Raw genomic sequence first — 144,179 nt, 5'->3', positions numbered from 1 at the left:
AGAGCATGCCCTAAAAAAACGATAAATAAATTAGGCACAAGGACATCATAATATCATTTGTTCCCATCTTTTAAACATGGCTTGCAGACACACACACACACACACACACACACACACACACACCACATATTGCCTAGGCAATCATTTTCCTATTATCACATTTCTATGAACAGAATAATCCTCCTATTATCTACCCTGAAAGAAAGTGAAATAGCTCTGAAAGAGTGTGGATGAGGATAAGCTAAGAGCTGCAGGAAACCAAGTCCTGCTCAGAGTCTACTCATTGCAATTAATGGACCTAACTTTGGTGAGTCTAAACAAATAATAAAAATAATAAAAATTCCTTCCAGTAGCACCTTAGAGACCAACTAAGTTTGTTATTGGTATGAGCTTTCGTGTGCATGCACACTTCTTCAGTCTGGTGGGTCTGTTAATTTCAATGGGTCTACTCTGAGTAGGAGCACTGTTACATTTCACCAGTGCTACAGAGAGTCCTACATGTCCACATCAATTTGCAAATCATTATCATTTTTAAAAAAGTCCTCAGCAGAATTTGTCAGCCTTTTAGGGCTCATTTCTCCCAATATACGCATCACTGCAACCCATTTCCCCTAATATAATGCGATTTTGCATCTTATTTTCTCAAATACGTGTCTTTGAGTCAAAGGCTTCTCCTGTTATACACAGTTCTGTACATCTGCTTTGGCTGGAGAACTGCACTGCAAAATTTATTTATTTATTTATTATCAATGATTTTTATTGATTTTAATATACACATATAATTACATATAGTAATTACATAGAATAGCTTATATTCTGTATCTAATATCGACTTCCAATCTTCCATGTTCTGTCTTTAAATCAAACTTTTATATTTCACATTCTTATCTAATTTTCATAATTTAATAACTAATCTCTCAAACTTATACATCTAATGTTCTCGAAATATACATAAATTGTTTCCCTTTTCAAACATCTACTAATTACCTTTCATGCACTGCAAAATTTGGAGAATCCCCAATGATAGCTACATTCCAGTTTGTTTCAGGAAGAGCGAATCAGGGAGTTTCTTATTAAGCTGAGAACTGAACCAAATATTTTCCCCATGGTCAGGGTACAACTTGGCAACCTTTTTATGCATAAATTCTAGCTCAGCTGTGCCACTTAAGAAACCAAATGTGCATAATTTGGGCCTCTTTCAGTGATGATCACATTTCACCAAGCAAGTAACACTTCCTTCATTGTGTGTGTGTGTGTGTGTGTGTGTGTTACCCAGAACCCTCCTCTCCTTCTCTCTTGGCATGTAAACATTTCTGCTGCTGTTGCTGAAGTTAAAAAGAACTGGAGAGCTGTCAAGGAGTCAACGTTCCCTTCCAAAATACTCAGGAGTCCTGGCGGCATGGCTGTGGGATCCTGACTATGCAGGCACAGAATCCAAAGCGAGCGGTATTTACGGAACGAGGTGACTCAGGAATAAACAGCATACGCTGACCCTGCTGGGGTAGGATCCCCAGCTGCTCATGGGAAAGGCGCCCACACGTCGCCAAGTGGGTTACATCATCTGCGCCTCCACAAGTGGGAGTTTTGCAGCGCTGACACACCGCCTGGGTTTTACGCCGTTTGTCAGTTTTATATTCTGCTCTGCTGAGCCAGATTTGCCAACACACGGTCACCAGACAACCTCCCGAGTTCATGTGCTTCTTTCGTTTCTTTTCCAGGAGCAGAAAATATATATGGTGAGAGCTGGACCATAAAGAAGGCTGATCGCCGAAGAATTGATGCTTTTGAATTATGGTGCTGGAGGAGACTCTTGAGAGTCCCATGGACTGCAAGAAGATCAAACCTATCCATTCTGAAGGAAATCTGCCCTGAGTGCTCACTGGAAGGACAGATCCTGAAGCTGAGGCTCCAATACTTTGGCCACCTCATGAGAAGAGAAGACTTCCTGGAAAAGACCCTGATGTTGGGAAAGATGGAGGGCACAAGGAGAAGGGGACGGCAGAGGATGAGATGGTTGGACAGTGTTCTTGAAGCTACTAACATGAGTTTGGCCAAACTGCGAGAGGCAGTGAAGGATAGGCGTGCCTGGCGTGCTCTGGTCCATGGGGTCACGAAGAGTCGGACACGACTGAACGACTGAACAACAACAACAATATATATATATACACACACAGAGAGAGGATGAGATTATATTATTTTGTTTGCAGCCGGGGGCTGAGAGACAGGCAGTAGAGGAGAAACAAAATAAAAAATGGGAAAAAAAATTCCTTCCTGTAGCACCTTAGAGACCAACTAAGTTTGTTCTTGGTATGAGCTTTCGTGTGCATGCACACTTCTTCAGATACACTGAAGCAGAAGTCACCAGACCCTTATATATAGTGAGAGAGTGGGGAGGGGTATTACTCAGAAGGGTGGTGGGAATGGGTGATTGGCTGATGGGTGTGGAAAACCTGTTGGCGACTGTTAACGACTGCAATTGGTTTTACAGGAAAAGGCAAGGGGTGAGATTTTTTTATTTTTATTTTATTTTTTATTTTGTTTTGACTATGGCAGACCAACATGGCTACCTACCTGTAAGTAGAGGAGAAAGACAGAAGACAGGGAGAGAAGAAGCTCAAATGGACTGAAAAGAAAGTGGAAAGGGGTTCAGAACTGCTTGTCGCTCAGTGCTGTCAAGTATCCCGTTTTCCCCGGGATTCTCCCTTATTTCAAGCAGTTTCCTGCTGCTCTCCCTTATTTTTTATTTCCGTTAAATTTCCCATTTTTAATGGAAGCAGCTCCTCCCCTGCTGGCCAGGGACTGGGTGGGAAGACCTCGCCTACTTGGAGAGAAAGGCCTCAGCCCTCAAAGCAAGTGGGAGCCGTTTCCCGTGCTTACAGGGGGGTGTATTCCTCCCCCTGCATCAGCCCCTATCCGTTGCCGCCGAGCCCCTCAGCCGGCCAATAGGGTTACCTGGTGGGCGGAGCCTGGCTGCCTTTGAGCAGCTGCTGCTTCCTGTCCTGTTTTGATGGGATCAGACAAGAAGACGATGGGGCTCTATCGCGCGGAGCACATGACTGCCCTCCTCTTTGCTCCGCTCCGAGCCCGAGCCCGCTTGGAGTTTACATTGCTGCTCTGCCCACTTTTGCTTCTGGCTCCGCCTACCACTGACATGTGACTGTCCCCGGGAGAGGTGAGACTGCTGATCCCTTATTTTCAAATCCGAAACTTGACAGCTATGTTGTTGCTGTCCCGTGCTTGTTAGTTCTTATGGAGGCTTCCTCCTCGCCCAGTTGCAGCAAGAGCAGAGAAAACAAGAAGGAGTCTTTTTTAACGAGTTTATTCAATCATAATAGCGACAGACAAAAGTACGCAGCCAGCCTTAACAATGGCGTTGCTCCAAACTGGTCTCCTCCCTCCTCTGTCCCAGAAACAGCCTCTCCCCTTACGGTGGCCACTGAGAGTCAAATGTCTCTTAACCAACACTGAGTTCTGGGAGAAGGGGGATCAGAAATACTCTCCAGTGACAAAGTGTCATCTGGCTGCCCTGCCGCAGTCCCCCCACCCCCATTCTTCTAACACTGCCCAACTCTTCTGTTCGTCTATCTCTGAGCTGTGACTTTCCTCAAACCCCTCAAAGCCCTGCTGTAAATCGATGCTGCATCCCTCTTCTACTGCAGCGTCAGGAGAAGGGGCGGGTGATCTCCACCATTCCTTCTCTTCCATCTCGACCTCTGGAGTCCGATCCCTTACATCCTCTCACACAGAGATGGTTGTTTAGGGCGAGACAGCATCGCACACTACAAAATAAAAGACCGCCGTCCTAGCTATGTGCTTTGCATGGTGAGCTGGCCTCTCCGCCCACAGCTGGGTCTACCTCATCCCACGCAGGGCCTCAGTTCAGAGCAGGGAGGGCTCAAGAAAGTGAGAAATGCATGGCTGAGTCAGGCCCAAAGGCCCACCTGGTCCATCGCTCTGGGATCAATGTGGTCGGCCAGATGCTCTGGTGGGAAGCCCGCTTGGGAAGCCCGATTTCCCATCCATTGCTGTGCTTAATTTTGCCTTGGGCCTCACCACTGATTTTTCACCCTCAGGACGGTTGCCCAGAGATAAAAATGGGCAGAGCAATGGCATACCGTCCAATTTTTTCTAAGCAAAATCTGGGACACCCCCCTCCCCAGATATCATTCTGCCCCTCACCCTTGCCCCTTGACCTCCCCGCCTGCTCTAGCCATTCACCCTTGCCCTCACTGCTCACCTCCCCACCTGTGCCACTCAGCCGCACCTTCACTGCCCTGCCTGCCCACTCGCCCTTGCCCTCCCTGCTTGCCCTCCCAGCTTGCACCACTCACCTTCGCCCTCTCTGCCCGCTTGCACTCCTTGCTCTTGCTGCTCTCGCCTGGCGCTCTGGCGATCGGCGGAGTTGCACCAGGGCACTGGAACGGAAGGAGCATCAGCACGATGCTGCTAATGATCACCAGAATGAGCATCTTCTGGTCCATCACTCACAAAAAGGGGAGGGGGCATTCCAGGATCGAAACAAAAACCGGGATTGGCTTCTGTGATCCGGGATGTCCTGCTTAAAATGGGACAGTTGGTGGGTCTGCAATGGAGGTGGATTTTACTTTTGTTGCTTTCTAATGCACCCATGTATCCTTCTGTAGTGACCAGGGGTGCGGATGGCGCTGTGGTCTAAACCACTGAGCCTCTTGGGCTTGCCGATCAGAAGGTCAGCAGCTCGAATCCACACGATGGGGTGAGCTCCCACTGCTCTGTCCCAGCTCCTGCCAACCTAGCAGTTCGAAAGCACACCAGTGCAAGTAGATAAATAGGTACCACTGCAGCAGGAAAGTAAACAGTGTTCCCGTGCACTCTGGTTTCCGTCACGGTGTCCCGTTGCGCCAAAAGTGGTTTAGCCCTGCTGGCCACATGACCCGGAGAGCTGTCTGTGGAAAACGCCGGCTCCCTCGACCTGAAAGCAAGATGAGCACCACAACCCCATAGTTTTTGACTGGACTTAACCATCCAGGTGTCCTTTACCTTTACCTCTCTAGTCACCACCAAGAGGCATCATATGGGTTCAGAGACACATTCCAACTTGGGGGGGAGGGTTGGATCTAGGAGAGTGCAAAGCAAGGCTAGTGAGAGAGATAACTCAGGAGGGTGCGTGGCCTGGGGAGAGTTTGGAGCAGCAGAGCTGCCTGGAGGTCCCAATCTGGCCCCTAGACCAAAGGTTCAGAGTATTTAATCTCTGTTCTTTTTCCCTTTCTTTTTAAAGTCTTCATTTGTTCTTTTCTGACTCTGGTTTCTGTCTTTTGTCGCGACCTCTGGTCTGGGCACACAAACCAATTGTGACTTGAGTGCCACGGGGGGAGAAAATACCTTGTTTGTCCCTTCTCTTGTAAGGTCAGCTCTCATCTGCTGTCTAAAGTATATGAAGATGACATAAGATTTCTTAGGTCTCGGCTGACCTCGATGGCATTATCTGCCAGGGCCACTTTGCCAATAAAATTGCTTCCGCCCTAAGGGAAACCTTGGGAGCACATTTTATTCTGTGCCCCTGCCTTCCTGAAGATGACACAGTCCACTCAAAACTCCACAGCCTCTTTGCCAACTGTACTGCAGCCCTGACAGATATTAAATGGCATCTTCAAATAATGCTTCAAATAATAAATGGTAGGATTCCGCCCCCCCCCCCTTCAGCCTAGTGCTAACTCAAAGCTAACTCAGTAGGAAATAGGCCTTGCTTGGCAGTAGCTGCCAATAAGCAATGCGCTTACTCTCTGTGACAAAGTCTGGACTAGAATCGTAGAATTGTAGAGTTGGAAGGGACTCCCGAGGGTCGTCTAATCCAACCCCCTTGCAATGCAGCAATCTCAATTAATCATCCATGACAGATGGCCATTCAACCTCTGCTTAAAAACCTCCAAGGAAGGAGAGTCCACAAGCTCCTGAGGGAGTCTGTTCCATTTTCAAACAGTTGTGACAAAGATCTCTTTCGAAGGTCTCTGGACTGTAGCTTGTGGGATTGCGATGCATATGGAATCCCTATAGGAAAAGTCAAGGGCGTAGCGAGCCTCTTTGCACTGAACACAGACCGGGGTGCTGCCCCCTAGCGGGGGGTGGGGTGCCGCCCCCTAGTGCAGCGGCACGGCAAGTTTTAAGGCTGCAACACGCAAGCAGCAGCACAGACGCTGTGCTGCTGTTCACACGCTGCAGCCTTAAAAGTTGCCGTGCGCCGGCGCCGCCGATTGCGGGGGCGGGGCGCCACCCCAAGTGTCACCCCCCCAGGGTGGTACCCGGGGCGGCCCGCCCCCCCTTGCTCTGCCCCAGGGAAAAGTGATCTGGATCCATACCTCTTTGGTTGACGCCAGATAGGAGCCTAACAATCTAATAGATTCTACACTTCTCTGAATTTTGCAATGTAGTTCTTGGCAGTTTAAAGCAGTGGTGATGGTGGCAGAGGGACCTCCATCCGGCAGGTATAATTAGACACCCCCCCCCGCCATACAAGTGATACAGCCTGTAATAATAATAATAATAATAATAATAATAATAATAATAATTTATTATTATGGCCAGAGACCAGCTTGTGAAACACAAATGGAACTACAATCCCAAAAGCAAAACAAACATTTTAAACAATATACAACCATGGATTTTAAGTTTTAAAATGCGGTAGGCATATAAACACATAAAAACTTTCAGATAGACTACCATAGAGAAATGACCCATAGTCGCCCGTGGATCCGAGTTCGGGAATTGTCTTAACAAACTAGTTTGAATCGGGGGGTGGTCTGCGCCTACAGATCTGTGCGCAGAATCTGGCTACCATCTTTGTCATCTTGTGATCTTTGCCAAACAGAAGAAGATCGAATTTTTGCTTTACCGGGAGGTCAGCAAGCCTCATCAGCAGGGGGTCAATGGTTTCTCTATGTGCCTCGTCGTAAAAGGGACATCTAAAAAATATGTGTTCGGAGCTTCCTATATCCCCCAATGGGCAGGCGCAAAGTCTCTGGGCATATGGGACTTTTTAAAGGGATCCTTCCAAGACCAGTGAGGGCAGAGCCGAGCTTCTGGCAAGTGTAAAAGCCCTTCTTGCATTTTTGGATACGAGAAAAAAGAGATATGCTACCGGTGCAGCTATATAGAGAGCCAGTGTGGTGTAGTGGTTAAGAGTGGTAGACTCATAATCTGGTGAACCGGGTTCGTGTCTCCGCTCCTCCACATGCAGCTGCTGGGTGACCTTGGGCTAGTCACACTTCTCTGAAGTCTCTCAGCCCCACTCACCTCACAGAGTGTTTGTTGTGGGGGAGGAAGGGAAAGGAGAATGCTAGCCGCTTTGAGACTCCTTCGGGTAGTGAAAAGCGGGGTATCAAATCCAAACTCTTCTTCTATATATCTCTCGATTTCTACAATTTTGTAGTCGGGGCACCTTAAGCAGTCTACAGCCTGCAGAGAATGCCCTTTCAGAAGTACAGTGGTACCTCTGGTTACGTACTTAATTCGTTCCGGAGGTCCGTTCTTAACCTGAAACTGTTCTTAACTTGAAGCACCACTTTAGCTAATGGGAACTCCCACTGCCGATGCACCGCCAGAGCACGATTTCTGTTCTTAACCTGAAGCAAAGTTTTTAACCTGAAGTGTTATTTCTGAGTTAGCAGAGTATGTAACCTGAAACGTATGTAACCAGAGGTACCACTGTAATGCAATGCAATGACCCTGGAGTCCAGTGGTAGCTAGGACACTGAATCAGAAGCCACAGGTATGGTTGCCAGACCTCCAGAGCTGATCTGAAGTCTCCAGGTTTGCCTGGCACCCCGCAAGTGACAGAGGGAAGGATTGAATCTCCAGGTGGGCGAGAGAGCCTTTCAGAAAAGTTTGTTAAATTAAGACTGGCTACAGCTCTGAATGGCTTCAAGCAGAGCTCTTTCCCGTTCCTACCTCAAGATGCCAAGTATGGAAGTTGGAACCTTGCATGCAAAGCAGGTGCTCCACCAACGAATGCCAGCCATTCGATCTTCAGGGCAACTTGACCTTGAGTTGGCACTGCGCTCCAGCTTACTCATAGAAGGAACTTCTTCTTTTTAAAAACTTTCTATAATTCCAGGACATCACAACATCACCTGTCAGGGAACTGTCCCAGGCTCAGCGCAGGGTGGTGGAAGGGCTCTCGGGATGCTACAGAGAGCCTCAACCCCACCTGACCAGTAGCACCTCCTCTTCCAGCGGAGGGAGCAGCAAGGTCTCCAGTGGGGAGGGGCAGGCAGTCCAGGAACTGGAGAGCCGAGGCTCTGGAGATGTTGGAGAGACCCTGCACTCCCCTCGTCCAGCGGGCGAGGAGGGAGACACGCTATTTCCGCTGCCCCAAGTGTGCAAAGGGGTGAAACAAAAAGAGGGGAGGCAGAGATTTCATATACCAAAACTCTTATGTTGGGGTGAGAACTGGAAGGGGCCACTCCCGGATTCTGCAGACGGTTGATACAGACATGAACTTTTTAGCTCTGCACTGTACATAGTATGCACAATAAAACTACTAAAGGAATGGCAACTACCCAAGGACCTTACATCACCCAATACATTAAAATACATAAGAAATTCCGCATGCCCCTAACAATAACAGTGCAGTGCCCAACAATTTAGTACAAGATGAAAATACCTCAAGGACAACCTCTCCCCATATAAACCATCTCAAACTATGCATTCATCATCTGAGGCCCTTCTTCAAGTGTCACCTCCATGATGAGAGGTTTGGAGGGTAGCAACACAAGAAAGGGCCTTCTCAGTAGTGGCTCCCTTTTTGTGGAATGCTCTCCCCAGGGAGGCTCGCCTGGCACCTTTATTATACACCTTTAGGCACCAGGCTAAAACATTTTTCTTCAATCAGGCCTTTGGCTGATTGACATGCCCTTTTAAGTATGCAGTGGAAGGGGGGATCCTTGGGTTGTCTTTGTTCTTATTTTTATTATGCGTTTTGTGTTTTTTTATATTGTAATTGTATATTGTGAACCGCCCTGAGATCTATGGGTATAGTGTGGTGTACAAATTTAAATAATAATAATAATAATAATAATAATAATAATAATAATAATAGGAAAATGCGTCAATTTAGCAAAAACTGTCAGGGACTACTTAGCCAGGGAGGTGTCTTGGTAATCAATCTAACCAAAAAAGTTTCTGGAAAAGTGGCAGGGGTATTGCACCTCTCTGACTGACCACATGATGCTAAAAGGGGTCCCACATATCTGCAGACTTGTCCTTCCTATCATCCTCATTCTCTTTTGCCTCTATGTAAGTTTTTCAGCCTATCCAACCTATCCATTCTTAAAGAAATCAGCCCTGAGTGCTCACTAGAAGGACAGATCCTGAAGCTGCGGCTCCAGTACTTTGGCCACCTCATGAGAAGGGAAGACTCCTTGGAAAAGACCCTGATGTTGGGAAAGATGGAGGGCACAAGGAGAAGGGGACGACAGAGGATGAGATGGTTGGACAGTGTTCTCGAAGCTACTAACATGAGTTTGGCCAAACTACGAGAGGCAGTGAAGGATAGGCGTGCCTGGTGTGCTCTGGTCCATGGGGTCATGAAGAGTCGGACACGACTGAACGACTGAACAACAACAACAAGTTTTTCAGCTAGGGCAGGAGACCAGATGAGGGCTTGGAACACCATCCCTGCCACAACAATTTCTGAAAGGAGTTTTGGAGATAAATAAAAGCTCACCCAGTGGCTTTCAGCGTTGGAAGAAAGGATAAATTGCCCATCACTGCAAATGGCAGTCCAGACATATCAACTTCCCTTGAATGCTGAAGATCATTCTGTTATGTTATGTTATGTTATGTTATGTTATGTTATGTTATGTTATGTTATGTTATGTTATGTTATGTTATGTTATGTTATGTTATGTATGGGGAACCTCTGACCCTTTGGATGTTGCTAGACTACAACTCCCATCATCCCTGACCACTGGCCATCAGCTGTTTGGGGCTGCTGTGAGTTTGAGTTTCAGATCCCATGCCTGCTTTAAAGCTACAGTAGCAGGAAATATCAGTCTCCTGCACTGCATGGTTAAAGGGAGAAAATTGTTCTTCTGTGGTTTAATAGAAACCTCTAACTAAAATGTGGCTCTTCAACTCAACTAGGCTGGGGGGTATCTTTGGACTTTTGCTGGGAGAATTATTAATGTTCTAATATGTTCCAAATATTTCTAGTAAGTGGGGCAGTTTTAATTCCCAGTGAATGGCCCACACCTGCAAAATTAACCCCCTCCCCTCTTATAAATCAAAACAGAAAAGAAAAAGGGGGGTGTATCACATCTGCCAGACAGGAATCAAATTCTCCTCCAGCTATTTTGTTGAGGCGCTGTTGTTTCACTGCAATTTCCCCGTTTAATAAAACCCGACAGAAGCAGAATCTTCAGCTGCTTTTTGCAGGAGCCTGCCAAGCCTGAAATTATATTTTGCATTATCCCCATTCTGTTTGTCTCACTTGGGTATTCAGTGAGTAGATCAAGAAAGGAAGTAATGCCTAGTGGCTAAATTATTAGATTAGAAGTCTACAGAACTGGGAATAATTCTATTGACCTACATCTACAGCGCTGTAGAATTTAATTTGTGCATGGGACTACAAAAAGATTGCAGGTTTGTGAGATGTGTGGGATAGCCAGCCTCATATAACCACTATGCTTAAGTCCAATTCATGCATGAAGGGGTTAATACCATAAGAGTAAACTGTCCTGCCAGGCTTAGCTATGTCCACTTTTCTTACCCTGTGTGCAAATAGGTAATCAAGCCTATTGTTCCCTCCTCCAGTCTACCTGAGAAGCTCAGTGTGTGATGAGGTTTGAGCTTCATAATTTAGGAATTTTTACCACTTTGTAACTATGCCATACCCTCCAACATTTCTCTGATGAAAATAGGGACATCCTATTCAACAACAACAACAACATTTATACCCCACACATCTGGCTGGGTTGCCCCGGCCATTATATAAAGACATAATAAAACATTAAACATTAAAAACGTCCCTATGCAGGGCCGCCTTCAGATGTTTTCTAAAGGTTGTATAGTTACTTATCTCCTTGGCTTGGGGGTTGCATACCATACCCTCCAACATTTCTCTGATGAAAAATAGGGACGGCCTAAGGAATAGTGGGACATTATGGGATCAAATTAGAAACCTGGATAGTTTCTGTGAATCCAGGACTGTCCCTGGAAAACAGGGACACTTGGAGGGTCTGCTATGCTAAGTTTTACTGCCTGTGCAGATGTATAGAAAATCACATGAACCAGACCTTTAAAGAGTTTGTAAGTAAACCAATTTTAATTGACCAAATATATAGCCTTCTTCCTATGCTGGGGGAAGAGGGGAACTTTTGAAGGAACTTGGAAGGACATATCTTAAAGGTTTAACACCTATATTCCCATGCTTTACTTTGCTGCATATTTTGTGATTAAAAATTTCTGCTGGGGTTCAGCAGAACCCCATTAAAGCGTAGTTGCCCCAAACTTGGATCTTGGCATCCAGGAATTCATAGACAGACAGACAGACAGACAGACAGACAGACAGACAGACATATAGATATATCACCAACAAGATGTACCAAAGGGGAAGTCTTCCTTGGAATGTTCTCCTAGGGACACCTGGTTGGCCCAAGAGAACAGAGCATTGAGCTAGATGGGCCTTTGGCCTAATCCAGCAGCCTTCCTTAGGTTCCTGTTGAGTACCAATTGCTACTATGTAGTAGTGACTGGTAGCCATTGGAACTACAGTCGTACCTTGGTTGTCAAACGGTTTGGTACTCTGACGTTTTGGCTCCTGAACGCCGCAAACCCGGAAGCAAGTGTTCCGGTTTGCGAACATTTTTTGGAAGCCGAATGTCCATTTTGGCTGTCAGCATTGTTTCTGGGGTCAATCAGCCAATCAGAAGCCATGCAAACATTTTGGAAGTCGAATGGATTCCTTTCGACAACCAAGGTACGACAGTACTAGGATAGAAAGTAGAAAGACCAACAGTAGGTGTGTAGCTAGAGCCTCCAACTAATTATAGTTTTGCCCGCTTCCTCCTCCCTGCTGAGTCTGATAAAGGCAACAGAGACTAAGGAGGAAGAAGCTGGCAGTCACTGCTACCCCCTGGGTTCATTTTAAGCAGGAAGGCAGGCACATGGTGGGTGAGCTCATAAAACAACCACTGTCTATTCTGGAAGAAGCAGCCGTCACCGGTTCCTTGGCAGGATGCTTAATCAGAACCACTCACTCCATGGGAGCCTTGGTTCCTGGCCACCACTGCATATTGTTGGCATGGAGGAGGGAGGCCTCACGCAGGAGCAAAGGGAAAGGAACATGCCCACCAGACAGCTTGCTTTGTGCCACGTATTATGTGGTCCACAGGAAGGAACCAAGGAAGCCGAGCATAGGAACGTAGAAAGCTGCCTTATATTGAATCAGACCATTGTTCCATGTAGCTCAGTGTCATCTACACAGCGGCGGAGCGTGACTCCAACACGCCCAGGGCGGGAGGGGGCGAAAACCTGCCCACATAAAGGGCGGGGAGGCAAGCAGCAGAGAGCAAGGGCATCGCACAGCCAAGCCCCACCGTCACTGGAGTGACCCCAGCCCCAAGCGGAGGCTGTTGCGCCCTTCTGGCACCCCTCTTCCCCTGGTCCGAGCCTTGCAAGACTGTTTAGTGTGGGGACACAGCGTAAACAAAAGTCACCTGCAGGGCGCCTGTTTGCGCGTGTTGTGTTTTCCTACGGGAGGTTCCGCTTCCAAGTTCGCCCCCGCCCCACATCTCCAGTGGGATGGAGTCAGGCTTCGCCCCCCCCCACTCCCCATGGCTCCCCAAGCCAGTGCCAGCTGCCCCAGCTCAGGATGGTAGTGCCGGGAGTAGGGTGGGCAGCACTTTCAGAGCCAAGCGCTGGCACCAGGGAAATGGCGCACCCCTCTCCTCCTAGCTGGTTGGCCATTTTGTCACCACCACCCCCATTGATGACACCTGGGGAGGCCCACACGCCCCTTCCTATGCCACTGCATCTACACTGACTGGCCATAGCTCTCTGGGGTATCAAGCGGGGTTTTCTCCCAGCTTTACCGGAATATGCTGGAGATACCTGGAAGCTTCTGCATGCAAAGCAGATGCCACTGGAGGCTAATCCATCAGGCCAAGTGGAGTACAACTCTACCAACCTCAGTCAGCCCTCACCAGCCCCCACCTGCATATCTTCTTGCTTATAACGTGCGCAGGGGACCGCAGCACTAACTGCCAACTTCCTCCCCCCCAGTGTCACCCATGTAGAATCCAGCAAGGAGGAGGATGGGGACAAAGCAAGAATTAGTTGGCTCTGCCTGCCATTGGTTCTGGCGCCACCTACTGTTGGGCTCCCTGCCTGCTGCCCTACCAGGTACCACTGGCAAATGACATATCACCTTTCCAACACACACACCCAACACAACATCTGGCTAGGGCTGATGGGCATTGTATTCACCAAATATCTGGAGTGCACCAGTTGAGGAAGGCTGCCCTCTTTGTAGTCGTGCAACGTTTCATCAGAAAACCAATGAAGCTATCTACTTTACTTGGGCCCAGTGTCACCTAGTGTGGCTGCAAATTTAGAGAGATATTTCTTTTGGAAATGGGAGGGGTGCTCTTTGGATGCTGTGCTGATGTGTTACTGTAGAAGAAGAAGAAGAAGAAGAAGAAGAAGAAGAAGAAGAAGAAGAAGAAGAAGAAGAAGAAGAGGAAGAAGAAGAAGAAGAAGAAGAAGAGGAAGAAGAAGAAGAAGAAGAAGAAGAAGAAGAAGAAGAAGAAGAAGAAGAAGAAGAAGAAGAAGAAGAAGAAGGATAGACATGGCTGATCCCCCCCCAACAATTTGTCCCTATAATAAGTGATGAATGGGAATTTGGGGTGTAAGACTTTGAAGAATGTAAGCAGAGTTCTGCTAGATTAGACCCAAGGACTATCTAGTCTGGCATTCTCTTCTCACAGGGGCCAACCAGATGCCTCTAGGAAGCCCCCTGGCAGTGTATGAGCACAATAGCTCTTTCCCACTTGTGACCCCCTAGAAACTGGTGTTCCTGGCAGGCTTCTATGGCATCTGTGACAGGCAGCAGCTGCCACACACTGATCAATACCAGCTTGCTGGGTCTGTGACCTGCCATTTTAGCTTTCTAACACGTTCCCAACATAGCACTGAATTTGTTCTAGGTCAACCATCCTCTGAAGACCTTTCAGAAACTGCAGCTAGCCCCGAATCCGGCAGCCAGATGGTTGGCTGGGACCAGATGCTCAGAGCATATAACACAACTTCTGGTCCAACTGTGCTAGCTACCAGTTGGTTTCTGAGCTCCATTCAAAAGGCTGGCTTTGACCTATAAAGCCTTATGCAGCTCAGGAGTCTCATACTTCAATGACGACCTCTTCCCTATGATCCTAGTTTGGTCACCAGAAGTCCTTCTCCATGGTCTTCTCAGTGGTGGCACCTCATTTCCGGGATGCTCTCTCCAGGGAAACTCTCAAAATGCAGCGTCTCCTTCCCTTGGCCCCACTTTTGATAGTCCTGAGAAGCTCCAAGTGGGCCAAACACAGGTTGATTCAGGGCTGTCTCAACTTGCTCTGGATGAAGGCCATATCAACCGGACTTTAGATGGATTGATGGCTCACTTTACTGGGTGTATCCCTCATGAACCTCCAGATTCCATTTTAGGAAGTGAAACTTGGCAATTCTAAGACTCCTTAAAACTTAGCAAAGACCTTGAATGGGTAGCACTTCTAAGTATTTAGGAAGATATATACCAAGTTATTGTACAATTGACAATGGCCGATGCGTGTTGTGCTGTTGGAAAATATGCTACAATTCAAAATTTAATTGGTTTTTCAGTATTATTGCCTGGCCTTCCTACACTCCTGTGCGTCAACGCAACTAATATGGCACCCTTACGTGCGTCAGCTACTTTGAGGTACTGTATTTCACATACTCCCAGAGCTTTCTCGCATGCTGCTGTGTCAATAATCTCCATATATAATTGTCTCTGAGGCCTCGTTGCTGCAAATTGCAATCGCGAGTTTTAAGAGTTTTAATGGAAGATGAGGTCAATAACATGCATTGTAAAAGAAAGAAAGAGAGAAAAATCTTTCTGAAATTGTACATTGTTAGATTTATGGGCTCCAGTTTAATACCTTATGGCTTTGGAAACGGCAGCGGAAAGTAGAGCCAAAGTGGTATGCTGCTTAGGATGTTGGACTAGGACCTAGGAGACCAGGGCTCAAATCCTCACTCAGCCATGAAGCTGACTGGGTGACCTCCGGGGCCAGTCACTGCCGCTCAGCCTAACATCCCTCACAAGGTTGTTGTGGGGATTAACTGTGGAGGGAGAGGACCTCCTCCTTGAGCTCCTGGGGGAATGTGGGGTGTGAGTGCAAAGAGCATGTATAGACACAATAAAGTATTGTGGGATGTTATGACAATGCAAGCAGGGATGCTCTTGTGGTCTCATTCTTGAAAGTCATAGAATCATAGAGTTGGAAGAGACAACAAGGGCCATCCAGTCCAACCCCCTGCCAAGCAGGAAACACCATCAAAGCATTCCTGACAAATGGCTGTCATGCCTCTGCTTAAAGACCTCCAAAGAAGGAGACTCCACCACACTCCTTGGTAGCAAATTCCACTGCCGAACAGCTCTCACTGTCAGGAAGTTCTTCCTAATGTTTAGGTGGAATCTTCTTTCTTGTAGTTTGAATCCATTGCTCCGTGTCCGCTTCTCTGGAGCAGCAGAAAACAACCTTTCACCCTCCTCTATATGGCATCCTTTTATATATTTGAACATGGCTATCATATCACCCCTTAACCTTCTCTTCTCCAGGCTAAACATACCCAGCTCCCTAAGCCGTTCCTCATAAGGCATTGTTTCCAGGCCTTTGACCATTTTGGTTGCCCTCTTCTGGACACGTTCCAGCTTGTCAGTATCCTTCTTGAACTGTGGTGCCCAGAACTGGACACAGTATTCCAGGTGAGGTCTGACCAGAGAAGAATATAGTGGTACTAATTCTTGGCCTGCCTTTTAGCACCTGCTACTGAATTTGTGTGGTGAATCACTGCAGGCTGCGGCTCCTCACCCCCTGAAGAACCTTCTGAACCTGGGCTGCTTCCACACACCTAAGCTGGCCATTGGATCACGTGAGCCTCAGGTAAACCTGAGTCCAGGTGTGTCCCTGTCTCCTTGTTGATTCTTTGGCCCTGACTTCCCTGAAAAGCGGGATATCAAATCCAAACTACTACTACTACTACTACTACTGCTACTCTTCTTCTTCTTCTTCTTCTTCTTCTTCTTCTTCTTCTTCTTCTTCTTCTTCTTCTTCTTCTTCTTCTTCTCAGCCCCACTCACCTCACAGAGTGTTTGTTGTGGGGGAGGAAGGGAAAGGAGAATGTTAGTGGCTTTGAGACTCCTTCGGGTAGTGATAAAGCGGGATATCAAATCCAAACTCCTCCTCCTCTTCTTCTTCTTCTTCTTCTTCTTCTTCTTCTTCTTCTTCTTCCTCCTCCTCCTCCTCCTTCAGTTCACAGGCTACCCCGAGACAGTTTGCAGCCTGGGGTCTTCAGAACAGGGGTGGGACACCTTTTCCAGAGGCTACATTCTCTTCTAGGTGAACGTCTGAGGGCCACAAGCCAGTTATAAGCATGGCCAGTAGCAAAGGTTGGTGGTATTATTACACTCCATTTCCCACCCAGGTAAGCAAGGAGCATTGCAGTGTCAGATCGCGGGTTCTCAAATCTCAGTGGCACCTTGTGTGATGCTAAAATCCGGTACCCCCTCCCCTGCCTCTCGCGCTCCATTCTACATCATTGTTGCAGCATCCCCTGCAGCCAAACAGGATGCGCTATGTTAGAACTGCCTCTGAGCATTATCAGACTTCAGTAATAAATCCTAAAGGTAAAGGTAAAGGGACCCCTGACCATTAGGTCCAGTCGCGGGTGACTCTGGGGTTGCGGCGCTCATCTCGCTTTATTGGCTGAGGGAGCCGGCGTACAGCTTCTGGGTCATGTGGCCAGCATGACTAAGACGTTTCTGGCGAACCAGAGCAGCACACAGAAACGCCGTTTACCTTCCCGCCACAGTGGTACCTATTTATCTACTTGCACTTTGACGTGCTTTCGAACTGCTAGGTTGCCATCCCTAACTGGGTCAGGTGGGAGTTACTGGCCGCCATCCTAACCACCCTTAAGCCAGTCAAAATGTGTGTGGATTTGTCAGAGGTGTCTATCTGCTTATTTCTTCCAGCTCAGCTGGTCTCCACCAGCTGCCAAATGTGTGGGTGGCTGGAAGGCTGCCTGGTGGCATCCCTGCCAGTGGAGTCTGGTGGAAAGCTCCCAGAGAAGCCATCATAAAGGTGATGAGGGGGCTGGCCTGAGACAACCCCCGGATCCTGATCTGGTCTCACAAATGGCCAACTTCGGGCCTGATCACTGCGCCAGCCCGGACCTGGCACAGGGCCGGACCCAGTCTGCCTGGGTCCCCTTCTGCTTCTGCCACTGCTGCCATGAATAGCTGGGTTGGGGGTGCAATGGTGGGAACCCCCCCCCCACACACACACACACTCCACAGAGCCCCAGCAGAGGAGAGTCAGGCTTGCTGTATCACTTCTAAACATCTGGAGAGCACCAGGTCGGGATAAGATGGTTTAGACTGCTGCAGCCTCAGATTAGCTTGGCATAACAAATAAAATAAAAACACTATGTGACTCACAAGGGTGTATTTTCTGTGGCTTGATCCACCAGGGGTTTGGCACCAACCCTAGACAAGATGCAACATCAGAAAATTTCAGCCAGGCCCATCACTGTGCCACTGTTGTCTTCCCAAGGCCTTCTGGTTTTTTTTAAAACTTTCTACTCATAGAGCAAAACAAAATAAATTGTGGTGTATGCATGTTTCCTTGAACCACAGGAGCCTACTGAAGGCAGGGTGGGGAAACAAAACAAAATTATGGTATATGGCTGTGGTGACTCTTTTCAGAGCACTCATTTGCATGCGCTTCATTAGGACCTGGATGAACTCTGGAGGACAGGAGACAACTGGCAGCTGCAATACTAGGAGTGGGGTAGGGTGGACCTGGCCATTTTGTGTATCAATTGTTTGAAGAAGGTTTCTTGCTTGGAATAGATAGCTCTTAGGGGCACTGGCAGAAGAAGAGGAGTGTGGGGAAGCGCATCGCCCCTGGCAGCACGATCACGGTGGGGTGCCATTGCAGCTGCCCCCCCCAACCACGCTGGGCACCACACCCCTGCGGGCAGCACGTCACGCCCCCTGGGACACGCAACAGCCTCGCCCTCGCCTGCTCTCCGCCCCCCACTGCCAGAGCATGAAGCTCCACCACTGCTTGGGGGGGGGGGTGGAGAGAGAGAGAAAGTAGTCCAGGCTAGATTACTGCCATGTATTCTATTTGGGGCTGCCCTTGAAGACACACCAGAAATTGCTAATTGTGAAAAATGCTGTGCCAAGGATGATGGTTGGGGCAAAAGGCTTCAGGGGTATTGTTGTTGTTGTTCAGTCGTTCAGTCGTGTCCGACTCTTCGTGACCCCATGGACCAGAGCACGCCAGGCACCCCTATCCTCCACTGCCTCCCGCAGTTTGGCCAAACTCATGCCAATCGCTTCGAGAACACTGTCCAACCATCTCATCCTCTGTCGTCCCCTTCTCCTTGTGCCCTCCATCTTTCCCAACATCAGGGTCTTTTCCAGGGAGTCTTCTCTTCTCATGAGGTGGCCAAAGTACTGGAGCCTCAACTTCAGGATCTGTCCTTCTAGTGAGGCGTATTACCCGCACCTCAAATCAGCTGCACTATTTCCACTCACATTTCCATTGGAATTCTCTGACAACCATTCCCTCCCTCTCCCCCCCCCACTCTCACAAATAGAATCATCAAATTGTAGAGTTGGATGGGACCACGAGGGTCATCTAGTTCAACCCCCTGCAATGCAGGAATCTTCTGCCCAACATGGAGCTCGAATCCACGACCCTGAGATAAGAGTCTCGTGCTTTATCAAATGACCTGCCGAGGCATCTCCTCACTCATCCAAAACAATTCGTCTTCACGGAGCTCAGTTCAGCACCCTTGACTGCCTTCAGAAGGAGCCTCACTTTGGTGCCTGCTAAAAAATATTTCTGCTTAGACAAGCCTACCGAGATATTTAGAGTGTTGATGCACGTTTTAAACTGCTTTCAGTTCACCTTTGGTTTTTTGGACATTTTGAATTATTGTTGGTACCATACTATTCCTTCTTTAAGACAAGGGTTTTGTTTACTGTAAAATAATGTTCAAAATCGGGGTGTGCAAGTGGCGGCTGCTGATGGTGAGCGTGCAGGTGGTTGTTGGCTTTGGTGACACCCCCCAAAAAAGAAGCTGAAAAACCCTGGGCAGTCCTACCCCCGAAAAGCCCAACAACTTTGGACAATCCTTCCCAAAAGTAGCTCATCAACTCTGGCCAGCACCATTCCCCTCTCCACCTCTTTCCTCCTTTTCTTCCTAATGTAACACTAACGTCTCAACAAATGAAACTGATCTGTAAAAAAAATGTTACATGTGGAAAAAGAGAGAGACATTGCACATACTTTTGTAAACCAAGAAAATCTTTAATAAAAATACATTTAAAAAACAAAAAAACCAACCTCTGGGCCATCTCCTCCCATTTTCTTAAATTGGAGTCCCCCCAAAATAGGGGTCGTGTTATACACGGGAAAATATGATGATTGTTTTCGTTGATAATTTGCTTTTTTTTTCTTTTTAGTTTAAAACATACTTTATTTAAACTTCCATAATAACAAAATTAACAGTAACAATGACAATGACAATGACATATAAAGAATAACATAATCACATTTCTTCGTTGCAACTGAACCCTTTCCCCAATATTTACATGCTAATATATAAACTAGTCTATAATTTCCTTTAGAATTCATCCATATTTTTGTTGATAATTTTCATTATTTTATCCTCTCTTTTTTTTTGCAAAGGACTTGAAGAGTTCCCTGGGGTATAAATTTTATGGAAGGAAGGAAGGAAGGAAGGAAGGAAAGAAAGAAAGAAAGAAAGAAAGAAAGAAAGAAAGAAAGAAAGAAAGAAAGAAAGAAAGAAAGAATGGTTTCTGTGAAAAAGCAGCTTCCTTTTGGTGCATAGCTGTCAACTTTTCCCTTTTCTTGCGAGGAATCCTATTTGGAATAAGGAAATTTCCCTTAAAAAGGGGGGAAAGTTGAAAGCTATGGTTTGGTGGGTTTCCCCCTCCCACAACATGGTTCTGCCTCCTGGTTTCCCATCCCCAGGCCTGGCTCCTTTGTCCCCCATGCTCTGCTTTCTTGCCTTGACTCCCTGGCACTGCAGCTCAGCGGGTTACAACTCGCGAGGAACAAATGGCTTCAGGCATCACCTATCCCATGGTACCAAGCAAAGCACAACTGCATCCCTTGCTGTTATGAATTGGGGGGGGGAGAGGGGAGGTGTGCCTGACAGGAGACTCGCAAGTGTCGCCGCAGAGAAACGTGATCTTGAAACGTTTTGGAGAAGAGTCAGACCTGCTGCCACTGGCGGGCGGTGTCAAAACCACTGCTCTTCCCACCGACACCTGGGATTATCCATTTGAAGTCTGGAGCCTTATAAAGGACCTTGCTGTCTGACAGAAATCTCACAGGAAGTTGGTGTTTCGCCCCAGGGAACAGACCAAAAATATGTACATAAAAGGCGTCAGTTTTTCAAAGTGAAAACTCCCCCCCCCCTTTTTTAAATAAACATTAAAAAGTTGTATTAGTAGTGAAAGAGTTAGTTGCCCACTAGGCCAGTTCCATGTTGGCAGAATTCTGAGTCCTTGATGCTGACATGAGCCACATTCTGCAGCACTAAAGCCATATTCTGCAACAGAATAAATGATATGAATTTACCTTGGTGTGTTTTTGGAGATGGGCAAATTCTCCAGTGTGGTGTAGTGGTTAAGAGTGGTAGACTCGTAATCTGGGGAACCGGGTTCGCATCTCCGCTCCTCCACATGCAGCCGCTGTGTGACCTTGGGCTAGTCACACTTCTTTGAAGTCTCTCAGCCCCACTCACCTCACAGAGTGTTTGTTGTTGGGGAGGAAGGGAAAAGGAGAATGTTAGCCGCTTTGAGACTCCTTCGGGTAGTGATAAAGCGGGATATCAAATCCAAACTCTTCTTCTTCTTCTTCTTCTTCTTCTTCTTCTTCTTCTTCTTCTTCTTCCATGTCCACTGAGAGTGCTTAGTCTCCTTGGCCTCTTTAAGTATGTGTAGCTTCCCCCCTTGAGAGTTTCTTTCTAAATATTTTTTTAGACATGTCAACTGATAGCCGCAGCAGCTTTAAAAAAAACCTGAGGTACCTATTTGTGCATATCAGCTGTGATTCCTGCATTGTAGGGGGTTGGACTAGATGACCCTCAGTGTACCTTGAAGCTCTACCATTCTGTGACATGTATATATTATGATCCCTTTGTTGTAAGAAAAAACCTGCTCCTTTTCCCTTATGGGGAATTCCAGAGCCCATATAGAGTCCTTAAGTGGGTTCCCTATCGGTAGGAGAAAATAACAGAGGCCAACCAGAGTAAATTGAAAAGCAAAGTGGCTAGTAAGCCTGATCTTTATTCAAGATTGTTGCAACAGGATCCCCACTCACCCAATGAAGGAGGGAGGAGGAACCCAGAACTAATGGTACGCAAGCCCTTATATAGACTTTCAAAACTTCCCACCCTGTAGCCCAAGACCACCCCCAAAAACATCATACATACATCACAGAAGAAGGCAGTCTACAGCAGAGAAGGCGGTCTAAAGCAGAAATCCTGCCTGCCAGGATACCTGATAATGGTCACTGATTGCATTACCTGGGGAGCCAGGCCATTCTTTTGTGATGGTTAGTACCTTAGTTCCTGAATCCAGGTCCTGAATAGGGCTCACCCTATTCATACACAAATACACCCTTAAGACAGGATTTGCAAGCAAAAAGACAATGGGAAGGCTTTCCCCATTTGCCTCCCTTACTGCAGAGGAATATTTGAGGTCATTGGGAGAGTCAAAATGGCTCCAGGATTGCTCTCCCATACTATTTCAGAAGGCTGATCACCGAAGAATTGATGCTTTTGAATTATGGTGCTGGAAGAGACTCTTGAGAGTCCCATGGACTGCAAAAAGTTCAAACATATCCATCCTTAAAGAAATCAGCCCTGAGTGCTCACTGGAAGGGCAGATCCTGAGGTTGAGGCTCCAATACTTTGGCCACCTCATGAGAAGAGAAGACTGCCTGGAAAAGACCCTGATGTTGGGAAAGATGGAGGGCACAAGGAGAAGGGGACGACAGAGGATGAGATGGTTGGACAGTGTTCTCGAAGTAACTAGCATGAGTTTGGCCAAACTGCGGGAGGCAGTGAAAGATAGGCGTGCCTGGCATGCTCTGGTCCATGGGGTCACGAAGAGTCGGACACGACTGAACAACTGAACAACAACAACAACTATTTCAGACACATGGTTCATATATTTAGATATGTGTGCATTGATTAATACTTATTCTAAATTTGAGACCTTGAAATTCTTATAACACCTTGTTGATTCATCCACTTGTATAGATATGTGGATCTTCATAATACCAAACATTGTCAGTAACTCAAGGGCAGAATAGCGTTTTGCTGAAAATCTGGTGCATGGGAATATTGTTCTGCTGAAAATCTGGTGCATAGAAAGAGAAAACAAAGCTGATAGGAGGAAGAGAAGCATGAAAATGACAACCATCAAAGAAAGAACAAAAGCAAAGTGAATTAAAGAGAAAAAACAATGAAGTTAAAAGAACAAGGAGTTTGATAAGACCATCTGAATTTAATTTTTTTAAAAAAACGAAAAACCAAAAAAACCCTAATGAAATAATGAGACAAGAGAGGAATAAAGAGTGATGGATGCTCACTCTGAGTACCATTTGCATAAGTTCAAATGGGCCAGAACAAATGTTTGCTCTTCGCTTACTGGCTCTCCAATGAAGGCTGCTTCTCTTGTTCCAATTCCCCTCTCATCTTTTTGAAACTACATGTGAAGAATCAGCCGAAAGACAAAGAGGATGTTTTTTTTTTAATGCAAGGATTAATATCATATCATACCTTCTCATATCAATCTGCAATCGCTCTCAATGGGCTGGCTCATGCACCAAACTAGGAAGGGGAGTCCGCAAATGTTCCAATTAGGGACAGGGGAGAAATTTGATTCAGTTTGCATTTAAAGCCAAATCTTTCTAAAACAATATGAGAACTGAAACACAGCCATCCTAAGGTGCAGACAATGCTGATTACCAAACCAGAGCAAATTGCATTTTAATTGCTAGTTTAAAATGTGCTGTGATGAATTTTAATCATTGCTTTTTAACTAGTTTGCTTTTATTATTCTGCATTTTGCAAACCGGTGCTTTTAAATGTTGTAAGGGGCCTTGGAATCCCAGCTTGGGAGAACAGGCCAGATAGAAATATATCAAATAAATAAAAACAAATCCTTCAAAGATCTCAACTCATTTTGCAATGCAGTTCTCCAACTAAGCAATGTTTACAGAAATGCATATATCAGAGACCTGACACACAGAAATGTGCACATTAGTCAATCTGCATGCAAAAAATTGAGTTAATTAGGGGGATTGGGAATCACTCTAAAATGCTAATGAATTTTCATGAGAATTAAAAAAAAATGGCTGAAAAAATGTAAGGAACTGAATTTAAGATTGGTTCTCTCCGTTTCTCATTTTTCCAAAGTGGACAGATCCTCCCATGCCAAGCTCTGACCCAGTGGAGGGTGAAATGCCACTTGTGTGTCCTGGTCCCCAACCACCCCTCAAATAAATTCACACTTCAGACAGAAATTTTTGGTTTGGTTTTTGGCATGATTTTGCCCACAACTTTATTAAAATACAAGATATGTGAGTGGTTGCTTAGGCATTAGTTCAGACTATCTGTCCCCTAAGGACAGAACTGACATTTATGTCAGTAAAGGGGAAAACCCTCTGGGGAGAGCCAGGGAGCCAGGTGTGTCTGACCCTCCCCTCTCCCCATAAGCTCCCAGGGGCTCTTGCGAGGCCCTGACCCCTGACCAGGGGATACGGACAAAAGCATATCGAGCCCCTGGATTCCTTTAATGGAATTCCCCACACACCAGCATCAATTGGAGGGGCAGACACAGTCAATCATAACCCCTCCTCCAACCAACACAAAAACCAATGCCTAACCACCAACCTTACAAGTTGTGACTAATTGCTACGCAGTAGGCGAAAACCAGATGGCACCAGCCAATCAGCCAAATGGAAAAATTCCTACCAGGCCCCTGCCCCAAAAGCAGACGACCCCATGACAGGCATAGCAATGTCAATTCAGAGGCCTAAAATAGGGAGGGAGGGCGGGAGATCCGAAGCACGCAGCCAAAGAGGAAGTTCAAGCTGCATGCCAACCAATATATACACGCTGGGCTGCCCATCACCAAATAGCAACATAGAATTCTCCCCAACAACACTGTGGGTCCAATCATAGCTGTGGCCATCCAAACCATCCCACCCAGCAACCAAGGGGTAGTTCTTCAGCCCCCACCGCAACACATGCTCTCCGTGAAGGAGAACCCGCTGTGCGAAACCAGGGTTGTTTGGGCCATGACTGCCTCCAGGTTTGAGGAGACCTTCAGCAAAGCAACCTCTGGTGCAGCCTCTTCTATGTAGATTGTTGTTGTTCAGTCGTTCAGTCGTGTCCGACTCTTCGTGACCCCATGGACCAGAGCACGCCAGCCACGCCTATCCTTCACTGCCTCTCGCAGTTTGGCCAAACTCATGTTAGTAGCTTCGAGAACACTGTCCAACCATCTCATCCTCTGTCGTCCCCTTCTCCTTGTGCCCTCCATCTTTCCCAACATCAGGGTCTTTTCTAGGGAGTCTTCTCTTCTCATGAGGTGGCCAAAGTACTGAGCCTCAACTTCAGGATCTGTCCTTCTAGTGAGCACTCAGGGCTGATTTCTTTAAGGATGGATAAATTTGATCTTTTTGCAGTCCATGGGACTCTCAAGAGTCTCCTCCAGCACCATAATTCAAAAGCATCAATTCTTCGGCGATCAGTCTTTTTTATGGTCCAGCTCTCACTTCCATACATTACTACTGGGAAAACCATAGCTTTAACTATACAGACCTTTGTCGGCAAGGTGATGTCTCTGCTTTTTAAGATGCTGTCTAGGCTTGTCATTGCTTTCCTCCCAAGAAGCAGGAGTGTTTTAATTTCATGACTGCTGTCACCATCTGCAGTGATCATGGAGCCCAAGAAAGTAAAATCTCTCACTGCCTCCATTTCTTCCCCTTCTATTTGCCAGGAGGTGATGGGACCAGTGGCCATGATCTTAGTTTTTTTGATGTTGAGCTTCAGACCATATTTTGTTCTCTCCGCATTCACCCTCATTAAAAAGGTTCTTTAATTCCTCCTCACTTTCTGCCATCAAGGTTGTATCATCAGCATATCTGAGGTTGTTGATATTTCTTCCGGCAATCTTAATTCCGGCTTGGGATTCATCCAGTCCAGCCTTTCACATGATGAATTCTGCATATAAATTAAATAAGCAGGGAGACAATATACAGCCTTGTTGTACTCCTTTCCCAATTTTGAAGAAATAGAAATGGGTAAATCTGTCCATTTTGTTTTTTCTTGTTCTCTCATTTTTCCAGCCTCATGTTCAGTTCTCCACATTTCCCCATTGTTTTGCAATTTTTAAAGTCCTTGTGCAAATTCAGTACGCAATTTTGTCCCATTTTTTGCAAAGCTATTTTCCCTGATATATGATGCATTTTCAGCGTCGTTTTCACTAATCTGTGCAATTATATGCACACTTTACAATAGTATAGTAGGCATCTTTGTACATATTCCTTGGCAGGAGAATTGCATTGAAAAATACTTGTGTTTCGGTTCAGTTAATTTACATGTTTATGCTGTAAACCACCCTGTAATCTTTGGATGAAGTATATAAATTTTAATTTTAATTTAAATAATAATGCTAATAATGTGTGCAAGTGAAGCACTGCTTCATTGTTTCCCGCAAGGGGACAATGACAATGACAATAAAGATCTATTCTATTCTATTCTATTCTATTCTATTCTATTCTGATATTTTGTGAACTGCTCTGAGACTCCTGCAGTGCCGGATTTACATATAAGCTAAACAAGTTATAGCTTAGGGCCCTCAAAAAATTTAAAGGAAAAAAAAACACCTGGATGTACATTTCCAAAAGATAAGATAAAAAACAAATAAAATAAAACCTACATACAGCAACAGTGTTTTGTGTTGTGTAGAGTCCTATGATGTATGTAATGGCCCCCGGCTGCTAGCCTGCTCCCTAAAATATCACTTTTTTGCTCATTATCAAAGTATCAATTACTTTGATTAAAATACATATTTTGTTATGGACCTATTAGGTCCGTAAATTACCATATAGCATATATTCAACACAAAACACAGCAACAATTTGTTGTTGACAAAGGACAGCTGGACATATAAAAGGCCCCATTACCTTCAGTAGCTTAGGGCCTCATAAAACCTAAATCCGGCCCTGGACCCCTGGGAATAAGGCATTATATAAAATAAATAAATAAATAAATAAATAAATAAATAAATAAATAAATAATTATTACTATTATTACTTTTATTATTATTATTAATAATATTCAGAAAGTGTGACTCCTTTAAATGTGAACTAAATCAAAATTCCCCCCCATCCCTACCTCAGGCTTACCTGGTGGTGGTGGCGGCACAACTATGAGTGGCCATTTTGGATTCTCTACAGGGCCTCAAATCTAGCACCTGCCTCCTCCAACCTATGCTTTTCCATTTTGTGGGGAGGGGGATCGTAGACACAGCTTCAGTTATCAAAAGAATAACATTAAAGGAAGAGAGGAAAAGATGGAGACCATTTAAAATGAAGGGATTTGAGACAGTGCACTTGCATTCACTGTCCCAGGACCTGAAATGGAGGCCACGTGGCTTCTTCCGTCTTTGGTGTCCTTATCTTCACCCACAGCAAGTTGCCAAGAAGCACAATGAACAAAGGAGGCTGTGGAAGGAAGCAAGGAGGAGTTCTGTGGTCAAGAGTTTCTTCACCTCACCACGCTCCAGATTTGTGCCTTCCTTCCTGTCTTGAGCTCGTGACTCAGGAGGCTTGGCTTCCAACCAAGTGAATCACTGCTTCAGTCAAGATGTTTTGTTTTTTCTCGAGGAGGGTAGGAATGGAGGGGAAACCAAACCAAAAATTAACACGAAACAAAGGTCACTGAACAGCTCTGTTGACAGAGCATCTTACGGTACACTCCAAGAAGCCAGAACAAAACACAAAATCCACCACTATCTCCTTGTGTGTCATAATTTCCATGGTAACCTTAACTAGATCAGCCAAGAGTTGACCGATGGAAAGGGGCACAGGAAGCATAGGTTTGAAGCTTGAAAAAGAACTTTTCATATATAAACTTTGTGGGAAGGCACCTGGAAACTTTGGCAGGCATTGTGTGACCATTATTGACCTCCCAAGCCCTTCCTTAAGCCCAGAGACCTCATGGGTGGAGAAAGGTGAGTCTCTGAGGTTGGACAACAGCTGGAATTCATCATAGTTAATAATTAAATTGATATCCCTTCCTCCTTCCCAAAGGAGCCCTGGGTGACAAGTTATCCGATGCTAATTATCTACAGAATTTCATCAGGGTACAATGACTGTATGTGGGGTCAAGATGGAGGACTCTGTCAATTTTGATTTCTCTGTTTCTCTCTCTTAAGTTCAGTTCTACAGCAGTCTGCCATTTTTAAACAAGTCCTTGTTAAAATTCATCAGCATTTCAGTGTGAATTTCCCTAAAACACGCATTTTTGCGAAGCAATTTTCGAGGGCCGTACACCAGATTTTGGCAGAATCCCAGATAACAGGTTCAAGTTGACCCAGGATTCAGCCGGATCAGGTTGATGCAACCCAGGATTGCCACAAGTCAGATTGGGTCCACCTGGAGTAACTCAATCTGTCAAAAGGGGTGGTGGTCTGGCAGCGAGGAAAGGAGGGCAGCAGGAGTACCCTTTGTGGATCTTCCCCCCCCCCCGCCCCCCACTACCATCATTTACTGCATCTTTAATTAGGGGTTTAAACTCTGATTCAACATCCAGTCAGGAGGAGAAGGTGTATGTCTCCTTCTCCACAAAATCTGGCTGCTTGTTTAATTGGGGTTTTAGATGTGCAAGGATCCCAAATCAGGCCCAGAACAGGGTCAGGATTAGATCGGAAGTACCAGATCAGGCCCCAAATCTGTGGACCCATACACAGCCCTGCAATTTCTCCTGATATAATGCTGTTTTTGTTTGTTATTTTCACCAGCATAAGACATTCTAATGCACACTTTCACCAAATATAGGCATTTTGTCTTCACATTATCCTCCACAATAGAAGCATTTTCGTACACATGTTTTGGACAGCACCACAAAATTTGTCCAAATTGTGGTTTTTGAAAGATAGCTAAGTTTTGGTTCCCTTGGCGGAACCCCTGCCTGCAGCTCTGCAGACTCACAACCAATCAGAATGGGCAATACCAGGGTAGATGAACTAATGGTTTGATCAGGCATAAGGAAGTTATCCATGCTCCCAAGTATCTCTTCGCCTGATACAAGGTGACCAAATGACCTCAGGAATTCCCTAGTTTTCAGAGGGCTTAGAGGTCTGCCTCCTATATGACACCACACTCTGAAGTACAGAGAAACAACCCCTCTGTACACTTTGATCAGTGCAGAATGAAGATCATGTAAAACAGCACAGGAATATTAGGCTCCACTCTTGATCTCCGTGCATTTAGGGATGGGATTCTTCTGAAAATATTGACTTCATGCTTACCCTCATAGATTTGTTTCCCCCTAATTCATGTCTTGCTCCTTGATATTGATGCAAAAGCAAGTTTTCCCCCCCCAATTCTTTATTCTTTTACCAGTGCCACTAAAAGTACAAACTCTCATATGCATTATAAGATATATCATATTAAAAACACCCCCAGTTTCCTCAAATAACCAGCACTTAAGCAGATACATACAACAATGCATTTAACTATATATATATATATATATAAGCTTTACTTGCCCATGCCTATAAAATGCTGCAGATAAATAGTATTGCAAGGGGGTTTACAGTTTTATTTATTAATCTTTACCATAATCTTTTATTGTATTTTATATTTCGCTGGAGGCCGCCCAGAGTGGCTGGGGAAACCCAGGCAGATGGGTAGTGTATGTATGTATGTATGTATGTAGAAATAAATAAATAAATAAATTTCTTCATCATCATCATTATATTTCATTCATGAATTGCTTCCTGTGAGGCATACCAAACTTGTACATATGCATATTAAAAACAGGTAAAACATTATTACAGTGGTACCTCAGATTACAGATGTTTCAGGTTGCAGACGCTTCAGGTTACAGACTCCGCTAACCCAGAAATAGTACCTCGGGTTAAGAACTTTGCTTCAGGATGAGAACAGAAATCGTGTGGCGGTGGCGCAGTGGCAGCGGGAGACCCCATTAGCTAAAGTGGTACCTCAGGTTAAGAACAGTTTCAGGTTAAGAACTGACCTCCAGAATGAATTAAGTTCTTAACCTGAGGTACCACTGTATATAACAATTTAAATCTCTCTCTCTCTCTCTCTCTCACACACACACACACACACACACACACCTTTTCAGATTCAATACAGAAAGAGATACCAAGTTATAGTAGTGGTACCTCGGGTTAAGAACTTAATTCATTCTGGAGGTCCGTTCTTAACCTGAAACTGTTCTTAATCTGAAGCACCACTTTAGCTAATGGGACCTCCCGCTGCCACTGCGCCACCAGAGCACGATTTCCGTTCTTATCCTGAAGCAAAGTTCTTAACCTGAAGCATTATTTCTGGGTTAGCGGAGTATGTATCCTGAAGCGTATGTAACCTGAGGTACCACTGTATATGCATTTTTTCTTCATATGGCATATAATTAGCAAGGTTTAATATCCAACATTTCACAAATGGCCAAAACAAAAGCAAGTGTGCTAATATATGCAGGGCTCGCTCAGACCAGAGCTGTCCGAATGAGTTAGTGACCATTAGTTAGTGACCTCCTCCCACATCCATGCATGCATTTGCTTTAGTGTCAGGAGAGACCCTCCATGTGTTCAAGGGTACGTCCCTGAGGGTCTCTCTCTGCACAGCTGGGAACCAGGCCTTCACTAGCCAGTTGCCTCTGCTGACACTTCCGAAGAATGCAGTTCCCTCCCGCCCAACAGTCCAGTGTGGAGAGATAGAGGGAAGGCAGGCAGGCAGGCAGGCAGGCAGGCAGGCAGGCAGGCAGGCAGGCAGGGTTCAGTCCTAAATCAGTAAAAAAAAAAGGGAGTCAGGCAGAGGTCTTTCAGGACCCCGGACAGGAGACAAGAAGCAGGCAACTTGGTCCTCTGAAAGCAGAGCTTCCCACAAACCCTTTTAGATGTCATTTCATTTCAGAATCACTTCCTATGAAGCTTCTCGAAGCGATTTCTCAACACGATAAAAGTATATCTAAAGAAGGACATGCATTAAAATCAGTTTAAACAACTGCATATTAAAAACAGTTGCACGTGTAAAAATAGCTGTGTATTACCTATTACATATACATATATATATATATACCACCTTTTCCTCCGAGCAGCTCCTGGATAGATGTTTATTCGGCATTTGCACCCATCATACAATACAATCATACAATACAAAACAAGCAGTCAATCAAAAATCTGGTAAAATCAAATAAAACGACGACCCAATACAAGCCACGGATATAATAACACAACTCACAGGGACCAATATTGTTGTTGTTGTTCAGTCGTTCAGTCGTGTCCGACTCTTCGTGACCCCATGGACCAGAGCACGCCAGGCACGCCTATCCTTCACTGCCTCTCGCAGTTTGGCCAAACTCATGTTAGTAGCTTCAAGAACACTGTCCAACCATCTCATCCTCTGTCGTCCCCTTCTCCTTGTGCCCTCCATCTTTCCCAACATCAGGGTCTTTTCCAGGGAGTCTTCTCTTCTCATGAGGTGGCCAAAGTACTGGAGCCTCAACTTCAGGATCTGTCCTTCTAGTGAGCACTCGGGGCTGATTTCTTTGAGAATGGATAGGTTTGATCTTCTTGCAGTCCATGGGACTCTCAAGAGTCTCCTCCAGCACCATAATTCAAAAGCATCAATTCTTCGGCGATCAGCCTTCTTTATGGTCCAGCTCTCACTTCCGTACATTACTACTGGGGAAAACCATGGCTTTAACTATACGGACCTTTGTCGGCAAGGTGATGTCTTTGCTTTTTAAGATGCTGTCTAGGTTTGTCATTGCTTTTCTCCCAAGAAGGCAGGCGTCTTCTAATTCGTGACTGCTGTCACCATCTGCAGTGATCGTGGAACCCAAAAAAGTGAAATCTCTCACTGCTTCCATTTCTTCCCCTTCTATTTGCCAGGAGGTGATGGGACCAGTGGCCATGATCTTAGTTTTTTGATGTTGAGCTTCAGACCATATTTTGCGCTCTCCTCTTTCACCCTCATTAAAAGGTTCTTTAATTCCTCCTCACTTTCTGGCCATCAAGGTAGTGTCATCAGCATATCTGAGGTTGTTGATATTTTTCCGGCAATCTTAATTCCAGTTTGGGATTCATCCAGTCCAGCCTTCGCATGATGAATTCTGCATATAAGTTAAATAGCAGGGAGACAATATACAGCCTTGTCGTACTCCTTTCCCAATTTTGAACCAATCAGTTGTTCCATATCCAGTTCTAACTGTAGCTTCTTGTCCCACATAGAGATTTCTCAGGAGACAAATTAGGTGGTCCGGCACTCCCATTTCTTTAAGAACTTGCCATAGTTTGTTGTGGGTCGATCACAGTCAAAAGCTTTTGCGTAGTCAATGAAGCAGAAGTAGATGTTTTCTGGAACTCTCTAGCTTTCTCCATAATCCATCGCATGTTTGCAATTTGGTCTCTGGTTCCTCTGCCCCTTCGAAATCCAGCTTGCACTTCTGGGAGTTCTCGGTCCACATACTGCTTAAGCCTGCCTTGTAGAATTTTAAGCATAACCTTACTAGCGTGTGAAATGAGTGCAATTGTGCGGTAGTTAGAGCATTCTTTGGCACTGCCCTTCTTTGGGATTGGGATGTAGACTGATCTTCGTCTCAATCCTCTGGCCACTGCTGAGTTTTCCAAACTTGCTGGCATATTGAGTGTAGCACCTTAACAGCATCATCTTTTAAAATTTTAAATAGTTCAGCTGGAATATCATCACTTCCACTGGCCTTGTTGTTAGCGAGGCTTTCTAAGGCCCATTTGACTTCACTCTCCAGGTATGTCTGGCTCAAGGTCAGCAACCACATTACCTGGGGTGTATGAGACCTCCATATCTTTCTGGTATAATTCCCTCTGTGTATTCTTGCCACCTCTTCTTGATGTCTTCTGCTTCTGTTAGGTCCTTTCCACTTTTGTCCTTAATTGTGGTAATCTTGTACGAAATCTTCCTTTCATATCTCCAATTTTCTTGAACAAATCTCTGGTTGTTCCCATTCTGTTATTTTCCTCTATTTCTTTGCATTGCTCGTTTAGAAAGGCCTCTGTCTCGCCTTGCTATTCTTTGGAATCTGCATTCAATTTCCTGTATCTTTCACGATCTCCCTCGCATTTTGCTTGCCTTCTCTCCCCGCTATTTGTAAGGCATCATTGACAGCCACTTTGGCTTCGTGCATTTCTTTTTCATTGGATGGTTTTCGTTGCTGTCTCCTGTATATGTTACGAGCCTCCAACCACAGTTCTTCAGGCACTCTAATCCACCAAAATCTAAATCTTAAACCTGTTCTTCACTTCAACTGTGTATTCATAAGGAATTTGATTTAGATTGTATCTTACTGGCCCAGTGGTTTTTCCTACTTTCTTCAGTTTAGCTGGAATTTTGCTATAAGAAGCTGATGATCTGAGCCACAGTCAGCTCCAGGTCTTGTTTTTGCTGACTGTATAGAGCTTCTCCATCTTTGGCTGCAGAGAATATAATCAATCTGATTTCGATGTTGCCCATCTGTGATGTCCATGTGTAGAGTCGTCTCTTGTGTTGTTGAAAAGAGTGTTTGTGATGACCAGCTTGTTCTCTTGACGAGAACTCTATTAGCCTTTGCCCTGCTTCATTTTGAACTCCAAGGCCAAACTTGCCAGGGACCAATATTATCACTTCGATAAAACATATATATATATATATATATATATATATATAATATATATATATATATATATATGGTTAAAATTTAGGCACCCAAAACTAAAACCAATGTCTAATTCTATTTTTGAAAAACATATCTAATTATCAGTAATTGGCTGACTTCCCATTTTGTCTCTTGTGCGAGATGACGGCTGTTAGGAATCTAGCAACCTGTAGAGTTATATAAGGGTCCACATCTTGGAGAACCCAAGCAAGACGTAGGTCAGCTGGCTTATCAGCAATGGACTGAATTATCAGATTTAATATACTGGCACGTATCGATCTGTAAAGCAGCTCAAGTTCTCCATGGTTTTCTTTATTCTCCCAACAACCCTGGGAGGCTGAGAGATGGTGACTGGCCCAAGGTCACCCAGAGAGATTCACGGCTGAGTGGGGATTCGAACCCCGGTCTCCCAGGTCAGAGTCCAACACTCTGACCATTGCACCACACTGGTGAAGGCAGTTGCATATACGAAACGGTTTCAAATTCCATAGAGATACTGACTGTCGTAAAAGAATTCTCCACTTAGAAGGCTTTCTGGAGGAAGAAAGTCTGCAGCAGGCAACAAGACAATCAAGACAACACCAGTCTGATAAGTCACAGGAGTTCGTTCCAAAGAACAGGTAAAAAAGGTAAAGGTAAAGGACCCCTGACAGTTAAGTCCAGTCGCGGATGACTCTGGGGTTGCGGCACTCATCTCGCTTTACTGGCTGAGGGAGCCGGCGTTTGTCCGCAGACAGTTTTTCCGGGTCATGTGGCCAGCATGACTAAGCCGCTTCTGGCGAAACCAGAACAGCACACAGAAATGCCATTTACCTTCCCGCTGGAACAGTACCTATTTATCTATGTGCACTTTGATGTGCTTTCGAACTACGAGGTTGGCAGGAGCTGGGACCGAACAATGGGAGCTCACCCCGTCAGGGGGATTCGAACCGCCGACCTTCCGATCTGCAAGCCCAAGGCTCAGTGGTTTACACCACAGCGCCACCAACGTCCCATACCACCACACTAAAGGCATCGTGTGGAACGGCATCGAGCATCATGGCTGAGTGGAGATTCGAACCCTGGTGCCCTAGGTTCTAATTCAGCACACTAACCAATACACAACACTACCTCTTGCCTCAGTGGGAAGACTGTGAGGAGCTGACCTAGAAATGGAAGACTCTGTCTCAGCAATGGAGGACGGTCCATTAGAGTGAATGGGGCAATGTTCCACCAACCTTAGTGTGCTTTCAACACACCAGTCCTGAAAGACCTACATTGGCTCCCAGTATGTTTCTGAGCACAATTCAAAGTGTTGGTGCTGACCTTTAAAGCCTTAAGCGGCCTCGGCCCAGTATACCTTAAGCAGCATCTCCACCCCCATAATTCTGCCCAAACATTGAGGTCCAGCGTCGAGGGCCTTCTGGCGGTTCCCTCGCTGCGAGAAGCGAATTTACAGGGAACCAGGCAGAGGGTTTTCTCGGTAGTGGCGCCCGCCCTGTGGAATGCCCTCCCATCATATGTCAAGGAAATAAACAACTCTCTGACTTTCAGAAGACATCTGAAGGCAGCCCTGTTTAGGGAAGTTTTTAATGTTTAATGTTTTATCGTGATTTTAATATTCTGTTGGGAGCCGCCCAGAGTGGCTGGCAAAACCCAGCCAGATGGGCTGGGTATAAATAAATTATTATTATTATTATTATTATTATTATTATTATTATTATTATTATTTCATTGTGCACCCACCCACCCCGAATACCCACCCTGTCTGTCTGTCTGTCTGTCTGTCTGTCTGACTGACTGTCTGTCTTTTTAAAAGGTCATTGCACTAGTCCTCAAGGTGACTAGCCCACACAAATAAAGGGAACATGGCCAACACATGCAAAGGAAAGAGAGCAGCCTCCTGAAAAAGCTGATCTGCTGAAAGGAGAGGCAGTGATATATTTTCTAGCTGGCTCGGCATGCCACACACAGCAGCCTGCCTTTTGAAGTCCCTCCCCCTCCACCATGGAGCCCTATCTTGTGTTGCTCCTTTTATTTTCATTATCTAGCCAGAGCTTACTAGCTCAATGCAACTCCAATGAACCTTAGCGAAACGATGAAGGGAAAGGGATGACTAACCAGACAAGCAGAGCTGCTTTTTTGTGGGGGGGGAGGGGAGGCGGAGAGGCGGCAGCTGGCGAGAGGTGATGTGAACAGGATGGCAACTGAAGCAGACAGGTTCCTGCTCCCTGAGAGAAACAGAGAGGACAAAGAACATGACTGGGGTTTTTTTTCAGATTGTTTGGTGCATAGGTAGATGTTAAATTGATCTGAGGTCCCAATATGGCACCCATGGGTCAAGCAGTTTCCCTTGACAGTGATAGCCCTGTTGTTGTTGTTGTTCAGTCGTTCAGTCGTGTCCAACTCTTGGTGACCCCATGGACCAGAGCACGCCAGACACGCCTATCCTTCACTGCCTCCCGCAGTTTGGCCAAACTCATGTTAGTAGCTTCGAGAACACTGTCCAACCATCTCATCCTCTGTTGTCCCCTTCTCCTTGTGCCCTCTATCTTTCTCAACATCAGGGTCTTTTCCAGGGAGTCTTCCAGGGAGGGTGGCCAAAGTACTGGAGCCTCAACTTCAGGACCTGCCCTTCCAATGTGCACTCAGGGCTGATTTCTTTATGGATGGATAGGTTTTGATCTTCTTGCAGTCCATGGGACTCTCAAGAGTCTCCTCCAGCACCATAATTCAAAAGCATCAATTCTTCGGCGATCAGCCTTCTTGATGGTCCAGCTCTCACTTTCCGTACATTACTACTGGGAAAACCATAGCTTTAACTATACGGACCTTTGTCGGCAAGGTGATGCCTTTGCTTTTTTAAGATGCTGTCTAGGTTTGTCATTGCCTTTCTCCCAAGAAGCAGGTGTCTTCTAATTCGTGACTGCTGTCACCATCTGCAGTGATCATGGAACCCAAGAAAGTGAAAGTGATAGACCCTACTCAACGCTAATCCTACAATGAATGTGACCAGTGCTATTTTTCCAGAATAAGGAGGTGCCAGAAGACACCATGAAACTCATTCTCTTAGAACGGCAATGATGCCCACCTGAGAGGTGCTGGAACTGAGTTCTGGCACTTTCGGGTTGAAAAAAAGCCCTGGATGTGACTAACTAGGATCCATTATTTCAGTGGATACAGCTCTAGGGTGTCCATCAAAACCCTCTGTCCACCTCTCTTAAAAGTTTTTTTTTTCTTTTCTTTTCCTGGCTTTTGGGGAGTTGGTGGGAATCGGCCTGCTTTCTTGTCTATGTTTAAAGTTGTGTTTGGGTATTTTGCCTGTTTCCTGGAGCCAGGGGGAGGTCTGAGCCCTGAGAAATTTTCTTCAGTGAAAATGGGCATTTTCTGGCACCCATAAACAAAGGACAGTTAGGTCCTTGGGGGGGGGATAATTCAGATGGAAATTCCCAGGTGTAAAAAAAAGGTTATTTATGCATGCCACACTGTGGCCTGTGTTTCGTTAGCTCCCAAAATGGAAAATGAGTGAGGTCTCAACCAAAGAAGAATGGCAACTTAAACTGATGGAATATGCACAGTTTGCGGATATAGAATAAGTGAACAAGAAGAACATTCATTTAAAGAAGATTGGAAAATGTTTATTGAATATATGGGGGGAATTGTGTACACTAGTTGGAAGGATTAACAGTGTAAATAAGTTTTGATGGAAGCAATAATGGATTTCTGAATGGTTTAGTTTAAAAATAATAATAATAATAATAATAATAATAATAATAATAATAATAATACCCCGCCCATCTGGCTAGGTTTCCCCAGCCACTCTGGGTGGCTTCCAACAGAATATTAAAAACACGATAAAATATGCAGGGATTTATGCTGTGTAAAATGAACAACGGAAAGAGAAGAAGGGTATCATCAACATTTTAAGGTTGTATAAATGAATATTCTAAACAGTAAAACAGAAAAATTAATCAGAATTATATATAGATAAACAAAAAACAAAGGACAGTTACAGTACTTTGATTTCCAGATGGGCCCCTGGCCAACCCACAAACTTGGGGGGCCCTGAAATAGATACACACTGAGAGAGAGAGTTTTCCTCCTAAGCCACCAAGATGCCACAACCAGCTGGATTCTGAAATGAAGCGTAAGTTTGCATAGCAGCAATTCTCCGAATACGCCCTCCAATTTCTTCTCTCTCCACCCTGATCTCTTCATGGTTTTCCTTCCTGGCCATTCCAAAGTTGCAGTCTTGTGCTTACCTGCCAGCAGGCGTGACTGGTGCCTATGGGGTCTGGTGGGGCAGATAGTGGGGAGTCCAACACTAGGTTGAGCCAGAGCCAACGACAGGCAGAACCCACAAATTATAGTTTTCTCCCCAACCTCCTCCTCTGTGGTGAGTTCAACAAGGGCAACAGCAAGACTGAGGAAGAAGCAGCTGAGAGCCAGAACCCCCCCCCCCTGGTTGTACAAAAGCAAGTGGGGCTGCTGGAATCTAGACCGAGTTTGATGGGGCAGTGCCCCATTTGTTCTAAGGGGAGCAGTCTCCACAGCAGAGCTTCTGATTAAGTGAAGTTGCATAGTATTCCGTTGCCAGGTTAGGGAGCCCTTGGGGGCAGAGAACTCTTGGGTTTGGTTTTCATGTGCTCCCCACGCATCATGCTGTGCCGATAACGGCGATGCCACTATATAAATAGTCTCTATTACACAGTAGTTATAAGCGTGAATCGTAGTAAAATTCCCAGCTGGGCCTATTGTGTTTGTGCAGACATGCATGTTGTCCAGAAGCCAGCTGAAAACAAATTTCAGTCGCTTAATATGTGTACTCAGGAGAACCCAGACTCATTTAATTTAAACAAATCACACAAATTCCCACCATTGCCAACGTGACTGCGAAGGCAAATAGATAAATCAGGGGGAGAGATCTGGCAAACCTGCCTTTTCCGGGTAACCGTATCATAAGCGTGTACAAGCGATAAGAGATACCACGCAATGGCCCATCGTGAACACAATACAGAGGGAAGGGTGCAACAGAGATGTGAGATGAGGGATTTGAGCTGTACCTTCTTCACTTCACATTACAGCTGACTCTCAGGGAGACCTGTCTAAAACATCAAGCATTGTGCCCACCTTGCTCCCACTGGGTACAGACATACAGGTAGAACAATGATGGAGGATCACACCCCTGGGGAATCAGACTATGTCAGCATATAGTAGCTGTGCTCAGACACCTACCCTGGTTGCTGATTTGCTGCTAGTACAGGTTCAAGGTGGTTGAGATATATATACTTATCGGGACGTGGGTGGCATTGTGGTCTAAACCCCTGAGCCTCTTGGGCTTGCCGATCAGAAGGTCGGCAGTTTGAATCCCCACGATGGGGTGAGCTCCTTTTGCTCTGTCCCAGGCCCTGCCAACCTAGCAGTTTGAAAGCACACCAGTGCAAGTAGATAAATTTACTTTAAACAGTGAGAGCTGTTCGACAGTGGAATTTGCTGCCAAGGAGTGTGGTGGAGTCTCCTTCTTTGGAGGTCTTTAAGCGGAGGCTTGACAGCCATCTGTCAGGAATGCTTTGATGGTGTTTCCTGCTTGGCAGGGGGTTGGACTGGATGGCCCTGGTGGTCTCTTCCAACTCGATGACTCTATGATTCTATGATTCTATGATTCTAAATAGGTACTGCTGCAGCGGAAAGGTAAATGGTGTTTCCATGCGCTCTGGTTTCCGTCACGGTGAAGAGTTGCACCTGAAGCGGTTTAGTCATGCTGGCCACATGACCAGGAAAGCTGTCTGTGGACAAACACCGGCTCCCTCATCCTGAAAGCGAGATGAGCGCCGCAACCCCATAGTCGCCTTTGACTGGACGTAACAGTCCAGGGGTCCTTACCTTTACCTTTTTTTATTAGTATGTAAAGCCCTTAATAACTTGAGACTCATTTACCTGCAAGATGCCCTGGCCCCAGGTATGCCCACTTGACCACTTTCAATCTACTCTTACAGATGCCACATAACTTCCTCTTCTACCATGTAATAAATCAATCTTTTAGCATGGCAGCACCTACACTCTGGAACTCCCTGCCTATTGAAATCATACCATAGAATGTAGAGCGCAGGTGGTTCTGTGGTCTAAACCACTGAGCCTCTTGGGCTTGCCGATCAGAAGGTCGGCGGTTCGAATCTGTGCGATGGGGTGAAGTCAGAAAACCACAAGGAAGGGGGAGTAAAATGGAGTGACTGGAAGCCTGTGGAAAAGCACTCCATATTTGTGTTGGTCCTCTTCATAATAAGCTTCTAAAGCCAATAATTTCTAATGAATGCTTTCATGCGGCATCACCCTGTTCCAGTCCTGAATGAATGGGCTCCATTGTCTCAGCGAGGCTTCCTTTAATTTACTTTTCCCACCCCAGAGAGGTTTGAAACCAGTCACCTTATGCATTAATATAGTGCTCCAATTATTTTTAATATCTCAATCGCTGGAAAATGTCCTTATTTGGAGAGTGAAGCCATTAAAATTGTGCCTGTGGTTAAGAGATTTGCAAGGAGATGCCTAGAGGGTCAATTTAACGTTGGGTTTCCAGCAGTCTAATAGGACAGTTATAGGAATTATATCTAATAGATTTCAAAAATAAAAAAAACCCTGCTGGTACAATGTGTGTCTCCACCTGCATTTGAATGATTCCTTGTCTCATTGACCCTACCTCTCCAGTGTATCCTGTTCTCAAAAGCCTCTTTCTGGAGAATGCCAGATCCTCGGGACTGATTTTGGAGGGGCTCGGGGACTGTAATGTGGAGGAAGAGGGGACAGAAAAGCCCCATTATATGAGTGGACTTCCACACCTCCAGATCTAGCACATTGCCATTCTTTGGCCTATCCCCATTTAACATCCCGCCAACCCCTGCCAGCCTTAGACAGCATGGACAATAGTCAGCGATGATGGGAGCTGTGGTCCAGTGCCTGCATTGCCACAGATTCCCTATTCATTCATCTAGTCAAGGGTTGGAGAACCTCCAGCCTGTAGAGCAATCTTGGCCCACCAGGGGGAGTCCAAGCTGGCCCGCAAGGCCATTTCCGGCCAAACCACACTCCTCAGCTGATATCACTTGTGACATCATCTGATGGGTGGTGGTAGAGTAGGATTAAATTTGTTGGTTTGTGCATTTTTTATCCTACCTTGCTCAAGGTGGTGTGCATCGTTCTCTCACCACCATTTTATCCAAGAGACCATATTGGCTGTGATTCCTAGAAGCCTCTTTCCTTTGGAACCTACCTGGACCCTGAGATCACCTCCTCCTTCCATGTGCTTGCTCCTCGAGAGGTCTGGAGGGTGGCATCACAAGAACAGGCCTTCTCTGCAATGGCTCCCCGTTTGTGGAATGCTCTCCCCAGGGAAGTTCACCTGGTGCCTTCATTACACACCTTTAGGCACCAGGCAAAAACGTTCCTTTTTAACCAGGCCTTTAGCTGATCTGTTTGTCACCCTATACCCTTTTAAATGTGCCTCGTGTGTGTGTGTGTGTGTGTGTGTGTGTGTGTATTAGGTTGTTTTTATTCTGATTATAAATGTTGTGATCTTTTCTGTGAACCGCCCTGAGACCTCTGCATATAGGGCAGTATATAAACTCAATTAATGATAATAATAATAATACCTGCCCATGGAGAAATAAATAAATAAATTGCAACCCAGTATAGTCCCTGAATGGGACGTGGGTGGTGCTGTGGGTTAAACCACAGAGCCTAGGACTTGCCGATCGGAAGGTTGGCGGTTCGAATCCCTGTGATGGAGTGAGCTCCTGTTGCTCGGTTCCAGCTCCTGCCCACCTAGCATTTCGAAAGCACGCAGTGCAAGTAGATAAATAGATACCGCTCTGGCGGGAAGGTAAACGGCGTTTCCATGCGCTGCTCTGGTTTGCCAGAAGCATCTTGTCATGCTGGCCACATGACCCGGAAGCTGTATGCCAGCTCCCTTGGCCAATAAAGTGAGATGAGCACAACCCCAGAGTCATCTGCAACTGGACCTAACGGTCAGTGGTCCCTTTAACTCTTTATAGTCCCTAACTGCTCATTCATAGTGATCAAACTGGGCAAAGAGAGTGTCTAAAATGGGGCAGGTATTGTTTCATCTACTCCATGATCATCCAACTTGTCAACATTAGTCTTTGGGGTAGAGGTAGGGGTCAGAATCAATAAGGTAGGAACAGAAGTCAATTTAGAAATCAATGCAGACAAAATAGCGTCAATGAGGTCAAGGGTGAATCCAAGACTGAGTTCTGAATTCTGAAGGGAGGATACTAGCCAGGCAGAAGGTTTTGAATCAGAAAGGAGAGCTGGAGTTGAATCTTGATGAATTATAGGTGGAGCTAGCCAGAACCTAGGAGAATCAACTGAATATCAAGCAGAGGTGAGGTGCCTCCGCAAGATTTGGGGCTTGTTAGATGTGAAGCAGGACACACCAGCCTGTGTGTCAAAGCAGACACCCGCTGGACTGTTCCATGGCGCCTTGATGATCCAGGTATCAAAAAATGCTGCAGACAAGTGCCCGCTAAAAGCAATTTCTCCAAGCTTATCATCTGAGTAATGACACCATGGTGAAGAAAGAGAGAACATCAGAATGGGGAGTACGCATAGGGATAGCTCTGCGGTAACTGACAAGTATGGCTTGTAGTCAGAGGGAAAGATGCTATCCCGAAGTGAATCCTTTCTAGTCTTCCTCTCCCCACCCCCGCCCCAAGAAAAACCACATTAAAGGTACCTAGTACAATAGTCACTGGGCTGATTTGTCTGAACTGTAGCAGGTTTCTTACCCCCAGGGAACCTCTTCATAGCTGAAATTTTCAGACCAATCATCCTGAAAATACTATGGAAGATTAAGTGATTAATTCTTCCCTCCCCAAGGTGATGGTTGCCCCAGCAGAAAAACCATGACAATTATCTTTTTTGGAATTTGGCAGGATTCTTCGACTCAGAAGGGGCAACGTTGCCTGTGGATTTCATTCAATTCTGCCCTCCCCCAATAAAATAAAAGTTACAGAAGATTCCTGCAACTACCATCCACTTTTGCCAAAATAAGGTACCACCTTGCCGACAAAGGTCCGTATAGTCAAAGCTGTGGTTTTCCCAGTAGTAATGTATGGAAGTGAGAGCTGGACCATAAAGAAGACTGATCGCCAAAGAATTGATGCTTTTGAATTATGGTGCTGGAGGAGACTCTTGAGAGTCCCATGGACTGCAAAAAGATCAAACTTATCCATCCTTAAAGAAATCAGCCCTGAGTGCTCACTGGAAGGGCAGATCTTGAAATTGAGGCTCCAGTACTTTGGCCTCCTCATGAGAAGAGAAGACTCCCCAGAAAAGACCCTGATGTTGGGAAAGATGGAGGGCACAAGGAGAAGGTGACAACAGAGGATGAGATGGTTGGACAGTGTTCTCGAAGCTACTAACATGAGTTTGGCCAAACTGCGGGAGGCAGTGGAGGATAGGCGTGCCTGGCGTGCTCTGGTCCATGGGGTCACGAAGAGTCGGACACGACTGAACAACAACAACAACTAGGTACCTGCCACAAAAAACTTCTGCTCCTTAAAAGAACACCGATTGTCAATCTTACATGCAACTGTCAGTTGCAAACGCTTGTCTGTGTTACATTTCTATGATACAGTGGTACCTCAAGTTACAAATGCCTCAGGTTACAAACTCTGCTAACCTGGAAGAATTACCTCGAGTTGAGAACTTTGCCCCAGGATGAGAACAGAAATCGTGTGCCGGCAGCGCAGTGGCAGCAAGAGGCCCCATTAGCGAAAGCACGCCTGTGGTTAAGAACAGTTTCAGGTTAAGAACGGACCTCCGGAATGAATTAAGTTCGTAACTAGAGGTACCACTGTAATATTTGTTGTTCAGTCATAAGATCATGTGCTGGACTTGCTGGTTACAGCTGCTCATATCAGTAATGTGGGGGCAGAGGGGAAAGAGGAAGAGAGAAAGAGAACAGGAACTGTTTCCAGGCAAAAATAATAATGATGAATCACAATAGGTGCCACAATATATGAAAGAGTTCATTTTATTACATTTATCAGCTAGCAAAAAAAAACCATATTAATGGCAAGCAATTCCATTAAGAGCTCATTATTTCCTTGTGTTTATAATAGGGGAAGCATTATCAAGGGTAATATTCATCTGACACAGCAGAAACTGAGAGCGTGAAACAGTTTGGGAAAGTCACGGGAGAAGACGTTGAGCTTAATCCTTAAAACGAAATAGTTATGTTCTGCCTCCCCCCCCCCCCGCCCCTGAACTGAGTTCTGCTCATTAAAAGCATATCAAACCTTCATCGGAAGGGATGAGGGCGCAGAGGAATCTATATAAATGCCTTGTATATATTATTGTCTCATAATCTCCGTAACAAATTAAAGTAGGCAATTTATGTTGGCCGCACATTGCAGAGGGAGACCTACCCATTGTGTTGAAGACTAAACTGACATTTCAACCAAGGACCTGCAGGCATTAAACCACTATGCTACAATTAATTGATATTGTTATAATTCGGCTATTGTTGGGGGAATATTGGAAAACTAATAAGAACTTATTGGGTGGGGGGAGGGACCACCACTTGTGCTACACCGGCGTATTCTGCAACATTATCTTTTTTTTTAATTGCATGTTTGGAGAACCTAAGCCCTGGGGCTTAACTGTGGCCCTCCAAGCCTTGGGATGCAAGCCACACCCTCTTTTCCCAAGCCACACCCCTCCCTGGCCTTGCATCACAGCCTCCTTGAGGGTTTTTGCCTGGCTATTATGTGTCCTCGACTCTGATAGAGGCTCTTGGTCACCTGGATGGATGATAGACAGGAGAGTGTGAATGTGCAAAGTCTGGACGTGCTTGCTGGGGCAGATGACATACCCCCCCCCCCAACATTTCTCCGATGAAAATAGGGACATCCTATTCTATTATTATTATTATTATTATTATTATTATTATATCCCACCCGTCTGAATGGTTGCCCCAGACACTCCGGGCAGCCTCCAACATATATAAAAACACAATAAAACATTAAACATCAAAAAGCTTCCCTGTATACAGGGCTGCCTCCAGGCAGCTGGGGGGGGGGGTCAGGCAACTCCATACCCTCCAACATTTCTCCGATGAAAATAGGAACGTCCTAAGGAAAAGCGGGATGTTCAGGAATCAAATCAGAAACTGGGGACGCTTCTGTAAATCTGAGGATGTCACTGGGAAACAGGGACAACTGGAGGATCTGAGATGGGAACCAGGGGCCAACACCATCAGGAGTGCACCATGTTGGCTATTCCTGACCTAACAGTCAGATTCATTCCAGTGGCTTTTGGATGTGTCTTGCAGTCATCGCATACATACAGAAACTGCAATAAAATCTGGCCTGGCGTGCCTACTTAACCCCGGAGAGCTGCTCTGGGAGCAATTACGTGTGTGCATTTATGGATTGATTGTTTTTTGCATTGAACACACCCACCCACCCACACCCTAGACTATTCGTGTGCATCTCTCATCCCTCTGTTAAAAAAAAGAAAAAACAAAAAAAAAACCAAATCAAAATAACGACCTTGCAAAAGGAGCCAGATGCACTTCTCCTTTGCGTTTAATTTGCGAAATGTGCTCTGTGTATAATGCATACGATGACAACAGCAAAAAATAAAAATAAAACAACAATTCAAGAGTCCCTCTGATCCGACTGCCCTCATACTTTGCAATCATAGATTTTTCCTCCTTTCCTCTCTCTCTCCCCTGCTAGCAGCGCCTTCCCCTCCTCAAACCTTTGAGAAAAAGACGCCCTCTTTTTGCCCTAGTTGGATCTGCAGTAAAAATGAGAGAGATGATACTGGGGGGGGGGGGAGGAGAAAGAGAGACAGCTTTTGGGCTGAGGTTTTCCTGTTACTATCACTGTAGCATTTATTTAGCCAATCTCTTAACTATGACGTCTGGGTGGATGGCTTGCTCATAATATTTTAACACACCCACCGAAGGCGGCCGCTGCCTCCTCCTCCTCTCGCGGCCAGCCAATCTGCTGCATTCAGTGTGGCTCCAAGGAGGGAATCGCGCTGCACCTGCCAAACGCTCCCTCCGAGCGCTCTCTCTCTCTCCCCTCCTCCTCCTCCCCCCCCCGTTCCCTTTTTGCCTTTTCACATTTATTTACCCCCTTCTTCGCTACGAAAAGCAGATCCTCACAGCCCAGCGCGGATACAACCCCAGCTGCTGCCTTGCTCCAAGAAGGACCGCTATTGAATGTGATGCTTCTATAGATCTTTTATTTTCCCCCTTCTAATTCGCCACCCTATTTAAATTCTCTATTTTGGGTCATCTGGGAGGTTATTATTTCTTTATCTCTCCCCCCCTCTCTTTAGAGCAAATGACAGAATTGCATTTTTGCTATATATAGTGCGGGTTTTCTTTTTTTTCCTCCTGCACTGATTTTTTTTTTTAAGAGAAAACCTCTGTCCTTTCACCGCGCCCCCCCCCCTCCTCTCGCTACCCAATTCCTGGATGAGCCGATCGCTCTCGCCCAAGCGCTGGAAGGAAGCTCCGGAAAGAAACATGTTAAAGAAAAAACCCAGCGTCCAGCCAATGTTTTGAAACAGTCGCGCAGAGAGGGAGAGGGAGAGAGCGAGCGAAGAGAAAACGGCCAGAGAAGAGAGAGAGAGAGAGAGAGAGAGAGAGAGAGAGAGAGAGAGAAGGTAGGAAGATTTTCGCCTCCTGCCTTTTTCCAGCAGCCGCCTCGCTCGTTTTGCAGAGAACCGGGTAGGAAAAGACAAGCTCGAACAGAGGACCAGAAAAATACTGGGCTGATTCCTTCTCCACAATCATCCCCCCTCTCTTATGGTTCTTTTCTGAAATTTCGTCATCCACCCCGTTACCTTTTAATTTAATTTAATTTTTTTAAATGCTCCTGATTTCTTTGCCTTTATTTCCCTTGGCTTCTTGCCTAAAAGCAAAAAGAGGCCGATGTTGTGTGCATTCGGGGAGGTCACGTCCAACATCCGAATCTCTTTATTTTTTTGCATCTGTTTTTGACCCCTTCCTGCATTAAATCCGTCCGATCGCGGGGTGCTCCGAGGACTTTTTTTTTTTAAAAAAAAAGATTTAATTTGCAACTCTACAGATCGCGATGCTGCTGCTGCTGCTGCTTCCGTCGCCGGGTGCTCCTCGGTTTTAAAAAGATTGCCTGGTGCGGGGGTAAAGAAAAAACCGATTTACTGTATTATTTCTGGAAATGACTGGCTGGACCGGACCGGGAAGTCGCGACGCTTTTGTGTTTCTTTTTCTGTGAAAAAGCCCAACCAACTCCAGCCAGCCTTTCTTCCCACCTGGCTGGGGGGGGGGGGTCCCTTAATATATTTATTTCCAAATAACCCCCAATATATATATATATTTATTCCTCCTCCTTTCCACCGAGCCATGAAGATGATTTTGGTGCGCAAATTCCGGATCCTTATCCTAATGGTGTTCCTCATCGCCTGCACCATGCATATCATGATCGACCTGCTGCCCAAGCTGGAGAAGCGGGCGGCGGGCGCCGACGGAGCCGGAGACGGCAGAGGCGGCGCTGGCGGAGCCGAAGGAGGCAGCGCCAACGCGGGCTGCTCCTGTTCGCACGCCGCGGCCGCCGCCGCAGCCAGCCGAGCCGGGGAGAAGGAAGGCGCGCGGGGCTGGGCGCCGGCTCCGGAGCTGCCCGAGCAGCAGCAGCAGCAGGCGGCGGCTGCAGCGCCCGCGGAGAGGGCCGGCGCCTCGGAGGCTGCCGCTGCAGCCGCGGGCTGGCCTAGCAAGCACACGCTGCGGATCCTGCAGGACTTCAGCAGCGACCCCAGCTCCAACGTGAGCTCGCACTCGCTGGAGAAAGGCGCCTCGGAGCGGGCCGAAGCCTTCAAGCGCGCGCAGCAGGAGAAGCAGCAGCAGCCAAAGGGGCCGGATCTGACCCAGAAAGCGCTCATCCAAGATGGGGAGCTGCGCCACGGCCAGCCGAGCAAGAGGAAGCAGCAGCCGCCGGGGAATCGCTTGGGAGGCCACCGGCCTCGCCAGCAGCCGGGCTACGAAGAGGAGGAGGATGAGGAAGGCGCGTATTTCTCCAAGCTGGCGGCTCTCTTCGAGCACCCGCTGTACAAGCTGCCCGTCCCGCCGCTGGGAGACCAGGACGTCCTGTTCAGCGTCAACAGCGACATCCGATTCAACCCCAAAGCGGCGGAGAACCAGGAATGGTGAGTTGGGGGGTTGCTGCTGGGGTGGGGGGAGAGAAAAGAGGCTTTGGGAAACGCCCCGCCCCGCCGTCGAAAATAGAGGAGTGTAATGGGGGGGGGCTCTAGGGTAGGAGTGAAACTAGGCTTTCTTTCACCCGGGGCAAAGACCCAGGTTGGCACACTCCCCACGCGCGTTTGCGCACACGCACACCCAGGCTGGGAGTCTCAATAGCGCCCCTCTGGAGGCTTCACCCGGGGCAAAAAAAAAACCAGCACCCGGTTAGCTTCCCTCCCCCCCCCCCAAGGCACTGAATTGGGGTTGGGGGCTGCTGGGGGATGGGGAGGAGAGAAGTGACTTTGGCTTTAGGTACCGCCCCACCGCGCCGTCCAAAATAGAGGAGTGGGGGGGGGGGTCCTAAGGGAACGTTGCCTGAAGTGGCCCTTTCGGATTCTCGGCTTAGGAGCAATCCTTAAAGAGCCTTTTCCTAATAATTGATTTTCTGCGCGCCCCCCCCCCCCCCCGCCTTCCGCACCGGTGCCCTTCTTTGCCCGTTCAGATTCTTGCATTGAGTGATTCTCTGCCATATTAAATAGAGAGGGGAGTCTTTGCCCCTTCTGGTTCTCTCCTGGAGAACAGGCAGCGTTGGTTGATTCTCTCCTTTCCCCTAAAATTAAAACAGGGAGGGAGTCTTTCAGAGAAAGGGTGGGCTGGTGCCGCTGCCCCTTCTCCACCCTCAGAGTTTAATATCTCCCCCTTCCCTGCCTGAAGGCTGGAAGAGAAGCTTGGATGGTCTGACAAGCCTCCCCCCCATACACTTCAGTAGCAGCAGCATAGAGGGAAGGGGGCAGAAAGTATTAGCTGATGTTGGGGGTACCACCATGCTGATTCTTGCCTCCCCTTCTTAAAGAGAGGAAAAAGAGAGTCTTACATTGACAGCCTGCTCACCCACCCTGTAAACAAAACAGGTAATGGGTCTTTCTAAGAGAGGTTTGAGTGATGTTGACCCTTAGGAATCTTCAGCTCCTTCCAGAAATTGTCAGCTCCTTCCTTTACAAAAATGGGTAAGAGTCTCCTCTTGACTTTTACTGCCCTCCCCTCCCCCATCCCAAGATTACAATGCAGAAGTCATAGCAGCAGTGATAACATTTCAGAAATCTTCCTCCCTTATAAAAATAAATAAATGGACAAGTCTTGCATTGGCAACCACCAGCCCCCCCTTATTTATTTATTTTTTAAAAGGCCTCACACGCCCTACAAAAAATATAAGAGACAGCCGAGTTCTGTAACAGCATTTAGCTGATGCCACCCCTTCTGATTTTCTCCTCCCTTCAAACCTAAAATATATAGGTAAGAGTCTTGCAGTAGATAGACGCTCCCTTCTTAAACTAGATAAGATATCCTGAGATAGCAATGGCTGATCTCTCTCTCTCCCCCCCCCCCCCTTCTGCCCTGCCCCTGGTTTTGCAGTTATTGATGCCAAGGCTAACATTAACAACAAATACAAGTATTTTACTGGCTGCCACCCTTCCAAAACCCAAACAAACCAGAGTGTATTCTATGATGCAGCTTTCTCAGCAAGTTGCTCCTGTGAAGGATATTTCTCTTTTCCAGCTGTTGTAAAAAATGAAGGAGTCTTGGTTGACCTCCCCTCCCCCCAAATAAATAACGTAGAGATAATGTTTCTAAGAGAGCACTGTGTGTTGTGAAAGGTAGCTTTGGTTTATGTTAAACCCCCTTCTTTGATTCCTCCCCCCCCCCTCCTCACTGGAAATAGATAAGGATCTCAGGGGCAAAATGGCAATGTTTTCCTTTAAAGATAGCATCTGGAGATGTCTTGCCCACCCAACCAAAAACTGGATAGGCAGAATTGCCATGTCTTCCTCTCTCTCTTACTGATTCTCCCACTGGTACTGCCCCCCCCCACCTCCAAACAACAGATAATGGATAGTGGATTCTTTCAAAAATAACACAGACCAATGTCTTTTAAAATATCTCTTTGAACTTCCTGATTGGTCCCCTGTGTCTCTCTGCCTATGTGCAATCAGAATTGTTACCCCCCCCCCACTCCCCAAAAAGAAGGAAGGTGAGATACAGTGTTTTTTTAGGAATCCTGTCATTGAGAAGAAGGTTGTTAGATTGTTTCATCTGAGCTGAAATGGGTTTGCAGAGTTAATCTACCCAAAAGACAAATAACTAGGAATCAGAAGAAGGAGATGGACAATTCATGGTCTTCCCACCTGTCAGTGATCCCCCAGCCCATGTTTACCCCTTGTTAGGTAGAGAAAATAGAATTTGGAGGATTTTATTTCAGTGGAGGTGCCAGATTCACCACAGGAAGAGGAACTGGATAGATGTTATGACTTCCACCACAACCAGCCTTCCCTTCCCAGGAACCTTTCTTAAAAAACGAAAAAACAAAAAAACCCACGATTGTTAAGAGCCTGCTAATCTCATCCACCAAAGATGAAGAGGTGATGGTGAAATAGGAAGTACCCCGATATTTCCAATCCCATCTCGTTCCTCCACTGCCTTTGTCAGTGTATAATCTACTCACCTCCAGCCCTTTGTTGGAACGGCTGAATGAATTGCTTTATTTTAATTACTGGTATATAGGATGTCTCTCTAGCTTAAACAGCAGTTTTACCTGGAAATAAGCCCCATCAAACATAGTGGGATTTACTTCTGAGTAGACCTGTACAGGATTGTGCTAGTGAGCTCCTGCAGAGAACCAGGGATGTTAGAAAAAAGGTGTGTCTTTCTCTCCCCCCCCCCCAACCGTTTCAGGCTTCTGTCTTCCCACTTTCTCTTTAAAAAAAAAACCAAAAAAAAACCCCAACCCCAGAGATGACGATTTTAGTATATTGTCCAATAATTTAAAGTGCTGAGAGAACTCCTGCAGATTTAAGCCCAGGCACACCCTGGCAGGATGCAGAGAATTTGAGATAACCATGCTGACACCCTCACCCACTGCCACAACCACCCCTTCCAGTGTTCGAAACTCCCATTGCTCTAGGCGCATTTCGCAACAGGGAATTTCATTAGCGCAAGCCGTTTCTGAGCTCTGGGTGCAGCATTGTGCCTAAGATTCCAGATTAAAACTGCAGAGTGGAAGGAAAGGAGGACCTTTTTCTGCCTCCCCACTTCCAGCTACTGTCTGGAGACTGGAGAAGAGACCCTCTTAAAGAATATCAGAGGGGTGGGCAGGGGAAGGACTAGACCATGTGAAAAATGAACATAATATTTTAGCTGCAGTTCATCCATTTCTCAGCTCTGTATTCCTTTAAAAAAGAGCTCCTAGACATTCCGTCAGAGCCGTCTCATCCATAGAAGCCGGTGGCGCGGTGCGCCAGGGCGCTGGGCGCCCCAGGGGCGCCCCCGCGAGCCCGCCGGCATACCGGGCTCCTCCTCCCCAACCCGCCCCCGCCCCCACGGGCAGGCGGGCACTCGCGCGCCGGCGGGCGGGCTGTAAGCCGCCCGCCCTCGCCTCCCAGAGCCCCAGCTGGAGCGCTGGAGCGGCGCGGGGCTTTTGCGCGACCTTCCAGCACTCCAGCTGGGGCTCTGGGAGGCGAGGGCGGCCGGCTCGCGGTCCCGCGCGCAGCCGGCTGCCCGCCCAATGCAGCGCGAGCTGCCCAGCAGCGCCGCGCCGTCCAGCTGCGCGCGGAGCGCGAGGCCGCCCTCGCCTCCCATCCCGGAAGCGCTGGAAGGGCGCGCAGAGCCCCGCGCCGCTCCAGCGCCACGCCCCTCACCCCCCGCTCGCCCACCCCCCTCCCAAGGGGCGGCAAGCGCGGGAGGGAGGCGGCGGAGAGGCGGCATGGTGGGGGCGCCGGAGGGATAGCCGCGCCAGGGCGGCAGATCCCCTTAAGACGGCTCTGCATTCCGTTGTTGTGCCCATAACCTAGCTTTCACATCTCAGTTTCTAACACTGACCACTACTATACTAGATCCCGTTTTCCAGATATTCGGAAACACCACTAAAATACTGTTCCCACAGGAAGTGGTGATGGCCACCGATTTGGGTGGCTTTCAGAGAGGATTAGATGAGTCCATGGAGAGGAAGGCTGTTGATGGCTACTGGCCAAGACAGTCATACTGTGCCACCACAGTCAGAGACATTAATGCTTCTGAATACCAGTTGTTGGGAACCACAGGAGTGGGGAAAAAGTGCTCTTGAGCTCTGGTCCCACTTGTGGGTTTCCCACAGACGTCTGGATGGCCCCTTTGAGAACAGGATGCTGAATTAGATGGGCCGTTGGTCTGATCCAGCAGAGCTCTTATGCTGTTACCTTTCATGCTCTGTTTATTTGCCAATTGATCCTGTAGTCCAGGGGTGGCCAACTCCCAAGAGACTGTGATCTACTCACAGAGTTAAAAACTGGCAGTGATCTACTCCCTTTTCGGGTCAAAGTTGTTGAGTTTTTCAGTGAGGAGGTAAAATGTTGAGCTTTTTTTAGGGGAACCACAGTTGTTCAGCTTCTTGGGGGGGGGGGAGCCAATGTTGTTGTTGTTGTTGTTGTTGTTCAGTCGTTCAGTCATGTCCGACTCTTCGTGACCCCATGGACCAGAGCACGCCAGGCACGCCTATCCTTCACTGCCTCTCGTAGTTTGGCCAAACTCATGTTAGTCGCTTCGAGAACACTGTCCAACCATCTCATCCTCTGTCATCCCCTTCTCCTTGTGCCCTCCATCTTTCCCAACATCAGGGCCAATGATGTACCAATGATCTACTGCAGACGTCCAGTGATCTACCAGTAGATCACAAACTACCTGTTGGACGTGCCTGCTGTAGTCCTATACTCACGGAGAGTGAGCCCCTTTGGATCGACGTGTGTAGGGCTGCACTGCTAACTTCCAAAGCTGAAAGAATTGCAGGTGGTCTAAGCCAGTGTTTTTCAACCACTGTTCCGCGGCACACTAGTGTGCCGCGAGATGTTGCCTGGTGTGCCGTGGGAAAAGTTGAAAAATTACTTTATATATAGTCAATATAGGCACAGAGTTAATTTTTTTAACATTTTCTAATGGTGGTGTGCCTCGTGATTTTTTTCATGAAACAAGTGTGCCTTTGCCCAAAAAAGGTTGAAAAACACTGGTCTAAGCACCGTTTGCAAAAAAACTCTTCCTACCCCTTAGGATAGCATTGTAGGAGTTGCTGTTATAACGATAAAAGCAAGTGTATGAGCAAACCCCCTCATTGTTAAATTCTAGGGTCCATCTCCAAGTAAGAGTATTAGGAGCTGGATCAGGCCAAAGTTGCATTCTGTTCTCACTGTGGCCAACCAGAAACCTATGGGAAGCCTGAGAGCAAGATCTGAGTGAAACAGCGGTTGGTATTCAGACATCCATTTGGTGCTTTGCTTACTGCGTTTATAATCCACTTGTTCCTCCAAGGAGTTCAAGGTGATGGCCTTAGTTCTCCGCCTCCCCATTCCATCTTCACAACAACCCTGTGAGGTAGGTTAGGCTGAGAGTGAGTGACTGGCCCAAGCTCACCCAGTGAGCTTCATAGCCGAGTGGAGATTCGAGATAAGAATGAGATAAGAAACCAATGTCTTTGTTCAGACCAGGTCTCTCCATGATCTCCAGATCTTTAGCCATCTCACCCCTTGCCTTTTCCTGTAAGACCAATTGCAGTCATTAACAGTCGTCAACAGGTTTTCCACACCTATCAGCCAATGACCCATTCCCACTTCTGAGTAATACCCCTCCCCACTCTCTCACTATATATAAGGGTCTGGTGGCTTCTGTTTCAGTGTATCTGAAGAAGTGTGCATGCACACGAAAGCTCATACCAAGAACAAACTCAGTTGGTCTCTAAGGTGCTACTGGAAGGAATTTATTTTTTATTTTTTATTTTGTTTTGACTATGGCAGACCAACACGGCTACCTACCTGTAGCCCCAAAGATATGTAACAAAAGGTGTGAGCTGTACCTTCCTTCCTCCTTTTGTGGCCTCATTCAGGATTGTCCCTTCCCTGCTGCTAAACAATGCATTCATAAAAAATGAATACGGCTGGATAATTCTTTTTATATTGCTAGGGGCAATTGCTGGGTCCTTTTTTCCTGATTGAACTAGTCCCCCTTTTCCTCAATACAGAGGGATGACTTCTTGGATATACAAGGCCAGGTGGGCAGGTTCTTTCCTTAACTCCTCTCTGGACCCCTGCTCTCCTCATATTGCCTCTTAAAACGGCAGGGCCTTTGATATATGCATCTGTTGCATATCTTTCCCATCTGTCCTCCAAGGAGCTCAAGGTGGTGTCACACACATTTCTGATTTCACTGCATGTCCCTGTTATTGTAGCTGCATTATATATTGAGGCAGCTTGCTTATTTATCTCCCCCCCCCACATTGGATGCATAGTCCCAAAGATACCCCCTCCACCCTTTTACAGCAGCTTTCTTCAGCCTGGTGCCCACTAGATGAGGCTCCCAAACAGTGCTGGGTTTACATATAAGCTAAACAAGCTATAGCTTAGGGCCCCACTCTCTTGGGGACCCCCCCAAAAAATTAAAGGAAAAAAAAACCCTGAATGTACATTTCCCAAATATAAGATAAAAAAACAAATAAAATAAAACTGACATATGTACAGCAACAGTGTTTTGTGTTGTGTAGGCTCCTATGATGTAAGTAATGGGCCCCACCTGCTAGCCTGCTCCCTAAAATATCACTGGTTTGCTCATTTCTATATATAGGGTGCCTACATTCTGCATGGACTGGTTGCACGGCAACATGTGCAAATGGCTTGAGATACCTGTTAGGTCCATAAATTACACCATATAGCATATATGCAACACAAAAAACAGCGACAATTTGTTGTTGACAAAGGAAGCTGGATATATAAAGGGCCCCATTACCTTCAGTAGCTTAGGGCCTCACCAAACCTAAATCCGGCCCTGCTCCCAACCCTCTTTCAGCCCCAGATCAGCGGTACAGAAACTCCTTTGCATTCAGAAACCCCCAGATCCAGTCCCTGGCATCTCCCGGTAGGGTGAGGAATTCTGGTCTGTATAAGGCAGTGTCAATAGGTGAAGTATGCATGCAGCCTGAGACGATGGCCAGACGGGAGGATTGTACCCAGTGTTGCTTTGCTCATCATAATTCTTTGTGGGGTGTGTGTGTGTGTGTGTGTTGAAACTGCAGTGGATATTCCCCACTCCCATCCCTTTACTGTGCAACTCATAAAAAACCACCGTTGCCCTCTAATCTGGACCCTATTTATTTATTTCCATCATTTATATCCTGCACCTTCTTCAACGTAGATTTTTGTTTGTTGTTGTTCCCAGGCTGGCCTACAGAAAAAAAGTACCATTGAAAATAAATGATTTAATCGGATAACAAGGTTTATTACCTATTGGAACCCTTTTAGTACAAAGAGTGTGTAGCATTTAAACTAGTGAATGTTGGTTAGAGAGTAGATTTTGCTCACTGCAGCCACACACATACACATAGATGCCTGCATGTAAAAAATAAAATAAAGTTTATTGTAGGAAATAAATAACTAGGACAGAAAAGGTGTCTAGTTCTAGAGGTTGGGTGTCCATCTGTCTTGGATGTTTTAGTTGAGATTCCTGCATTGCAGGGGGTTGACTTGATGACCCATAGGGTCCCTTCCAAGTCTGCAGTTCTGTGAACTAGACAAGAACAAGGCAACCATGCTTTGTTTTCTCAGGGAGGTGGGGAGGGAGGGAAGGAGGGAGAGAGAGAGAGAGAGAGAGAGAGGGAAGGAGGAGGAGGAGGAGGAGCAGAACCAGGAGCAGGAGCAGAGAAACAGGGTGCAACCTGAGAATATCATTCTAATATCAAAGAGAGAGAGAGAGGTTAAAAGTACAGGGATAGTCTGGGAATGTCGAGGTCCCCAACTCTTTTGTCTGTTTCAACCCCATGCAAAACCCCTCTTCTGCAAGCTGAGTTGCACCCAAACGCAACTCAGAACGCAATAACAGAAAGCCTACAAAAAATAAAAAAACCCTAATGCAGCAAATTAAAAACAAACTTAAAGCAGCAACGGCCAATTTAAGCAGATGGTAAAATCAAACGGCTCTGAGTTTCGGAACGCTTACATTAGCAGTTCTTCAAAGCCTGGGAAAACAGGAATGTTTTTTGCCTGGCGCCTAAATGATAGTAATGAGGTCTCTAGGCAGACTCCCTCAGGAAGGGCAGGATGAAGGCACTGGACCTTGTTCTTCTCCCTTTCTCTCTCATCGCACATGAAAAGGGATCTAGGGATCCTCCAATTGGACCAGGAGGGCCATGCTCTACCTCTACTGGCTTCTGAATTCCAGCTTCTGGGAATTGCAAAGTAGGGAGAGAACAATCTGGCACTCAGATTCTGCTTGCTGGCTTCCCAGGGCTTGGACATTGTGGAAACAGACTGCTGGATGGGATGGGCCTTGGCATGATCCAGCAGAGCTCTTCTTCTATTTTAATGTTCCTCAAAAGGCCTATTGCTAGTGAAGGCTGCAGTCCGAACACCACTTTTCTCTGCGAGCGAGGCCTGTTGTATCTGGTAGGACATACTCGTGAGTACTCATGGGTAGGATTGCAACCAGTCCAGCCTGAAAGCTCAGAACTGGATGAAAGACACTTTTAAGAAGAAGAAGAAAAATCATTATTCCAAAAGTGCACCACTGAGGAATTAGGTCAGAGTCAATTTTGGCAGGGATACCAAATCAATTTCTTTCCTGGTGGAGAACTCATTCTCCAAGGCATCATTGCCAATGCAAAAAAGTGGGGATGTCAGCATGGTCAAGCAGAACCCCAAGGTTTTCCAAATCATCAACATCAACAACAAAACCCTTTAGGGCAGCCTTTCTCAACCTTGGGTCCCCAGATGTTTTTGGCCTACAACTCCCATCATCCCTGACCACTGGCCCTGCTACCTAGGGATGATGGGTGTTGTAGGCCAAAAACATCTGGGGACCCAAGGTTGAGAAAGGCTGCTTTAGGGATATGTGTGTTTGCATATAGGCACCAAACCTGGGTATTATGGAACCTGAGTGTGGGCTTTAACCTCACTCTTACAGGTGGAGAAGCTGTGATTTAAGATGAGACACCAGGAACCATGAGAGCCAGTGTGGTGTAGTGGTTAAGAGCGGTAGACTCGTAATCCGGTGAACCGGGTTCGCTTCCCCGCTCCTCCACATGCAGCTGCTGGGTGACCTTGGGCTAGTCACACTTCCTTGAAGTCTCTCAGCCCCACTCACCCCACAGAGTGTTTGTTGTGGGGGAGGAAGGGAAAGGGGAATGTTAGCCGCTTTGAGACTCCTTCGGGTAGTGATAAAGTGGGATATCAAATCCAAACTCTTCTTCCAAACTCATCTAAAAGGATCAACCTGGGTAGCACTGGGTGAGTTATTCATTGTGAGACAAGTCAGGAGTTGCACACGTTGTTTTCATAGTGCAAAAGCCAATGGATGATTCTGGAGATTGTATATATATTTTGTATATATATTTCTTTTCAAAGCAATCTCATGTTAAGGGCTTATTCAGGAGTGGCTTATATTTGGACCAATATGGCAAAGGGGTGTGTGTGTGAGAGAGAGAGAGAGAGAGAGACAGACAGACAGACAGAGAGAGACCCTGAGACCAATAGCTCAATGAAAGGTAGTCATGCTTAGTGGCTACAGAATGCTGACTGGCTGCTCTGGGAAGGGATAGGAATACTGTGGAACGGAATAGAGTAGCCTGGAAATGGACCACAGGTAGCTGGCTGGCCAGCATCCTGAACAGGAAGAATTTTTTTTTTTTTACAAGTCCACTTGTATTCCTCATATTCAGTCGAATATCTTTGAACATCGGGGGGCTCCAACTTCTATAGATCATAGCGAATACATCTTTTAGCAAGTTTTCTATCACAGTTCTGGTGTGTGTGTGTGTGTGTGTGTTTGTGTGTGTGTGTGTTTTCCAATATATTGTATAGAAAATGTGCTGGTTTAGTTATGTGAGAGAATTCCTGTCACACTTTTCCATTCCTGAGCACCTGCAATTCAACTCACTTTAAATTTATTTTTTTAAAGGTTATGACACTGTTACTTATAAGCTTTGAAATGCAGTCATTCGGGGAACTGTTTGATTTTCTCAGCAGTTGAGAAAGGGCTTACTAGTGTGTCAGGAGAGGCTGAAACAAGATAACGTTATAAGTTATTTACCTGCACTTTTAAATCTGAACACAGAGTTGGGGTGTGTGTATTTCTGTGTTAACTGACAGTATGCAAAGTGCTTTTTTTATTATTAAACTAATTCCCTGTTTTTGTTTTGTTTTTTAAAAAAATATTTATTTTTTATGCCTGTACTTGGGCTGCCACCACACAGCGGGGAGTAAGTCCCACTAAGTTCAATGGAATTTACTTCTTAGAAGATGTTCATTGCTTTTGTGCTGCCTATGGATTTGCAAAATTTGAAACCCTGTAAATAAAGGCAACAATTTACTGGGGGTTGCTCCTGCCTGAACCTAACAGGAATAAACAGGAGCTGCTGCAATGAATTGAGAAATTCCCTTTCGACTGTGCATCTATCTCATGGGTAGGCAAACTAAAGCCCGGGGGCTGGATCCGGCCCAATCGCTTTCTCAATCCAGCCCTCGGACAGTCCAGGCATCGGTGTGTTTTTACATGAGTAGAATGTGCCCTTTTATTTAAAATGCATTGCTGGGTTATTTGTGGGGCCTGCCTGTTGTTTTTACATGAGTAGAAAGTGTGCTTTTATTTAAAATGCATCTCTGGGTTATTTGTGGGGCATAGGAATTCATTCTCCCCCCAAATATAGTCTGACCCCACACAAGGTCTGAGGGACAGTGGACTGGACCCCTGCTGAAAAAGTTTGCTGACCCCCTGATCTATCTGAAATACCCATCTCGCTCTCGCTCTGCCTTGTAGTAAGAACAAACAATAAAGTAGCACGATTACCTTTCAAAACCTTCTCACCAGACAACCTGCCTCCCTGCCTCCCTGCATACGTATATCAGTAATCTGAGACTGCGTCTCAGAGCAAGGTTCTTGCATCTCAGGCAGGGGTGGGGAACTGTAGCAGCCCGAGGGCCACATTCCTGCCTGAGCAACCTTTCAAGGGCCACATGCCATGGGTGGGTGGGGTCAGAGGCAAAAGTGGACAGAGCAACTACTGTTATTTCTACCTTTGTGTTGTAGGCTAATTTCCACACACACACACACACACACACACACACACCCTTATTCTATCCAGGCAAGCACGAAGCATTTTCAGAGTGCAAAGACAAATTCCAGCCAGGCAAAAACACTTGAGGGTGCAAAACAAGGCTGGCAAGAGGTGTGGCTTGCGAGGGTGTGTGACCTAGGGAGTGTCCTGTGGGTCAGGGAGGAAGGGCCAAAAGACTGCATTTGGCCTGTGGGTTTCATGAATTGTGGCTTAGCTGAATTCAGTGGGCAAGCTCTTACACAGTTTGGCATGAACCATATAATAGTGTTTGAGGAACAAGCACAGTTATCTTGCAGGTTTCTTAATGTGCTGAGAAACACCCTTCCCCCTTAAAACGTTAATGTCAGTTTTCTCTTGAAATGTAGTTTCCCCCCTCCACCAGACAGTTTACAGTATTTTACTCTCTCTTCGTAACACTTTTAACCTTTTGTTGTTTGTAATTGAAAATGAAAATAATGGCTTATTAAAGGATCTGAAGTTGGGTTGCTTACTCAGATCCAGGGGCAAAGCAGAGGCAACCATTTACTGCACAGGACAATTCTGTCTCCACTGCATAAGTGCTTTCTGGCTCTGGTTTTGTCACGCAAACTTGATCTGAAAGCCCAAGACACAAAACCTTTTCTGGGGCCCAAAATCTCCCCCAACATACACTGGAAATCTTATCGAAGTACTAAAATCACCTCCAAAACAATGCTGTTTGTTTGTTTTGAGACTGGATGAAAGTTAAGCAGACATTTATTGTAATTATTATTGATCTGCCCAGCACCCTCAAGGCGCACTGTGCTGTGCGCCATACAAGAGGCTAGGTCCCTGCCCCGTTTAGCTTACAATCTAAAATTGGAGATGGGAGGGTAATGGCAGCAGGAGCTAAACAGAGGAAGACCAATGAATTTGCCGTAGTCATTTGCTGCAAGTTCTGCTGCCAAGATGCTGCTGTTTTACACTTTCCGTGTTGGTCTTTCGTTGTCTTGACGGCATATTTTGTCAGTTTCAAAATTTGTCCACAAGCTGCCTTGGAGAGCCTTTGGCAAGGCAGAAGCAGGGTGGGAGCTTTCCCAGGGAATAAAATGAAATGTCGAAACTGCACATGCCAGATCCTCTTCCCCCTCCTGAAAGCTAACAAAGTTAAGCACACATATAAAGTGGAAAACGGGATGTGAGAGAGCAGTAGAATATTAACTCCTCTTGCAAACAGGAGAATCGGCATCAAAGGTCACAAATAAAAACCATCTCCAAGTGTGGATTGCTTAAATGGGGATTTCTCCCCTTCCACATCCCTGAGATTTTTGAGTTATTCTCATTTCCTGAATGGAAGCTTGATAACTCTGCAGCCTCCAGCTTCTGCTTCGTGCTGAAAAGGCGTTTTGGATTTCCTCTGTGGATGCCAGACTTGCCAACATGAGCAGATGATTCTTAAGCCAGCTGCAACCCCTTCCCAGTGTGCTGACACACGGCCCTGTTGCATTGTGGTATGGGATACCTGCTCTGGCAGACAACCAAGATGGGCGGTATTTGTAACTTCGCATCCCTCTCTTAAAAAAAAAGCCTTCCTTCCTTGAGATCAGTTCATATTGGAATCAGATAGGCCAGGCATGTCCAAATTCCATTTTGGGGGCCTAATCCGGCCGGCCAGTTTAATCTGGCCCCTGTGGCAGTTTATTTCCAGGGTAAAATCCTTAAAAAAGAAATAAAGCTCAACAACTTCAATTCTAAGAAAAGGCCAACAATGTTGGTTGGCCCTCACGCATGTTCGCTTCATCAAATCTGGCCCTCCTTGAAAAAAGTTCAGACACCCCGAGATAGGTAAATCAGCTTGTGTGGGGGGGGTATATCATGAGGGGTGGAGTGAGAACATCTCCTGAAGACCAAATCAATCTTCTTGGGATGGGGTGGAGGTTTCTTACTTCTTTCACACAGGGCCGTCTTAAAGGGATCGGCCGTCGCGGTGCGACAATCCCTCGGCGCCCCCGGCGTGCCGCCTCTCCGCCCGCCTCCCTCCCACGCTGGCCGCCCCTTGGGAGGGGGGGTGGGTGATCGGGGGATGAGGGGCGTGGCGCTGGAGCAGCGCGGGGCTTTGCGCGCCCTTCCCAGCGCTCCAGCTGGGGCTCCGGAGGGCGGCCGGCTTGCAGCTTGCCCGCCGGTGCGCGAGCGCCCGCCTGCCCGTGGGGGTGGGGGCGGATTGGGGAGGGGCGCCTGGTATGCCGCCAGGCTCGTGGGGGCGTCCCTGGGGGGCCCGCCGCGCCACCCAGCCCCTATGACGAGACGGCCCTGCTTTCACATTTATTTGGGGGTCTTACTTAGGGGTTGCCAACGTGACACCTATGGGCACAGTGGTGCCCTTGAAGTCTTCCCTTGGTGCCAACTAAGACTTGGAGGTCCCTCCCCCTACATTCTGATACCCTTTACGCCCTCTCCCTTGAAAAACTAGAGCATGGCATCTGTTGATTGCTGATTTATTAGGGAAGGTGATTCAGGAAAGCAAGGCCTAGAGTTTTCTTATGTAGGTCTGGCAAATATTAATGTTTAGGACAGTTTTTGGCAGTGTTTTCATTTTGCTTTGTGAGTTGCCATAGGATTATGAGCTTTGTGTAGAGCAGTGTTTTTCAACCACTGTTCCGTGGCACACTAGTGTGCCGCGAGATGTTGCCTGGTGTGCCGTGGGAAAAATTGAAAAATTCAAGAGAATTACTTTATATATAGTCAATATAGGCACAGAGTTAAATTTTTTAACATTTTCTAATGGTGGTGTGCCTCGTGATTTTTTTCATGAAACAAGTGTGCCTTTGCCCAGAAAAGGTTGAAAAACACTGGTGTAGAGGTGTCTTTGAAGACAGTTTTGCAACTTCACTTGTTCCAGATTGATAACCTGCAAAGAGGGTTGTTAGCAAAGTCTCTTTAAGTAATGCAAATGGAGTCCAGAGAGAAAAGAAAGAATTCTGATAAGACTTTAATGAGGAAACTATTTAGTGCGTAGTTTAGTGTACATAATTTTAGGAGAAATAAACAGAGAGCTTTTGCACACTGGCAACTTAATTTCAGGACTTGTACATAGCAGGGAGACATGAAACCAAACACACAGAGGAAAAGCTCCCTCAGAACTATACAGCCAATCAGAGTATCTGCTATCTCAGCAAACATCATGCCACTCTGCCTGGTTGCTAAGCAACACCCCCACTCACCCCCCTCTTGGCTAGTTGACTATAACACTAACAGAATCAGCACATAAGTTACATACTGAATGATCTCTGCCATTGCACTTCCAACACAAGCAAGCCAGAACACTCATCTGCAGTACAACAGAGTTTAAGAATTGCTGCCCTGACCTATTGCTTTTCTTGGCACCTCCCCAGGCTTGGAATCTGTCCCATTTGCTCCCCTCCCCAATTCCGCCTCTCCCTCACTGACATGTTGCAAAGTGCATTGCTGGCATTTTAACGAAACCTAATCTTCTGCCGTCTCTCGTTCTATTTTATTTTGGTAGGCAAAATGAAGGCAACGAAGACGAAGAGTTTCTACCTACTGGAGAAACATCAATTGATTCCTATCCAAACTGGCTCAAATTCCACATTGGCATTAATCGATATGAACTGTATTCCAGACACAACCCGGCAATCGGAGCCTTGCTTCAGGACCTGGCCTCCCAGAAAATAACAAGTGTCGGTAGGTTGATGAACACGCAGTTCCTGACAGCAAACTGTGCAAATCATTCGTTCCTTCTTTTTGTTTCTGCTTGTGGATGACGGATATTTTATTTGGGTTTATACTGGCTGCTCCTAAAAGATGGTTCCAATAAGGTTTGCTTTCTGCTTCGGGAGGCTTTAAAGAGAAGTCACTGCTAGTTATGCATTGGCTTTGAAGCAAATCTGCTGTTGGCTCTGTATTGGCTTTACAGCAAACCTGCTGCTAGCTCTGAACTGGCTTTAAAGCAAAGTTGTTGCCAACTCTGTATTGGCTTTAAAAGCAATTCCTAAGAAAACCCCTAGAGGAGTCTAGTGGCAAAATGCAGCCATAGTGTTGAGCTGAGAATGAGCAACTTTATGGGGCCTCTTTGGTGGTGGGGACACATGAGAAAATCTAGAACTTCTCAGGGATAGGGGCTTTCATGGACAAAGAGCACTGGCTTTTTCCATTATTTTTTCATTCATTCCTGGCCCACAATGCCCACCTTGGAATGACCCTATTTAGTATTATTCTAAAGGAGGGCATGTTGGAGGGAATGGCTGCTGTTGATAGTGTCAAAACTACATTAAATAGAGGAGAATCACACTGCCACTGGTATATGTCCCAGTCACAACCTACTAGTCCTCAAGATTTTCTCCCTTCCCCCCATTTTTTTTTGGGGGGGGGAAATCTATATATTTATTGTCTGCATATAGGTTCCTTTTATATACTGCCTGTTTCTGTTAGCTCACTGAAGGTGCTTTTCCTTTGACAACAATGATGTACCATCTAAGAGACGTGCTACTAAAGGAAAAACGGATGAGGAGGGTAGAGAAGAAATAAGGCCAGATGCTAACTCTCTTGTTGCTTTTGCGTAATGAAATTGCATGTTGCCCCAGACGGAATGGCCAGTGGTTATGGGTTTGTTTCTTGTTCCTGTTTTTATTAAGTATTTTGTGTTTTTTATCTTGTATTTTTTATGTTGTGAACCGGTCTTGAGATGAAGAGCGGTATACAAATTTAGTAAATAAGTGCAGAAGGGAAGATCCAAGGAGTGGGTGGGTTTGCAGCTGAGCTGATGGAAGGGGCTTTGCTTCCTTTGCTTAATTCTCAGACATGGGTGGGTGGAATGACAGAGCTGGTACAGGCAGCTCTGGCAAAGGAGGGGGCCCCTGAGCTGCCAGATGGGGTCTCACCATCTTGCACCTTTCTCAGATGCATTTGTGCTAGTTTAGGAGAAGTCAGTTAGACACGTTTGACTCGTGTGTGGTTAATATGTTTCATTGATCCATCTCGCCACCTAACCTCGATCTATGCCTCCCCACTTTTGCACGTTTTGAAGAATGTACAGTGGTATCTCTGGTTATGTACTTAATTCGTTCCAGAGGTCCGTTCTTAACCTGAAACTGTTCTTAACCTGAAGCACCACTTTAGCTAATGGGGCCTCCCCCTGCTGCTGCGCCACCAAAGCACGATTTCTGTTCTTATCCTGAAGCAAAGTTCTTAACCTGAAGCGTTATTTCTGGGTTAGCGGAGTATGTAACCTGAAGCGTATGTAACCCAAGGTACCGCTGTACTCCTTGAGTAGTCTGTTTAACCCAGTTCACATCCGCACTGGACATTTAAAGCTCTCTTATACCACTTTAACTCTTTGCAACTGTATCCCCTGAAGCATCCTGGGAACTGTAGTTTGTTAAGAGATTTGTTAGGTGACCCGTATTTCCCTCACAGAGAAATAGAGTTGCAAATGCTACTGAGGAAGAGGAGTTGATTGTTAAACCACTCTGCAGTTTGTAGCTGTCTGAGGGGAACAGTCTCCTGACCACTCTTGGCACTCTTAAACTACAGTTCCCAGGATGTGGGGGTGGGGCAGGAGCAGGAGCCATGAATGTTACAGTGATGCAATAGTGCTTTAAATGCACAGTGCGCATGTGTCACCTCAGATGGGAGCTGTGTAGTTCGGCACAAGCGGGCTCTGTGGAGAAGCAAACCTGTCTCTTGGCATCTTTGCTAGTCCTGTACAGTTTTGGCAGATGTGGCAGCTCTCAGCCTTCCCTGACCAGCTGAACCTACCAACATTCCTACCTAATAATAATAATAATAATAATAATAATAATAATAATAATTTATTATTTATACCTCGCCCATTTGGCTGGGTTTCCCCAGCCACTCTGGGTGGCTCCCAACAGAATATTAAAAACAAGATAAAACATCAAACATTAAAAACTTCCCTAAACAGACCTACCTTCAGATGTCTTCTAAAAGTCAGGTAGTTGTTTATTTCCTGGACATCTGATGGGAGGGCGTTCTGCAGGGTGGGTGCCACCACCGAGAAGGCTCTCTGCCTGGTTCCCTGTAACTTCGCTTCTCGCAGTGAGGGAACTGCCAGAAGGCCCTCGGAGCTGGACCTCAGGGCTGAACGATGGGGGTGGAGACGCTTCTTCAGCTATACTGGGCCGAGGACTCCAAGGACCCATGCCCTCTATACTGGGTCACCCTTCTTGCTTCTGTCTCAGGGTACCACACAGGCAATGGAGGAGGGACAAAGGATTCAAACATGTACACGTCCTTTGGAGAAGAATCCAGTGGTTTCCTGGTGGGAATAAATGCGACGGGGGCACTAGGGCCACATTTATTTGTAGGCCACATTCCGGAGGACCGCATACTGTGCAGGGCAGGAACAGCGGCAAAAGTGGGTGGAGCAAGAGAGATTATTTTCCCCTTTGTACAGTGGGGGTACAAGAATCAGAGGTTCATATATACAAACACATCTCTTTCTCCATCCTCCATTTAGGCAAGCAAGAGCCGTTGCCACAGTTCAAGGGCACCTTCTAGCTAGGCAAAAACCACAAGGAATGTGTGAAGTATGGCCTTGATCCTGCAAGGACTTACGGTCTGGTTTGGTGAGGACTCCACAGAGAGGCAGGCCAGGGTCAGGGAGTTTATTTCTCACAGAGCTTTTAGTTTTCTGGTTTGATCCAGCACTGCAAAGATGGTGGATACCCCACGAATCTACCTGGGTTGGTTCTCACAGTTTAATATCATGACCTGACAAGTTGTCATTGGCTTAACACCTAGGAGCACAGTGTACAGATTACAGAATGTACTCTAGAATGTAGCACCAATTATCAGTTGGCAACCAAGAGATTAGCGCATATAGCAGGTGAAAGTGTTTTCTGCAGGAATTCTGACGTGTGATTCAACTTTGGAACGTCTCCACATTTTCGGCACTGTTAAGGAACTGCCTAGTGTATTCACACAAGCCTTTGAATATTCTAGTTAGGACTAGTCAGTGACAAAACCCTGAACGCAACTTCTCAGCAGCAAACCATGCTGAGTTCACTGGTGCTTGCTTCCAGGTTGAGAGGGTAGGGCAACCTAAAAGTGCAATCTTAATAACTTAACAGTGGTTGCTGCTATTTTTTTAATTTATTAATCACTTGCAACGTAAGTAGTCTTGGAAAGGGAGCAGCCAAATTACAAACAATAAAATGAAGCATTGCATAAATACCGGGAGAAAAGAATGAGTCATAATACAATAATACAAAATACTCAAGTCATACAGCAGACCCTGTAAAATAGCAGCTGGAAACGCCGGCAGCAAAATCAGAATCAGTGTGGTGTAGTGGTTAGAGCGCTGGACCAGGACATAGGAGACCAGGCTTTGCATCCCTATTCAGCTGCAAGGCTCCCAGGTGACCTTGAGATGGTCACTAATTCTCAGCCTGACCTACCTCACAGGGTTGTTGTGAGGACAAAATGGGGAGCAGAAGAACAGCGTGTATGTGCCATGTCCAGCTCCTTGTAGGATAGAAAAGATGCAATACGCATAAATCTGCACAGAAGCATGTTTCGCTGAGATCAGTGTCATCTACTTGCAAGTAAGTTTGAACGGGATGGCAGTCTTAGGTGTTGAACAAGCTTTTAAAATAGAAATAGGGAACTTAACCCCTTCCAGATTCTCCTGGACTACCAGTCCCATTACCTTTGAATCATATTAGAAACTCGGATATAAAATCTGGGTGCCAAGTGGCACCTTAAAACCTAGGTTACGATCACCACAACAGAATGTCTGTTTGCCAGGGGGTTGGACTAGATGACCCTGGGGTCCCTTCCAGTGCTACAATTCTACGATTCTATTGTCTCAGCTACATTGCTTGACTGTAGTTTGCTCTTAAAACAATTCACTTGCCCCAGTATTCAAGAAGGAGAAACACACATGGCGGCAATGGAAATGGTATTAACTATGGACCAAGGCAGAGGTTTTTAAAATGCGGTTATGGAAATCTCCACGTAGTCGCGATTGGACCCACACCAGTAGCAAAACACACCTGGCACCTGGGGAATTTCGAACACTGCCCTTGGCTATGCTGGATGGAGCTGATGGGAGTTGTAGTTCAGCAACACCTGGCAGGCCAGAGGTTCCCCACACCTGCTTTACTCGTTTTTTTGTGGAGGATCCTGATGATGTCGCTGGGGAATCTTTGCGATCCATTGTTTTCTGGGGGCTGATGGGAGGTGAACACCTGGAGACCACAGGTGCCTCTTTGCCCCACCTTGAACCAAGTTTGACATTGCTGAGGCATCTGATAAGAGGATCAGGACCTTCCCTTGTGGGGAAGTAAAGCTGAATGGGCAGCGGTAGACTACAGAAGGATGAAGGGGATTAGGTAGGCCTTGTTGCCATGGCGACAGGAAAAAAAGAACTCCACATAACCCTCAAGCAGACAATGTCACCTTTTTGGAGTGGATAAAATGGAAGCCAGTTGGCCAAAATAAGTCAGGTGTTCTCCACTTCCTCATTAAACACAAAACCAAACAAAAGATTGGGAGACACAGTTGAACTTGGTCAGACAACTGGCTTTGAGAGTATAACCAGCTTCAGCTACTTGGTTCTTTGCTGGCTACATTCAGATGTAATGTTGCTCAGTCCTTTTTTCTGTTAAAATGCATACTCTGGGGTGCCTAGTGTCCTCCAGTTGTTGCTGGATTACAACTCCTATCATGCCTGACCATTTGCTCTCTTGACTGGGGCTGCTGGGAGCTGGAGTTGAACAAGGCCTCCAAGGGGGTCTCTGGTTCCCCACTCACTCTCACTTTATTGAGATGATTTACCGGTATTTATTTATATACTAGTGGGGAGTTACCAGCATTGCCTGTTAATTTTTAGAAACACCTCTCCCCCTCCCATTAATTTGGTTGATTTTTAAAAAATTGATAGTGTAATTTGTGAGTTTGGATCCATCGCACCAAAGATTGGGTGAAATCATGCCTAAATCACGTTTTGGTCTGCCATCTTAATTCAAAATGGTGCCTGGCGTCCAGATGGCAATGGAAACTGCCATATTGGGAACCCTCATGCTGAGCTTGTCGATGATATCTTGAGAGGTGACCGAACCTATGCTGAAAAACAGGCAATGTCCTGGTAAAGTGACATTTTGGCCTGTCGTTGTGATTCAAATTGGTGCCCGGCACCCAAACATCTACCAGAATCACCACCAACACCCTGGGAAGCCTCCTGTTGAGTTTGGATGTGCAGCGCTTTGAGCTCCTTAGAGGAAAAGGTGGTAGATAGAAATTAATAAATTAATAAATCTTCAAGGTCAAAAGGACTGAACCTTGGTTTAAATTTTGAGCTCAGCAGGAGGGTGAATTCTGGGCCTATTGCTATCAAATGCAAGCATCACTTTTTGGCGCTCTGACAGACTTGTGATTCTGGTCTTTATTACCACCCTCACATGCTGTAGTATTATTTTCAAGATCTTTTATCTTGCTTAGCTCCTGGGCAGTGTATGTTTCTTTGAAGAGTTTCTGTTTGAGGCACCTGAATGTTTTACTTTTCATATGTGAAATTGTGTGTGCGTCAGCAACCCACAAAGCATCTTTCAAAATACGTTTGAACGAGGGCAGGGGTGGAAATCTCGTACAGCTGTGTTTCTGTCTCATTGCTTTTGAGATACAGAATATTGGTGGCCGACTTAGGCGGGCAAGAGTTTGGTGGGGTCATATTTCACCAACTACTTTTGCCAACTACTTTCAGAAGCAAGGCTTTCTGAAATTAATAATGTTTGGTAGCATATCTGATGGACAGTATAATCTAGAGCACCTCTAAGGATTATTCAGATTTGCAAAATGTTGGTCGTTTTAGTATGGGAGAGATGAGGGGAACCTGTGACTTTCTAGATTATTATTGCATGTTCAGACCCAGAGACCTCCCCCCTAAATAAACACACATTTGACTCAAATTTCAGTTTTGGTTTTTGGCAGAATTTAGGCCACAACTTTATTGATTACAGAAAAGTGAGTGGTTGCATAGGTTCTGGTTCGACTAGCTCCCTGCTGACCCAGAGCTCTATCATAGGTCAGCCAAGGGTGAACACCTGAGATGGGTGAAAAGCTCAGGAACAGACTCTGTTCACCCCCCCAGATGCTCCCCTGGACTCAGGCACAGGCACAACCCCTTCTCAGGGGTTGACCAAACCAAGATGAGTCCCTGGATTCCTTTAACGGAATACCCTTCACATAGGGATGGCGAGACCGTTCTCCCATCCCTATCACCTGAACCAGAGCCTATCCACAACCTTGCAAGTTGTGATGATTTGCTACGTGGCAGACGAAACCCAAATGGCAACAGCCAATCAGCCAAGTGGGGAAAATTCCTGCCATGCCCCTGTCCCAACGACAGACGACACACGATGGCATAGCAAGGTCAATCACATAGTGCCAAGTAGGGAGAGGTGGGCAGGTGTTACGATGCACGAGCCGAAAGAGGAAGCTCTGGGTCACGTGCATAGGTATATATAGGTCCCTCGATCCATTTAGACTGCACCCCATTGGCCAGATTAAACCCAGCAATGAGGGACCTACCAATCGGGTGTTGTGGCTATCCAATAAACCCACCCACAGCCAAGAGGTCGGTCTCCAGGTCTCACCACAATATGTGCCCTCTTTCAGGGAGGACATGCTTTGCAGACTCTCCAAGTGTCCCCATTTTCCAGGGACAGTCCTGGATACAGAAGCTGTCCTGGTTTCTGATTGGATCCTGGAATGTCCCACTTTTTCTTAGGATGTCCCTTTTCTCATCAGAGAAATGTAGGAGGGTATGGAGTTCTGTGATTCCCCCTGAGCCAAGGATATAAGTAACTACACAACCTTTAGAAGGCATCTGAAGTCAGCCCTGTATAGGGACCTTTTTAATGTTTAGTGTTTTATTATGTTTTGTATATATGTTGGAAGTTGGTCAAAGTGGCTGGGGCAACCCAGTCAGATGGGCAGGGTATAAATAAATAAAAATTATTATGATTATTATTATGGAATAAAAAGGTAAAGGGACCCCTGAACATTAGGTCCAGTTGTGTCCGACTCTGGGGTTGTGGTGCTCATCTTGCGTTACTGGCCGAGGGAGCCGGCGTACAGCTTCCGGGCCATGTGGCCAGCATGAAAAAGCCGCTTCTGGGGAACCAGAGCAGCGCACAGAAATGCCGTTTACCTTCCCACCGGAGCGGTACCTATTTATCTACTTGCACTTTGACGTGCTTTCGAACTGCTAGGTGGGCAGGAGCTGGGACCGAGCAATGGGAGCTCACCCCGCCGTGGGGATTCGAACCGCTGACCTTCTGATCGGCAAGCCCTAGGCTCTGTGGTTTAACCCACAGCGCCACCTGGGTCCCTTTATTATGGAATAGGGTGTCCCTATTGTCATCGGAGAAATATTGGAGGGTATGAAGGTGGACATCCCACCCCCCAGTTTTCACATGGGTGTCTACCTCTTCTCCCAGCCTCCCACCCTGAGAGACTGGATTTGCACAAAATGTTGATCATTTTGAATTGCACTTTTTCGGGAAAGAAGTTGGATGGCAAAGCAGTTTCAGGTATGGCCACAATTGGCCTCATTAAAAAATTTCAGGGATGAAAAGATGGACCTGTATTTATTCATAGATATGGATTCCCTGTAGTGAAAGAGGAAGAAGCTTTGGCCCTCCAGATGTTGCTGGGGCTGATGGGAGTTGAAGTTCAGCAACATCTGGAGGGCCAAAGGTTCCCCATACCCAGTGTTCAAGATTGGATTTACAGATCTGCTGAATTCTTGGATTGCCAGTCAGCAATGTACCACCTATCTATTCAAATTCAGTTACACAGGGCTTTTAAAGCTGAGGAAAAAGGTGGGGGGGGGCGGTGTTTGCATTTGTGAGAGAAAGTTGCCATAGCAGTGCGAGGTAATGTTTTACTAAATGAAATATTTACACTTAACACTGCTACATATGGTGTAATTTTCAAGCAATTAAAGAGTGCCATGAAAACAAAAGCAAAAAAGAAGACCAGATGCTTCTGCAGAACACAAGTCGTGACCGGCTGGGAGGGATAGCCTGTCAATTTCGGTTTCTCTGCATTTCTCAGCTTCCCAGTCTTCTCTTCAGTCCTCCACATGTCAATCAGTTTGCAATTCATTCATATATTTTTTTAAAAAAAACCCTCATGAAAATACCTTTGCTTTTTAGTGAAAGCACATTTTTGCAAGCTGTTTCCCCTGATACAATGCACTGTATGTATAGCTTTCACTAACATATTCATTATCTTATTTATCTAGTTTTCAAAGTTACACAGAAATACCTATTTTTAATGCACACTTTCCCCCTAATGTACTGTATGCATTTAGGTGAAGAATGGCATTGCAAAATTGGGAGAATTGTGAATTTGCAGGGATAGCTGTGTTTTGGCTTGCAAATTAGAGAATTAGAGAAGTTTGCATTATAAGTCTAATTGAACCATATTTATCCTACAGGGTGGTTGCTAATCATGAGATAGGTAAAGGTAAAGGGACCTCTGACCATTAGGTCCAGTCGTGTCCGACTCTGGGGTTGTGGTGCTCATCTCGCGTTACTGGCCGAGGGAGCTGGCATACATTTCCCGAGTCATGTGGTCAGCATGACTAAGCCGCTTCTGGCGAACCAGAGCAGTGCACGGAAACGCTGTTTACCTTCCCGCCGGAGTGGTACCTATTTATCTATTTGCACTAGACGTGCTTTCGAACTGTTAGGTTGGCAGGAGCAGGGACCGAGTAACGGGAGCTCACCCCACCGTGGGGATTCGAACCCCCGACCTTCTGATCAGCAAGCTCTAGGCTCAGTGGTTTAACCCACAGCATCACCCGTGTCCCAGTAATCATGAGATACTGGTGCTTTAAAATGACTTTGACAATCTGAAGATGGTCAGATGAAAGTTAACCTGGTTGAGCTGCGGTGACTTCCCTTGCCCCCTGGAGAACCCTGAGAATTGTAGTTTTCTGAAGTTATTTGATAATTCTATTCACAGAACTACAATCCCAAGGAGTCCTGCAATGGGGAAGGGCCCCCATGACAGTAAAACTAGTTGAACGGAATACCCCAAACATACACTACTGTACTTTGATTTGTGTGGGGCAAGGATGGGGCACTTGTGAGCCACACAGATGTTGTTGAGCTAGAACTCCCACCATCCCTAACTATTGGCCATGGGCTTGCTGATCAGAAGGTCGGTGGTTCAAATCCCCGCCACGGGGTAAGCTCCTGTTGCTGTGTCCTAGCTTTTGCTGACCTAGCAGTTCAAAAGCATACCAGTGCAAGTAGATAAATAGGTACCGCTGCGGCGGGAAGGTAAACAGCATTTCGTGCGCTCTGGTTTCTGTCACAGTGTTACATTGCGTCAGAAGCTGTTTAGTCATGCTGGCCACATGACCAGGAAAGCTGTCTGTGGACAAACGCCAGCTCCCTCGGCCTGAAAGCGAGATGAGCGCCGTAACCCCATAGTTGCCTTTGACTGGACTTAACCATCTAGGGCTTCTTTGCCTTTACCTTAATGGGTTCCAACAGTGCCACAAGGTCCTAATCCTTGGGCCAGATAAAGTTGAACCAGGCTCAAATGTCTGCTCAGCCTTTCAATCCGCTAAGTGACTTGAAGAAAGACCTGAACACTGCTTTTTTTTCAGCCGGAACTCAACAAAACTCAGTTCTGGCACCTCTCTGGGGAGCGCCATCACCATTATAAGGGAACTACGGGGGCATTCATGTTGAGTTCCTGCACCAGCAGCCACCTTCAGCATGGGAGACACCCAATGGGAATTGCAGTACAACAACCTCTGGAGAGCCACAGATTCCCTTTCATGTTCTATGGAGCTCCAGGGAATGCACATCATTTCTCTACCTCCTCCATTTTCTCTGGTCCTAGGCATTAGGACCTTGTGGCACCCGGCACTGTTGGATTCCATCAGCCTGAGCCAACAATGGTCAATAGGTAGGGATGGTGGGAGTTCTAGTTCAACAACATCTGCATGGCTCACATGTGCCCCAGCCCCAATTTCTACTCAGCCATCCCGATTATATTAGGAAATGTTGCTTTGCAAAAAGAAGAAGTATATATTAGGCAAAATTGCACACAGATAGGGATGCGGGTGGCACTGTGGGTTAAACCACAGAGCCTAGGGCTTGCCGTTCAGAAGGTCAGCGGTTTGAATCCCCATGGCGGGGTGAGCTCCTGTTGCTCGATGCCTGCTCCTGCCAACCTAGCAGTTCGAAAGCACAAAGTGCAAGTAGATAAATAGGTACCGCTCCAGCGGGAAAGTAAGCGGCACTTCTGTGTGTTGCTCTGGTTCTCCAGAAGTGGCTTAGTCATGCTGGCCAGATGACCCGGAAGCTGTATGCCGGCTCCCTCGGCCAGTAAAGCGAGATGAGCGCCGCAACCCCAGAGTCGTCTGTGACTGGACCTAATGGTCAGGGGTCCCTTTACCTTTACCTTTAGGTGTATATTTGGAGAAAATGGCAGTCAAACGCTGCTGATTTTTCATGTGGACTAATGTGGAGAACCAAATTTAAGGTTGGAGAAATGAGAAACTGCAATTGAGAGTTTGGCCCATTAATGTTTCTTTTCCTACGTTATTCCCCGCCCCCCATTCATTCCATGCTATGCTCTTAAAGGATAATTAGATCCTTAATATTATTTTGAACTAAACATTGGCAGTACATTTTCTGGGAAAGGTGAGTATTCTGAGCTCATAGGCTCAGAAACTTAATTATCTGAATCAAGACTCAAAAATGACCATAATTAGCCATTTCTTTGTGCAATTTGAAATTTACATCTACAATAATGCCACCTGCATGAGCCAAAGAGTTGTTTAATTAGAAACGCTGCATGGTGTAGAATGGTTAGATGCAACTTGCTAATAACATTGGTTTTTTTCCTTCCCCGAGTTAAAATTAACGGGTGGTTTGAGCTTGATTTCTTAGGGAAGAAGGTAGGCCTCAAGGTGGTTTGTTTTATTTCCCTGCCCGAAGAAATGAGTGCATAACTCGAGTCAGTTCATTTCTGAAATCTACAATGCGTTTTGCTTGGGTGGGCGAAGTAATTAAAGAGGTGCATGCAGTTATGGAAGCAATTAGCGAGTGGGACCGATAAGTAATCTGGGCACTGGTGAAATGAGAATGAGTTCAGAGTTCAGCCCAGAGAAAGTTGCATTCAGTTAAATATTTGGCTGTGTGTGAGATCCTATGTGTATTTACCCAGAGGTCATCCCCACTGATTTAGAGATGCAGCTTGAGGGTCAAAGTTCATGTTCTGACTCTGAATAAGTCAGAAGGTCTCCCATCTTGACCAGCATCCTGTTCTCACAATGGGCAGTCCAATTGCTGTAGGAATACCACAGGCAGGGCACAAAGGCAACCTGCTCTGTTACTCATAAGAGTCTAAGAAAAGTCTTCTTGGATCAGGCCAATGGCCCATCTAACGCCAACACTCTGAACTACCACCCTAACTCTTCATTCCTTGAAATGCTAGATTTCCCTGTGCAAGGAGTATTTTGCCAGGGAATAACAGAATTGCAATTTGTTCCTGCTTATTTTAAATTGGAGGTGGGGGCGGGGGACATCCCACACACTGTTTGGCCCATAAAGAACCAAATATATTTCTATCTGTGACTGATGAATTGGTCATTGGGTTGGAAATGGAGGGAAAAAACAAAAAGCTGGTATTTCCATCCATCAGTGGGTTAATAAAAAGTAAATGATATTCTGGTGATGGGGAAAAAATAAATCACATGCCAAGTCAAAGACATGACTGAGCCAGATCTACTGACTTCTCCCATTGTTTGGTATCCTTTCTTGAGATATCTAGAGTTATTTAATACAGTGCCTTACTTTGGCATCTGAACTTTATGTTAAGGCCCATCTGCACTATAGATTTAAATCAGTATCCTACCACCTTAAGCAGCCATGGCTCCCCCAACAAAGGATCCTGGGGACTGTAGTTTGTGAATGGTGCTGAGAGTTGTTAGAAGACCCCCTATTCCCTTCACAGAGTTACAGTTCTCGGAATTCCCCAGGAAGAGGGACTGATGTTGGTTAAACCACTCTGGAAACGGTAGCTACGTGATCAACAGAAGTATAGTGTCCTGGCCAAGTGAAGTAATAGTGCCGCTATATTCTGCCTTGGTCTGACCACATCTGGAGTACTGTGTCCAATTCTGGACACCACAAATTAAGAGGGATGTTGACATGCTGGAACGTGTGCAGAGGAAGGCAACCAAGATGACCAAGCCTTATGAGGAAGGATTGAGGGAGCTGGGTATGGTAGCCTGGATAAGAGGAGACTGAGAGGAGATAGGATAGCCATCTTTGAATTTGGAAGATGGAGCAAGCTTGCTTTCTCCTGCTCTGGAGGGTAGAAGAAGAAGAACAAGAGTTTGGATTTGATATCCCGCTTTTCACTACCCGAAGGAGTCTCAAAGCGGCTAACATTCTCCTTTTCCCTTCCTACCCCACAACAAACAGTGGGGCTGAGAGACTTCAGAGAAGTGTGACTAGCCCAAGGTCACCCAGCAGCTGCATGTGGAGGAGCGGAGACGCGAACCTGGTTCACCAGATTACGACTCTACCGCTCTTAACCACTACACAACACTGGCTCTCCAAGGACCCAAACCAATGGATTTAAGTTACAAGAAATGAGATTCTGACTAAACATCAGGAAGAACTTTCTGACAGTAAGAGCTGTTTGACAGTGGATTGGTCTCCCTCAGGAGGTGGCGAACTCTTCTTCATTGGAGGGTTTTAAGCAGAGGTTGGATGCCCCTCTGTCATGGATGTTTTAGCTGAGATTCCTGTATTGCAGGGGGTTGGACTAGATGACCTGGAAGAAACAGGAAAACATGGTGGGTGGGGGATCAAGAGTTCAGGGGGCAGCTTCCAGTGTTTCAGATCGGGGCTGTCCTTTAATCACGAGAGAAGGCAGCTTGAGAAGTACATCTGTGCTGCCTCTGCTGTTTTTGGACGATTGGCAGCTCCCCCACCGATGAGGATCTCATGACCATTTGAGGATAACTGTGGAACAGGATGACTCTGCAGGTTCCATAAACCACTGGCTTCCTTGATATCTTGCAGCTGCCTCGAGTTTCGAAAGGAATAGAGGGGAAAGTCTGACTTTTAGGACGGCTGTGAAGTAACAGCCTGTTAACCAACCCAGGCAATCAGTAAGGTTAAACGACAGTGAAGGAGATTTCTTGTCCAGGCAGGTTTATTGCGGTTTGGTAATGGAATGAGATACATCAGCAGGATTGCTTTCTCTGGAGATGCGATAGTAGAGGAGGCTGGGCAAGCACTGTTTGGGGGAAGGGACCTGGGTTGGGTGCAAGGAAAGGGTCAGATCGTGTGCTGCAGTGTGGAGGTGGCTAATAGGGGAAGGATGTAACCAAACTGTGGGGCTTCCCTTGCGCTTGATCCACAAGCTGCAGTTAGTGCAGAATGCTGCAGCACGATTGCTGGCAAGAGGGAGCTGAATTGCTATTGCACCAAGTTCAAGGTGCTACAGTTAGTACCGTATTTTCTGGCGTGTAAGACGACTGGGCGTATAAGACGACCCCCAACTATTCCAGTTAAAATATAGAGTTTGAGATATACTCGACTGCAGATTCTCCACCTGGCGTATAAGACGACCCCCAACTTTTGAGAAGATTTTCCTGGATTAAAAAGTAGTCTTATACGCCAGAATATACAGTATATGAAGCCTTTAACAACTTGGGACCTTCTAGATCACCTTACCCTATGTACACCCACTTGGTTGCTTTGAACAGCAGAACTGGAGCTGGTTACAGGTGCCACGTAATGCCTTTCCTGCTTTTGTAAGAAATCAATCTTTTAGTGTGGCAGGACCCAACCTTCAGAACTAACTCCCTGCCTATTGACGTCAGGCAAGCACCTTCACTGTATTCCATGGTTAGGCAAATTAAGGCCCGGGGGCCAGATCTGGCCCAGTCGCCTTCTCTATCTGGCCCAGTCGCCTTCTCTATCTGGCCCACGGGCAGTCCAGGAATCTGAATGTTTTTACATGAGTAGAATGTCTCATTTTATTTAAAATGCTTCTCTGGGTTATTTGTGGGGCCTGCATGCTGTTTTTACATGAGTAGAATGTGTGCTTTTATTTAAAATGCATCTCTGGGTTATTTGTGGGGCATAGGAATTTGTTAATTCCCCCCCCCAATAAAATATAGTCCGGCCCCTCACTGGCCCCCTGCTGAAAAAGTTTGCTGACCCCTGCAGTGTACTCTTTTCAGCTAAAAAACATTTTTTATTAGACAAGCCTATCCAGATATGTTGACTGTTGACTTGTAGTTTGATCTGTTTTTGTTTTATCACTGATTTAATTTTTTTAGATATTTAAAAAATAGGTTTTTAGCTGCTTTTAGCAATTATTTTATTGCTTTATGTATTTTTTGTTAACTGATTGGGTTTTGTTTTGCTTGTACAATCAAGCGGTGCACAATTTTTTTGGAAATTAAAATAAATAAATAAATAACTGGGGCTATGGAAAAAGGCCGGGGGGGGGGGGAGTGTTGAGCAATATTAAGCCCACCCCATGACTATGAGATGTCCTCTTAGGCAAGGTTCCCCTTTTGACTGCGACTTTTCATCATCAGTCTAGAGCATGGGGGCATGACATTGTGGTTATGAGTATTAACTGTGACGCTCTTAGCACCACTCGCTTCAAATGTCACTTCACTCACCCCAGATTGGCTCAACAATCAATCTCCCTTCACAGGGAACTCTGGGAATTGTAGCTCTGGGAGGGGAATAGGGGCATCGTAATAACTCTCAGCGCCCCTTAACAAACTACAGCTCCCATAAGTCTTTGGGGGAAGCCATGACTGCTTAAAGTGGTACCAACAGTGCTTCAGGTGTATGATATAAATGCCTTAGTCTTATCGAACACAACTGCTCTTCCCCTGCAATGTGCAGCTGTTGGACATCTTCTGGGGCACAATGTCAGCTGATACAGAGCAAGAACCCACCCCAAAGGCCTAGCTAGATTCCATTTATTTGACCCTACAGCAGGGATGAGGACCCAGTGGTCATCCAGATGTTGCTGGACAACAATTCCCATCATCCCTGATGATTGACCATGCTGGTTGGGAATGATGGGAGTTGGAGTCCAACAACATCTGGAGGGCCAAACGTTCTCCACTCCTGGCTTCGTCTCACCATAGGTGCTGAATGGACAGAATTGTTCATGTCTCTTCTTCTGTAACTATTGCATCTGTTGGGGCCAGGCTTAAGAAGTCTCCTAAAGGACCACCTTCCTCTCAAAGAAAGCCTAAATCCAGAATAGCCAATATGTTACCTTCTGGATACTGTTGGACTACAACTTCCGTCATCTCAGGGCCATTGGCCATAGTGGCTGGGGCTGATGGGAACTGGAGTCCTGCCCTAGGATCCTGTGCTGGAACATGCATCTGAGAAGATCCCCCAGAATCCTTTGCAATATTAAATTGTTCCCCAGCATACAAGCTGTCACCTAAAATGTTCCAGTAAGGTAGAAAGTTTTTGGGAAACGGAAAGGCGAGTGATCCAAAGGGAAGGTGGCATGAGAAAGAGGTCAGGGCAGGAGAATATAATTAATGGTTTGATCAACAGCCAAACAGTCATGGAACACTTTCTTGAGTGCAGTCCTGAAACTCTTCCAGTTTCCCCCCCTCTTTTACCTGCAAAGTAAAAGTAAGCTGAAATTCTAACTCTTTCAAATTGGCTGTGCCTTCTCTGCTGACTTTGGGGTCAAGGTGATTGCTAGCCTTTTTGTTTGTTTGTTAATCTTTATTTAAGTTTACTTAACTTACTCTTTGCTTTCCATTCTTTTTTCCAGATGCTGAAAGATTAAATGTAACATTTGCATTTGAATGTGCTTTCAACACTATGTAAACGTTCTGGGTAATCTTTGCTAGAGTTAATGTTATATACGTTGGGGAGTTGTAAAGGCTATGAGGAAAATATAATCTCAGTTTCCAGCATTCATACATAACATACCTAAGGGCTTCTGAGGGAAAGGGAGATTATGACTGTGATTAGAGGACACTTAAAAAAAAGCACACTTCTGGTTTTATATTCGTTTTGAGGCTTTTCAGAGAACCTTTTGGATCTGCTGGGTGGGGAAAATCCAGTGTCTTAATGGAGTCATACTTTTATCAAGACCAACTAAAAGGTGGTGTGGAGCGCCCAGCCCCTGGGTGCAAACAGGCTTTCTTACGTGGCCCAGGGGGCTGCTTTGGCCAAGCTACGCCCACCCAGAGATCTTCTGGTGGAAGAAAGACTGCAGCAGAAGGGGGAAAGTGGTGTGTGCCACAAATACAGGGTTTGAAAGGGAAACAATGCCCTTTTGCATCCCTGCACAGTTTTGCAGAAGCAAACTGTTATAAGAATTTCAGGGTCTCAAACAGAATAAACACACACATAAATGCACACATATCTAAATATATGAACAATGTGTCCGAAATAGTATGGGAGAGCAATCCTGGAGCCATTTTGACTTTCCCAATGACCTCAAATATTCCTCTGCAGTAAAGGAGGCAAATGGGGAAAGCCTTCCCATTGTCTTTTTGCTTGCAAATCCTGTCTTAAGGGCGTATTTGTGTATGAATAGGGTGAGCCTGTCACCTGGATTCAGGAACTAAGGTATTAACCATCACAAAAGAATGGCCAGGCTGCCCAGGTAATGCAATCAGTGACCATTATCAGGTATCCTGGAAAACAGGATTTCTGCTGCAGACCACCTCCTTCTGTGATGTATGTATAATGTTTTTTTTTTTGGGGGGTGATCTTGGGCTACAGGGTGGGCAGTTTCAAAAGTCTATATAAGGGCTTGTGCACCATTGTTCAGGGTTGTCCTCCCTCCTGCGTGTGGTGAGTGGGGACCCTGTTGCAACAGTTCCTTGAATAAAGATCGGACTTCCTAGCTGCTTTGCTTCTCAGTATACTCTGGTTAGCCTCTACTTTTCTCCTACCTATAGGAAACCCACTAAAGGACTCTATATGGGCTCCGGAATACCCCATAAGGGAAAGGGAGCAGTTTTCCTTATAAAAAAACCCAAAACAAAACTTGGTAGCCTTTTTGCTGCTAATGAGAGCTGGAGATTCTGCTGGGAGCCAAATTGGCCTCCCAATTTTGAGTCCTCGTTAGCATGCCATTCCAAGGCTATTACTGGCAGCAATGACTTAGTGTCGTTATTATGTGGCTTCCTTGAAAACTGTTGACACAGTTCTGCCTGCTGCAAATCCTTATGACAATGTTGTTTGGGCAGAAACGAGAGTCTCGAGTTGTCATCTCCAAATGTGCAAACAGAGTCTTGGAAACGTGAGTGGCTTCTTGTTTTCCAGACTATTGTCAGAGATTTTTTTAAAAAAGGGGAAGGGGAAAAAACATTGGTTGGTCTGACACAGGAATGGAAAGCAAAATTGCCGTGCGTCGTTCATAAAAATAGGACCGGAAATAGGAACATGAAACTCAGTGCTGTTGGGGACGCGTGGGTGGGCTGGGCATATATTTGAGTCGATTTGGATGACGTACACAGACCCTGGCAGACTTCAGGGTTTTATGGACTTCTCAGTTCTCTGAGCACCATAATGTCAGGGATTGGCAATGCAGCGAGCCCCAGTTGTTGTTTTGTTCCTCCAACTCCCACCAGCCGCAGCCAACATGAACAATGGCTTGAGAGCACCACGTTGGCTATCCCGCCATACATAATGTTCAGTTCAAAATACGTATGCGCAGATTCTTCTTATTTCCTGGAGGGTTTTTTATTGGTTTTTTTTAGGGGATGCTGTCAGTCTGCATGATTTTTTTTTCCGGGGCTGGAGTGGGGCAAATACTGCAGACACACACACACACAGCCAGAATCCTGGGAACTGTAGTTTGCTAAGGGTGCAGTGTTGTTAGGAAACGATTGCAGTTTGGAACATTGAGACTTTGAAAATCTCTTTGTCAGACTTAAAAGGGTATAATGCCACAACTAATTTACCAAAAGGATAAATTGCAGCTTGATGCTTGCTCCTGCTATATGTCAACTCCCTTTGTAGGAAGGAACCCCTCCTCCCCCCAATTGCAGGATGTAAAATGAGTGTACCAGTATTTATCGGTCTAAAAAGGTTAAAAAAAAGGTAAAGGACCCCTGACAGTTAAGTCCAGTCGCAGACGACTCTGGGGTTGCGGCGCTCATCTTGCTTTACAGGCCAAGGCAGCCGGCGTTTGTCTGCGTACAGTTTTTCCGGGTCATGTGGCCAGCATGACTAAGCCGCTTCTGGCATAACGGAACACTGAAACCAGAGCAGCGCATGGAAATGCCGTTTACCTTCCCGCCACAGCGGTACCTATTTATCTACTTGCGCTGGTGTGCTTTCGAACTGCTAGGTTGACAGGAGCTGGAACAGAGCAACGGGAGCTCACCCCATTGCGGGGATTCGAACCGCCGACCTTCCGATCGGCACAGCACCACCCGAATCCTGTTTATCGGGCTGTGCATGGCCAAATGCCAAAGGACTTTCTGACATTGAACTGAGCTTATCTCTCATGGCTTAGGTTCTTACAGCTATATATTTGGCTTTCTCTGGATGTATTTGTAGTTGGGTTAATGGTTTTGTATTTTGTTGCGGGCAGGAGGTTTTGGCAGGGGCTGGTGGCTTTAGTTCTTTTGTCAAACTCCCCAGGAGAATGCTAAGCTGCTGGGTGGATGATTGCTCAAAGTATCAGTTGTGTTTGCTGGGGAAAGTCCAAAATCTACCCGGTAGGATGGATGATTCTGCAAGTGTTTTCATAGTCAAGGAATGGTCAAGAGCCTGTAAATGCCAAAACATGAATCCCGTCAAGGCCGGCTTTGAGTGAGAGTGCCCCCACCAAGGCAATTTGCCATTTAGTGCCCCCCACTGGGATAAACCCTATCCCGTGGTCATATTGGCAGTGATAATGCCTTTTGCTTGTCTGGATCATGGGTAGGCAAACTAAGGCCCAGGGGCCGGATTCGACCCAATCAGCTTCTAAACCTGGCCCATGGATGGTCCGGGAATTAGCGTGTTTTTACATGAGTAGAATGTGTGCTTTTATTTAAAATGCATCTTTGGGTTATTTGTGGGGCATAGGAATTCATTCTCCCCCCCCCAAAAAAAAAAATATAGTCCGACCCCACACAAGGTCTGAGGGACAGTGGACCAGCCCCCTGCTGAAAAGGTTTGCTGATCCCTGATCTGGATGGAGGCTAGAGAGGGTTTCGTGCATGTGTGTTTAAAAATATGCTAGTGTACAAGATTTGCATCCATTGCCTGGCTCATTATGCCGCTGAAACGTAGTGCTTAAAAGATTGCCCAGTAGCGAATGTGGTCATTAGTCCAAAAAAGGTTTCTCACTCCTGCTGTTCATTCTTCTTCTTCTTCTTCTTCTTCTTCTTCTTCTTCTTCTTCTTCTTCTTCTTCTTCTTCTTCTTCTTCATCTCCATTAATTTATATACTGCCAAAATGGCTTCTAAGCAGTTTACAACAGTGAAATCAATACATAGTTAAAATACACCCTGAGAAATCCACGGTTAAAAAGCATAGCAGTTAAAAAGGTTTGAAGAAAGCTGAACTGCCCTGGAATCTGTGGATGAAGGGACAGCGTACAAATTTAATAAATAAACTAAAAATCAAAATAAAATAAAATCAGAAGTTTAGTTCAGGGGACTGCTTGCCCAAACAGGTGTGCCTTTGGGATCATGTGGAATACCGACATTAACAATGCCTCCTGTGTTTACTCCCTGGATAGCTCAGTTGGTTAGAGCATGGTGCTGATAATGTCAAGGTTGCAGGTTCAATCCCCATAAGGGACAGCTGCATATTCCTGAATTGCAGGGGGTTGGACTAGATGATCCTCAGGGTCCCTTCCACCTCTGCAGTTCTATGATTCTTTAATTTCAGTGGGGGGGGGGCATTCCGCAACACTGGCGCCATCAGTGAAAAAGCCCACCTCCATGTTACCACAAGCTGATAATCTTTATACACTGGCAGCAGACTCATTCTTTGAGTTTGGATCTTGATGAAACCAGCACAGAATCATCCAAAGGCAATAGGGACGCATAAGCAGTCTTGGAGAAACCCCAAATTTTGCACTAAAAAAAACCCTTTCGACAGACCCTAGGGTGACCCCTCCCACTCCCCAATAACCCCAGTCCAAATGGGGACTGAGAATTGGTATCGGAAGGGGCGTGAAAAACCAGAGAGGGAGCATGAAAGGGAATGGAGTATTCTGGAAGAATTGCTGGCTTGCTGGCTATCTGGAAGGACCCCTGAACAGAAGTAGCCCACCAAGCAACATTTTGTTTCAGGTGCCACTTGTTTTATAAACAAGTGAAGAGGGTTGAAATGAGGACACACGGTGTGTTCTCAAGCAGGCTTGACAATGTATTGCGAAATCTAATGTGTTGTAGATTTGCAACAGACCTGACTTCAGGCAGCTGCTTCGAGGAGATGGAAATGAGGTTTTGCTTTCTTTAAAACGACAGCATGCTTTTCTCCCCTTAAATGCATTCGGAGTTTTGGCCTACTCAGCACCACCAACTTAATCTAATATGTGAAACCTGTGCGTTCCTGCTCTGCCTATTCGGTGCAAATTGCTTAATGCACTTTAATTTCTAATTATTTATTTGTTCCTGTGGGATGGGTCGGTAATGCAAGAGAAGGCTAGGGTCAGCAGAAAACAGCGAGGCTGGAGGGACTGTTTTGCTCCAGCCGAAGAGTAATTAAACTGACCGGATTTGCATAACATTTTGCAGCACAGAAAAGAAAGGAGGAGGGAAGAGGACAGATTACAAGCTGGTGACCTATCAGTAACAGAGCACCAAGAGGAGTAATTAAAAGGACGTGTAGCTAATACCATTGGTTCAGGGAGAGAAAGCGTACAAGGCCAAAGAAGCTGAAGGACAACAGATCTGAAGTAGAATAATGTGACATTTATTTACGCACGCACACCCCCCAAAATAAATCTGGATTATTATTTTTTGTCAGCTCTCCAAAAGACGTGGGTGACCTGACCTTTGGAAGGAAGGGTTTTTATTTTATTTATTTAAAGGCAAGGACGAAATTGCACACACTAAGCTGCCTAGCAGAATCAGCTCTGAAGATAGTGCTTTTAAAAGCTAAGGTGCAGCTTGTTACATGTTGTCTGCTGCTGGTGTGATGATTGGCGTGTTTGCGTATATGTGTTACGACCCCTGAACCCAGCCCCGCCTGCAATGCCTCCAAAGAGAATCCAAATCAGGAAGATAAATCAGGAGATGAGGCTAGTGGCTACTAGCCATCATAGCTATGTTCAACCTCTCTGCTGGAGGCAGTTTGCCTCTGGAAACCAGTTGCTGAGAATCACAATTGGAGAGAGTTGCTTTTGCACTCTGGTCTTCCCATATGCATCTGGCCGGCCACAGTGAGAAGAGGATTCTGGACTAGATGGGCATTTGGCATGATCCAACAGGCTATTATATTCTTACAAGTCACAAGATGCTTAACCCTGTTTGTTTGTGTGTGGGTTTTTTTTTTTGGGGGGGGAGATTTCAGCATCTCCTGTATTTTAATGTATTTGATTTTTGTTGGAAGCCGCCCAGAGTGGCTGGGGAAATCCAGCCAGATGGGCAGGGTACAAATAACAACAACAACAACAACAACAATAATAATAATAATAATAACAACAACAACAACTCTCCCAGCTTAGGGACAATGCCCCCTTTGCCTTCTTCAGACTCTGAGGGCTACCCCCCAGTCCCTTTAATCTCTGTCTCTTAGAAGCCAGTGATTCCAGAAGCAGGCAATGGTTCTTCAAGGAGCAAAGTTTCTCCGGGGAGGTGGGTCCAATTCCAGAAGACATGCTTGCTATCCTTCATGGGGCTTCCAATGGATACAGCTCTTCACTAAGGCAACATTCCCCCCCATTACCTACAATAGAGGGAGAACTATAGCCAGCAGAACCCACTGGGAGCTCTCCGTGGTCCTGATGAGACATGTCTGGCTCTGAATATACCTTGCCAAGTCACATTCCCCTGGAACTGGACTTTACCTGGCACGACCCTCCTTCCTGAAGACACTGCTTGACACGTCCTTACCAAGTGGCACTTGAAGATGCGGCCTTAATTTTGTAAATTCATGGAGGAAAGGGCTGCCAGTGGCTGCCAGCCATGATGTTTATGGTCTACCTCAGGGGTCAGCAAACTTTTTCACTGTCCTTCAGACCTTGTGGGGAGGGCGGACTATATTTTGAAAAAAATATATGAATGAATTCCTATGTCCCACAAATAACCCAGAGATGCATTTTAAATAAAAGCACACATTCTACTCATGTAAGAACACCAGGCAGGCCCCACAAATAACCCAGAGATGCATTTTAAATAAAAGGACACATTCTACTCATGTGAAAATACGCTGATTCCCGGACCGTCCGTGGGCCAGATTGAGAAGGCGATTGGGTCACATCCGGCCCCCGGGCCTTAGTTTGGGGACCCCTGGTCTACCTCCTCAGTTAGAGGAGCAATACAATACCAGTTGCTGGAAACCATAGGAGGGGAGGGTGTTCTTGTGCTCATGTTCTGTGTCCTGGTTTCTCACAGGCATCTGGTTTACCATTGTGAGAACAGGATGCTGGACTAGATGGGTCAATGGCATAGTTCAACTGCCTATTCTTCTGTTCTTAACCTTGCCTTGAGGGGAAGCTAGGAATGGGGGAATAAATATTGGTTCACTTCTTGCTTCTATGTGAACCTATCTAATATGGAGACCAAAGTGCACCTTGCCTTACAAATTTCCCCTCCTCCAAATTTTGCAATCCAGTTCTCCCAACAACGGCAAAAGAGAATAAGATTGCATATATCAGGGGAACATGCATATATGTATATACTGTGTGCACAGAAATGCATGTATTTGTGGAAATCATGTACTAAAATGCTTGCAAGGGAAGTTTGCTTGTATGTCCTAGGAAAACGTGTGGGTGCTGAATTTTCACGAGGGCTTTTTAAAATAACGGCACTAATAATTCACAAACTGATGTGGAAATCTGGTGAAGCTGAGACTGAAAACTGAGCAACTGAGAGAAATCGAAACTGACAAGCTCATCCAGCTCTCAAGGAGACCACACACACACACACAAAAACCTCCCAGTGTTAAAAATGGCACTGCTCTGTTTTTGATGCCGACTGCCCTATAAATAACCCTTCTTTCTCGCTGCAGGTGGTTAACTGTGACATTTCAGTATTAAAAATTTGCTGGGTGTCGATTGAACGGGCATGGTTTTAACTATTTTTCTCTTTCTTTCTCCCCTTCTGCTTCCCCCCCCCCTACAGCAATGAAATCGGGAGGCACCCAGCTCAAACTGATAATGACATTCCAGAATTACGGGCAAGCCTTGTTTAAGCCAATGAAGTAAGTGTGGGATCCCTGTCTTAAAAAGCAAGCTTACAAAATTTCTGATGCCTGCGAAGAGATCACTAATGGGCATTCTGGTCCGCAGCCGAGCTTGTGGTGGAAGGAAATATGACAGTAAATGACACAAGGAGCAATGATCGCTTGGGTGCCCCTACCTTCTTTTAAATTAAAGGGAGGCCTCGGGGGGGGGGGCAAATCTGGTGCAGACTACAGCATGAGGAAAGGGGATTTTTAACTCTTTCCCCTACATTGGTCCCAATCAACCTCCACCCCCCAGCCAAGTGTAGATGATATTTGCATGGGGGGGGGATGGGGACATAGCACGAAATAATATTTTGTGCTGAGGATGCATTCACAACCAGAGGCGTAAACTTAACTCAGGTTGGTAAGGCAAGCACGCACTAACCAGAAAAGCTCCTTTGCTTTGAAGATGCATTGCTGCTTTCAACTTGCCTTCTGTATGAACCTCTGCCAGACGTTAACGAACTGAGGGAAGGTCAAATATGGGTTAAGGCTCATAAGTTAGATTTGGGTTTAAGATTGCAGATTTACCTTGGACTCATTGTGGGGAAGAGCTTGGAAAATAATTCCATCTTCAGGTGGTAGCAAAACTGATTCATGTTTATGGTAATAGCCAAATGCATTTCCCCGCCCTGCTGCTCCCAGATTTCCCTTTGGTTGTATATTCATTTGTGATTTGTGCTCATGATTGCATCAGTAAGTAAAAATATATATATATATATATATTATTAATTAATTAATTAAATTTGTTAGTTGCTTTTTTGCTATGGCAACTCAAAGTGACGTGCAGTATTTTAAGCAAACAAAGAAGAAGCCTACATTCATTAAAACCAGCATATATGTGTATATATGTACACACACACACACACACACACACGTGTACATACAACCAGCTGTCTGCAAGCTGCTGGGATCCTGCACGTGCCAGATGTTGTAAGTGTCTTCTTGGCCCCAGATCAAGTTAAACCTGGGGGAACAGGCTGAATGCTCTGATTTAGATCTCTGAATTTGCAATAAGCTGCGAGGTGGTCAAGAAAATGCAACAAAGCGCCTGTGTTTCTTAAGCTCGCAGCACCACTTGGCTGCTTGGGGATATTTTATGGGTGGCTTGAAGTTATTTTGTGCATAACTACTCCAATCCCCCTTCACAAAAACTGAATCCCCTGCTGGTTCTGATTAACAGAGCAGATGAAAAGATAATGGAAAAAAATTGTTCTCCTACAGACAGACTTGCCCAGTTGCTCACATCTCCACACCTTTTGGATTGAAGCTAATCCTTCAATCTGCGTTTTTTAAAACCTTTTGGGGCCTTGTGATAATCTCTGATAATCTCCACCATTTACCTGGTGGCCATCAACAACCTTCCCCTCTCTTCCTGCCCAAAACAGACCCTGCAAGGAACTGTCTCAGTCATAAACAGTCCCGTCCTGGGCATTGTCTACTTCAGAGCCAGGAATAGGGAACGTGTGGCTCTCCCGAGGCTGTTGGGACTCCAGAAGACTCAGCCAGCATGCCCAGTGGTCAGGAATGATGAGAACAACATCTGGAGGCCCCTCGGGGCAGAGACCACTTATTATTTGTCCTGTATCAAATAGAGCAGCTGCAGCCAGTGGCCAACCAGGCTTCAGTATTCTCCTAGGCTACTTATGCACTATGCACTTGAAGCAAATGACTCCTTTTAAAGAATCATGGGAACTGTAGTTTGTTGCCAGTTTTGAGAATTGTAGTTGATGGTAGGATTACCATATTTCCAAAAAGTAAAAACCAGGACACCCTGAAAGTTCTTGAGGGTTTTTTTTTTTTTTAAGGAAGGTCCCAAAACGCCACCTTTCAATTTTTAAACCCTGCTTTTGAAATCCCGGTAATGTCCAGAAATATCTGGATGTATAGCAGCCCTAGTTTATGGGGAAACTACAGTTCTGCCCGGGGGTCTCAGGGCAGTTCACAGATCTTTGCTTACCCAAAAGACAGTCAGATTGAAGAACAGCAGCAGACTTGGATGCTAGGGTTAAAATGAATCATAGAATCATCGAGTTGGAAGAGACCACAAGGGCCATCCAGTCCAACCCCCTGCCAAGCAGGAAACACCATCAAAGCATTCCTGACAGATGGCTGTCAAACCTCCGCTTAAAGACCTCCAAAGAAGGAGAATCCACCACACTCCTTGGCAGCAAACTCCACTGTCAAACAGCTCTTACTGTCAGGAAGTTCTTCCTAATGTTTAGGTGGAATCTTCTTTCTTGTAGTTTGAATCCATTGCCCCGTGAAGGTGTGCTGCAGCCCTGGAAAAGGCAGGGTTGTTTTGTCTCTGAATTTCACTTGCTGGGAACAATGTTAGGAGAGAGATCCTGCACTGTGTTCTGCTCATGGGTTTTCCATAAACATCTGGTTGGCCACTGTGACGGGAAGGTGGACTAGATAGGCCTTTGGCCTGATCCAGCAGGGCCTTTCTTACGTTCTGGTCATAGAATCATAGAATTGTAGAGTTGGATGGGGCCCCCAGGGATCATCCAGTCCAGGCTTCCTCAAACTCGGCCCTCCAGATGTTTTGAGACTACAGTTCCTATCACCCCTGACCACTGGTCCTGCTCGCTAGGGATCATGGGAGTTGTAGGCCAAAATCATCTGGAGGTTCGAGTTTGAGGAAGCCTGATCCAGTCCAACCCGTGCAATGCAGGATTGTGCCCGGTACAGGTTGTGTTTTGTAGTAAACAAAACTTCTCTGGCCGGCCACAGTTCTCCAGGGCCTCGGATCTAGGCCCCGGATCCTTTTAACTGGAGGTTAACTGGGGCTTAAATTTGGCACCCTTTACCTGCAGACCAGGTGCTCTGTCCGCAAGTTGCTGCCCTTTCTTTTGTTGGGAGAATGTGCAACAGAATGTCTGGGACGGACGCTCCATCTTAGTGACTTGTGTTGGAGATGAGCACTGCGGTTGTCGTTCTGAAGGATTATAATGCACCCATCAAGATTTCTGTTTGGGGAGGGGATTCCAGGAATATAAAGCATGCCGAGGAAAGCAGAAAGGCGTCTGGGGGAGATAAATACCGTAGGCTTTGGTTTTCTTAACCCAGGAGGGATGGATTGGACTTTAAAATTAGGGACTAGGGTGGAAATCAGAAGCGGGTAAAGGAAATTTGAATAAAGGCAGGGGCACACTCGAAGGAGGTCAGCGCTAAAGTGGAAACATGGTGTGTTTATTACACTGGGTTTCGCAAAGTCGCTTGGGGCTGCCGAAGGTTTAACGAAGCCATTCAGCATCCGTGTTGGGGCATTGCCGCAATCATAAGCTCATTTCCTTGCTTTGTTTCCCCGGTATGGAAGTTCAATTATTAGTTCCCTCCAAGTGGGTCCGTAAAGCAGGAGAGTCGGGGAGGATAAGTAGCTTTGAGTGTCTATTTAGTATTCCTCACATCCAATGCTAAACATCAGGTTGCCTGTATGAAGCCTTCAGAAGACTGCAGCACTTAATTTTTCAAATGAGAACCAGCGGGGCTCACAAATCATGTTTTCTGGCCTGGTGGCTTTTCCCTCTCATTCTCAGACTTTTTTGTGGGGAGGGGGGCATGTGCTCTGCTTGATGGAGGACAGCCCTTTATTTCAGGGATGGGGAAACCTGCGTCCCTAAAGATGTTGTTCGAACTCCTGCTCTCATCAGCCTCACCCAGCATGCCCAGTGGTCAGGGATGATGGAACCAGGCTGCCAAAAGGATCTCCTGGTTCTCCGTAGTAGATCAGCTGCTGCTTTGCATGCAGAAGGTCCTAAGTTTAACCCCCAACACCTGCTGGTGAGGCTGGGAATATCCACTGCCTGAAACCTTGGATAGTCACTGTCGGTCCATATAAGACAACGCTGAGCTAGATGGACCATTGAGTCCGATTCTGTATAAGGTTCAGTTGCAGGTGGGTAGCCGTGTTGGTCTGCCATAGTCAAAACAAAATAGAAAATTCTTTCCAGTAGCACCTTAGAGACCAACTGAGTTTGTTCTTGGTATGAGCTCAGTTGGTCTCTAAGGTGCTACTGGAAAGAATTTTCTATTCTGTATAAGGTAGGTACCCATGCTCCACATCACCAAGGCTCTGTTTCTTCGCTCCTGCCAACTGGGTTATAGTGGTTGGCACCTGGGAGAGGGCCTTCTCAGTGGTGGCCCCTATCTAGCTCCAAGAGCCTTCTGGCATTTTTTCTCATTGCAAGAAATGAGGTTACAGGAAACCAGGCAGAGGGCCTTCTCAGTAGTGGCACATGCCCTGTGGAAATAAACAACCATCTTACTTGTAGGAAACATCTGAAGGCAGCCCTGTATAGGGAAGTTTTAAATGTTTGACGTTTCTACTGTGTTTGATGTTTTCATTTGTTGTAAGGTGCCCAAAAGTGGCTGGGGCAACTCAGTTAGATGAGCGGCAAATAAATAATAAATTATTATTGTTATTATTATATCCGTAGCAACAATATCCTAGTGCAATATTGAGAAAAAGTTTGCAGTAAAGGAGGCAAAATATCATTGCAGTTGCAAAGTGTGCATTTCCACTAGGCTTTGCGAGGAACCATATGGCACAAAATAAATAATAATTAAATCAAAGAATACTTTAAGCAGCAGGCAACAAGGCTTCTGGGCAAGGTCCTGTTTCGAAGATCTTCCTCAGATAGTAATAAAGCTCACAAAACCTTTTGAAGCCCTGACTGTAGTTTTCACAAACGAGAGGAGTCCAGGAATGTTTCTCCAGAGACGTTACTTGATTCCAGAAGGATAATGCTAGTGCGACTGTCCAAAATTATAATGATAAACAGTATTATAATGATATTTTGTCTACTTGAGGGAGTTGGGTATGTTCAGCATGGAAACATGGAGACTGAGAGGAGATGTGATAGCCATCTTCAAATATTGGAAGGGCTGTCACATGGGAGATGGAGTAAGCTTATTTTCTCCGGCTCTGGAAGGTTGGACCCGATCCAATGGATTCAAGTTACAAGAAGGGATATTCCGACAGAAGGGAGAACCTTTTGACAGTAAGAGCCGTTCCACAGTGGAACGGACTCCCTCAGGAGGTGGTGGACATTCCTTCCTTGAAGGTTTTGAAGCAGAGGTTGGATGGTCATCAGACAGGGGTGCTTTAGCTAAGATTCTGGCATTGCAGGCGGCAGGACTAGATGACCCTAGAAGCTTATCTTTCTGGCATTTGCCAGGGACTACGATGATGACCTTTGGAAAAGTCTTTTATCTATTGATAACTGAGCTGCCTTGCCTTTGCTTTTATTCCAGTGGTTTTGTTTTGTACCTTTCCTGTATTTTATGACGTGGACAGTTTATTGATGCCATTGTGCGCAAGGCGGCCTGGGGGATAGAATTTGAAGCAAGTTGTTCGTTTCTTCTTGTCTGTTATTAATCTACCTAATAAGATCAATGCATAAAGAAGCATTTTGGAGGCCACTGTGGTAGCGGAGGCTAAGGTTCACCTATGAAGAGAGAGACATTTACCATCGTGATCCCTGGGCTATGGAGTTCCCGTCAGGTTGAGGGGCCTCTTGTGTGTTTCAAATTAATGTCTGACTAAGGCTGCATCCGTGCTATATATTTAAGACAGTATCATACTGCTTTAAAGCCATGGAGTCTCTCCCCCCCCCAAAGAACCCTGGGAAGTGTAGTTTGCTAAGAGTGCTAATAGAGTTATAGAACTACAATTCCCAGAGTTCCCTGGGAAGAAGCATTGACTGCTAAACCACTCTTGAGGACTGTAGCTCTGTGAGAAGGAATAAGAACAACTCTAAATCTCCCTTCCCAGGAGAGTCCACCTCACCCCTTCCTAGGTAGTCATCAAATCTTCCTTTTAAGCACATTGTTCAGTCTTAGCAACTTCATTCGAGCCTGTCCAGCTGCTTTAAAATGCTGCTCTTATTATTTTTAATTTTCTGGTCTGCTGCTGCTTGTTTCTTTCTGACAATTAAGTTTTTAGGACTTTTTAAATTAAAAAAATACCGGTAATTTTTTTTAAGTATATGTGGATCTCCTTTTTTCCACTAGCCATCTTGAGGTTTTTGTGTGAAAGGGAGATACAAAAAGTTTTAAACAAACAAGAAATAAAGAACATGTGTGTGATAGCGAAGCAACAAAACTCAATTGGCAGATCTGCTCGGAATAATAATAATAATAATAATAATAATAATAATAATAATAATAATAATAATAATAATTTATTATTTGTACCCCGCCCATCTGGCTGGGTCTCCCCAGCCACTCTGTTTCTGAATGTTCTAAATGCTCAGGGAATAAAGCTGTCAGAATATTTGCAGTTACGTTTCTGTTAGCAGAAGGGCAGTGGTAATTTTGGCTGGAGTAGAAACCTCAGGCACAGCCTGGGAATATTACCTTTTGAAAGGCAGGTTGAGTAGTGGAAATAATTCCCAGGTGATAGGGGAACTGACAGGCAGACAGCTCAGTTGTTGAGGAGAATATACAGGAAAGGTAACACGACTGGAAACAGGAAGGGTAAATGAAGGAGAAGGAGGCTTGAAGGAAACTGGGGCACACGATGGGGTTAATAAGATAAGGGGCAGATTTACTTATTGATTTGAGCCAACCAGCCTGCTCTTGGACTGCAGGCTTCTAATTGTTTTATTCTCCAACCTCTTAAATCAAATGAAAGGCAGGGAAGGAAGGCCAAAAGAATGCCCTTGCGTGAGCAGAGCCCACCGCGCAACAATTATTTCATTTATTTGAAGATCTACATCCTCCATCCTGAACTAATTTGCCCATAAAAGGTTGCAGGGTTAGCCAGCTCTATTTACAAATCCTTATTGCCCAATGCAAATTCCGTTGCTAATTCTGCATGAATCAACCCCAAATGAGAATGCTTCCAGTAAACACCAAGGGAGTTCTGAACATAGCTGAAATGTATCTAACAAACAATTAGCGTGGAGCTTTGCTTAATATACTGCAATATTCCCCACATATTGAGATTTCTCATGCCAGGCTTTCTTAAACGGCTCGATACACCGGGTAGGAAGCCACCCAAAGCCAGCCCAGCCAAATGCTGGAATGTTAATAACACCAAGTGGCTTTTTATTACAGTGGTACCTTGGTTCTCAAACTTAATACGTTCCAGAACCAAAGCGTTCCACAACCAAGGCGCACTTTCCCATAGGAAGTAATGGAAAATGGATTAATTCGTTCCAGACTTTTAAAAACAACCCCTAAAACAGCAATTTAGTGTGAATTTTACTATCTAACGAGACCATTGATCCACAAAAGGAAAGCAATAATCAATGTACTGTACTATAAAATAAATAAGATAGTATTGTAGGTGATAAAATTTAAAATTACATATTTTTCTTACCTGCACTGATGATAGTCATTGTTTGGATGGGGGCTTTTATCCATTTCTGCAGTCACACAATCAATCAATCAGTATCTGAACTGGGTCCCACACAGTCACAAAAACAAACTAACCGAAAAAGCCTCAAAAACAAAAATGCAAAATAAATAGCAAAAACAAAAGCGCCAAACTTAATCCGTTCCGGAAGTCCATTTGACTTCCGAAATGTTCAGAAACCAAGGCGCAGCTTCTGATTGGTGCAGGCGCCCCTAAAACAGTAGCTGACAACCGCATAAGACGTTCGGCTTCTGAAAAATGTTTGAAAATCGGAACACTTATTTCTGGGTTTTCGGCATTTGGAAACCAAAGTGTTTGAGTACCAAGGTACCACTGTATTATTCTAGTGTCTACTCTCACGTATTGGAGTGAATGAAAGGTTGGATTTTATAGGTCTTGATTCAGATCCAGATGTCACCATGGAAAAAAATTTTCGTTGGTTTGGGTACCAATCAAATAGGGCCTAATCTGTAAAATCATATTATCATAGAATAATAGAGCTGTAGAGCTGGAAGGGACCCGTTCAACCCCCAGCAACACAGGAATCACAGCTAAAAAATATGTTATGCAACGAACTAATCTTGGGAAAGGGATGTGGGTGGCGCTGTGGTCTAAACCACTGATCCTAGGGCTTGCCGATCAGAAGGTCGGCGGTTCGAATCCCCACGACGGGGTGAGCTCCCGCTGCTCGGTCACAGCTCCTGCTCACCTAGCAGGTCGAAAACACGCCAAAAAGTGAGAGTAGATAAATAGGTACCGCTCCGGCGGGAAGGTAAATGGCATTTCCATGCGCTGCACTGGTTTCGGTGTTCCATTGCGCCAGAAGTGGCTCAGTCATGCTGGCCACATGACCCGGGAAAACTGTCTGTGGACAAACACCGGCTGCCTTGGCCTGTAAAGCGAGATGAGCGCCGCAACCCCAGAGTCGTCTGCAACTGGACGTAATTGTCAGGAGTCCTTTACCTTTACCTTTTTTAATCTTGGAAAAATAATGAATCTTTCCCTCATCCTCCAACTCCATGGTTGGTTGGGATGCCAGAGAATTCCAACAGAAACAAGAGCAAATGTTTGCTTATTCATTCCATATATTAATCAATCCAATGAATATGATTCGTATTTGCTGTTGTTGCTTGCAGCCTGCAAGCAATATGTTCTCGATTACTCTCACCCCCTCTTCGCATAGTGTTTCCTTTGCATTCAAAGTTTGGGGGGGTGGAATTGTGTAATAACAAGGATAGTTGAGTAATTCATTACATAAGTAACACCAGTTATACAACACCTCAGCATACAGTATGAGGAATAAGGTAGCTTTTGTCAGAAGATGAACTGCAGCTGAACAGAAGCACTGCTGCATGCGGTGAATTCAGGGCGGAACAGAAAATGATGCTTTCTCACATCCTGTCTAGTGGTTGCCCAGGGACATTTTGTGAAAAACAGACTGAAAGGCTTGGTGGGAACATCAAAGTTCATCTAGTCTGACAATGTGTGAGGCAGCTTTCTGGTGTTATAAATTTAGGGTGAACCCCCCTAAACCATAGAAATTAATAAATGGTAGGATTTTGATTAATTGGGATATGGATAAAAGTACAAGCTGCAGAGGGACCCAGGTGGCGCTGTGGCTTAAACCACTTGCTGATCAGAAGGTCGGCAGATCGAATCCCTGCGATGGGGTGAGCTCCCGTTGCTTGGTCCCAGCTCCTGCCCACCTAGCAGTTTGAAAGCATGTCAAAGTGCAAGTGGATAAATAGGGACCGCTCCAGCGGGAAGGTAAACGGTGTTTCCGTGCACTGCTGTGGTTTGCCAGAAGTGGCTTTGTCATGCTGGCCACATGACCCGGAAGCTGTACGCCGGCTCCCTCGGGCAGTAACGCGAGATGAGCGCCACAACCCCAGAGTCGGACACGACTGGACCTAATGGTCAGGGGTCCCTCTACCTTACAAGCTGCAGCGCTGTGCAAGACAGGGAATCCTTGGGCTGGCTTATGCAAACCAACCTGGCTGGCCTAGCAAAGAGCAAATCTGTTAACATGACAGAATGTGTTGATGAGCCATCTAAAAGGAATCATTTGGCCTGGGGAGACAGATGTTGCCAAGGTAATGGGGTGTGTGAAGTGACAGGAAGAGAGAGTTTTTAGCAGGGTGTTCAGGGAGGAAGGAGGAGGAAGAAAGATGGGGTTCCATATTGGGCAGGCTGGCTGAAGGCTAGCTGAGAGAGATGCCTTGGGATCCAGGGCTGCACTGCTTTGGGGGGCAAGTGCTTCTTGAAATGACAATGCTGTAAGATCTGGACTCCCTCCGTGAAGACTGAAGGTGTAAATAGGTGAATAGACCATATTTCTCAAAACTACGACAGTCTCCACTGTGTCTCAATTCTCCAAAGCACCGCAGACCGGGTGCCTGAAATCCCATGGGCTCTTGCCACCACTCAGCAGAGAGAGGGGGAGGCAACCAACTTTTGGAACACTATGTTCCCTGGATCTCTCAAACAGTGTGTTACCCTCCCCACTTTCTCAGTTTTCAGTTGGTATCTCCTCAACCTGTGCCAGGAAAAGACAAATAAAATTGCTTTGAGAAGCTGCAGGGCATTCCTTCCTTTTAGCATGGCAAGGGTGTGGCCATCTTCACAGTTATTTTTGAATTGCCTTTCCACCAAACGTGCTCAAGGCAATGCAGAATTAAAACAACAGCAGCATAGAAATCACAGTCCAATAATTTATTGGTGTCTCCTGCTTTCAGAGGGCCAGAAATTGGTGTGCAGTTGCCAGGGCCTGAGAAAATCCCAAGCAAGTTGTGGCTGGATGAGACTTGAACCGGATTCAAACAAGACCTGCTTGATGGCTTTGCTGTTTGCACAGTTGCCTGCAGATTTGCATAAACGTGGGTTCCTACCCTTAACGGGCTTCACAATCCTTCCGTCCTCCCTCCTTCCTTGTTTGTAACATTTGCACCTCATTCGCCACCCAAAAGATCACCCAGAGCAGCTTGGGGATCAATCAAACCAGCCTAGCCCTTGCAGACATGACACAAAAGGAAAAGGGAATGGAGAGGGAAGAGGAAAACAAGAATGTGCAGACACCAAATACTTAATGTTATATGGTCCTTGTTAATTGTCATAGTCAGCTGAGATGGGGGGGGGGAGACAGTCACCTGTGACAGGACCTTCTCAGTGGTAGTTTCCAGATGCTTTCCTCGTGAGATGTGTCAGTCTCCTTCATTGTTAACTTTTAGAAGAAATTTGAACACATCTCTTTTTACCCAGGAATTTGAGGGCTGGAAAATGTGTCCCTGGCCACCCTGAAATTATTGATTTTTGACAGTAGATGATGGTTTAAGAGATTTTTAGATGTTTTCAGCAGGTTGTTTTAAACTGTTCACCGCCAGCATGCATCTATAACTGAAATGCTTTGTGCAGACCTTGTTTTGGAGATCCGGGTTTGCCACGAAACGCCTGCTTTGTCCCCCTGCTAGCTTGGGTGGATGATGGCTGGTGTTAAGTGGCAGACATCTTAGATGGAGCCTAACACCAGCCTGCAAGAATCCAAAACCCTTTGAAAATGATTCATTTGAAAAGGGAAATAAAATAACATTGCATGCCTTTCTGGCTCCAGGGATTGGGGGTGGGGGTGGGGGGAGGCGGAATTAATTCGGCACACTTGGCTTCCAGCATCAACACACCGCTCCAGAGTCAACGTAGCAATTAATTCAAATGGCAGCGGCTCCACACCTTCACTCCAGCATCTTCCTAAACGCAAGATGCATTCAGTAACCGTGATTCTAAAAACACAGGGATTGCTCTGTGACACGCTCTGCTGAAGGAGCCACGGTGGATGCGCAAAGAATGCCACTCTGGCTGGAGAAATAGCTTAAAGCAATTTCCCATGAGGATGTCGCTGTTCCAATCCTTCTGTGCACAAGAGGCTGATATTCCAGATTTGCGATGCGACAAGCTGATCTGAGGGGCAGAAGCTGATAATCAAAACATTCAAGACTGCTGTGCATGTTTAGAACTGAGAAGTGCCTTGTGTCTGAAGATAGGAAACAAGAAATGCGTCTCTCTCTCTCTCTCTCTCTCTCTCTCTCTCTCTCTCTCTGTGTGTGTGTGTGTGTGTGTGTGTGTTGTGAGCATATATTTTGACGGAGAAGCATCATTGTTTTCTATTCCGCCCTGTATTGCAGGACTGTCTCCTTTCAATTCGCCTCCTGCCCTGAATCATGTCTTTTGTTTCGTCATGGCGAAAATACATAACTTACGCAATTTACGCAATTAATGGAAAAAGCGACAAAGTGGAAACGGGAGGGAGTGGTGGTAATCAATTGCATATTGTTTGCAGACTAAAAACAACAATAACAGCAAATACCGATTGTATTCACCGGATTGATTTCTGCTCTGGACATGGGGTGAATAAGCAGATATTGGCATTTCCCATTCCCATTTCCATTTTCACCAGAATTCCCCGACATTCCTTGCTAAGCATGCTTGCAATTTAGCAGAACAATCCAGCCTGTGGTTCAAACGCAGGGTGTGTGCATGGTTGCAAGGGGAGCTGCTTATCACGACTCCTGTGCCCAGCAGTGACCTGGGCACAGATTCAGAGACTGCAGGGGCACCAGGTCTGGCTGCCTCCTACCACATATCACCACCCTGGGAGGGCACCAGAAGGAACAAAGGCATGTCTTGTTCCACAGGGCTACAATTTCCAGAGTTCTGTTGAAGAGGGAATGATTTTAAACCACTCTAGGAACTGTAGCTCTGTGATGGGAATAGGCACCTCCTAACAACACCCAACAACACCCTTAACAAGCTACAGTTCCCATGGTTCTTTGGGGACACTGCTTTAAATGTATAGTGTGAATGTGGCTTGTGAGAACAAAAATGTTGCAGTAGGTAGGCCCTTTGGTGTGGATCCAGCAAATCGGGTTCTACCCTGAGTAAGAGCACGTGTTGCGATCGGGACCTGGCAAGACTCATCCCTTCCTGTGGGGGTGGGGCCGGCAGCCGGCCGTAGCAGCTATAGGTCAGTGAGGTGTTGCTGGGCAAAGCTCAATGTAGCAATTTGTGATGGACAGCTTAGCGTCCTATATATATTCCTGCACGCAGGGTGATCTTTCTCTTGGCTTCGGCTGCTGATCACCCATCCCGCCCCCCTCTATTTTATTTAGGCCTCTGTGTTTGACCTTGCAACTGCCTGTCATGGGGTCGTCTGCCTTGGTGCAGGGGCCCAGTAGGAATTTGTCCATCTGGCTGATTGGCTGTTGCCATTTGGTTTTGCCTACTGCAGTAGCAACTTGTCACAACTTGTAAGGTTGGCGGTTAGGCATTGGTTCCTGTGTGGATTGCTGGTTTGGGCGGTGCCCATCCAGAATCATGATGAAACTGGGAATTCCGTTAAAGGAATCCGGCGACTCTTATGTTTTGTCCGAGCCCCGATAGGGGTTAGGGCCGTGGCCGAGTCCCCGGGACCTCTGGGGAGAGGGTTGCGTTGTATCCCCCCGCTCCTTAACTCTCCTCAGTTGCGATTTCCCAATCGCTGGTTCTAGGCCAGCTTCTGTCCCGGTAGGACAGTAGTCTGAACCAATGCCTACGCAACCACTCACCGAATTTGTATTTAAATAAAGTTGTGGCCTAAATTATTGCCAAAAACCCAAACAAAAATTACGTCTCCTGTGTCAGTTCATTGGGGGAGGTCTTGAGGTCCTCGATACGCAAGCCTTTTCTTAAGTTCTTCACATAAATTTGGGGTAAACAGTAACAGCCAATCTTCCCCATCGAAATCAAGCTTGTTGCTTCCTGTTATGCAGATATGTTTACTATAAAACCCGCCTCTCTCTCTCTCTCTCTCTCTCTCTCTCTCTTAAAAAAGAGCTAAAGCACTTTTTTTTTTGCTTTTACTGTGTTGTCCTGTTTCTTTTCCAAGTCCTGCCCACACCAGGTCAGGCCTAGGTAAAGGTCCAGCTCTGAATTCACGGAAGTGGGCAGTTTTGGCTCTGGCAGTCAGTATTTACTGTCAATCCCACCTCTCCACCCCCACCCTTAAGCCCTCTGACCGGCTCATCCTTTCCGTAGGGCCTATTTAGTAACCCTCAGCTTCCTGCCTGTGGACATGTCTAAAAATCAAAGGTAAATATATAAGCAGCAGGAACTCTTGCGGAGACGGCAAAACCAAGGCAGAGGTTTCCGGATCGCTGGGTCCAAGCCTTGCTAAAGGTTGAATGACCAGGCTGCAGTCCTCAAAGCACTGGACAGGCGCAAACAATCCACACCCCTATGTAGTGAAGAAAGCGTTTTGGCTAGCAGGTCACTGTTGAGGATCAAGAAGCCGAAGGAGAAGGAGAAGGCGATGTTTGCTCAAGCTTCATTGTGCCATAATGCTCACCCTGCAATTGTGGCTGAGCTCTGCTGAGGAAAAAGCTAGGGCAGAAATTACAGGGTGTTGTAGACCGAGGCTATAGGACTGTTGGGCAATTCGGTTCTAACAGGACTAAAGAAAGCTGTGCTGCTCGTGTTGTCCTAGCATTAAGGGAAGCTAACTTGGCTAAACCTTACGGAATAATGTTTTCAAGGAAAAGAAATCTTCCTCATCTAAATTAAAAGGACATGGGACGAACCTGTTGGATCAAACCAAAGGCCTAGTTCAGTGTTTCCCAAACTTGAGTTTCCAGCTGTTTTTGGACTACAGTTCCCATCTTCCCTGACCACTGGTCCTGCTAGCTAAGGATGATGGGAGTTGTAGTCCAAAAAAAACAGTTGAAGATCCAATTTTGGGAAACACTGGCCTACCTAGTGCAGTATCCTGGTGCTCCAGATGTTTTGGAATACAGCCCCCATCATTCCCTCACCATTGGCCGTAGTCACTGGGCTTGATGGGAGGTGGGGTCTGAATCATGTGGCTGGACTGATGGAATTTATTTCATCTGTTTATTGTTGCATTTTGCTACTAGCCACAATGGCTATGCTCTGCCTACACGTCCAGACAAAATAAAACATTAAAAAATTCCTCCCAGTAGCACCTTAGAGACCAACTAAATTTGTTCTTGGTATGAGCTTTTGTGTGCAACTTAGTTGGTCTCTAAGGTGCTACTGGGAGGAATTTTTTAATTTTTATTTTGTTTTGACTACGGCAGACCAACACGGCTACCTACCTGTAACTGGATCCATGTCCAGAGACAGTAATGCTGGAAAGCTCGGGAGGCAGGGAGTGATCTTCTACTTGGGACCTGCTTATGGGCTTCTCATTGGGGCATCTGCTTGGCCACTGTGAGACCAGGAAGCTAAATGGGCCACAGGTCTGATCCAGCAGGGCTCTTCTTATGGCCGTACCTTTCCTCCAAATAGTTCCAGCTGGCATTCTGCTTCCCCATTTTTTATTCTCACCGCAAGGCTGAGAGACAGTGACTGGCCCAAGGTCACCCAGTGAGCTTTATGGCTGAGCCGGGATTCGAACCCTGCTCTTCCAGGTCCTGGTCCAACACTCTAACCCACACGTGGGGAACTGGTGGCCTTTCAGGTGTTGCTCCCATCATTCCTGAGCATGGGCCACCTGGGCCTGGGCTGATAGGAGTTGGAGTCCGATGAGACCCAGGTTCCCCTTCCCTGCTCTAACCACTCCACCACATTGTTCCCTGCACCATGCTGCAGACTGCAATGCTCCACAAAGATAGCAAACCCGGAATGGCTACCATGTGAGAATGAGCCAGGAAAGGGTCCAAGAGAAGAAGGAATCCATGCAGAAAGGAAAGCTCTTGCATTGTGGCCAAACTGCCTGCTCAAACCCCTGCCATTTTGGCACACAGGATGTTGTCTGACAACTTGTGTGCAGGCTCAGTGCCATCCGGGCAGATGGATGCCATTCGTCTGGCAGGCATAGATGCCTGGCTGGCTGTCCCTTGCGGGTGTGAAGGGCAGAAGTGCCCGGCTGGTCTGTAAATTGCCAAAATGGATCTCCCTCCCTCCCTCCCTCTGTTTCTGGAGGCTATTATAAGCTCACAAGGAATGCAAGGGGGAGTAGGAAGACTTTAGGTCTGTTGTTGAAGAATTTTGATCATTGGTCCATGACTGAACTCATCATCTGTCTTGGGGTGATCTTTCACCGCTCCGTCGTTAATAAGTGGGATCCTTTGTGGAAAGATTCATTGATATGCCTTGGAAGTGAAATGCAGAGGAATAGAAGCTGGCGGGGTCAGAACTGTCGAGGACCTATTTGCCCACCCCTTCTCCATCTTCTCTCATTTTTAGTTCAGTTTTGAACACTTCTCTCTTCTGGAAACTGGGTGGGAGAAGAGCGAATCCACAAATTACAGGAAAAATGCAGTGACCCCACCCCCGTTGTTGTTTTTTTGCCCGAGAGCCTTGAACATTTGGCTTCCAGATGTTGCTGGACTCCAGCTGCAGCCAGCATGACCAGTGATCAGGGATGGTGGGAATTGCAGGCAACAAGATCTGGAGGGCCACAGGTTTCCTAGCCCAAATTCAGATTTCTAGGACCCCTCCCCGCCTCTTGAGATATGCCTCATTGCCAAATCTACACTAGTAGCCAATCTGCATTCAGCTGCGAAGGTTGTTGTCCCTTTGAGGAAGAGCCATATAGCTGAGTGATAGAACATCTGCTTTGCATGCAGAAGGTCCCAGGTTCAATCTCCCAGCATTTCCAGGTCGGGCTGGGATAAAGTCCAGTGTTCGAAACTGGGATAGAAAAGCTGTTCGCCACATGGCTCCTGGAACCTAGGTTGCGGATGCCACAACAGAATGCCTGGTCACATCCAGTCTAGTTCAGTTGCACTTTCTATTGATTTTTTCAAAACACGCGAACACAGTTCACATCAGTAACACAATGTTAATAAGAACTGTTATTTTGAAATGTGATATTGTTCTCTCTCTCTCTCTCTCTCTCTCTGTGTGTGTGTGTGTGTGTTATATAAAGTATTTTGCCAGATTTGAACTTGCATGTTTGGGGTGGGAGGGAAGAGGCAAAGCGGCACACAGAAGGGAGAAGCCAGCGATCTGACTTGCGTGCGTTTCCCCTCCCACGCCCTCGGTGGCCAGCGGCGGCCATTTTCTTCTTGAGTCTCAGTCGCCACATGTGGCGCCAAGACATCGTTGAATCATAGAACTGTTGAGTCGAACTCCCCGCAGTGCAGGAATATTTTGCCCAGCGTGGGTCTCGAACCCACAACCCTGAGTTTTAAGAGTCTCATTCTCTACTCACTGAGCTAGCTGCTTGCAATCTGCCAATAATGCCCGGTCAAAAAATGCACCCGGCGCCCGACTAATTCTGAAACCATGGAACGCTGCTGCCAGGCAGTGTGGATGATACTGAGCTCAAGGGACAAAAGGACCTGACTTCGCATGAAGCAGCTTCCTGTGTTCCTCAACCCAAAGGACCTCACAGCCAGTGTGGTGTAATGGTTAAGAGCGGTAGACTCGTAATCTGGTGAACCGGGTTCGTGTCTCCACTCCTCCACACGCAGCTGCTGGGTGACCTTGGGCTAGTCACACTTCTCTGAAGTCTCCCAGCCCCACTCACCTCACAGAGTGTTTGTTGTGGGGGAGGAAGGGAAAGGAGAATGTTAGCCGCTTTGAGACTCCTTTGGGTAGTGATAAAGCGGGATATCAAATCCAAACTCTTCTTCTTCTTCACAGGGTTGTTGTGAAAATTAAATTGTGGGGAAAGCTGTGTATGCCTCCATCAGCTCCGTGAAGGATAGGCAAGGTTCATAGTAGTGGTGACGGTCATCGTAATGATACATAATCAGTGTCATAGACAAGAGGTTTGCTCCTGCAGCTGCATTAAATTAGCTCTTCTGTGCATTCACACACAACGTGAGTCATGCTAGGCCAAAGGTTGAAAGGCGCCGATGTTTCATTAAACAGCAGGATCGTTACGTCTCAATTAAGGGATGTTGCGACTGCCAAAACCTTTAAGCACGTACCAGGGGCTGTTTTTTTGCCATTTTATTTTGTTTTGTTTTGCAGAGCTAAGCAATGTTGGGTTGGGGTGGTTGTTCCCCCCCCCATCTTGCTTCGGCCATCATTTTCAAATACTACCATCATTGTGCGAGCAGATGAAACCATCAATAGGAGCCTGGAATTTAATAAGCTCACTGCTGAAAAGCTCTGTTGAAGCAATATGAAATGTCTTTCTTGGGAGAGGGGCTACTCTGTTCGCCACCCCTTCCCTGGCATCTCTCCAGCGATTCAAGCACATTGCTGTGATTGTGAGGAGGTTCCCCCCCCCCAGGAGGTTTTTGTACAGGTTGGATGTGCAAGAAAATAACATTTTGCTTATATCCCACCTTCCTTCCGTCACAGGGAGGTGGGCATGTGCTTCATAGGCAGTCTCCCATCCAGAGATTGACCAGACCTAGACCTGCTTAACCTTAGCAAAGTGGTCGACCCATGTACTTTTGGAACCAAGCACTGCCACCAGTGCTGGATAAATGCACAAGCCCAGGGGTCAGCAAACTTTTTCAGCAAGGGGTCTGTCCACTGTCCTTCAGAGTCCCTTGTGGGGGGGGGGACTATATTTTGAAGAGAGAGAAAAAGAACGAATTCCTAGGCTGCGCAAATAACCCAGAGATGCATTTTAAATAAAAGGATACCTTCTACTCATGTAAAAACATGCTGATTCCCAGACTGTCCGCAGGCCGGATTTAGAAGGCAATTGGGCCAGATCCGGCCCCTGGGCCTTAGTTTGCCTACCCGTGCACAAGCACAATAAGGTACAGTTTAGGACTGTCCAGGGCATCTGAATACAAAAAAGAATGGCAAAGTCTGCTTCCTCACCATGCATTTAAAGCACATAACTTCCACCAAGGAATCATGGGAAACTGTAGTTTGTTAAGGGTGCTGGGAACTGTAGCTCTGCAAATTGGGAAACTACAATTCCCAGGATTTTTTGGGTGAAGTTAACGTGCAGGGAATGTGTGCTTCTTATGCAGCCTAAATTTTGAGTTTCATATCCTTGGATGGAACAGGGAAACCTGACTTTAAAACAAGGCATTATCATTGTGATGTGACAAAAAGCTTCCCAATGGCATAACTTTATCTAAATTTTATCTGACCAAGTGTCCATAAGCAGTCAAATAGATGGCATGTGAGATGTAGTTCAAGATAAAGGTAAAGGTAAAGGTAAAGGGACCCCTGACCATTAGGCCCAGTCGTGTCCGACTCTGGGGTTGCGGCGCTCATCTCGCTCTATAGGCCGAGGGAGCCGGCGTTTGTCCGCAGACAGCTTCTGGGTCATGTGGCCAGCATGACTAAGCCGCTTCTGGCGAACCAGAGCAGCGCACCGAAACGCCATTTACCTTCCCACTGGAGTGGTGCCTATTTATCTACTTGCACTTTGACGTGCTTTTGAACTGCTAGGTGGGCAGGAGCTGGGACTGAGCAACGGGAGCTCACCCCGTCACGGGGATTAGAACTGCCGACCTTCTGATCAGCAAAGCCCTGGCCTCTGTGGTTTAACCCACAGCGTACAGAACCTCTTAAACATATATAGGGCTTCTACTTCTCTAAGGCCCCATCTGCACTATATATTTAAAGCAGTATCATACCACCATAAACAGTCACGGCTTCCCCCAGAGAATTCTGGGAGCTGTAGTTTGTCAAGGGTGCTGAGGGTTGTTAGGAGGCCCCCCCTTTTCCCCCTCTCAGGACTACAGTTCCCAGAGTTCCCTGGGAAGATGGATTGATGATTAAACCTTTCTGAGCAGCTTTTCCTGCTTCTATGTAACTTTCATATGCTTTTGAATGTAACCTAGCAGGATAATCTTATAATTGATTGCGCTCTTCTTGCAGAGCTACACTTAGAAGTACTGTACATGTTTAATTAACACATACAAATTTATTTGCTTTTCATACTTGGCTTCTGCAGGCAGGTGACAATAAATCTCCTTGGAATTAATTTTTCACCTAGATGAAGAAGCTCACCATTCCCTTCTCCCACCTACACTTGAAGCCGCATCGGGGAGGGTTACCTAGATACCTTGCTATAAGGGATGAGCTTGCCAGAGCCATTTAAATAGCTTGATTTGTCACCGAGATGCTGGCATCATTAGGAAAGTGCTCTTTGGCTCCAGTGCTGCCAGCTCAATAGTAATGATTCCTTTTGGCACAGCAGAGTGAGATTCACTTTGATTGCCAAATCTCACTGCTCTTACATGATTGTAACTCACAAACAGAGAAGCCCAGTCCCCCAAATAAGTTTCTTGATCCCCGCCTTCCCTGCATCCTGCACAACAGTAGGAAAAAAATACTATTTTTTAAGCACCATGCGGAAACTGTCCCCCACCCCATTAACCATCCAGTTCAGCTTTTTGGGGTGGGGTGGGGTGGGGGACAACATTTTTTTAAAGAGTATATGGTATTAGGGCATACCATGGTGGTAGGGTTTTTGGGGGGATTCTTAGCAGCTTCCAGATGCAGGCCATCACTGCCGAAGGACCCAAGTGTAGCAGTGTCCTGGGGCGTTCTGCAAGACAAATGGCATCACTAGGAATGGTTTCAAACTGGATGGAATTCCTGCAATGCAGGGGGTGGACTAGATGACCCTCAGGGTACCTTCCAACCGAGGTGAAGCAACCTGCTCCGGTACCCGGAGCGGCGCTCATCCCAGGGGGCGTGGCGCGCTGCCCCGGGGGGTGCCGCCGATCAGGGGGTCAGCATTTTGTCACCCCTCCTTTGAGATGGCACCCGGGGCAGACCACCCACCTTGGAACGCCCCTGCCTTCAAACTCTACAATTCTATGATTCTGTATACCACCACCACAACAACAAAATAGCTGGTAAATGGCATTCTGGAGGGGGGAAATGCAAGGCAAGGCAGCACTGCTCATTATACATATAGGACTGAATCCAGCTCACTTTTGCTGAAGACTAGAACAGTTGAGGAGGAATTAAAGAACCTTTTAATGAGGGTGAAAGAGGAGAGCGCAAAATATGGTCTGAAGCTCAACATCAAAAAAAACTAAGATCATAGCCACTGGTCCCATCACCTCCTGGCAAATAGAAGGGGAAGAAATGGAGGCAGTGAGAGATTTTACTTTCTTGGGCTCCATGATCACTGCAGATGGTGACAGCAGTCACGAAATTAAAAGACGCCTGCTTCTTGGGAGGAAAGCAATGACAAACCTAGACAGCATCTTAAAAAGCAGAGACATCACCTTGCCGACAAAGGTCCGTATAGTTAAAGCTATGGTTTTCCCAATAGTAATGTATGGAAGTGAGAGCTGGACCATAAAGAAGGCTGATTGCCGAAGAATTGATGCTTTTGAATTATGGTGCTGGAGGAGACTCTTGCATGGACTGCAGAAAGATCAAACTTACCCATCCTTAAAGAAATCAGCCCTGAGTGCTCACTGGAAGGGCAGATCCTGAAGTTGAGGCTCCAGTACTTTGGCCACCTCATGAGAAGAGAAGACTCCCTGGAAAAGACCCTGATGTTGGGAAAGATGGAGAGCACAAGGAGAAGGGGACGACAGAGTATGAGATGGTTGGACAGTGTTCTCGAAGCGACTGGCATGAGTTTGGCCAAACTGCGGAAGGCAGTGGAGGATAGGGATGCCTGGCGTGCTCTGGTCCATGGGGTCACGAAGAGTCGGACACGACTGAACGACTCAACAACAACAACAAGAAGAAGAACAGTTGAAATGGATAACCTGTGTTAGGCATGTCCATTATTTTCTAAGGGTCTAGTCTGACACCGGATGCAAGCCATATTTCTCCTTCTTTCCCCTAATTGGGAAAGGTCCTTTCCAGCTAGGGCTGAGAAATACGCATTTCCCAGAACATGGAAAGCTGTTGGCAAACAGTGGATAGATGAACCAAAGGCCAAACTTACATAGAATCATAGAACTGCAGAGTTGGAAGGGATCCCAAGGGTCATCTAGTCGAACCCCCTGCGATGCAGGAAACTCAGCTAAAGCACCCATGACAACCCTCTGTTTAAGGGTATCCAACCTCTGCTTAAAAACCTTCAAGGAAGGAGAGTCCACAATCTGTTCCACTTTCAAACGGCTCTTACTGTCAGAAAGTTTCATCATAAGTTTAGTCCTTGTAACTTGAAGCATAGGAAGATGCTCTGTACAGTCAGGCCATTGGTTCATCTAAATTACTACCATCTACACAGATTTGCAGGAGGTCTCCAAAGTTTCATAGAATCATAGAATAGCAGAGATGGATGGGACCCCGGGGGTCATTTAATTCAAGGAGGAAACTTTCCCCAGTCCTATCTGGAGTTGCCAGGGATTGAACCTGCGACTGAGATGCTCTACTGCTGAGCTACAGCCTGTTCCCAATACAAGGCATCTTCCAATGAACAGCTAACAAAAACACAAACAGGAAGGGATTCATTAGGCCATCACCAGGGGAAGCCCAACCCATCTGTTGAAACTTTGATGAATTTCACATCTGCCCTCAGTTGCTTCGGGGTGCAGGTGGATGAATTGGGGTGCTTGCAGTTATACTATTCCTCCAATTTAAAGCTGAAAGTTCTTGTTAAGAGTTTCCAGCTCAGCTCGGCTCTTTAAAGAAATTGATTTTGCTTGCATTATAAAAGCCTGAATCTGACAATGAGTCAATTTATTCAGTGCTTTTAACGGCAGCATGTGGTGATAGGAAAGCTCGGTCCATGGTAGCTTATTCATGTTTGATTTTTATAGGTGTTTTTTTTTGCATGAAATTATTGTGGTGATCATCTTTATTACTAATTTATAGGCCTCTTGATGCCGAAATAAGCTTTTACGTTGTTATTTATAAACACCGAGGACCCTTTTGTGGTGGTTGAGGATTTTGTAGCTGCCCTGACGACCATGGGGCTGTCCCAACATGTCATTGGCCCAATGGATGTGGCAGTCCACACTTCAGACTTTGTTTTCTCAACTGGGCAGGAAGAGGGGGATATGAAAGTGGGGGATATTCAAATCATCCCCTTGTCATGGGCAGATCACTTCCTGTTGCGATTTAGGCTTTCAGCACCTTTCCCCCTTTGCAAATGGGCCCAGTGGGTTTTCAGACAGCTCTGGGGGATTTCCCGGCTGATATGACTGGCAGTACCATTGAAGTCCTGGCCAACACCCAAAAGGCTCAAGATGTTGAAACGATCTCCCCTGAGCAGCCTCTCCTACTTTGTGGAGCCTGTTTCGCTTAGTATACTCCTTAGTATACTCCGTATCTTAGGTTGAGGAAACAAACTGGGAGATGACTCAAACACAAGTGGAAGAAGGTAAAAGGTAAAGGGACCCCTGGCCATTAGGTCCAGTTGTGTCCGACTCTGGGGTTGCGGCGCTCATCTCGTGTTACTGGCCAAGGGTGCCGGCGTACAGCTTCCGGGTCATGTGGCTGGCATTACTAAGCTGCTTCTGGCGAACCAGAGCAGTGCACGGAAACACCATTTACCTTCCTGCCGGAGCGGTACCTATTTATCTACTTGCACTTTGATGTGCTTTCGAACTGCTAGGTGGGCAGGAGCTGGGACCGAGCAACGGGAGCTCACCCCGTCGCAGGGATTCGAACTACCAACCTTCTGATCAGCAAGTCCTAGGCACTGCGGTTTAACCCACAGCGCCACCTGGACTGTCTAAATGCAATTGCATGAGCGAGGGCTCATCACCGAGCCCAGCTAGCAGCAGACATTTAAACCTCCCTGTCCAGCACTGCCTTCAGATGTCTTCTGAAAGTCATATAGTTATTTATCTGTTTGATATCTGACAGGAGGACATGCCCCAAGATGATTGCCACAATCGAGAAGGTCCTCTGCCTGGTTCCTTGACACTTCACTTCTTGTAGTGAGGGAACAGCCAGAAGGCCCTCAAAGCTGGACCTCAGTGTCTGGGCAGAACAATGGGAATGGAGGCACTCTTTTGGGTATACAAGGCAAAAGCCATTGAGGGTTTTAAAGGTCAGCACCAACACTTTGAATTGTGCTCGGAAACATACTGGGAGCCAATGTAGATCTTTTAGGGCCAGCATTATATGGTCCCCGCGGCCGCTCCCAGTCACCAGTCTGGCAGCCACATTCTGGATTAGTCCCAGTTTCCAAGTCACACAATATCCTTCTCGTAGTTTCTGTATGGTTAAGGCACCTGCAGTTGGGACCGTAGGAAGCTTACCTTATCCATTGTCAGACCATTGGTCCATTGAGGCCAGTATTGTCTACACGGACTGGCAGCAGCTCCCCAAGGTTTCAGGCAGGAATCTTCTCCCAGCCCTGCCTGGAAATACCATTGAGGATTGAATTTAGGACCTTCTGCATGTAAGGTACTTCGCTACTGGCTCTTCCTCGCTGTACTTGTGTTGACCCATAACATACTGCTCCTTGCCCTTTTTCGTTTTTAATTGCTGTTACCGAATGCTTTATATAGCTAGTCTTTTAGATTCAACATTGGGCAGGCCTGTGATTTATTTGATGCCATTAAACACAAAGCAAAAAAAAAGGCAGGCATTTTCTCCCGATTAGCAAGCTCCAATTCCGCCTCTACCGACAGATCAGTCAACACAGGTATTTTCGTAATTGGAGATGCATCGGGATTGTTTTATAAGTTGAATTTATCGGAGGAAACATCTCATCATAACCGATTTTTTTCTTCCCATAAATCTGGGAGCGTGCATACATCTTCCAGGTGGTGATTAAATTCCTTCGGTGACACGCGGTGTATTTTCTGAATGTCTTCCTCATAATGAATATATTTATCATCTTAGAAGCCCACAATATTTTTTGGCTATTGTGCCAGTAGATCTCCGCGTATAAATAATGCAAAGCGTGATGGGGGGGAATCTCTACCCCACACCCCCACCGCCCAGCTTTTCCACATCTATTATGCCATTTTTAAAAAATCTCCCGCTGTTCTTTCAGCTAAGGACATTCAGCAAGGAAGGAGATTTGAGAGATTGTTTTCAGTGATCAGCAGCCCTGGAAGCAGGGAAAAGTTGGTGCCTGTATCTGCAAGTGCCAAGTCAGGTAGTTTTACTGGAAAATTGCTGGCGTTAATTACTGCACTGAATCATAGCGGGTGACAGCTCATAGAATTGTAGAGTCAGGAGGGAACCCGAGGATCATCTAGTCCAACCCACTGCAAGTGGAAAGCTGAAAACGGAAGCTGAAAGACTAGCTGCTGTAAAGTCCTTGGAAATGAAGGGAATTTAAGCTCTATTCAGAAGAACCACTTGTGTTGGAGGAGATGGAGCACGTTGCCTAGCATTTGCCCCAATGACTTGCCCCCCCCCCCAGCATCCATCCATGTTGCACAGAGATCTACAGAGAATCAGGGCACTGCTCAGAATATGGGAGGGGAAAGGAAATAGGAGGGTTTGCACAAACCCCACCTCCTGACCCCCACTAATTTTTAACAAAATAATGCTCTATGTATCCCCTCCCCGAAACAACAACAACAACAACAACAACAAGCATTCATATCAATTGGTAGGAGTCTGGAATCTCCTGCCCTCCTCCTGTAATTTGGGCATAGGTTAGTAGAACTCTTTATTCCGAGGGCCTTCTGGCAGTTCCCTCCCTGCAAGAAGTGAGGTTGCAGGGAACCAGGCAGAGGGCCTTCTCGGTGGTGGCACCCGCCCTGTGGGACACCCTCCCATCAGATGTCAAGGAGAGAGGCAACTATCTGACTTTTAGAAGACATCTGAAGGCAGCCCTGGTTAGGGAAATTTCTAATGTTTGATGTTTTATCGCGTTTTTAATCTTCTGTTGGGAGCCACCCAGAGTGGCTGGGGAAACCCAGCCAGATGGGCAGGGTATAAATTATTATTATTATTATTATTATTATTATTATTATTATTATTATTTGATGCACTCTGGGTGATAGAATGCCTGAAAGCGGTTTAAAATATAAAAGTCCATCAAACTCCTTATAAAACACAGTACCTCAACATGCTCTTCCAAGATTATTTATAAAAGGGCAAAATCCTACCCACCTCACTAAGAGATGAGCACTCAAAGGCCAGCAGTCATAATTCAACTAGCCTCCCATTGAGCAGTCAAAAGCCTGGGAACAGAAATGTTTCACAATGTCACTTAAAAGCAAACTATTAATGGCACCAAGAGTACTTCCTTGGGGAGAGTATTCCACAAGTATTCTTGCGTTGCCACTCTCCACGCCTCTGTGAGGGGGGGGAGGTTTACACACAATGAAGGGCATCCGATGAGGAACAAAGGGTCCAGGTAAGTTAATGGGATGCTTAACATTGGGTCTCTTTTTGAAGCATGGGCGTGTTAATGGAGCCATCACTGAGATCTTCCAGATGAGCCCTGTTAGGTGTCCCCTGTGTTACAGAGACCTGACTAGCCTCAACTAGAAGCCAAGCATTTAGGGTCTCCAGTCCAATGCTGTGAAACACTCTTCCAGCAGAGATGTGGCAGGTATCCTACCATCCTACCAACATGCCTCCTCCCCCTGGTTTTTCTGTATTTCCCCTTCTGATAACCAGATTTGTGTCCACCCACCACCCTTTTGTGTAGAGACTGCCCTGTTTTTCCTGGGTGGAGTGCAGAAGCAGATGATGGCATATCTCACCTTGGAAGACAGGCAAATGACTTGAACCCCTGGTGTCATGGGTGACATCATTAGGCCCTGTGACAGGTGTGCCAGAGTAGACACAGGGAAAGAGTTGGTATCTGGGTCTGCTGTAAGGTACTGGTCCCTGTGGCCGTATCTCTGCTCTGTGGGAATGACAGCTTCCCAGATGTGTTCCTTGCTTGATGGCAAGTGTTTATATAGATATAACTTATGATTGTTGAGAGCACACGGCAAGAGGAAAAGAGGGTCCATTCAGCAGGCCATATGCATCAATTTTCCTTGCCTCACAACTATGGATTTTTTTTTGGGGGGGGGGATTCACTGGATTGGTGCTTCCTGAATTCTGACAGCTGTCAGTTGCCTGGTGTCACTGTGACAACAGGTAATTGGCAGGTGGGTGGTCCTGGACACCTGTCAAAATCAGCCAGAGGTGAGTAGATAAATTAACTTCCCCACCTCTGCTTTGTAGGGCCTGAACCTGGCTATTTTGCAATGCGAGACTCCTTCTCCAACATAGCACAGTTGGTAGAACATGAGATTCTTAATCTCATGGTTGTGGGTTCGAGCCCCACAGTGGGCAAAAGATTCCTGCATTGCAGGGGGTGGGACTAGATGACCCTCAGGGTCCCTTCCAACGCTACCATTATATTATTCTATGATTACAATTCGGACCATTCTGCGACCTTGTTTGCAATTAGGCAAAAGGCCTGGGAAACAAGAAAGGAAACTTTGCAGTACAAGAAACATAATGAAATGCTATATTGTATCAGAGCGAATCCCATTACTTTTATCCTCTCCCCCCCCCCCCCGGTTGCAAAACAGAACCTGAAACAATTAAAACTCTCCCTCCCACCGGGCTCTTCGAGGCACCTCGCCCTTTGCTGTGCATTAAAGAATGTTAATTGCAGCAGTAAAACAAGTTCAAGGGTGTGTGTTCTTTATTAGGAAATGGCACTTCTGAAGATTCAGACACTTTTAGCCCTAGGGTGTGATTATAGCGCTGTAACCACATGCCTACTATCACGGCCAGGATAATTATTAAATATCTTCGGGATTTTGAGCAGAGACAGTCTGGGAGAGGAGGTGCACTCTTTTTCAGGGGCTGAACATCTGCCTTGATTGCAAAAGTTTCCAGGTTCGGTCACTGGTCTCTCCAATTAGGGCTGGGAAGAATTCCTGTCTGAGACCTGGAGAGCTGCTGCCAGTCAGTGTCAGCTATATTGAGCTAGATGGAACAGTGGTCGCTGCAAAAAAAAAAAAAAAAGTTGCTGCACCTTTCCCGCTGATAGGCTAGGACTGGGCCAAATGTCTGCTGATTTTCGGGCTGAAAATACTGCATTAAAGAAGGGCAATATATTCCCCCCCCCAAAAAAAAGAATCCTTGCTGGTTTGAGTTGTTCGCTGTAGTTCGTTTTCTTCTTTTCCCCTGTGTTTGTTTGTTTATATAGGGACACAGGTGGCACTGTGGTCTAAACCACTGAGCCTCTTGGGCTTGCCGATCAGAAGGTCGGTGGTTCGAATCCCCACAACGGGATGAGCTCCCATTGCTCTGTCCCAGCTTCTGCCCACCTAGCAGTTCAAAAGCACACCAGTGCAAGTAGGTAAACTGGTACCACTGTGGCGGGAAGGTAAATGCAGTTTCTGTGTGCTCCGGCTTTCGTCACGGTTTCCCGTTGCGCCAGAGGCGGTTTAGTCATGCTGACCACATGACCCAGAAAACTTGTTTGCGGACAAACGCCGGCTCCCTTGGCCTGAAAGCAAGATGAGAGCCACACCCCATAGTCGCCTTTGACTGGACTTAACCATCCAGGGGTCCTTTACCTTTACCTTTTTACCTGTCTGTTTGCAAACAAAGCCTTACAGTGGTACCTTGGTTTAAGAACAGCTTAGTTTCCCGGGAGTAGGTGTTTTGGTTTGTGAATTTTGCCTTGGAATAAGAACATGTTTTGCTTCCTGTTGAGTGTGTTCCAATTGTAAATTGAGTCCCCCGCTGCTATGGGAAAGCACGCCTTGGTTTAAGAACGCTTTGGTTTAAGAACGGACTTCCGGAACGGATTAAGTTTGTAAACCAAGGTGCCACTGTATTTCCTTTTTGCTAGAGTCATGCTAGTCAGTTAGGGCATGTAACAATGTCATAACACTTTGTAGCTTTTCTGTCCTGGAGACAGTATATCTCCATCCTGATGAGCAGCCGTGGGTAGCATTATTCTCCACCAATTTGTCTACTCCCCTTCTGAAGCTATCTGAGTTGGCAGCCACATCTTATAGTAGCCGATTTCATAAATTAATTTTGCATTGTGTGAAGAAGCACTTCTCTGTCTGATTTACATCTCCTGCCAATCTGTTTCATTGGCGGGCACACACTCCTTGAGTTCTAGCGTTATGAAAGGGATAGAAACCGCTCTTATCAATTTCCTCTCTGCTGCACATCATTTTATCAGACCTCTTTGTCTTCCTCTGTGCTAAAATCGGGGGGGGGGGGAGAGATGAAACATTTTTATTCGGGTTTTTCAACTCGCCTTGTTCCCAACGGCTTAGGACAAGTAGCAGCAGATAAAACAAAGTAATCGAAAGACGTGGAAATGTAAAAATGCATTAAAAGTATCTGCAAAATTAAAAGAACGTATGGCTCTTCCACAAGTTCTGAAGAACAGTTTATACATCCATGTACTCCCTTTTAATGGGGGACGCAGGTGGCGCTGTGGGTTAAACCACAGAGCCTAAGGCTTACCGATCAGAAGGTTGGAGGTTCGATGGGGTGAGCTCCCGTTGCTCGGTCCCTGTTCCTGCAAACCTAGCAATTCGAAAGCACGTCAAAGTGCAAGTAGATAAATAGGTACCTATCCGGCGGGAAGGTAAACGGCATTTCCGTGCGCTGCTCTGGTTCGCCAGAAGCAGCTTAGTCATGCTGGCCACATGACCCGGAAGCTGTCTGCAGACAAACACCGGCTCCCTCGGCCTATAGAGCGAGATGAGCACGCAACCCCAGAGTTCTCCACGACTGGACCTAATGGTCAGGGCTATCTTTACCTTTTTACTCCCTTTTAATAGCTAATGACTCAGCAACTAATCAGTCAGTGGCTTCCAACGGGCCTGTTTGAGTGGGAAACTGGGTTCCTGCATTTTTCTACTGCTCTCTATAGGACCTTTTCCCTGCATTGCTAGTTTGCTGCATGATGACGAACCCCCTCAGTGGCGTGCAGTCAAATTTTTCATAGGGGAACAGGGCCAGAGGCGCCAGCTCATGAGGGCAATTGGGGTAGAAGGTGACGTGTGCATGTGAGCTTCGCACCTCCCTCTCTAAGCCAGGCAGAAGTTCCACAGGCTTTGAGAAAGAGGTGCCAGGTCAACATTTACGAGGCTAGTCTAGTCCCCCTAGTCCACTGATCACACACCGCTGAAGCCCCTGGAGTCTGTGGAGCATTCAGACATGCAACCCCCCTTCCCCAACTAGAACTTGATCAGGTATAGTCCAGAAAATGCTTGAACACAGATGGGAAACCTGTGGCGTCCCAGATATTCTTGGACTACAACTCCCATTGGCTATGCTGTCAGGGGCTGGTGGGAGTTGGAGTCCAGCAACATCCGGAGGGACACAGGCTCTTTACCTGTGCTTCTGTAGATGATATTGAAGATTATATAATACTGGTTTTGCCTTCTTCCTTTTCTAAAAGTGTTCTGTATCACATACACACTTGCCTAGGGGTAAGCCCAGTTGAACTCAGTGGGGAGGTTTAAGCCTAGGATCGCACTGCCAATCTGCCTGTGCTTAAAAACAAAACAAACACACACACCCCACCAAATTTCAAACATGGATCATAGAATTGTAGAGTTGGACGTGACCGCGAGGAAACTCTAGTCCAACCTCCACAATGCAGGAATATGCAGCTGTCCCATATGGGGATCGAACCTGCAACCTTGGCCTTATCAGCACCACACTCTAACCAGCTGAGCTATTCAGGTGTTGTGAAAAATAAACTACAGGACAGTTTTCTTCCTGTATTGTGTGATTGTGTGTGTGTGTGTGTGTGTGTGTAAACTGCTTTGTGAGTTGCTGTTAGAAAGAAAGAAAGAAAGAAAGAAAGAAAGAAAGAAAGAAAGAAAGAAAGAAAGAAAGATTTGGTGAATACATATTGGATGCTGATATAGAAGCATTGCAAGTATATCAGTTGGGAGCATGCATCCCTGAACCAGCCTATGGCAAGCTGCCATAGAAAGAGCATTGCGTTTGATGTGGTGCGTGAGCACATGAATTCTTGGGTCTGTAGTTGGAAGGCTTGCGTGAAATTCCTCCCTGGATTTTTGAGCTCCCAGTTTTGTTGCTCTGTTGCTTTGTGTTTTATGGATGCTAATTCCTTCTCTGGTGATTTGTTAATTATTCAATATGATTTATGCTGTATTTGTGATGTTTTATTGCGTTCAATCACACTACTGTTAGCTATTGTTTGTAAGCCACTTTGTGATTCATTCGACTGAAAAGCAGCATAGAAATGAGTGCCTGCCATTCTTCCCACCCTCAGGATGCTGGACTAGATGGGGCATTGGCCTGATCCAGGAGGCTCTTCTTATCACCAAATGTGCCAGTTTTTGTTGTTGTTGTTTTTTGACCCACTTTTGTTGCACTTTGAGTGCAAGAGTTCCCCTCCAGATAGCAATAATTCAGTGACGTTGGTGGAACATCACAATGCTAATAAAGCAGGATGGCATGTGGACCACCCAGGACAGATCCGCCACTTGCACTGTTGTGGTGCTAAGGACAGGTTGCAGAATACACCTACAAGGCAGTGGGGGGGGAACCAATCGGTAAGGAGGGCCCCCCCCCAATTACTGCAATATTGTTCTTCTTGTTGCTACTTTGATTTAATTGCTTCTGCGGCTTATGTCATTTTCCTGTTGAACATCACTTTATTTCGGTGTAGATAAAAGCTTTTTTAAATCCTCTTCTTTTTTTTTTAAAAAAAAAAGGAAAGGGGAAAAGAAATCTTCATCTGTCAATAAATTTTCCGCCAAGCTGATTCCCATATTGGAATACAGAAGCCCATTTGGGTGACGCCAGTGTCAGCAGAATTTCAATTTTATATTGGGGGAGAGAAAGCAATGTGCATCGGAAATGGTTCACTTGGGCATTATATATAGTCAGGCTGTCAGCCAATTAAAGATTATTTAGTTGATTCATCAACCGGCTTTCAATTAAATCAGTGCAGTTTAAATAAATTGCTGCATGACCAAAGCCTCGGTGTAGGTGCCTTTTTGAGAACATTGAAGGCAAATGAACTCTCTTTAAAAGAGAGAGAGGGGGGGTTTCTGTTCCCCTCACAGAGCCACAGTTCCCAGAATTCCCTGGGAAGAAGCAGCTATTAAACCAGGCACCCCCAAGCTTGGCCCTCCAGATGTTTTTTAACTACAATTCCCATCATCCCCGACCACTGGTCCTGTTAGCTAGGGATGATGGGAGTTGTAGTCCCAAAACATCTGGAGGGCCGAGTTTGAGCTCAGGGAGAACAGGACAAAGGTCACCGGTCTCTTTTTTAAAAGTTTAATATTTTATTCATTTTCCAGAAAAAGGACTTAAGCATGAACATAAACATTATCAAAACAATTGGTTTCCTGCCGCTCCCAGCCCTTTCCCCAAGAACAGAAGACTAATGCAGTGTTTTTCAACCTTTTTTGAGCAAAGGCACACTTGTTTCATGAAAAAAATAACGAGGCACACCACCATTAGAAAATGTAAAAAAAATTAACTCTGTGCCTATATTGACTATATATAAAGTAATTCTCTTGAATTTTTTAATTTTTCCCACGGCACACCAGGCAACATCTCGCGGCACACTAGTGTGCCGCGGAACAGTGGTTGAAAAACACTGGACTAATGCATCAAATTTCCCCATACACCTATATGCATAGTTGGTGGGTGCCAGTCACGAAGGTGTTCATTTGAGTATTTTATAAAAGAGTACCATAGTTCAACAAACTCATCTGTCGCATAGGTATTATTCAGGGAAGGTACTTAGTTTATGAGATAAAGCAATTGTCCATATGTGTACGCACACACTATTTTCGGTGCACTTCTGGGTCGGCGGAGCACTGGAAATAGTTTGTACGCGTGTGCATAGGCCTGCTCAGACCCAGAAGTGCGTTGAAAATGGCGCTTGCACATGCGCACAAGCCATTTCCGGTGCTCCGCCGACCCAGAAGTGGGCAGCCACGCCACGCCAGTAAGAGTGGGCAGTGACAGTGGGAGGCGGGGTCGCCGCGGGCGGGATAACTGAGTCCCTCGTGCCGTATCCGGCCCACGGGCCTTAGTTTGGGGACCCCTGATCTACTTGCACTAGTGTGTTTTCGAACTGCTAGGTTGGCAGGAGCTGGGACAGAGCAACGGGAGCTCACTCCATCCTGAAGATTCGAACCAGCAACCTTCCAATCGGCAAGCCCAAGAGGCTCAATGCTTTAGACCACAGCGCCACCTGCATCCATCTATGTATTAACTTAAAAGAATTTTCTCTAACGCAGGTTAGGGAGCTGGGTATGTTTAGCCTGGAGAAGAGAAGGTTAAGGGGTGATATGATAGCCATCAAAGGATGCCATATAGAGGAGGGAGAAAGGTTGTTTTCTGCTGCTCCAGAGAAGCAGACACGGGGCAATGGATTCAAACTACAAGAAAGAAGATTCCACCTAAACATTAGGAAGAACTTCCTGACAGTAAGAGCTGTTGGACAGTGGAATTTGCTACCAAGGAGTGTGGTGGAGTCTCCTTCTTTGGAGGTCTTTAAGCAGAGGCTTGACATCCATCTGTCAGCAATGCTTTGATGGTGTTTCCTGCTTGGCAGGGGGTTGGACTGGATGGCCCTTGTGGTCTCTTCCAACTCTATGATTCTAGGTTGATGTTAATTTTTGGAGGTGGTTGCCCATAGATTGTTCCAATCTAAAGGTCTCCAATCTTAGGTCAGTGGAGCAAAAGTCCCCTTTGCCTAATATCAGCGGATTCTCAATTCTCCCTGTAGCCCCCTCAACACTGTCTGCTGTGGCTGGTCTGCTTCGTCGCCTGCACCAACCCTCTTGATGGCAGGAGGAGGGAAGTGGAAAGCTCCATTGAGCTTGACTTCTACACCTTGTCTATGTTAAATCTAACCCATTGACTCGGCCTCCCTTCCTTATTACATTTGTCGGTGACATCCTGTTCTTAGAAATGGCCGGTGTGTAACCAGATAAGCCACCGCCGGCGCCAAAGAATTCAAGCACCCTGATTCCAGCGGCGCTAGAGAAAGGCGTTGGGTCGTTTGGCACCCTTCACCCATTGATGCATTAGCACACCAAGTGCCATTCATTTTCCTAAGGACACACTAAGCCCCCAAAATGCATGCCAAGTGGTGTTAGTAAAGAATCTCGCAAGTGATTCTAATCTATGCGCAAAATTTATTAAGCTCCGTGTAAGGGACAATGGCGCAACAGCCTCAGAGGCATTCCTTTTGTCTATGAGCTGCCTCTTTCATTTAGGATAAATCAAGTTTACACTACCTTGGGGCAATCTCGATTCAGTCTCTGCATAGCCAGAGTCAACATCAGAGAATGCAGGAAAATAGTTTGGAAGACGTTGGCAGTCTTTCTTTCATGTGCTAAGAAATTGTTGTTGTTGTTGTTGTTGTTGCTGCTGCTGCTGCTGTTGTTACAGCTCATTTGTTGCTTGTTACACAAACAAAATGTGACCAGCATAGGTAAAAAATACATTTAAAGAAAGAAAACACATGAAATTCAGTAGTGAAATAGCTTTGGGCATCACAACTAACAGCAAACAAATAAAATTGCAATCCAGCAATGGGCAGGGCAGAAAGTGAGTTTTTCATCTGGCATGGAAAAGGTGTCAGCAGGCCTCACTGGGGCAGACATTCCACAAATGGGGAGCCACAACTGAAAAGGCCCTGTCTTCTGTCATCCTCCTCTGAGCCTACCTCACAGGAGGGATTCTGGTTGGACCAACTCCAGAAAATGTAAGGGAGCGATATGTAAGGGGGGAATTGTAGAATGTATATATAATTCTGTTTTCTATTATATGCATGGTCAGGGGTGGTGGAAGGTCACAAGTAAGCTGGGACTATCTTAGCGCATTAACTTCCATGTGACTCCTCTGAGTTTATGTATATTGTATTCTTAAATACAATATACATAAAAATGCAAAACTAAGGCGCAGGTGATAGTGGGTTGTGGGGTTGTCAAGATTAGTAATAGCCATCTATATTGTTGCTTGGAGCTGTGGGGAGTTAATAGAAAAGTAACATTTCCAAGAGTATATTATTCCAGCAGTGCTGCAATGACCACTCCCTGTGTCCGAGAGGCCGCAGCAATGAACAATGAATGTTTTCGGTAGATAGCACTGCTCTCATTACATGATTTGCCCTTTTCTTCCTTGAAGACTCACTTTCGGGATCAAGAGTATTTTCAGGATACTCTTAAATGCTCTGCAGGGGATGAGAGGCAAAGCGTTATGAATTAGCTAATTAACCAGGTTTTTTTTAGCCCCTCACAGAGCTACAATTCCCAGAGTTCCATAGAAAGAGAGAGATTGGTTGTTAAATTGCTCTGTAGCTTTGTGAGCAGGATAGGGGTCTCCTAATAGGGTTCTCAGCACCTTTTAGAAACTACAGCTCCCAGGATTATTTGGGAGAAGCCATGGCCATAGTGCTTTCAATGTAAACACCAGGTGGGTCTTTAACCTGGGAGCCTGGATCAGGTAGGTTTGCACAAGCAGGTACCTCAAGCATCCCTACTTAAAAAGCTCCATCAGGGAACCAACCACAGAGACTTACTAGCCCTTTTGTTGCTTAGCCTCAAGTGTGCGATATTCTCCTGTCTTTCTTTTTACAGGCAAACGAGAGAGCAAGAAACTCCCCCAGACTTTTTCTATTTCTCGGACTACGAGAGGCACAATGCGGAAATTGCAGCATTTCACCTGGACAGGTAAGGAGCACGTGGCAATAATTAAAACAAAAAAAATAATGAATGGGAATCACCTACTGAGTTTTAGGTTTGTATGTTGCATGGATATTAAAAAAAAACCACCCTTGTGAAGTCTGACTCGGTGAACTGTGTGCCTGCTCAGTCCACTGCCTGAGGTGCTAACAGCTTTTGGGTAACTTTAAGGCCCCGTCTGCTCTCTTTCCTTTTCTTTGAGAGCCAGTGTGGTGTAATGGTTAGAGTGCCGGACTAGGACCTGGGTGACGAGGGTTCGAATCCCCACTGGGCCATGAAGCTTGTTTGGGGGGGGGGCAGTCAGTGCCTCTCAGCCTAACCTCCCTCACAGGGTTGCTGTGGGGATTACCTGAGTAGGGGAGGAACCATGTACACCACCTTGAGCTCCATGGAGAAAAGGAGTGGGCTGTAAATTAAATACCGTATTTTTCGCTCCATAGGGCGCACCAGACCATAGGGCGCACCTCGTTTTTAGAGGAGGAAACAAGAAAAAAAAATCTGGTTTTCCTCCTCTAAAAGCCCTGTTTTTTCAGCTAAAAGTTTTGCAGCTTTTTTGCAAAGGGAAGAGCCCTGGGTTTTTTTTGAGGATCAGCTAAAATTTTGTAGCTTTTTAGCAAAGGGAAAAGCCTGGGGTGTTTTTTTGTTTGTTTGTTTTTTGGAGGATCAGCTAAAAGTTTTGCAGCTTTTTTGCAAAGGGAGAAAAGCAAAGCTCCTTTTGCAAAGGGGGAAAACCAAAGAGGAAAAGCCCCATTTTTTATGGGGTTCAACTCACATTTCTGCAGCTTCTGAAGTAAAGGGAGCTATTTCTATAGTTTCCAGACAGATAATCTAATTAGCCAGTCACATGTCACTGGGGAAACAACCAACCTCCCTCTGCAGCACATTCAACAATGGAGGGCGGGGCTGAAAGGGAGCCTGGACTCTTATCTCTCTCCCGATCTCTTGCTGATCAGCTGCTGAGCGGGGTCCTTTCAATACCCCTTTTTCTCTTTGTAAAATAAAAAGCACTTTCTGCTTTTGTCCCCTGGGCAATTCGGCTCCAGGGACCACCATTCGCTCCATAAGACACACAGATATTTCCCCTTACTTTTTAGGAGGAAAAAGTGTGTCTTATGGATCGAAAAATGCGGTAAATAAACAAGACTTGTACCAGGTAGCCTTTTAAACAGATGACGCATTCAGTCAGAGTAGTGTCCATTGTAAAGTAGGGCACCTGATTGCCCTCTTGCTGAGGTCTATAAGCAACACAAGCAAAAAGGCTGAATTCAGTAGTATGTGAAATGCTTGAGGGGCAGGGAATTTGTTATTCATGGAAACCTGTCTATTTTACATTTCCCAAGCAATCCGCGAACCAGAGCATAGCAGTCCTTCAAAACACTTCTCCGAATGCTGCAGTTCAGTGCTCCAAACGAGCAAACAAAATGTGTTTTAAAAGCACATATATTGGGGGGGGGAGGGAGTGTGCCCAAAAGTGTGTGTATTTGGGCTAGTGATACAGTGGTCCCTTGGTTCTCAAACTTAATCCCTTCCAGAAGTCCGTTCCAAAACCAAAGCGTTCCAAAACCAAGGCGTGCCTTCCCATAGAAAGTAATGCAAAATGGATTAATCCGTTCCAGACTTTTAAAAACAACCTTTAAAACAGCAACTTAACATGAATTTTACTGTTTAACGAGACCATCGGTCCATAAAATGAAAGCAATAAACAATGTACTGCAGTCACACAATCAGTCAATCGATCAGTAGCTGAAGTGGGTTCCACACAGTCCCAAAAAGAGTCGCAAAAACACAAACGCAAAATAAATAGCAAAAACAGACTGACCTCAGCGTAACACTCAAAACGGAAGCGTGGCACTCAAAATGGAAGTGTAACACTCAAAATGGAGTACGTTCGGCTTCTGGAAAAAGTTCACAAACCAGAACACTTACTGCATATTCTGGCGTATAAGACTACTTTTTAATCCAGGAAAATCTTCTCAAAAGTCAGTGGAGAATCTGCGGTCAAGTATATCTCAAACTCTATATTTTAACTGGAAAAGTTGGGGGTCGTTTTATACACCCAGTCGTCTTATACGCCAGAAAATACGGTACTTCCAGGTTTGCAGTGTTTGGGTTCCAAGTTGTTTGAGTACCAAGGCGTTTGAGAACCAGGGTACCACTGTATACAAAAATTCACTACATTAGAGGAAATGGCTTGCAAAAGTGCATCGATTGAAAGAACTGCCTTCCCAAACACCTAGAACTTTTTCATGCAGACTTCTTGAGAGCTCACAGGCTGGTATGGAAGTGGGTCCAAACACATTTTAAGACAGGAAAAATGAGAAACCGAAATGTCCAGCATTGTCGTTTCAATGCCAGACTCTCTCTCTTTTTTTCCTCCCTTCCCCCCCCAACCACTCAGAATCCTGGATTTCCGGCGTGTCCCACCAGTCGCAGGCAGATTAGTTAACATGACCAGAGAAATAAGGGACGTTACGCGTGACAAGAAACTATGGCGGACGTTTTTCATCTCGCCAGGTATGTACTTCCGTTCTGAAATGTAATTCGCTTTCTTATTTAAAAAAAAATTATGGCAATATATTCCAGAGGGCTTTGCAGCAATACAGCAAGTAAAATAACAAACTGGGTAAGGCAATCAACCATCTAGCAGCACAGATAAAACCTACAATATTTAAAATAAGCCTTTTTTTGCCTGACATGGAAAATAAAGCAACGTTGGCACCAATTGAACCTCTCAGAGGAGGGCATATTTTTCTTACTGACATTAAAAACAGGTCTTATTTTAACATGGCGCAGGTCAGGTTGATGGTTCCCACTGAGTCCTGCATCAGAATCTTCGGCCTTCCAGATATAATGGACTACAACGTAAATACATTGTAAATGCATCTTTCTGCCCAGTTGGTTAATCTCCCCTAAGGTCTCCTTATATTTAAAGCACATAAGGTAAAGGTAAAGGGACCCTGACCATTAGGTCCAGTCGTGTCCGACTCTGGGGTTGCGGCGCTCACCTCGCGTTAATGGCCGAGGGAGCCGGAGTACAGCTTCCGGGTCATGTGACCAGCATTACAAAGCCGCTTCTGGCGAACCAAAGCAGCGCACGGAAAAGCCGTTTACCTTCCCGCCAGAGCGGTCCCTATTTATCTACTTGCACTTTGACGTGCTTTCGAACTGCTAGGTGGGCAGGAGATTTAAAGCACTTGGCTTCCCCCCAAAGAATCCTGGGAACCACCATTTGTTAAGGGTGCCAAGCTCTGCGGGAGGTAAACTACAGTTCCCAAGATTCTTTGGGGAAAGCCATGATTTGTAAATGTATGGTGTGGATATTATATTCAAACTAAGGTGTGGATATTATATTCAAACTAAGACTCTTGAGAGTCCCATGGACTGCAAGAAGATCAAACCTATCCATTCTCAAGGAAATCAGCCCTGAGTGCTCACTGGAAGGACAGATCCTGAAGTTGAGGCTCCAGTACTTTGGCCACCTCATGAGAAGAGAAGACTCCCTGGAAAAGACCCTGATGTTGGGAAAGATGGAGGGCACAAGGAGAAGGGGACGACAGAGGATGAGATGGTTGGACAGTGTTCTCGAAGCTACTAACATGAGCTTGGCCAAACTGCGAGAGGCAGTGAAGGATAGGCGTGCCTGGCGTGCTCTGGTCCATGGGGTCATGAAGAGTCGGACACGACTGAACAACAACAAGGTGCTCACTCCCCCAGGAGGCAGTGATGGCCACCAACTTGGATGGCTTTGAGAGAGGATTGGATAAATCCATGGAGGAGAGGACCATCCCTGGCTACTCCCCATGGTGGCTATGATCTCCCTCTACATCTGGAGGCATCAATGATTCCGAATACCAGTTGCTGGAAACCACTGGAGGGGAGAGGGCTCTTGTGTTCATATTCTGCTTCCTGGTTTCCCACGGGCATCTGGTTGGCCACTGTGAAAACAGGATGCTAGACGAGGTGGGCCCTTGGCCTGATCCTGCAGACGCTTCTTACGTTTCATGCAGGATGGAGTTTACGACTCTCGGTTTCCTGCAGGGTCCAAACCTTTGTGCCCATCCTGTTCATCTTAATCGCTGCCTTTTGATGCCAGCGTTCCATACTCCGCTGACGCCGGTGAGGCTTGGTGAACTTCAGCATTCGAAGAGAAAGACCCCTGGTGACATTTTGTTAATAACAGCTGACTGACAAAGAAATGGGCAGGGGGAGCTCGATCACCTCCACGCAAACATTTCAAGCGATTTGCAGATATTTAAAATTCTTAACTGGGCTCCTCTCGCTAACAAAAATAGACAGAGGCTGCACCGTTCTGTGAACGTCTAGAATTATGTAAGGATCGTAAGGAGACGGTTATCTTAGCTGGCAGCCTGAACAGTGAGTTCCTGGGCTTTTGTTGTTTTAAGTTCCCAAGTTGCCTCTGCAGTTTTACTTCTGGAAGTTATTCAGGTTGTTCCTTAGGCTTCAATATATAACCAGGGTTGTTATAATAATGATAAGGAAAAAATAACGGCAAAGCTTTTGCAACTTTTGCTGATGCCTGGCGGTAAGGACGAGGAAGACATTTGATCGAGTTGCATTTAAAGGCAAACCTATTGAATTCACTCATTCCAAAACAATGCATGAACTGCAGCACCCAGCAGGATGAAAACCCGCCTACTCCAGCTGATTGACAGGGGGACTCGGTTTCTGGAAGATGACCTCATGCATCAAACTGGATCCCCTGACAAGCTAGAAGTTCCCTTATGGGCCCAAGGCTGCCCCACAGGCAAGAGATTCCTCATCCTCATCTCTTAAACACACACCAAAACACGCATAGCTTTTTTGGAGTTTCCACAGGGTGTTTGGGGCTGGGGAATGGCCATCGCAGTTTTTGTTCAAGAATTACTCTCCATCGAAGGCACCAGCCTTTTGTTCGAAGAAACCTGCTTGAAAGTGGCGGGGAGGGGGGGGGGAAGGCGGGAAGTCGATAACACAATGCTACATTTGGAAAGAAAAAGAGGACTGCAGCACTTTAGACTAAATGTGAGGGATGGAAATAGGTCAGTAATTATTTAAATGCACTGATACGTCCTTTTGCAGTTGGGCCGACTGCTATAACTCCAGGCCTTGGACGAATGAGTGGTAATTTAGCAGCGAAAAGAGACATATTAACAATGTCTGCCATAGTTTCCAGAGTAATTGAAGCGGCAGTTTACCGAAATCAATGTTACATAGTTAGTAAGTGCTGGGGCTTTTGTTCATGTTAACCAATCACAGGGGATTATGGATTTCCACCCCAGTATCCCCCCCTCCCTCCCAAGTAAGCAAACAATAGCATATCTGCTCCTGTTACCCAGGAGAGATAGATTAAGATCTCTCTGTGTTTCCTTTGAATGTGTGTTAGATGAGTATCGCTCTCCAGGATTTTGAACGTGCAGAAGGATAAATGACTAACTGTGCAAACCATATTTCTAACCCTACCAAGACACAGAGGACTCTTTCCACAGATTACACAGCAAGACGCCCGGGGTTTTCTCCCAACTACCCAACGGGGCACCACAGCCTGTGGCAAGCCTAAAATATGGCTGCCTGAGGCAGAATATAGGATGACGCCTCCCTCTCCATTCCGCAAGAGAAAGTGGATAGAGAAAAGCTTTTCTCCTCCTCTCCCATTAACAGTAGAACTCACGGACATGCAGTGAAGCTGAATGTTGGAAGATTCGGGACAGAGAAATGAAAGTTGGAACTCCCTGCCACTGGAGGCAGTGATGGTCACCAACTTGGATGGCTTTAAAAGAGGAGGGGACAAATTCCAGGAGGAGAGGGCTATTGATGGCTACTGTCATGGACTGGCTGGATGCAGAGGACTGGTGGGAGGCTACAGTTGGGGAACCCCCAAGGGAACCCCCAGGGGAAGAAGGCTCAGAGCCCGGGGACTGGTGGTGGGATGGCAGTGAGTGGTCAGACGGAGAAGAGAGAGCAGACTAGGAAGAGGAGGTGTTGGAAGCTGAAGAGGCAACGGGGTTTAGTGAGCAGGGAGAGGCTGTGGCAGAGAGCTGTCCAGACTCAGAGGCCAGGAGATGGGGTGGGAGACACAGAGATGAGGCAGGCTGCTGAAGAAGCCAGGGAGTCTCCCCCTCCTGCTGCACCCCCCTCCCAGTCTCCCAGAACCCACAGAGAAATGAAGAGAGCAGAGCAGAGAATGCCTGTGTGCAGGTGTAGTCTCCCAATTGCTTGAGGAAAACCCTGCAGAAGAGGGGACTTAGGCAATTGCGGAAAGCGGGGGCCTTCAGTCCTCACAACTGCCTCATGGTGCAAGACCTACTGGAAAGAGTTGCTGGGATCACTGGGCCTGCACTGTTTGGGTTTCTTTGAATAAAGAGTTAAATTCATGAACATCGTGGGGTTTTTTAATCACTGACCTAGAACTGACTAGGGCAACCAAACTAGAGGGCAACCAAAATGGTCAAAGGCCTGGAAATGATGCCTTATGAGGAACGGCTTAGGGAGCTGGGTATGTTTAGCCTGGAGAAGAGAAGGTTAAGGGGTGATATGATAGCCATGTTCAAATATATAAAATGATGTCATATAGAGGAGGGAGAAAGGTTGTTTTCTGCTGCTCCAGAGAAGCGGACACGGGGCAATGGATTCAAACTACAAGAAAGAAGATTCCACCTAAACCGGGGGTCAGCAACCTGCGGCTCCGGAGCCGCATGCGGCTCTCTGACAGGTCTCCCGCGGCTCCGGCATGCCCCCTTTCAATGCCCTTTCAATAATAATTAAATGGTTATCGGCAAAAAAAAGGGCCAAAAAAACCATGAATAATCCGCATCAACGTTGAACAGCTGGGCGGTCTTTCTCAGCCCTCTCAGGGTTCCCGAGGACAGACCCAAGATTGATGTCCACCTTGACCACTCCCAGAGAGAGGAAGCGACTTCTTCACACCAATAAGCGTGTGGGGAGGGCTGAGCTTTTACCACCTCGGCGTGCCGATTGGCAGGACAGATCGCCCGCCTTGGCGCATAGGTTCGGAGCCGGGGCCTTACCGCCGAGGTAGCCACTGAGGATGAAGGCGGGAGGCGAGCACGGGAGAGCGATGCTTCGTCCGGCCAATGAGCCGCCGGGATGCCTGTTCCTGTTTGAGGGGAACATGCCAATGAGGGTGGCGTTAGGGCGGGGAGAAGAAGGATCTGGGCTTTGCGAGTTATCGAGAGAGAGAGAGAGAAAAGAGTCGGGATAATAAAGGCGGCGGGAGGTGGCGGCGGCGGCGATTGGAGCGGCCCCTGTCGGGCGGAATCCTTTTCACAGCGGCCGCGCGGAGGGCGGAGCAGGTGGGCCAGGCGTCGCCGTGACGGGAGGGCGGTGATGGTCGCCGACAGGATGAAGTAGAGCTGCTTTGGGTGGGGGCGGAGAAAACGTCCGGGCTGCTTCTGAAACCTCCGCCAACCGGTGCTTCGCCAGCACTCGCTGCGGGCGGTGTACATGCTCAAGACTGCCCCAAGGGCGGCTCGGGGGCCCGGAGCCCCGAGGCCGGCGCGCAGCAGTGCCTGGCGTGATTCCCCCCCCACAAACCTGTTTTTTGCTTTTGGGCTTTTTGCCTTGCTCTCCCACCCCCTCTCTTTTTCTTCCTCCCCTCCTTTTTTATCCCAAGGGGAGAAATCCCATTTTTAAAACAAACAAACAAACAAACGAAAAACAAACAAACACCCCCCACAGCTGCTGCAGCCACTCTATTTGAATTTTTATTATTACCCTTTTCTCCCTCTATCCCCCCTTTTTCTTTTCTCTTCCCCTTTTGTTTTTGTTTTCAAAAAAAGGAAAAAGAAGAAAAAGATTTTCCCCCTTTATTTTTATTTTTTAAACTACTACATATTTTTAATAGATATTCTCCCCACCCCACCCCACCCCCAATTTATATTTTTCCACCCCACTTTTCCATTCCCACCCCCCCTTTTTCTTTCTTTATTAGTTCGCTTGCCAACCTATCTTAGAGGGGGAAGCCCTCTCTCCCACCCACCACACCCCCCAAAAACAACTTTGAGCTGAACCCCAAAAAACGGGGGTAGATCACTGCTGAAAGTAGATCACAGTTTCTTGGGAGTTGGCCACCCCTGGTATAAGACATGTAACTAGAATAAAAAAATTTAAAAAACCAAGCAAATAATTGTAATAACTACTGTAATAAAGCACTGCTATAATTATATATAATTTCCCTAAAATTTTGGTTTCATTCGCCTTTCCGTGCTGAAATGTCACAACCTGAACGACCATGGCTTGCCCCCTCCCCCCAGTTTTGATCCTGGGTACGCCCCTGAGTCAATGCAAAAAAGTAATAACTTATTCTTGTTGTTTTTACTAATTATACTTTGCATTGGCTCCTATACGTTATTTATTATTATTGCATTAAGGTAAGAAACAATATATGCAGCGTTATATTTGTTTTAAATGTCGCAAACTGCGGCTCCCAGTTGTTTTTTTTCCCTTTGGAAACGGGTCCAAGTGGCTCTTTGTGTCTTAAAGGTTGCAGACCCCTGACCTAAACATTAGGAAGAACTTCCTGACAGTAAGAGCTGTTCGACAGTGGAATTTGCTGCCAAGGAGTGTGGTGGAGTCTCCTTCTTTGGAGGGCTTTAAGCGGAGGCTTGACATCCATCTGTCAGGAATGCTTTGATGGTGTTTCCTGCTTGGCAGGGGGTTGGACTGGATGGCCCTGGTGGTCTCTTCCAACTCTAGGATTCTATGATTCTATGACTCTATCTCCTGAAGGCTGCTCTCATCTTGGAACTTCCACCATCAGGAACCCTTCCTCCTGGTTGCATTAGGACAGTATTCTTCAGCCTTTGTTCTCCAGACATTGCAAAACCAAACTCCAATTATCCCTGACCTTTGGCTAAGCTGGCTGAGGATGATGGGAGTTGTAGTCCAAATGGTTGAAGAACACTCCTCCATTTGGGGGGGGGGGGCAAACCAACTGCTTTTCGGCTTTTAACCTCCCAGAATTGCTTCCTGCAGTTAGTATTTGACCTGGGCGTTATGTAGCTTCATTATGGTAACTGTTTGAAAAAGTCAGTATGAGAATTTGCTTGTGTTCACCTTTGGTTCCCCCACCTCACCCCTGTTTTGTATCCATCTCAAAGCCATTATGATAAACAGGAAACTGCCGAAATGCCTTGGCAGAAAAGGCAATGTGTAAATGTAGCAAAATAAGTAAATAAATATAATTCCCTCTAATAGCAAACTCAGTCGGTGAGTGCTAATTAGGATATGTAGCCAAAACGGGGCCACTGAAAAACAAGAGGAGGTTATTGGCACGCTCAGGGAGATGCTGAGGCTGGTAGAAGTGTTTTTTTTAAAAAAAGAAAGAAAGAAAAGAAAAGAAAAATATAAATAGTGAGACAAAAGAAAGAAAACCTAGCTCACTGAGGACTGAGAAAACCGAGCATGAGAACTGGGGTGTTGATTGTCAGTTTGGAAAATAAAAAGAAGGAAGTGGGAGGTGGGTGGAATGGCATAGCCAGGAAAAGGGGCTTGGCTGGCCAACTAGCAGGAACCCTGAAGCTGAAAGTTCCCCCTAGGAGCTGAAGATATGTGCTCAATGGCCATAAAAAAAAACAGGAAAGCAAGTGGTGAACGGAATGGAGTATACTGCAAAAGGGCATGTCTGCCTGGCTAGGACCTGAGGATACACCGCAGCATTTTGTTGCACGTCCCACTAGTATCGGCTAATCATCCCGATGCGCTCTTTTAACATCAAAGACATGGGAGACGCTCCCTCACCACCTCTCTCTTTCTTTCTTTCTTTCTTTCTCTCTCTCTCTCCTCAGCCAACAACATCTGTTTCTATGGCGAGTGCTCTTACTACTGCTCCACAGAGCATGCTCTTTGTGGGAAACCGGACCAGATCGAAGGCTCCCTCGCTGCCTTTCTGCCAGACCTGTCTTTGGCCAAAAGGAAAACCTGGAGGAATCCATGGAGACGTTCCTACCACAAGCGCAAGAAAGCCGAGTGAGTCCTCCCGTTTAGGCAAAAGGCTTCCCGGCACCCCAGCGGCTGTTTTTGCCGGGCCGCTTATGAGCAGCAGGCAATTAGTTTTCTGTGGTTTTGTAGCCAGACTTTGATTCAAAACCTGCTGAGAATGACGGGCACATTTCCATCGGCTTCAGTTGTCCCTCTTGGGGAGAGCAAAATCATAAACCGTTCCAACCCATGTTCACCCATCTGGACACCACTTTTATTTTAATTCAATTAAGTGATCTTCTTTTTTTCCCCTCCCGATGCCACAGTCTCCCTATGAGAGTCCACTTGAAAAGCTTCAAAATAAAAGCTTCCGGACTCCATTGCAGCTGTACTGAATCACAAACTTAGGAAGATACCTTATACTGATTCAGATCATTGGTCCATCTACCTCTGTATTGTCTACACTGACTGGCAGCAGCTCTCCGGGGTTTCAGGCAGGGATATTTCCCAGAGATGCCGGGGATTGAACCCAGGACCTTCTGCATGCAAAGCACATGTTCTACCACTGAGCTGCAGCCTTTCCCCTCCTTGCATTCTCTGCAACTGACAAAGAATCTGCTTCCTTCTACACCAACATGCAGCTGTACCAAAACGGAGATGTGAAAGGGAGAAATCTGTGTGTCCCCTCCGCGCGCTACTTTCCCCAGACATTCACATCTCTGTACACCTGCATTGTGGTGCAGAAGGAGTTGACCAGATGCAGATCTAATGAGTGCAAGCTTCAGTAAATCTGTATCGAACAGCTGTGTCTTTCTGGGGCCACAAAGCTAGTGTTGGAGAAATTACTAAACGGTTCACCTTTCCTGGGGTTTCCAAGAGGAGCACCAACAGACACAGGTTTTAAGTGAAAACTTAGGCCTTTATTAATCCTTTAAAAAAAAATCAGAAAGGGGCTGCCCTTTACTACTGTCAGGCATCACCTTTATATACAGGTGAAACTCGAAAAATTAGAATATCGCAGAAAAGTCCATTTATGTAAGCAATTGTTTTCATTAGCTACTGGAGTTTAATATATGAGATAGACTCATGACATGCAAAGCGAGATATGTCAAGCCTTTGTTTGTTATAATTGTGATGATTATGGCGTGCAGCTGATGAGAACCCCCAATTTGAAAAAGTTAATTTGGGGTTCTCATCAGCTGTACGCCATAATCATCACAATTATAACAAATAAAGGCTTGACATATCTCGCTTTGCATGTCATGAGTGTATCTCATATATTAGTTTCACCTTTTAAGTTGAATTACTGAAAGAAATGAACCTTTCCATGATATTCCAATTTTTCTAGTTTCACCTGTATATCCAGCTACACAAGTGATTACCACTTAAACGATCAGACAATTATCACAGCAGTTGTCCTCATCACAGTCAAACCATTACAACACACTGTTGTCATTCTTAAACCACTCAGAGACCCTTTGACCCTTCTGACTAGCCTACCCCACCCTTCTCATTTTAATATGTGAATACACATAACCATCTTTCAACATCTTTCTTTGTTGTCCTCTAATAGCTCTGTGTATTATCTGTCAGACAATGTCTGCTGTCAGTTCTCTATGTTGACATTTTGGGTCTCTTCTTGACCTAGGATTTGGTGTATTTGCTTTGCTCAGCCAACCTCCTAGCATATTAGTTCTTTGTGTCACCTCTCCCCAGATCGTATTCTATTCCTTCCAGTTGGGGTAGGAACTATAAAGGAACCACAGCTTGCCCATACTTCTCCTTAAAAGCGGCCTGTTTGTTCTGTTAGTAAAGCTCATGCACAGATTTCAGACCGCAAAGTTCTGAACGCACAAAATGAATTCGGAGATGAAATAAAATGGGGACATTCTCCTACGCTACCTTACTGGCAGGTGGGTCGCCTGCTTTCCTGGAGCAAGAGGCGAGCGGGGAGGTCAGTGTGGTGGAAAAGCAGGAGCAGGAGTGCTGGATGGGATCCTCCCCCCCCCCATTGTCTTTGCACCATACTGGCCTCCTCTTCACCTCATCTGTCTCCCAGAAAGCAACAACCTTCTGCCTGCTGGGAACCCAGTATAGTGACTCTGCCCCACCCAGGGAGCTGCTTCTGGTACTGAAGTCCTGAACCATCTTATATGTAATTGGAAGTGATCTTTTATATTCCTGGCTATTTATAGAATAAATAGGCAAATGCCATCCTGTCAAAAGTATGTCCGTCTTCCTTTGACCTTTCATTACTTGAAGTCTGTGGGACGATCTTTCCAATATAACTATTTGCCAAACTTTAAAGTACCGATACTGTAGATTCTTGAACTTAATTCTCATGCCTCGGTATTTAGCTATTGTCGCTCTCGCCGCGAAAAGGAGATGACTAATCAGTTCCTTCTCCTTCAGATCTCGCTAAATAAATAAGTCTAAAACTGTTCCCTACACCACACTGGCTGTAAGGGTGACTGTAATACACACACACAAAGAGAGAGAGAGAGAGAGAGAGAGAGAGAGAGAGAGAAATAAAATTGGGACGCAAGCCAGAAAGCCCTGAAGATTTTCTCCTGTGTATTTTGAACTCAAGGAGAAAGCTCCTGCTGACTTTAATATTGAAAAGATAAGAGCGGCGTGTTTTTCCATCTACGTTCTCCTAACGCTGTTGCTTTTCCCAGGTGGGAAGTTGACCCCGACTATTGCGAAGAGGTCAAGCAAACACCACCCTACGACAGGGGACCCGAGTTCTGGATATAATGGACATGACCATTTTTGACTTTCTCATGGGTAGGTTTCCTATATCTCGATTTTTTTAAAAAAAAGGCACCGTGTGAATCCCAACTCAATCGTGCACATGTTAGCAGGCATTTGGAATGGAGGAAAGTTCCATTTCATGAGACTACACTGATAATAGATGGGCATGTAATTATCCTTCTGATGTGCGGCCCCCTCAATCGTGGGGCAAGGCGACGGGCATGCTGTGGAGGGAATAGTGCTCCATTTGGAGGAAGCAGCTCAAGGCAAACTGCTTTCTCAGCAGAGGGGCAAATGCAGAAGGAGCCTTTTCCCCTCTGCAAAGATGACCTTCCATAAATCATAAATTAGAATTATGGACTTGGAAGGGAGCCCACCAGACTGGTGTTTGCACACAACTGTGAAAAGGTGCCAATCACCTGATATCATTATGGCGCCTTGTGATTGACAGGTGGGTGCTCCTGGGGGGGGGCAGTAGAGTTAGGGATCCATTACCTATGCATGGTTTACTGTCATGTGTGAATGTAACCAAAGTTTGACGAAATATGTGCAGCGTTGCTTTTCCAGGCTCCGAGCCATTTAATAAGTATTGGTGTGCATGTGTGTTTATCCCTCCTGCGTTTCTCCCCCTTTATAGGCAATATGGATCGCCATCATTATGAAACCTTTGAGAAGTTTGGAAATGAGACGTTTATTATCCACTTAGACAACGGAAGAGGGTAATTGCTACAGTTTCTTTCCCTCTTTAACCAATAAATTTGTTTAATTTCCCCCAACATTTTAACCCACCTCCCCTCACAGAATCATCTGACACCATCTGCCCTGTGGGAGGGGTTCTGATTATTATGATTAATATTAAGTTACTTATTTGCTATGTTTTCCTTAAAAAATGAGGTGTACGGGGTCACAATAAATAAATAAGTCCCACGTCCAGTCACCTTATCATTCCTGCAGACCAGCGTATAAACTGACCATGCCATGGATCTCAAGAAAGTTCTTGTCACTTTAAGAATTGCACAGAAGGAGAAACTCTGCTTACTGCAGATTTCCCGCAGCAAAAGCTGCCCTTAAAGCTACAGGGCCTTCTTAGATTTTTGCACTGGCAATATGCCATAGCTCAGTGGTCGGTCATATACATTGTAAGCAGAGGATCCCAGGTTCAATTCCTGGCATCTCCAGTTAGTACTGAGAAGGAATCATTTGCAGAGGAGGGCAACCAAGATGATAAAGGATCTGGAAACCAAGACTTACAAGGAATGCTTGGGGCTTTCGGACATGTTTAGCCTGGAGAAGAGAAGACTTAGAATGCATGGGATAGATGAAGGTAAAGGTAAAGGGACCCCTGACTGTAGGTTCAGTCACAGCCGACTCTCGGGTTGCGTGCTCATCTCGCTCTATAGGCGAGAAGGCCGATGTTTGTCTGCAGGACAGCTTCCAGGTCATGTGGCCAGCATGACTAAGCCGCCAGAGCAGCGCACAGAAACACCGTTTACCTTCCCGCCATAGCTGTACCTATTATCTACTTGCACTTTGACATGCTTTGAACTGCTACGTTGGCAGGAGCTGGGACCAAGCAATGGGAGCTCACCCCGTCGTGGGGATTTGAACCGCCGACCTTCCAATCGGCAAGACCTAGGATCTGTGGTTAGACCACAGCACCACCCGCGTCCCTATGGGATTGATAGCTATCTTCTGATATCTGAAGGGCTGTTGCATGGAAGATGAAGCAAGCTTGTTTCTGTTGCTCCAGAGGGCAGGGCTCAACCAGTAAATTAACATGACAAGAAAGCAGATTCCAACTAAACATCAGGAAGAACTTTCTGAGGGCAAGGACTGTTTGACTCCCTCAGAAGGTGGCAGGCTCTTCTTCCTCACAGGCTTTTAAAATTCACCTTGATGTTGGGCCCACAGAAGTGGTAGCATATTCCAGCCACCCACCACCCGGGGGCATCATTGGAAAGAGGTGCAGTTTTCCAGACCCAGCACTGCACACCTGCGTTTATCCTTGTTAACACAACTCCATTGCAAAACTGATGCCTCCAGAAGGCCTCCTGACACTCTCTTCTCTTGTTTCTGTCTCTATGCTAGGTTTGGAAAATATTCCCACGACGAGCTGTCCATCTTGGTGCCTTTAAATCAGTGCTGCAGGTATGCCGTCCCTTGTCAGTCATGAGCCTGGTGGTAGCCTCATGGGAATGATTTACGGGGGTGGGGCGATGTCTCGAGAAACGCTGTAAGTGTTTTGAAGATTGTGTTAACAGGAGTATCCTACTCTCGTGTAGGACTCTGGCAGAGACAACATGCCCGACTGGCATGTTCTCTCCCTCCTGGTCGATCGTTCGAGAGCTTCAAAAGCTTTCTTCTGCCCAAACATCACAGCGACTAATGCGAAAAAGCATTAGCACACTCAGGGATCTGCAGAGTCTTCAAAGCTTGCATAACAGACCTCAGCAACTCAGCATTTTGGCTAATTACTTTATTTACATATAAACACCACGCGGAACACTGCAATATGGCTCCCTCTCTCTCTAGCATCAGACAGCAAAGAGAGAGAACAAAGGACAATAGTCCCACTTCACGGAACACAGTAACACAAACTCCTGTCTCCGTCACTTCCCACTCTGTGGAATGAAAACATACACCGTCATGTGATAGACAACAATCCCATGACCTGCAGACACGGGGAATGAATCTCCAACAGATTGGTGGCAGTTCTCTAAGGCACTAAAGAAACAACTGGACCTCCCCGAACAGCTGGGAGTGATAGATGCATGTGACACGTGCCCAAAAGCCATTTTAATTTCACCAGGGGGGAGCAGTTGCTGTTATTTATTAAATTTGTATACTGCCCTTTATCCGCAGACCTCGGGTTGGGTCATAACTTAAAAATACAAGATAAAAAAACAAAAATTCATAATATAAACAAAAACACTAATTAACCATCCTGTCAGTGCAGCATGCCCCCCCCCCTCAAATCTGCTTCAGAGGGTTGGCGAGGAAACCCATAACAGATTTTTGGAGTGCATGATTAGTGGAGAGGGGGAAGCCCCATTGTGCAAATGATAAATCTTACACGGATAGGTAAAGGTAAAGGACCCCTGGACGGTTAAGTCCAGTCAAAGGTGACTATGGGGTTGTGGCGCTCATCTCACTTTCAGGCCAAGGGAGCTGGCGTTTTTCCACAAATAGCTTTCTGGGTCATGTGGCCATCATGACTAAACTGCTTCTGGCGCAATAGAACACCGTGATGGAAGCTAGAGCGCACAGAAATGCCATTTACCTTGCCGCTGTAATGCTACCTATTTATCTACTTGCACTGGCGTGCTTTCGGACTGCTAGGTTGCAGGAGCTGGGACAGAGCAACGGGAGCTCACCCCGTCACGGGGATTCGAACCGCCGACCTTCTGATCGGCAAGCCCAAGAGGCTCTGTGGTTTAGACCACAGTGCCACCCGCATCCCAACCCAGAGTTATACTGACCAGAGAAAAATATCAAAATAGGGCCTTTGTACATCACTCCATCAAAGCAGCAAAGGCATGTACCCAGTGATGGAGGAGGAGTTTCCCCCACCACTTTGCCAGAGACTTGTGGCCCAGAGCATCTGTTGGGGGGTGGGTGGGGGAGAAGCACGTTTGTGAATCTCTCCCTCTAAGTCAAGGAGGTGAACCTCAGAATATAAGAGACCCAATGGATCTATTTCGTCCACCGTCCTCCTCCTTGCAGCGGCCAGTCAGACACTTCTGGGAAGCTCACAGCAGGGCATAAAGTCAACAGCCCCTCTTTCTCTCTGCCCTGTAGAAACTGGTATCCATTTGGTGCAAAGCACCCACCTGGTATTTTGGAGCTGTTCCAGTTTCATGCCTAGTCTATCCTCCCCTCCCTCCCTCCCTCCCTCCTTACCCTTGCAGCGTCCCCCAATTTCCATTGTGTTGTCCTCCCTGGACCAGCCATTAGAAAACCAAGGTGATGCCTACTGAGAAATGAAACAGCCCTTTGAGATCTCAGGTTACCTGATTCTTTCCGAGGGCACAAAATGTACCTTGGATTCAGTGCGTTCCAGTCCTCGGAATTAGATGACTAGTATTTGACATTTAATTAAATCTGGCTTTTACAGAACAGAGCACAAGGGAGAGGGAGAAAGGGCTGTAAGCGAAGAAAAAAAAAAAACTGTAGAAACTCTGCTGGATCAAACCAAAGGTCCAGCATTTTGTTCCCACAGTGGTTAACCAGAGGCTTTCAGGAGAGCCACAAGCGGAGGCTGGACCACAAACGGCTCTTTCCTGCTGTTGCTCCTAAGCTGTTTAGTATTCAGTGACATACAACACAGAGCAGGGGCTTCAAAAATGGACCACCAGTGGTCTGCAAGCTTTGCTCCGGTGGCCATGGCATGTTCACAGTAAACACCCGAATTCTTTTGAAATTGCATTTTTATTGCTTCTTTCATTTCTTCTATTGCGTTTCACAGCGTTGCAGTTTCAATTCTACCGCATGCAAATTGCAACGCAGCATAAGAAATAAGAGAAACCATTAAAAATGCAATTAAAAATCACGCGGCATCTGGCGCAGGCAGGAAAATCATTAAGGCTATCAGCAGTTCTCAAAAATGTTTGGGTGCCGTTGACACAGAGGCTCTGGATCGCAGGCTACGCTGATGGCTTGGTTGCTCTCCAGAGACCACAACTACCTCCAGGTTCCACTTCAAGGCTTCTGCTGCTTTCTGGGTTCAGATCGGGATGCGGGAGCTTTTTCAGCCTCGAGCCTATTCATTTTGTTGAATTAATTAAACTAATAGTTTTAATTGATTTCAAATGAATGTGCAGCAGTTACAAGCTGCCGGCTCTGCAGCCACAGCAGGAGCTGCGATTCTCCAGCAGTTTGACTTCCACCCCTGGAGGTGCACTCCATTGTCCCTCGAGACAGACAGATGTCAACAAAACTTGCATTTTATTGTGTTGTGATCGTCCTTAGTGAGTCCCTATTCTGAATACAGTGGTACCTTGCTCAAACTTAATACGTTCCGGAAGTCTGTTCCAAAACCAAAGCATTCCAAAACCAAGGTGCGCTTTCCCATAGAAAGTAATGCAACAGGGGGAAAAACGTTTAGAAAAGAATGGGGAAAGTTTATGGAATATTTGGATAAGGTGTGTAAGACGTAAATGATGACATATAACACATGGCGTGTAGATATACTAGCAAGAGAATAGTAAAGAAATAAGGAAATATATAATTTTGAAATGGGATTGTATAACCAATTGAAATCTGGAAAGAAAGAAAATAAATTGGTGGAAAAACAGTTGATGTGCGAAACATAGATGTATGATTTAGAGAAGACATAATAAGAAAGAAGGGAAGTGAACGGAATTGTAAACTTGAACGAATAGAGTGGTATATATTTTTTGTATTATAATATTGTTTTGTAAAACTTTTTTGTTGCAACCTTTGTTAAAATTCAGAGGGAAAATCAATAAAAATCATTTACAAAAAAAGTAATGCAAAATGGATTAATCCATTCCAATTTTTTAAAACAACCCCTAAAACAGCAATTTAACATGAATTTTACTATCTACAAGACCATTGATTCATAAAAGAAAGCAATAATCAATGTACTGTACTGTACTGTAAAGTAAATAAGACAGTATTGCAGATGAGAAAAAAAAAATTTATTTTTTCCTTAACTGCACTGATGATAGTCATTGTTTGGATGGGGGGCTTTTATCCATTTCCGCAGTAACACAATCAATCAGTAGCTGAACTGCGTTCCACACAGTCACAAAAACAAATTAACCGAAAAAGCCTCGAAAATAAAAATGCAAAATAAATAGCAAAAACAAAAGCACCAAACTTAATTCGTTCCGGAAATCCGTAATGTTCGAAAACCAAGGCACAGCTTCTGATTGGTGCAGGTCCCCTACAGCAGTAGCCGACAGCCGCAGACGTTTGGCTTCCGAAAAAACGTTCGAAAACCGGAACACTTCTGGGTTTTCGGCGTTTGGGAACCAAGGCATTTGAGTACCAAGGCGTTTGAGAACCAAGGTTCCACTATAATGTTTTTATTGGGTAGGGTGGCCTGGGGATGAGTTTTTGGAACCAATGGGGTGGCCGGTGGCTTGAAAAACTTTGGGAACTGCTGCTCTAACCACTCCGCCGCATTGCCTCTCTTCCCCTGCTACCTCCAGAGCCAGCAGTGCTGGCAGAACTCCCATGTGCCACTCGCCGCGGCAAACCTTAAATGCGGCCCTTTCCCCTCACCTTCAGCTTGCCTCTTCCTTTCCTTAGAATACGGAAGTCCACCTACCTGCGGTTGCAGCTGCTAGCCAAGGAAGAATACAAGCTCAGCACCTGATGGAAGAATCCTTGCTGAAGGACAAGATCACACCCATCTTGTACAAGCTGCACCTGGAAGCAATGGACAGAAGGCTCCGGATAGTCCTCAAGGCCGTCAGTGACTGTATAGAGAAAGATGGCTACAGAAACGTCGTCGAAAATGACTTTGTCTCCGACGTGAACACGATGGCTACCAAGAGGTAGTGGAGATCGCAGGACCACGTTTTATTGGTTCCGTGAAAGGAAAAAAAACCGGAGCCGGGGAGGGAAACAGTCTTGTGAGGGACTGTGTATGCCGCTGTGTGAATTCAGTGAATTCAGAAATTGATAAGGACTATTCTCAAAGTAGCTAAGGCGTAGACTGCAGAGGATTTAGCTCTGGGGCTCAGGCGCAACCAGCTGGACCAATTTGGATGCCCCTTGGGGAACCTGTGAGTTTTTGGCAGATGTGGCCTCCCCGTTGCCACAGCCTCCATGCAGTCCTGCTTCCCTTCAGCCCTAAATTATTTCTTCCCGTTGCCCGTGGCGGCGCAAGGGTTACACCTTGTGGGCGGAGCTTCTGGCAAGCCCCGCCTTGTGTGGTGTTGCTGTAGATCCTGCGATGTGGTTGTGGCCAAGCCCTCTCCATCCTACGCGCAGATACAAGACACACAGGCACGCGGGGCCTTGGGCAAAGCGTACCAGCAATGTGGGGAAGGGCTTGCAGGAAATTTTGAGGTGGGTAAAGGAATAGTTGTCCTCCAGATTAAGTGATTAGAAAAAGAAATGCACTCATTGCCACACTTTTAAAAAGAGCCGGTCCCCAAAACATGATTTGGAAAAAATATTTTGAGAACATGAATTGCCTGGTGGCAAAATGCACTTCTTTCCTTTCCTTTTGAGCTTATTTTGTTTGTACAGAAAGCAGATCTTTATTTAATATTTTGTATTTATATATGAAAAAGTTGTCCTTTTTGTTGTTTTGTTTTGTTTTTTTTAAAAAACGCAAGCCTTGGGGAGGGGAGGAGAAAGCAACCGTCTCATGTTCACAGCTCACAGTTTAATATCTAAGTCAACACTGTTAGAAACTATCCTGGGACTGTTTCCACTTAGGAATCCCAAGCAGGGAGAGAATCAAACCATTATGTGCTCCCCAAGTTCAAAACTGCATGCGCATAGGAAATGTAACATGTCAAGGGAAAGGTTTGGCCTATAATATTGTTCCTGGCATGCTAGCTTTCAAAGTGCTAAAGAATTGGCGACGTGGAAGAAGTTTTCTCCTCCCCCTCCCCACCCACCCCCCGCCCACAGACACATATTTAAATGGTAGTCTTCTAGAAGAACATGCTTAGGGATCAAAGAATCAGAGAATTGCAGAGTTGGAAGGGACCCCGTGGATCATCTAGTCCAACCCCTGCAATGCAGGAATCTCAACTAAAAGCATCCATGACAGGTGGCCATCCAACCTCTGCTTAAAACCTCCAGTGAAGGAGATTCCACCACCTTCTGAAGCAGTATGTTCCATTGTCATTACTGTCAGATAGCTATTCCTGATGTTTAGTCGGAATCTCCTTTCTTGTAACTCGAATCCGTTAGTTTGGGTCCTGCCCTCTGGAGCGGAGAAAACAAGCTTGCTCCATCTTACATATAAGGATGGCTATAATACCTCCTCTCAGTCTGCTCTTTACCAGGCTAAACATACCCAGTTCCCTCAACCATTCCCAGCAGGCTTGGTTTCCAGACCCTCGTTCATCTTGGCCATCCCCCTTTGGCACATGTTCCAGCTTTTCAATGTCCTTTTAAATTGTGGCGCCCGGAACTACCAACACAATACTCCGGGTGTGGTCTGACCAAGACAGAATAGAATGGTACTATTACTTACTTCTCTTGGTGGGGAAGAAATTCGGTTCAGTTGATAGTTAAAAGGTGAACCTACTTACCGCAGTGCTACATGAACCAAAATGCAGGCCACTCCTCGAAATTCTGCATTTTGCAGGGCAGTTCTCTAAACAAGTGTAAATGTGCAGGAAAAAGTATGTATGCTCCCATAAAGCTTGGGTCAGAATGTACATATAGTATAAAAAGTAATAATCATTTTATTGGTCCAAATGGCTTGGGGAAAACATGTGCATTAAGTAAAATTGCAAACCAGAATGTGTCTACTAGGATGAATTCACACTAAGATGCTGGTGGATTTTCACGAGGACCTAATTTTAAAAAAAATTGCAACTGATGTGGAAATGTGAAGAACTGAACTCAGCACTGGCAGAAATGAGAAACGAGGAGAAACCAAAATTGACGGATCCCGCCCACCCCTAGCTATGCCTTCTGCGTTTATTTCTCAATGTGCCATTAAGATTCTTGTGTTCGGCTTGTTTCCTTCACTTTATTTAAATTGCTTCCACCCAACCCACCCATGTCTACTCAGCGCTCCAAGGATGGAGACATCTCAGAAACTGTTTTCAAAGGCAAGAAGCCCCACGCGTTAACGGCAACAACCCCACCTAGACGTAGTCGAAGCTTACTGCAACATAGTCAAGAAGCGGATTTTGATAATTTGTGCATTGACAGGAATACTTGAATGTGGTTTTACAAAGTGATGTAAACAAAAACAAAAACAAATGACAAATTGTACTATTTATCCATAGGAAAGTAGCGGCTCTTATCTTCTAGGCTGTCATAGCAGAGCGGCTGCCTTTCCAGACGTTGCTTTTGATAGTTTTTGTGTAAATATATACATATACGAGTTTAAAAAAAAACAACAACCTGAAGATTTAAAAAAAAAAACAGACAAAAAAGCTGCTTTTGGCAGTGATAGACTTACTTTTGCAGCATTTTTTTTTGGTGGATTTGTTTGCAATGTGGTCCCAGTGCAATAAAGATATGGCAAATGTGTAGCCAGAAAGTCTATGCGATGCTTATTTGTCCATTTCAGCGGAACAAAATAAGGGAGAATGAAAACACGGGAGAACGAACTCACTGTGTAGTAGGGTTTCCCCCCCCCTCCTCCAGATGGGGCCAGACCACAGCTCCTATCATCCCAGCCAACAACATCTGGAGAGCTCCAGGGTCTCCACCCTGCTGTATAATCGGAGAGCTATCCCTATGGAAACAGGCTCTGAGCTGGCCCTGCCCAGCCAGGGTCCCCATTGGACAGGAAGGGCTTCCTGTTGGACTGGGAACTTGTCCCAGCAATGTAGATTCTCTTCTTGGCTCTCCTGCGTTTCTCTGCCTCTCTTGGCTTCGACTTCTTCGGCTCTACTCCGGTTCCATACTTATCGTCTCTCCTCCGACATCTACCTACAGCTCAAGCCCTGACAGCTTGGTGCAAACGGAGCCCTCAGTCATAGGTACAAATCCCAGGAATGCATTCGGGGTTGGAGTTCACCTTAAGTGTTCTCTAGCAGCGACACTTCACACTGAGGGCATTGTGTGCATTGCGTGGCTGGGAGGTTAAACACCTTTTTTCTGCTTGTGTGACAACCAGATTAGCAGAAGAAGATTCAGCGGCTCTGAGAAGGGTGTCACTGTTTATTAGATCAGGAATCCGAGAGCTCAGGGGAATTAACATGACAGAGTGCAGTGTCCCCTTGGAAGCTCAGCACACATCCTTCCAAAGGAGGGGGGGGGGCGGTTGCTTGACTGCACCTTAAATCAGGGGTAGGAAATGTCCATAGGAATAAGAAAAGTTGCAGGCTTCAATGATTATTGTTGTTTACAGGGCTTTTTTCCAGCCGGAACTCGCTGAACTTTCAGGTGGTCGCCATTTCCATCCAAGAGACCAAGGAGGGTGATTCTGGCAGCTCTTTTTCTAGAAAAACAGAACTGGTTAGTTTCTAATTACATCCCACTTTTCTCAAGGAGCTCCCCCTCTCCGTTTTATCCTCACAACAACCCTGTGAGGTAGGTTAATGCTGAGAGACTGTGACTGTTGCAAGGTCACCCAGAGAGCTTCATGGCCGAGTGGGAGGATTCGAACCCTGGTCTCCCCGGGTCCTACTCTAACCACTACAGCACACGGGCTCTCAGTAAGATGTTGCTCTCACAAAAATGGAGGTTCGGTTGCTTGTTAGTTGTTCAGATCAAGACAGAGGTGAAATATTTTCTGCACATACCCAGCACACAATAAAGCCAAAGTTAGGATTCGCAGCTCTTTCAAATTTGGCAAATGTTCTGGTGTCGCTGTTTTGAGTTTCAGATGGCCGCTTCAGATTTGAAACCTGAATTAAACTTCGAATGTGAAATGCCGGCAACATGCAGTCGAGGCTTTGTTAGTTGTTCTGTGATGGAAAGTTTGCAGTGCGAACAATTTTACAGAATTTCAGCAGGCAGC

At 46.1% G+C, this 144,179-nt stretch overlaps 1 protein-coding gene across 1 annotated transcript; it reads left to right on the top strand.

Annotated features, from left to right (window-relative positions):
* The first annotated feature begins 46,626 nt into the window (after positions 1 to 46,626).
* On the top strand, positions 46,627 to 140,837 carry FAM20C (FAM20C golgi associated secretory pathway kinase). The gene is given in 12 exon segments (XM_033167237.1): positions 46,627 to 47,457; positions 62,089 to 62,267; positions 85,900 to 85,978; positions 120,749 to 120,841; positions 123,252 to 123,367; positions 130,657 to 130,837; positions 133,468 to 133,526; positions 133,529 to 133,576; positions 134,181 to 134,262; positions 135,632 to 135,691; positions 139,820 to 139,878; positions 139,881 to 140,837. Coding segments are annotated over 12 exon segments (1,944 nt in total). The 5' UTR covers positions 46,627 to 46,660; the 3' UTR covers positions 140,072 to 140,837.
* Positions 140,838 to 144,179: the final 3,342 nt, after the last annotated feature.

This window comes from Lacerta agilis, chromosome 13, assembly GCF_009819535.1.
Source record: "Lacerta agilis isolate rLacAgi1 chromosome 13, rLacAgi1.pri, whole genome shotgun sequence".
In the NCBI taxonomy this organism is placed as follows: Eukaryota; Metazoa; Chordata; class Lepidosauria; order Squamata; family Lacertidae; genus Lacerta; species Lacerta agilis.
This window is presented reverse-complemented; position numbering and strand designations above follow the sequence as displayed.